General features: G+C 41.5%; 1 protein-coding gene and 1 long non-coding RNA gene across 5 annotated transcripts; one reads left to right on the top strand and one right to left on the bottom strand.

Moving 5' to 3' along the window:
* Window positions 1–34,342: 34,342 nt before the first annotated feature.
* On the top strand, window positions 34,343–119,527 carry CA8 (carbonic anhydrase 8). Of its 4 annotated transcripts, none has more exons than XM_055546058.1 (9): window positions 34,343–34,738; window positions 36,235–36,426; window positions 46,408–46,532; window positions 85,214–85,309; window positions 90,494–90,556; window positions 92,034–92,082; window positions 92,781–92,893; window positions 101,297–101,453; window positions 119,087–119,527. In XM_055546058.1, exons 1-8 carry the CDS (start codon window positions 34,639–34,641, stop codon window positions 101,429–101,431), a joined length of 873 nt encoding a protein of 290 aa, XP_055402033.1. In that variant the 5' UTR covers window positions 34,343–34,638; the 3' UTR covers window positions 101,432–101,453; window positions 119,087–119,527. The 4 variants fall into 4 exon arrangements, with proteins under 4 accessions (XP_055402033.1, XP_055402031.1, XP_055402034.1 ...); XM_055546056.1 differs by having other exon boundaries at window positions 101,297–101,476; XM_055546059.1 differs by lacking the exon at window positions 119,087–119,527 and having other exon boundaries at window positions 34,343–34,714; window positions 101,297–102,146.
* LOC129626708 (uncharacterized) lies at window positions 119,081–142,192 on the bottom strand. The gene is made up of 4 exons (XR_008702154.1): window positions 142,069–142,192; window positions 135,127–135,369; window positions 129,735–129,907; window positions 119,081–119,217 (listed from the first exon to the last, which is right to left on the bottom strand). It is a non-coding gene; the product is annotated as an uncharacterized LOC129626708 (long non-coding RNA).
* Window positions 142,193–144,179: the final 1,987 nt, after the last annotated feature.

The raw sequence follows: 144,179 nt of genomic DNA, 5'->3' as shown, positions 1-144,179 counted from the left end.
CATTTCCTTCTCCAATGTCATTGGTGAACTGGTGGCCATGATGTCTAGAGAAACCACCACCACATCACCACTACATCAGTCTTTCTGCCTAGAGGAATTGATGATCAGTTCTTAGGGCAGGATATGTATTGCTTACATTTAACATATTTATTTATTTTTTATTTTTTATGGCTGCACCCTGCAGCATGGGGGATCTTAGTTCTCTGACCAGCGACTGAACCCATACCCTCTGTATTGGGAACATGGAGTCCCAGCCACTGGACCACCAGGCAAGTCCCTATTGCTTACATTTAGCAATGAAGAAGTTATCCCTACAAAAAGAAAAAAAGAAAAGAAATGATCACTTCTTCCCATAATGTGAATGTGAACTGAATTCGATCCAGTAGAACATTACCCATGGTTTATATGTCAGATCAAAATTTCTTTTTGAGGTCTGAACAAATCAGATGTAGACAGCAACAGCATTCTTCCTTCTCACCCAGAAAACTTTCATTGTGCCTAGTTTCCTTTTACGCATGCCCAAGTTTGTCACAGAGACAAGAATTTGGTATTTCCTTGGTCTTCTGAATAGCTAGTGGTGGAAACGAATGGTTTTATGCTGGGAACTCTGCTTGCACTAAATTCACCTATGTGTTGGCAAGCAATTTCAGTGCTGGCTCTCAGGGCTGCCAAGCCTGTGGTAGGTTGTTTGTTTTTGAGGTTAGTACCTCCCTGTTTTGTACATTTTCTTCACTTTCTGTCTTTCCCACTTCCTCTCTTGTAGCCTGGGTTGCAGAGAAAAAAGATCTGATAAACAAATTTTCAGAAAATTGGTAATAACGCATGTTACTCCTTCTAGAAATATTTCAAAGTAGGTTCACAAGGAGGAGGACATCCTTTACAAAAAAGTAATTAATTCCCAACGCGTGCTTCACTGCCATTTCCACGTGTATATACCTGTTTGGTTGTTGTTTTTTAGTCACTAAGTCCTGTCTGACTCTGTTGTGACACCATGGACTGTAGCCTGCCAGGCTCCTCTGTCCATGGGATTTCCCAGGCAAGAATACTGGAGTGAATTGCCATTTCTTCCTCCAGGGGATCTTCCCCCAGGGGATCTTCAGGACTTGAACCTGTGTCTCCTACATTGGCAGATAGATTCCTTACCACTGAGCCACCAGGGAAGCCCATGTACATGTTTATGGAGATGTATATTTATTTTGTGGTAAGAGGACGAGAAATGTCAAAATAAATCATAGAGGAATATAGCTTTGTATGGCAGTTGTTTTTGTTTGGCTCAAGGATTGTCGCTCAATCTGACAGTTTATCAATGTAAACAGCCATTTGGTTGGTGGAAGCTCCTTTTTTGTTTACAGTTCTGTACACGCCTTCCATTCTCCTACTGTTACGGGAGCAGAATTTAGAAGCTCTCAGTGATTTGATTACTATGAAAATCACTATTTTCTTGCATTGTTAAAAAAAATCCTCCATGGTTCATTTCAGCAAATTTCTTCATGATTATTCTGGAAATATTTGCATATTTTATTGTTTTCTTTTTGAACTAGGAGAAAAATTTGCTACAATTCCTAGTCACTAGTGGAACACATGGAGAAGGCAATGGCACCTCACTCCAGTACTCTTGCCTGGAAAATCCCATGGACGGAGGAGCCTGGTAGGCTGCCGTCCATGGGGTTGCTAAGAGTCGGACATGACTGAAGCAACTTAGCAGCAGCAGCAGCAGTGGAACACATAGGGTTTTATAAGTGATAAATAAGATAAATGCATTTGGTCCTATATTTATACTCCAGCGCTTCCTGTTCTTTTAGAATTCAAAACTTTTTTTAAGGTATAAATATCTATTCATAAAAGGCAAAGAAAGATCGAAGAGACTGTATTCAAATAAACAGGAGCTTTTCTAGTGTGATTTCATGGCATGTATCTTTTAAATTATTTGATGTGCTTTTATTAAGAAGAAAATTTTACTTTATCCTTTTGGCAATGAAGAGTATACATTAGAATCTATGTATTTTTGCCTTTAATTTTGTTCAGATGCATAAACTCTAAAAAGAAAAGTTTTTTTTTTTTTTGTCTTTCAGGATAGCTATTGCCAAGTATTGTATGGAAAAACCTCCATATATTTTCATTTTATTTATTACCCAACTTTTAATGACTTCATTTCAGTGTACTAAAGTACCAGGAGCTCCTCTTTGGGAGGATCAAGCTACAAGATTTCTTCATCAGTGTGAGAAAATAGCTCAGAGCCACAAAAGAGAATGTGCCTTGTAGATCTGTTGAGTTGACCTAGCACAATTTAGCAGAAATCTAGGTAAAGGTAATAAACATCTCACAAGAAGACCAAGACTCTGGTCAGAAATTCTTTGTTTTGGGACTTCGCTGGTGGTCCAGTGGCTAAGACTCTGAGCGCCCTGAGTGCAGGGGCCCTGAGTCCAATTGGTGGTCAGGGAACTAGATTCCACATGCTGCACAGCTGAGTTCACGCATGCCTCAATGAAGATTCCACAAGGTACAACTAAGAACCAGTACAGCTAAATAAATAAATAAATATTGAAAAAAAGAGAAATCCTTCATTTCTTAGGGTGTTTCTACAGAAGACATTTGTCAAGTTGCATCAAATGTTGCTCTGATGTTTTAATTTCTTTGATTCGTTCTTTCCAAATACCAATAACATTGACCGTATGAACTTCCATTAGCACACTGATATTCTGCTCTTTTCTAAAATGGATCACAGCATTTAAGAAAGGGCATTCACACGGCCAGGACCAGCACTGTCACGAGCATCAACAACCTGAGTCTGGCTTGGCTTGAAGTCAATTCCTCTTTGTGGGACTTCACAGGGTGAAGGTAAAGACGTCTGTCTCTGTCATGCTGTGCTTTTAAAAAAAGTTTATTTATTTATAACTGTGCTGGGTCTTTGTTGCTGCAAGCGGGTTTTCCCTACTTGCAGCAAGCAGAGGCTACGCTTTGTGTGGTGCTCAGACTTCTTGCGGTGGCTTCTCTTGTTGCGGAGCACTGGCTCTAGGGCATGAGGGCTCAGTAGTTAGAGCACTAGGACTCAGTAGTTGTGGTGCATGGGCTTAGTTGCCCATGGGAAGTGGAATCTTCCCAGATCAGGGATCAAACCTGTGTCCCCCATATTGGCAGGTGGCTTCTTAACCACTGGATCACTAGGGAAACCCGTCGTGCTTTATTAAACACACGGGTTCACAGAGGACTGAACTTGAAGAACTGCAAAAATGGGTCAGGTCAAGCAAATTAATATTTCATTAGCAAAAGAAGTTCACCATTGAAACGGACAAGAAACTCTTAGAAAATCATTCCTGGAAAAATGTCCTTTTTCTTACCATGAGTAAAAAGTTATCCTCTCTTTATAAAAGCCTTTAAGTCCTGATCAAATGTCAGTCTTTGTGGGATTAGGGTCTTATCTTAAACTCCACAAAGGGATTAAGAAAAGTATATGATGAGATTTCTGGAGCAAGAATATGCGATTCACTTAGTGAGAAAATGAAAAGACTAAATGTTGATATATTACCTTTTTATCCTGTGGAACTCAACCAATTCACAGTTACAATTTCACGCTTAGATCTCCAGGATTCATGCAGTTATCATGAAGTGTACAGTGAGTGCCTGCCACGTGCTTGGCAATGGGATAACTGTTGGAGATAAAAGGTGAATGAAAATTTCCATTTTTCAGAAGTTTATAGCCTTGGAAGAAGACAAGACTTCACAGAAATAACTATAGAAATTAAAGAAGGTGTGAAAATTGCTGTGACGTCTTGATGGACTAACTCCAACTTACAGAGAGTTAGGAAAAGCTTCACAAAAGAGGTGACATTGATTGAAGTGGACTCTTGAAGAATGAGTAGGAGTTGAAGAGGGAGGAAGGAAGGAAGCCATCATGGAACCTAAGGCTCCATGCTCCCAATGCAGGGGGCCCAGGTTTGATCCCTGATCAGGGAACTAGATCCTGCATGCCCCAACAAAGGGTTCTCATGCTTTTAAAGATCCCATTTGCTGAGGCTAACACCCAGTGCAGCCAAATAAATATATAAATTTAAAAATTAGAAAAAAGGAAGGGGTCAGAGACACAGTGAGCAGCATATTCAAAGACATAAAGCAGAGCTTCTCAAAGTCCTTCAGAAGCACGGGGGTGGGGCATCCTTTCAAAGTGCAGATTCCTGGACTCATGTAACTTTATTTAGAATCAGAATCTCTGTGGGTGGGGCCGGATCATTTACATCTTGGCAAGCATTCAAATGTATTCTTGTGTACACCATAGTGTGAGAACCACTGGAATGGGGGAGAGACAAGAATTTCTAGATTTTCTCTAGAAAGTCAGTCTTACATTGGAATACAGAGATCTGGTAGCCTTGCAGGGAATATAGGGTTTGCTGGTGGCTCAGATGGTAAAGGATCTGCCTGCAATGGAAGAGACTCAGCAGACATGGGTTTGATCCTTGGGTAGGGAAGATTCTCTGGAAAAGGGAATAGCTATCCACTCCAGTATTCTTGCTTGGGAAATCACATATGGACAGAGAAGCTGGCAGACTATGGTCCATGGGTCACAAAAGAGTCAGGCACGACTGAGCACATGCATAGCAGCAGTAGTGAATTTATGGTAGACTGAATGGCTGCCATATTAGTAAAATTTTGCCAGTGGTTAGATGGTCAGGGCTGTGCCAGGACATCTCCTCTAAAGTATTGCATCTTGCCTTTCCTTTCACAAAGCAGACTCACAATGCCTGTCTGGCCTCTGTGGGTTGTAGTAGCAGCAGATTCTAAGGTTGGAAATACTGCTCCAGCCCCGATGCTAAGTGAACCAAAAGGCTACCTACCAGCTCTGAATGTGACTGGGTATCATCAGGGTCCCTGCCGCAGGTATTGGAGGTACTGGCAGGGGGAGCAGAAGCTGTGTGTAACGTGTGTCAAGCCCAAGGGGGAAAATCACAAAGCAGGCCCCCAGCCTTCTGCCGTCAAGCCATTTCAGAGGAGCATGGAATGACATGCTTTTTGAAAAGCATCTTCTGGGATGTTACTGGGCCTTGGGGGACCCATTCGGCTGGATCTGTCCCTCAGGAGCAGGGCAGACCTACTAAATCATCAAGTCAGGCTGGCCTAGCAACAATCCAGCATGAGATGAAACAGGTAGTCCAGCACTGAGCCCAAGCAGCACTAGTGGGCAAAGCGGAAGACGGGTACTGCAGTCCAGACATGTACAGCAGTCCAGCTCCCAGTGCACTATGTCTGCTGTTCTGTTGCCATGTGGCTTACACACACAGCTAGACAGGGGATCCCACGGGAGGAAGAAAAAGCTCACGCTTGCTTACAGAGCATGAGCTTGCTAGGTGGGTGCAAATAGCAAGTAGGGGATGGCCACCATGCTCCCAGCTCCCTGCGAGCTGACCTTGCTAGAGTATGGTGAGAGAAAACCCTTCCTGTGGGCAGTGTGCCTAGTCTTCCACTTTATATTGAAATATAAGTGGCCCAGAGTTAGAAAATCATGGGAATCCTGGGACATAGTGAATGGCGTGGTAGAAGGAGAAAGATCGGAAGACCATGGATGTATGTGGACAGACACTTGGGGGGCCTGTGGACCACCATGTCACATGTTCATACGAGAGTGAGTATCCTCTCACTCAGAAGAGGCACTAAACATGGAGCAGACAAAGCACCCCAGCCTCATTATTGTCGACTGCCAGTTGGTACTTGCCATGGTTGCTTGCCATCTACCTCTGCAAGGAGTAAATTATGAGCTGTGGCAGCTGCTGACCTTCAACACCCTCTGAATGGAGTTCAGGGTGGAGAGCAGAAACGAGGTGTTCTGCACTCGGAAAAACTGGCAGGACGAGTTTTCAGGTAGTTAGATATTCTCAGGACCTGATTTTATGAGCCCAGTTCTTATATCTCCTCATACCTAGAAAAGCACTAAAATCCTTCATGGTGACGACTGTTTCTCGTGACTAGCAGAAAGCTGCATAAGACTAGTAGAAACCTTCTGAAAAAATATGTGCCTGATCACATGTATTCCCCCTTCACCAAAATCACATATACAATGACCCTCCCCTTGCCTCTCTGAAGCAGTTTCTCAGAGCTATCTGAGCTGTGTCTCCAGGGCTGCAGTCCTTATTTTGCCCCAAATGAGAACTTGTCTTGCAACTTTCATGTTGTGCATTTTTTAAAAGTTGATGTTATTAATCACCCTAGTGCTGATGGGAACAGCACCTGAATGCAAGGGCCATGGTGACTATCCTGGGCCAACAGCACGAACTCAGTCCCACCAAGACCTGTCTGGCTGTGGTTGCCATAGGACATCTAAACCACCAGCTCCAAGAAGTCTGAGGACTTCTGTATTCTCTACAGCCCAGCCCTGGATCACTTCTGGTCTATTCCGAAGGGGCCTCAGATTCATTCTTAGAATAGCTTCTTGAAAAATCTGAGAGGTGGTTCACTTTGGAAACCATACCATCAAACTTAGAATTCTTTTATATTATTTTTTTAAATTCATTTATTTTAATTTCAGGCTTATTACTTGGCAATACTGTGGGGGAGGGAAGTAGGAGGGGGTTTGGAACAGGGAACACATGTACACCAGTGGCCGGTTGATGGCATACTTGGAATTCTTAAGACTTTTCACTTGCTGAGGTGTCTAAACTGGACAGACCCAATTTTATTATTATTATTTTCCTTTTCCATTGTGGTTTATGACAGGATATTGCAAACAGTTCCCAGTGCTATAAAATAGACCTTGTTTATCCATTCTGTATACAATAGTATTGAGCTTCCCAGGAGGCGCAGTGGTAAAGAAACTGCCTGTCAATGCGGGAGATGCAAGAGATGTGGGTTTGATCCCTGAGTTGAGAAGATCCCCTGGAGAAAGGTATGGCAACCCCATCCAGTATTCTTGCCTGGAAAATTCCATGGACAGAAGAGCCCGGTGGACTACAATCTACGGAGTCGCAAAGAATCAGACATGACTGGTCGACTGAACACATATACACATACAGTAATTTGCATTTGCTAACCCCAAACTCCCAATCCATCCATCCCCCACCTGCCCTCTCCCCCTTGGTGACCACAAGTCTGTTTTCTATGTCTGTGAGTCTGCTTCTGTAAGATCCAGTTTTATTCCTGGTAGAAATAAGATGACTTAAAATTCTTCAGGTAATCTTTACACAGTTAATAAATTGACATTTATTGAAAAAATCAATTTTAATAGCACTAAAACAGCATCATAAAAATTTCATGTTGGAAGAGGTGGAGGCCTCATGCCAAGGTCATGGATAAGAAGTTGATTTTCTTTAAAATTCCACTTCCCCCATCTTTTAAGTAAAATGTATCTCAATTACCATAGGAAAACTCAAAAGCATTCATATTGTCTTTCATTAATTCACAATATCTAATCATAAAGGGTTAAAATTTCATAGAATGTACTTTAAAAGACCAATTGTGTTTGAGAGGGAAAAAAAACAAAGTAATCCTTCATGGAAGCCATTGGTCAGATAAAAGACCAATCCCATAGTTGGGAAAACAAAAGAAAATACATTTGTAACGTTTGTAATCTGCCAAGATGTGAATATATAAAGTCTAGCTTTTGAGAAAACTAATCTTGACAGTAGAGCAATTTCAACTGGCAACAGTAATCCCTGAACCAGTTAAGCAATTATCTGGGATTTCAGCATCTAGATAAAGCCTGCTTATTTGGGATAAACCTGCTCTGGGGTTTAAAGATTTGTCAAACTTTGCCCTGCCTTGTCTTTTGAACTTTATCAAAGTGACCAGCAAAAAAAAAAAAGTCTTGATGATATTGCTTTAGAGGGACAGCATTTTATAACAAACTCTAGGGGTGTGGTATCACTGGAGCACAGGGCAGAAGTTCCCCGATTTTCAGTGATAGAAAATGATCAAAGTGTAACACTCTAAGCCTAAACTGACAGCACAAGAGGCATCTACGTGCCTTCACTCCAGGCAACCAGACTGCAGAGCCAAACTCTCTGAATGCCTGATAAATAATCCAATGGCAAATGGAATTTGAAAGAGAACAGGAATTGCCTCAGGCATTCCTCCAAAGGCTGTGCCTGTGGGAGACCTCTGCTTTTAGAGATTTTGGAAGCAAAATAATCAGTGTTTCTAGTATTGAATTAATAGTTTAACATGGAGCAAAATCATATTAGGAACTTAAACCTTTGCTTTAGGGAAGACTTAGCTTTGCATGTCCTGGGGTTCCGACACCCTTCTGAAAATCTTGTACACCTGCCTCCCTAGTTCCACTTCTTAGTTAAGTTCTCTGCTCTCTTACTCCACAGCCTGCTGTCCCCTGAATTCTCCCAGTGTCTTACTGCCTCCAAATTTTTGCTCTGTTGGAAATCCTCCCATCACCCCTGCCTCCTGGTATTCTATTCATTCTTGAAGTTCTAGTTCAAATATCCCTTGAAGAAATCTTCTGATGCCTACACTGGGACCAGCCTCAGTCCCCTCCCCTCTCCTGCTCTGCACACAGCCTGTTCAGACCTCTACTTGGATGTCGACACTTAACACAGACCTCAGCCACTGAGGCCTTAAATGGCTGTCCCCACTCCACCCTTAAGCAGGACTGTAAACTTCAGGAGGATGGTGGTTCTAGAAGTCTCTTGAGAGTCATTGTGTCCAGCGTTCAATCACGTGAAGAGTCTATGACCCACAGAAGGCATTTAACATACATTTGTCATTGCTTTATCCCTCTGCACTTCCTTTCACAGTGAGATAAAATTAATAAATATTTTTTCATTCAGGTCAAACTGCATTAATTAACAAGCCTTTCCAACCTGTCAAGTGCTTTTGGAAATGAAATAATATTGATGTTGTCTAAGCCCAGCTCGGTTCCTCTAAAGCGTAAGCAGGCTCTGTTATTAATGACTTAAGAAATGCTTTGGAAGATTAGCAGACTGTTTATACAACTTCTGCAGGCACTTGGCCTCTCTTAAATCAGCAAAAGCCACAATGTTGGATTCAATGGAAAGTACACAAATGAATACGGCTTACATTTCCAATGTTGTTAACTTTTCCTTGAACAAAAGGATCTTTGGAAGCAACTTGTAATCCAATGTGTATTCCTATAATATCTCAACACTTAAAAATAAGGACTTGTAGGGAACTGGAAAATATCATGTGCTAAGTGAAATACATTAGAAATAGGTACAATTTATACCTGTGGTTTTCTAATTTTGTAAATTGTAATAAAACTGTCCAGGGATTTGGTACAGGACTTGGCAAAATGTTTTAGTCTAAACACTGCTATATCAACTGACTAGCTGTTCTGCAGCGGAAAAGGGAACCGGGGAAAACTTCAGCTGAATGGCATGAATGTGGGAAGTCCCACCTTCTTGGCCACAGAGAAACCCTCTTACCCAAGTTTAGAAACTGTTTACATAAAATAACACTAAATCTTAGAACTTCACAGATGTGCAAATCCAAGATTAAAAACAACATGAATGACACAAACTGGGGACAAGGCTGGTATCATTCTCTAAAATAGGCCTTTTCATGGGAATAAAAATAGGGGATTTTCTGTTTTCTGAGTTAAAATTTGGTTCATTTTCCTTTAGGGTTGCTTTTTGTTCCCCATTCTCCCAGCTATATAATATCTTTGGAATGTTCTTAGAAACCAAAGATCCAGACTTCTTCACACTAGTAACAAAAAGATACAGATGCGGAATGGAGATTTTTGAGGCCCAAACCCATATTTTGAATTCTGCAGAGGGCGCCTCACAGACTCCCCTTTCCAAGTCATTCTTATTTTTTTTTTTAATTTATTTGGCTGCCCCAGGTCTTAGCTGCATCACATGGGATCTTTGGTCTTAGTTGTGGCATAGATCTTTAGTTGCTGCATGTGAGATCTAGTTGCCCAGCCAGGGATTGAACCCTCAGCCCTCTGTGTTGGGAGTGTGGAGTCCTAGCCACTGGACCAGTTCTTTCTTAATCACTTCTGACATTTTCCAAGAGAAGAACAATGAGGATGAAAAGGAATGAAAGCCACTCATGTGAATTTCTTTACTGTTACTTATTTGCAATTAGGACCATTTGGGGAAAATTCACTCTATGTTATTGCTGAGAAGGAGAAAAAGCAGGGTATTGTACTTGCTTCTTTCTCTTCTAAACAGTTAGTAATATCCTCCTCCCGGGCTTGTACAGGTTTTCCCACTTTCATATCTATATCTTGGCCCAATTTTGCAAACCTTCCCCCTTTCAACGTTGTGCTCAGTCATGTCTGACTCTTTGTGACCCCATGGACTGCAGCACACCAGGCTTCCCTGTCCATCACCAACTCCTGTAGCTGGCTCAATCTCATGTCCACTGAGTCAGTGATGCCATCCAACCATCTCATCCTCTGTCACCTCCTTCTCTTCCTGCCTTCAATCTTACCCAGCATCAGGGTCTTCTCCAATGAGTCAGCTCATTGCATCAGGTGGTCAGAGTATTGGATCGTCAGCTTCAGCATCAGTCCTTACAATAAATATACAGGCTTGATTTCCCTTAAGATTGACTGGTTAGATCTCCTTGCAGTCCAAGGGACTCTCAAGAGTCTTCTCCAACACCACAGTTCAAAAGTATCAGTTCTTCAGTGCTCAGCCTTCTTTATAGTCCAACTCTCACATTCATGCATGACTACTGGAAAAACCATAGCTTTGGCTATGCAGACCTTTGTTCACAAATCATGGAGCCATCATGGAGCTTAATGCTGGAGCCATCATAACTCTTTTGACTTTGATTTTTTTTTTCTAAATTTTTAGCTGCTCCCTGTGGCATGGGGGATCCTAGCTCCCTAACCAGGGATAGAACCCATGCTCCCTGCATTGGAAGCAGAGTCCCAGCCATCAGACTACCAGGGAAGTCCCTTGATTCTGATCTTTAAATAATTTTTGCATATTGAAAATGCTTGATTAGCTTGATACATTTCTTCCTTATCATAATTACAGAATAGCAGTGAAGTATGGATTCTGGAGTCAAACTCCATGGGTTCAAAACCTGACACTACTGTTTCCTGGCTGTGTGGCCTGTGATTGGTTACTGAACCTTTCTGAGCTTCTGGGTACCATCTCTAAAATGGACATAACAACTGAACCTCTCTCAGGGTTATGATAAGAATAAATGAGATAATGCTTGTCACCAGCTTAGCAGTGTCTGCTATAGAGTGAGAGCTCAGAGAATGGTAGCTGCTGTTTATATGTGGGTTACATTACTGCTCAATCTTCTAATTCTTCAAATTCTAGTGGGAATATCATCCTATTCGGCCCTTCATTATAATCATAACTGGGTCATCCTAAGTTATCTCTGCCGGAGAGATGCTTCAGGCCTCACCTTACTGAGCACTGATATTAATTCATTTCTTTTTAATTTATCAAGGGACTTCCATCAGCTACTAATTTAGCAGAGCCCAGCGTCTCCCTGTGTGTCCTTGGCTGAGATGTAGAAGATCAAGTACATAGGGAAGAAAAAATACAATTGCTTAACCTGCTAGCTGTTCATCTTCTGGGTTTTCAAAATGGCTTTTAGCGGCAAGCAGAGGACAGGAAAGAGGTTGCTCTAAGTGGGAACTTGATTTAGTCTGTTCTGGACACAAAACTTTCACTTTCAGCCCCATCAAGCCTGAAATACATGAAATACAACCCGTAACTTACTCAGTGCAGGGCGAGCAGCCGGGAGTTCAGAGGTGATCCGGCACCAGGGAAGATCTGATCTGTTTAGAAGTGGCTCCTGCAGGCCATCAGGCTCCTGCCTGACTGTCGCCTGGGCTCTGGGAGGTTAATAGTGGCCCCTCTGAAGCAGGGAGAGACAAGCCTTTGCTGACCCCTTTCTATTAATGTCTGACTTTAGGCAGGCTGAACTGGTTGTAGCTGAGGCTGCGGGTCCTTTGGCTCCACATACAAAAAGGACAATTGCGCTGTGGTTTTCAGGCTGGAGACATGACACTCAGTGCTCAGACCTGCAGGGTCCAGATCCTGTTTGCTGAGAGGGGAAAGAAAAAGGCTACTTTCATTTTATTTGTGGTGGAAATTGTTCCCCTGCTTTGTTTTTCTTTATTACAATTTGCTGACTTTTATTATAATTAAAGCTCATTGAGGGATAAAAATCTATAGACTCCAAAAGGATATTTATCACAGAAAGTATTACAAACCTGCTGCTGCTGCTGCTAAGTCGCTTCAGTCATGTCCGACTCTGCGACCCCATAGACGGCAGCCCACCAGGCTCCCCCGTCCCTGGGATTCTCCAGGCAAGAACACTGGAGTGGGTTGCCATTTCCTTCTCCAATGCATGAAAGTGAAAAGTGAAAGTGAAGTCGCTCAGTTGTGTCCAACTCTTCGAGACCCCATGGACTGCAGCCTACCAGGCCCTTCTGTCCATGGGATTTTCCAGGCAAGAGTACTGGAGTGGGGTGCCATTGCCTTTTCCATTACAAACCTAGACAGCATATTAAAAAGCAGATACATCACTTTACTGACTAAGGTCTGTGTAGTCAAAGCTATGGTTTTTCCAGTAGTCATGTATGGATGTGAGAGTTGGACCATAAGGAAGGCTGAGTGCCGAAGAATTGATGTTTTTGAATTGTGGTGCTAGAGAAGACTTTTGAGAGTCCTTTGGACTGCAAGGAGATCAACTCAGTCAGTCTTAAAGGAAATCAAGCCTGACACTGGAAGGATGGATCTGATGCTGAAGCTCCAATACTTTGGCCACCTGATGTGAAGAGCTGACTCATTGGAGAAGACCCTGATGCTGGGAAAAACTGAGGGCAGAAGAAGCAGGGGACAAGAGAGAATGAGATGGTTTGATGACATCATCAACTCAATGGAGATGAGTTTGAGCAAGTTCTGGGAAACAGTGGAGGACAGGGAAGCCTGGCATGGGGCAGTCTATGGGGTCACAAAGAGTTAGACACAACTTAATGACTGAACAACAACAACAATCTAAGGACAAATTATGCTTTTCTCCACTTTGTTCAGAAAATAATTGCATGCAGTGTGCTTACGTTGAAACAGATTTTTACAGTTGAAATCATAATACTTGTACTAAATAGTTCTTTTACTTTGGTCCCTTAATATTTCTGGGTATCTGCTTCTTCAGATTAAAAAAATGAGGGGCTGGGAATAGATGAGCTATGAAGCCTGTGTCAGATTTTAAAATGTTATGGTTTCCTAGAGGGTTAATTTATAAAGAAATATACACCCCCCTTACCCCAGTCAGTCCCAGATAATGTGCTATATTTCACAAACATTACTGATATAGCATCTATTTTCAGTTTCCAATGAAATGGAGAACAATGTGACCCATTTAAAAGCCAGCTCACGAGAGAATATTACCTACCAGTTATCAATCCTTCTAGCTAATTCTCTTGATAAGGGCCATATGATAGAAATATTTCTTTGCTGCAAAACTAATAGCAGTCTAGACTATACTTGATAATACTGTACATGCATACTGCAACAGCTCTGAAAAATGATTTCCTATTTGTTGCCAATTTAGTTTGCTTGAGGTGAGAAAAAGAAGAAAACTCACTTTTACGTTCATCTGTCTTGAGTGACTGAGCAGTTAAAAAGACATATGGCTTCTCCAGATCATTAGAAACTATAGCTGTTAATTTCAGTGCAAATTGCTCTTGTGTTTATGATCCAGAAATCATTGCTATTAAGATGGTAAGAAATTTCTTTTTCAGTTTTAAGAAAATATTCTTCAGTTCACATGCATGCTTTCTTCGGATGAATTAAAGGATGTCTACTAAGAAAGAATAATGGAAAGCAGCATCACTGTAATGAATGACTCAGTTCATGGATGTAGTTTCCTAAATTTCACCTCTCTAACAACAGTTGGGCTAATGCCTATCCATGGGCGATAGCTGAAAGAGGCTGTAAAAATCTGCTTCCTAGAGAAGGACCAGGCTTGGAGTTACTTGGTCAGTGAGGTCAATGGTTCCTCATCGTTATATTCAATTTTAGTAACAAGTTCCTATTACTGAGTTGGGGCAAACACCAGAGTACATATTTTTAATGATGTGTTAACTTGTAAATGCATAATTAAATACTACAAAGTGATGGTACATTAGCTTAAGAGATGCTTTTTAAGAACAAATCTTGGGACTTCCCTGGTGGTCCAGTGGCTCAGACTTTGCACTTCCAATGCAGAGGACCCTGATTTGATCCCTGGTCACGGAACTAGACCCCACATGTCACAACTAGGAGTTTGCATACTGTAACTAAAGAGATCCTGCATGCTGCAATACAGATGGAAGATCCTGTGTGCTGCAAATGAGACCCAGCACAGCCAAATAAATAAATGAGTAAATAAATATTTTTTGAAAAGGAACAAAAACCAATCCACCCATACTCATGTACTTCTCTTAATTCTTCCCAATATCTTATCCGGGAATATCACACACACACACACACACGCACACACACACACAGACAGACACATGACACGTACATGCCTCTTGAGTTGTGGATGATGGGGACAGAGGACACACCCCTCAGTGGCTGCAGTGGCACACTGGGTGGGGCTGAGAACCCTAGTCATGGCAGGGGGCACGTGTGTGTGCTCCTTTATCTCTGAAGGCAGCTGCAGAACAAGATACCCAGGAGATGGGGAGGACAATTTGGGGTGTGAACCATGGAGCATCGTTAGCAGGCTGCTCCAGGATGACCCCTCTGTCTCCAGCTCCCTTAAAAAAAAATTGTATTTATTTTTGGCTGTGCTGATCCTTCATTGCTTTGCACAGGCTTTCTCTAGTTGTGGTGAGCGGGGGCCACTCTTCCTTGTGGTATGTGGGCTTCTCATTGCGGAGCACAGGCTCTGGGGCATGTGGGCTTCAGTAGCTGCAGCTCCCAGGCTTTAGAGCACAGGCACAATAGTTGTGGCCCATGGTCTCAGCTGCCCCGCAGGAAGTAGGATCCTCCCGGACCAGGGGTGGAACTGGGGTCCCCTGCATCGCAAGGTGGATTCTTATGCCCTGGGCCATAAGAATTCTTATTCCCTGGGCCAGAGAAGTCCTCCAGCTCACTTTTAACAGCAGTGATACAGAGAGTGTGGACAGTGATGGGAGGAAAGGACAGAAGTGAGTGGGAGGATGAGAGAGAGAATGAAGGAGGGGAGAAGGGCTCTCAGTAAAGCACAGACGATATTTCAGAGGTAAATGCTCAGACTTCCTGGTTTGCCTGTTGTCCGTGAATAATCAGAAATAGTGTCCCTTCACTCTAAAAGTATCAACTATGGATGACAAATTGTTACCCTAGATACACGCCCCAAATGCTGGCTTCATCACTGATGACAGTCTTGGGACCTGAAAGGGTCAAGTGGTGCAGCTAGGAAAGGAAAACTGCTAAGAATTTGGAGATAACTACAAAAAGAAAACATCACTGCGTTTTTCTTGTATATTTCTATGACTTGACTGATAGGCTTCTTGCAGCTTAGCTGTGTGGAGAGGTGTTTTTGTATCAAACATTATAATCTTAAGATTCGATAAGACTTTTCATCAAACCTCTCCCACTATCTCTGTCCTCCTTTTGCTGCTGAGACAGTCCTGAGGGCCCTGAGGGCACTCACACCTTGTGTTATTTCCTCCCCCTGAGTGTAGGCTGGGTTTGGGGACTTGCTTTTATTAGATAGAATGGGGCATAGGCCGGCGATGGAATGCTTCTTCCAGGTTAAGTTATAAAAAAAAAAAACCTCTGGATTCACCTGGTTGTCTCTCTCTCTCAAACCATCAGTCATGTCCTGAGCTGCCATCTGGAGAGGCTCACGTGGAAAGGAACTGACATCTCCAGCCACCAGTTACCAGGGGCAGAGAGTGCCCACGGCCACGTGAGTGAGCATGGAAGCAGACCCTGCCCCAGTCGAGCCCCACGATGACAGCAGCCCCAGCCCACCCCTTGACCACAGCCTTGTAAGGGGCAGAGGTTGGCACCCAAGCCAAGCCTAGAGTCTTGACCCACTGAAGCCGTGAGATGATGTTTTTTAACCTCACATTTTGGAATAATTTATTATGCAGCAATTGATAAAACTTAGATGAGTACCATTTTTGTCCCCTTGCAGGGTCCATGGATTAACTTCCTACCAACCACATCTGATTAAAGCAAATCCCACAACTGGCCATCATTGAACAATGTTTTTTTTTTTAATGATTTTTTTTGATGTGGACTTTATTTTAAAATCTTTATTGAATTTGTTACAATATTGCTTCTTTTTATGTTTTGGTGTTTCATTGGCCCCAAGGCATGTGGGATCTTACTCCCTGATCAGAGATTGAACCCATACCCCCTGTATTGGAAGGCAAAGTCTTAACCACTGGACCATCAGGGAAATCCCTGTCACTGAACAATATTAATTGAGTGTCTGCTGCTTAGTAGGAGGTCAGGGAGTCAAGAGTTTCTGAGGGAAATGGCCACAGTGAGAGGGGTATGTATGCAGGGGAGATGTCATTCTGATGAATGTGCCTACAGCAGATCTCGCCATACTCATGTCCAATGCCTCTTACCATTTACCTTGTTTATGTGAGAACTCCCTTTCAACCCCTCACATCACACCACCTTCTCCTTCTTAGGAGCTGCCCTTCAGCTATGGGACCTGAAGCCAGGCTTTCCACCCAAGACCCTGATCCTTCTCATCCCTTTCATCTGGGGTGGAGGCCAAGGCCCTGCACATGGAGCTGTGTGACCTTGAGCAATCTGCTTCACCTCTCTGTGCACCTGTGAACTCAAACAAACATTGGGGAGGGGCTTCTCTGGTGGTCCAGTGGTTAAAGCTTTGCCTTCCAATGCAGGGGGTGCAGGTTTGATTTCTAAACAGGGAACTAAGATGCCACATGCCTCTTGGCCAATAAACCAAAACATAAAACAGAAGCAGTATTGTAACAAATTCAATAAAGACTTTAAAAATGGTCCACACACACACAAAATCTAAAAGGAAAAAAACAACCAAAAGCCATTGGATGATAGTAATACTGGGCACAGACGACCATGCACCTCTTGTGTGTAAGGACTAGAAATGGTTAGCTATTTTAGAATGCAGAGCCATCAGAACGACATGAGAACAGTCCTGCAGGGCGCTCGGGCATGACGGTGTTAGCTTGTGCTCCCAGGAGCACCTGGCTTCCAGAGAACACTCTGGGTGCCTCAGCCACTATTGTCACAGTTTCATTTGGCACAAATATAAAGCAATCATGTTTAAATCAAAACTCTTTCTTGAGCTTGGACTACCGCCTCCAATTTCCAATCTAAATTTTTGGAATTTGACGTGAATTGTGAAATAACCCACTGACATAGGCTGGATTTTTAGAGAGTGGTTCATGACTCAGGGGCCTCAAAAGAAATAAGTCCTCCCTCTGCGTCTGGAAGATCCCCTGGAGGAGGAAATGGCAACCCACTCCAGTGTTCTTGCCTGGGAAATCCCATGGACAGAGGAGCCTGGCAGGCTACAGTCCATGGGGTCACAAGGAGTCAGACACGACTGAACAGACTCTTAATAAAAAAACAAAACAAAACTGCAAAGCCTTTGGAAGTCATCTGCACTCAAAAGAGTTGAGGGGCAAGTCCTGAATTTCTTTAAGAAAAAGGAAATCGCCTATTTAATGGGTGAAAAGACAACACTACAGAGTTCATGGAATTTTTGAGGAATCGTAGTTTGTAAAATAAACGAGGCAGTCTGGAAAAGTCAGTCAAAGGAGAAGGTGGTTTAAGTTTCATTATTTTTGATCCAGGGGATGAATCTAGACCCAGCGATGATGCAGATATTTGCAATAACCTCATCTCACAGATGCTCCTCACAGTGGTAATCTTCAGCAGACTAAGGACATATATGTATAGAATGCATGATTTATAAGGCCTGGAAATGCATTATCTGCTTTGAAATTAAAATCCAGAGGGGGATTATACACATACATACAACACACACACATGAACACACACGCATCATAACTTTCACAAGAAGTTTGGGTGTACCTGCGCCCGGACTTTCTTTCTTCCTGCTTCCCTGGTTCTGCTTCTCTCCTGACTTCTGACCACCTCTTCGCTCCACTTGGGATGTGCCAGTGCTGGATGGTTTTGATTGGAGCCACAAGTATTTAAGGTGGTGATGATACAGTAATTCTCCTACATACAAACCTTCAAGTTGTGAACTTTCAAAGATGCTAACACGCATTTAGTTCCAGCAAGGAGGCTGCACGTGTGCCATCAACATCAGGCTTGAGTCAAGCTCAGCTCGCCCGCGGTCTCCTGTTGCTGACAGTCCTTCAGCTCTACCATCTCCCACCTCCTCTCCCTCCTCCCATCAGTAACTCTTCCTGTCTGTTCACTTGATGCCAGCCCCTGTGCGTCAGCTGCTGTGCTGTACTACTGTACTTTACATTGTACTGTAAGATTAAAAATGTTTTCTGTTTGTTTTTTTTTATGGATTATTTGTGTGAAAAGTATTATAAACCTATTACAGTACAGGACTATATAGCCGACTGTTAGTTGAGTACCTAGGCTAACTTTGTTCGACTTAATGAACAAACTGGACTTAAGAACAAGCTTGGAACAGAACTCATTTTTATGCAAGGGACTTGCCGTATGTAAAGTCTGCAGAGAATTTCCCCACAAGTACAGGAGTAGACATGGAAAAAGAGATCTATGAATGAGTATATTAAAAAAAAACTACAGCAGATTCTAGACCCTTGAATTCAAAGTGTGGTCCTTGGACCATCAACATTGGCATCACCTGGGAGCTTGTCAGAAATGTAGAATATCAGACTTCAAACCAGACCAACTAAACCTGAATCTGCTTTTCAACAAGATCCTCAAAGATGTGTATGCCCATTAAAGTTTTAGAAGCATTTCCTGACAAACATATCAGGTTAAACTCAGGTTCTTATGGTGGCCTGGCACAGCAGTAAAAGTGTGGAAACTGAAGCTAGACAGTCCAAATCCTATCTCCATCACTTACAGTCTGAATCACATAGCTTTTTTAACTTCTCAGAGACTCAGTTTTCTCATCTGGAAAATGGGAATAACAGCACTACCCAATATGATTGTTAATTGAATTAACAATGGCAGAATGCTTAGAATGGCATATAGCGATTCAGTGCCATAAAAGTATTGTTTAAGTATATTGTTCTAAAGCTATGTAGGGCTTCCTAGGTAGTGCTAGTTGTAAAGAATCTGTCTGCAATGCAGGAGACTCAAGAGACTCAGGTTCGACCCTGGGTCAGAAAGATTCCCTGGAGGAGGGTATGGCAATCCACTCCAGTGTTCTTACCTGCAAAATCCCATGGATAAAGAAGCCTGGTGAGCTATACAGTCCATGGGTCGCAAAGAGTCGGACACGACTTAGCAACTGAACAATAACAACTTCAGGCACTTGAAAATAGCTGTGGATGGGATATCTAAAAGAGAAGACAGAATAAGCTCAGGATAACTTTGAAATAAATCTAAAACCCAGATGCACAGAGTCTTATACATACCTTTCTTAAGAGGTCGGGAGTCACAGAAACAAATGACATGAAAACTGTGACTGTATGTAAATCAGCCCCACCAGGTACGGAGGGCCTGCTCCGTGCCAGCCAGTTGGCAGATGCAGAGCAGATTCACGGGGAAGCCAAAGAAGCTCGGCTCAGTGCCCCTCACTTCCATGGGGCCCCTGGCAAGGCCCTTGAAGGGGCTCTAGTAATTTTATGGTCTTAATTTTATATACTTTTGAGGAGGGTCATTTTATTGAAGTATAATATTACATAAGGGCATTAACAGCAGACAGTTCTGCACTGTCCTTCCTAAAGAGCAGACTGTGGAAGTTTCCGCAGTACCTCACCGCAGTAGCCTCTGCTTGACCTCATTTATAGCAAGGCATCCTTTCCCTCCTCCTGCCTCTCATCCCACCTGTGGAAGCAGACTTTGCTCACCAAATGCCTCCCTGCGTTCTGACTGAGTTATGAGTGACTTCTAGTATCCCGTTTACACCTTGATAGGCTTCCCAGGTGGCTCTAGTGGTAAAGAACCTGCCTGCCAATGCAGGAGACATAAGAGGCGTGGGTTCAATCCCTGGGTCAGATCCACTGGAGGAGGCATGGCAGCCCACTCCAGTATTCTTGCCTGGAGAACCGCATGGACAGAGGAGCCTGGTGGACTATGGTCCATAGGGTCACAAGGAGTTGGACAGGACTGAAGTGATTGAGCACGTAGTTGCACTTTGATAAAGATATAAATGATATGACACTCATTTCTTCAGGCTGGAATAGTGTACTCAAATTCTCAACATTAAAATTGAAGGGCATAGAATCTAGCATTTGAGCTATAAAATTAAAGGTACTGGGTGGTGGAAACTCAGCTAGAGTATCATCTGTGAAGAAAAGAATGAAGTGCTTTGATTCAGCAGTGCTAATGTGGTCACTAGAACATCCTGGAGTTAGGAGAGAGGGAGTGACCAGGCAAGCAGAGGAGGCCATGGTGCTTAGACAGCATCCAGCATGTCCTCCTGTGTGCTAGGAGTCCCGTTTCAGGAGCGTTATGGCATAATTTTCAGAACAGTAAAACCACAAAAATAAAATGAGTATGTGTCAAATATTTTATTTTACTCATTAATTAAAATTCACTTAAAATAATATTTTTTGAGTCACAGAGATTTACATTCTCAAGCTTTAGCCTCGTTGTTGTTTAGTTGCTAAGTTGGGTCTGACTCTTTGTTCAGTGAAATTAAAACTTTCAGGGTGGGACTCCAAAGGGTTCTGCCTTTCTCAAACTCTGTTAAAGTTTCCTCTGTTACATCATTATCTCGTTCTTGAGCACCTAGTGTTTTATTTGCATTCACTTTCAACAGCGGGTTACAGATTTCAATGAGACTAAGTAAGCATTAACATAAAACTAAGTCAAAAGTGTGCTTTTATATTGTTACATTCTTATAAAGGGCATTCAGTGATGGGACACAACTTTCCAGTGTGTGAGGCCTGGGAAACATAAATAGCCCTACTTTTTTGTTTTTTTTTGGTAACATATCCATTGGCTGTTGAACCCCTGAATGTATCTAAATCTTTCTCAAAGCTATAGATTTTAAAAATTATATCATAATTTTTCAAAACTTATTAACTGTATTAAATAGGCCTTTTAATGTTTCCTAAAAATCTTTTAATCTCTAAGAGAAGCTTTCTTAATTTTATTATTCCAGATATTGGCAAATAACAAACTGCATCTCATGTACTGACACTAAATCATTTTCCAACTGGAATGTATCTAGATTTCTCCTTGGGAATCTCAGTAAGGGTTTTGCTCACTGGTGCTTATCCAATGAATTTATCCACCCATATCCTCTTTCAACTTATGCTATCAAAACCTGTATTTCTTGCATGAGTTTTTTGTTTTGCCCCCTCAAAAATCATTAGTTGATATCAAAGCAGTTTTAAAAAGGTAGAACAGGGAAAGGGGAGTTGCATTTCAGTCTTTTGGAAAAGGAGAAAGGTCTGGGTAGTCTTGGTAGCCAAGAAAACCAAAGTTTCTTCTTAGAAGACACAAAGAAACACAGACCCTTATGGAGAAACAAATAGTTTCTTCTCCTTCGGAAGTTCTGACAGGCAGCAGGGTCATTTTCTCTTAGTCATCACAAATGTACAAGGTTTCCATCAACTCGAAACACAAATGGGCTTGGATGTGCTCGCTGGTTGGAACAGCAGGTTCCCATCAGGCTTCTGTTACAAAGAAAAGCTTATCCAAGCTGGGCCAATTCCCAAGGAGGACAAAACTTCAGTGGTTTTAAAAGATAAAAATGTAAAGACTTTCAAAATGTAATAAAAGTTTATGAAGTGTTCTATAAAAAAGAACTGATTCAGTCTCTGTGGCTCAGAGACTCCATGTAAGAATAGGACTTTGACCTTCAAAGTCTGTAATACATGAAACAATACAATTCAGTTACGTTTGCTTGGAAGTGTTCCGAACCATTCTTAGCAGTCAGAATTTTCATTTTAGAGTCAAATTATGGACTTTCCAAAACATTTGTTCTGGTTTATTTTTAAAACGATGAAAATCTGGTCATGTGAGTCAGTTAACAAGCATTTTATTTGAGTACCTGACTCTTACTAAGTCTGGGAGATTCCAAGATGAACAAAATGTAGACGTTGTCTTTTGGGAGCTTATACTCAAGTGCTGGAGAAAGACATGGAAGCAATGATGCTGGTGCGATTGCTTCAAGAATAGCACCTTCTTTGGAAAACTGTGGGAGGTGGGGGAAGGCTTCCTAGAGAGAAAGAATTTATTTTGTTCTTTTTTTGGCCATGTCACACAGCATGGGCATGTGGGATCTTTGTTCCTTGACCAGGGACTGAACCTGCATCCCCTACACTGGAAGCACAGTCTTAACCACTGGACCACCAGCAAGAAATAATTTGAGCAGAGTTTTGTAGATGGTGAGGAGGGGGAACAGGAAGATGAGCCAGACAGGTTCTCCATTTGGAGGGGAAACACCACAGGCAGTGTGAAAAACATGGACTGTTGTAGGAGTTACAGAAGAGCAACGCTGATTCAACTTAGCCGAGATAGATTCTGTGGAGTGCACACATGGGAGTTTTGAGAGCACAGAACAGTCAAGGTACGGGATTGACCAAAAAGTTCGTTCTGTTTCTTCTGTACTCTTTTATGGACAAACCTGAATGGACTTTTTGGCCAACCCAATAGACTTCAGAGTGGTGGCGGGGAATAGAGTGGGGAAGAGTGGGCAGCTAATAGGCAACTGCAGTAGTCAGGGTGAGAAACAGTGAGGTCTAATTAGCTAACGTCTTGACACTCTATGGTGTGTATTGGTAGGAATCTAATACATTTTGAATGTCAAATGACTTTCTGAAAGACAGACTTTAGCTCCTCAGTGGTCAGTCAGTAGGTATTTACTGGTTGTCCAACCTGTTTCTTGATTCACAACCTTCTATTATGGGAATAATGGGAGCTATACGATCTCTGAAGCTAGCTGACTGTGCGTGTATCCTAATTTCACAGTTATTGTTTCTGCTATTTTGGGAGAAGTTATATAAACTCCTTGAGCCTCAGTTTCCTTATCTGTCAAATAGTGGTAATGACATCACAGAATTGTCATAAGGATTAAATGAGTAAGTAAGTTCAACAGTATTTGACTTGTACTTGTCCACACTGCCTATTTCCTGCCCTGCTTTGGTATGAAGTGTGGTTTTCCCATGTCTGCTTATAGGATTAACATTGATTGCATTTATTTAAGTAATAGCTATAAAAATGAATGAAATTGAGTCATTTGTAGTAGACGAGTCTAGAGTTTGTCATACAGAGCAAAGTGAGTTAGAAAGAGAAAAACAAATATATATTAACGAATATACATAGAGTCTAGAAAAATGGAACTAATGAGCCTATTTGCAGGGCAGAAATAGAAACACAGACATAGAGAATGGACATGTGGGCACAGTGGTAGGGGGAGAAGGAGAGTAGCATTGACATGTATAAACTTTGCTGTTGTTTCTGTTATTCAGTTGTTCAACTGTGTCCAACTTTTTGCGATGCCATCTATTGCAGCCCGCCAGGCCCCATGGGGGTTTTTCAGGCACAAATACTTGAGTGGGTTGCCATTTCCTTCTCCAGGTGATCTTCCTGGACCAGAGATCCTCATACCTTCTGCATTGTCAAGTGGATTCTTTACCACTGAGCCACCAGGGAAGCACCAATATATATAACATATATATATATATATATATATATATATAATGCAACCCCATGAACTATAGAGTACATGAAATTCTCCAGGCAAGAATACTGGAGTGGGTAGCCTTTTCCTTCTCCAGGGGGTCTTCCCCACCCAGGGATCAAACCCAGGTCTCCCACATTGCTGGCAGATTCTTTACCAGCTGAGCCACAAGGGAAGCCCTGTATATAACACTACCATGTGTAAAATAGATAGCTAGTGGGAAGTTGTTGTATAGCACGGAGGGCTCAACTTGGTGCTCTGTGATGACCTAGAGGAGGGGGATAGGAGGGAAATGGAAAGGAGGTTCAGGAGGGAGGGATATATGAATACACACAGCTGATTTATGTTGTATGATAGAAACTAACACAACATTACAAAGCAATTATTTTCCAATGAAAAAATAAACAGATAACATTTAGAACTTGGGGCAGTCTCACAAATATGTAAATCATAGAGACATTCCTGAATATGAGTACAACAACAATAATAATAGAAAGATGGACAATAATCAAACTAATCATGGCAATAATCAACCCAAAGATAACATGTTCTACAAAAGTAGCCAGGTAATGTACACCAAATGTCAGTTTCTTATAATTACAACCGTAATAAGTACACTATTTGAGTGCTTATCAGTGGCAGATACAGTCCATTTTGCTATAATGTGATAATGTGTTCCTAAAAAACACTGTGCTCTGCAAAATTGGCAAAAATAGTCACAAGGCTTCTGGGGAACATGGGGTTGGGGTACAACATTCAAACCTTTCATCAGGGACATACTGAAAAAAACCAAAGGAACTGAATAAAATGGAAGGAGATTTTTAACACTTGTTTAAGGTTAAGAAATGCATAAATGCTAAAAATAAGTGTGACATTTTAGCTTGGAAAAGACCTGATGCTTTTCTTGTGTAAGTGTTTGCAGCGTATGACTTACTTCGAAGGGGTGAAAAGAAGGTCACCTTAAGTCTGCTGGAGAGCTGTCAGGTCAGATGTAGCTGGCCGATGTCTTGAGTTTATGCGTGTATGGTCCCTACAAGTCTGAGGTCAACTGGGTGCAGTTTTTTTCCACTTCTGTCTTGTGTTTCTCACAGAAAAGAAAGTGGCCTGAGCAAACAGGGAAGTCTTGGTGTGCTCAAATTGTTCACTAATATATCAATTCCATCGGAACAAATCTGCATTTTCACAACAGGCATCCTATTAACAGTAGGGCTGACTGTTTTAGTTTAAGTCCATTACCTATTTGAACTTAGGTGATCCTCTCAACACCCGCTTTGGTTTGGCACTATTATTGTCTTCATTTTATTAATGAGGAAACTGAGGCAAAGAGAGCTGAAATGACTTGATCAAGATCAAACCTTGTTACACAACACAGTCATTATACTATCCCACCTTCCAACATAGTACATTCTGCTCAGGATAATAATCTATTTAATAAGATATGTGTCTCCATCAGAGTTTTCAAGAGTGTGTGCATGTACATGCTCAGTCGTGTCCAACTCTTTGCAACCCCATGGACTGTAGCCTGCCAGGCCCCTCTGTCCATAGGATTTCCCAGGCAAAAATACTGGAGTGGGTTGCCATTTCCTTCTCCAGGGGATCTTCCCAACCCAGGGATCAAACCTGAGTTTTGTGATTCTCCTGCTTTGGCAGGCAGATTCTTTACCACTTGCCATTCAGGAAGCCCCTGTTAGATCAATTAAAGTGAAAGTGAAATCGCTCAGTTGTGTCCGACTCTTTGTGACCCCATGGAGTGTAGCCTACGAGAGTCCTCCATCCATGGAATTTTTCAGGCAAGAGAACTGGAGTGGGTTGCCATTTCCTTCTCCAGGGCATCTTCCTGACCCAGGGATCGAACCCATGTCTCCTGCATTGCAAGCAGATGCTTTTATCACCTGAGCCACCAGGGAAGCTAGATCAACTAAGGAAGCACTTAATTTATAGACCATTGAGAGACAGTTGCAAATATAAATGGATGAATAAGGAATGACATTCTGAATGGGATTTTGGTAAAACAGTGGCTAAAAACTGACTCTAAGGTAACAGGTAGGAAATGGGTATGGAATAAGTCTTTCATGTATGGATGTGAGAGTTGGACTGTGAAGAAGGCTGAGCGCCGAAGAATTGATGCTTTTGAACTGTGGTGTTGGAGAAGACTCTTGAGAGTCCCTTGGACTGCAAGGAGATCCAATCAGTCCATTCTGAAGGAGATCAGCCCTGGGATTTCTTTGGAAGGAATGATGCTAAAGCTGAAACTCCAGTACTTTGGCCACCTCATGCGAAGAGTTGACTCATTGGAAAAGACTCTGTTGCTGGGAGGGATTGGGGGCAGGAGGAGAAGGGGACGACAGAGGATGAGATGGCTGGATGGCATCACTGACTCGATGGACGTGAGTCTGAGTGAACTCCGGGAGTTGGTGATGGACAGGGAGGCCTGGTGTGCTGCGATTCATGGGGTCGCAAAGAGTCAGACACAACTGAGCAACTAATCTGATCTGATCTGATCTGATAGCGCTGGTTCTACTTGGTTAACTCCTGCATTTGTTAGCTGTGTGAACAGGGCAAAGCACTTAATTCTCTGAGTTTCAGTTTCCTCATCAATAAAAAATGCCTTTTGTCATATCATTATGAATTAATGAGCAAATCACATTACATATATAATATGTAAAAGGTGATTAGCAAATCTCCAGCTAATAAGAGACGACCCTGAAGTCCATCAGAAGAAATCAAGTCAGTCAGCAGGGCAAGCCTGAGGTTGGAGCAGAGGCTAAGACAAATACAAGAACAGACAGGGGAGAGGTCAGAGGAGCAACAGAGATGGATCCATACATGGTCGCAGAATAACTCACACCTAATCAGAGTCTTAAAGTTATATACAGAATGTATAACACAAACAGTGACTCCTAATGTAAGCTATGGACTTTTGTTAATAATAATGTATGTTATTATTGGCTCATCAATGGAAACAAATGTACCACCGAATACAAGATGCTAATAATAGGGGAAACCAGGCTGACGTGAAGGGGTAGGTGGCAACTGTCTGTACTTTCTGCTTAATTGTTTTGGAATAAAAACTGCTCAGAAAATAAAATCTATTAATTAAAAAAAAGTTTTAGTTTTGCACGGCTCTTTTCCCAAGCTTCCTTCCTTAGCTTGCCTGATCCTTCTATTTTTGATACTCTTGACTCTGGCTGCCAAGACTGGTCTAGCACTTAATTTTCTGAGTCTCAGTTTCTTCATCTACTAAAAAACACCTTTTGTTATATTACTATGAATTAATGATCAAAATCACATTACACACACATAATAAGTCTTAGTTACTCTGTCATGTCCAACTCTTTGTGACCCCACTGTCTGTAGCCCTTCAGCTTCCTCTGTTCATGGAATTCTCCTGGCAAGAGTACTGCAGTGGGTTGCCATTTCCTTCTCTAGGGGATCTTCTCAACCCAGGGTTTGAACCCGGGTCTCCCACATTGCAGGTAGACTCTTTACCAACTGAGCCACCAGGGAAGCTCCATATATAATATATGATTAGCAAATCATCAGCCCATGAGAGAGGATCCTGCAGTTTGCCCAGAGACAGGATGCAATAGAGCTGGCATGCAAATTTAAGTTGTCTGGCTGTTCTCCTGGTTGTGGAGACAGAGCATGGTGGCTGGGTTCACCAGCTCTGCAGGCAGGCAGTTTGGCCGTTCTGAGCATAGGTTCTAGAGAGAAACAGACCTTAGGTCACCCACCTCCTCTGTCTGTGACTACAGACCATCTGAGCCTTTCTTTTCTCATCTGAATGTGGGATGATATTATTGAAACTCTTATGAGAATTAAAGGAAACAATCTATGAGAATGCTTGGCATAGCGTACGGTACACTGTTACTGCTGTTTCAGTTCTTTATGCTGCATAATAAACCACCCTGAAGCTTAGGGGCTTTAAACAATGATTTATGATTTCTCACAAGTCTGTGGGTTAGAAATTCCAGCAGGACTCAGACGGGCACTTTTCCTGCTCCACATATTGTCAGCTGGGGCCACTCATCTGGCTGTACTTGGCTGGGGCTACTAGGGGCTGGAAGGTCCTGCTCACCTGTGCCTTGGTATTGTCACGTGGCTAGCTTGGGCTTCCTTGCAGCAAAGCTGGCTCAGGATGGTAGAGTTTCTTCCATGATGACTGGTTCCTAACAGCAAAATTGGAATTGGCCAGTCCCCTCAGAGGCTAAGTCCTGAACTTGCCCAGGGTCATGCCACCACAGTCTCCTGGACAAAGCAAGTCACACAGTCAGCCTTGAGTTGGGGGAAGGGTAACAGGAGTCGCCTCTCATGTGCCTCAGGACAGGAATGACAGCAGCCATTGCCGGAGATGATTGCAGTGCTCAAATATTCTCCTGTGAATTGCCCTGTCATTTTGCACGACAAGCATAGCTGCATCTCCTACTGCCAACAGCATGTTGAGAGGCAGAGGGAGGTGTCATTGTTGTTGAGGGAACGGAAGTACAAGCATGGCCAGCGGGCTACTCTAACCTAGCCGCTGCATCATCCCTTCATGTCAAGAGGGCTCAATATATTTTTATTTTATTCTATTTATGTTTAATTTTATTTATATAATTTTGGCTGTGCCTTGTGGCTTGCAGGATCTTAGTTCCCCAATCAGGGATTGAACCTGGGTCCCAGCAGTGGAAGTGCTGCATCTTAACCACTGAACCGCCAGGGAATTCCCCTCAATACATGCTAAGTATTGTTGTTCTGCCAACAGTGTGTACCCACCTATCATCTATTTTGTATTTTATTTCATGTCATGAGACTACTTTGAGACTCTTTTTTAAAAAGTCACTAAAACAGAGACATAGAGACATACCATTTAAAAGTATCATTTTACCTTTTCACTGACAGCACAGAAAACCTTCTATTAACACCTCAGAAAAAGAAAATAAACCTGATTGAAAAGTAAGCCCAGGCTGGCTTCTATATTCGAGTTTTTGCTGTTTGTTTTTCCTTTGCACTGGAATGCCCTTCTTACCTGGCTTCCTCCTCCCTTCTGTGGGCAAAAGAACACTTATTTATCTTCTAAAACCCAGCTCGCATGTCATTTCCTTTATGAAGCCCCTATTGACACACCTGCCACCAAGTAAACTTGGTCACTCCCTTCTTGTGGCTCCACTGCACCCTGAACGCTTCCACTGTAGCAAGCATAACTTTTATTGCCCTAACATATTGATAAAGGTTCATCAGAGGGAGCATGGGGGCTAATGTCTGAGTCCTGCCATGAGGGGATACAGAGAGAAATGAGACGAACCTCTTGCCATTGGGGAGCTCATTGTCTGTTGGGGCAGTTATACAGTATTAATTTCAAACATGATCTTCATTTCAGGGCTAGAGATCTACACGGGGTTGTTAGGGACACACTTCAACCACTTGAGTAGGGGATATCAGGTGGCACAGTGGTAAAGAACCTGCCTGCCAATGCAGGAGATCCAAGAGACACAGGTTTGATCCCTGGGTCAGGCAGACCCCCTGGAGAAGGAAATGGCGACCTGCTCCAGTATTCTTGCCTGGAAAATCCCATGGACAGAGGAGCTTAGGAGGCTACAGTGCCTGTGATCACTCAGACACAACAGAGCACACACACAATATGACACAGTAGAGGCTATCATTTGGCAGACTACTAGGAAGGCTCTCTGCAGAAAGTGTTACCTGCTATAAAGAGAGATACAGAGCCATCAATATAATGATCTCAGACGTCCCGACTTCTGCCCCTGTCATTTTGGTGTTGGAGGAAGCTTTGCGTCCCAGGTGTGATTGGTGTGATCTCAGAGAAGTGTGGGGAGCAATGGCCCATGTTTACTGTAAGAGATGGGAGGGTTTCAATGTATAAGGACTTTCTCATGGTCTGGTGAAGTTGTGAGGATCCCAGGTAGAGCCAGGGCTGCTAAAAAGTTTGCAAGGAAGAGATAAGGGCATTGTTTAAGGCTGTTTGGTTTTCTTACAGGTCAGAGAGGTACTTTTACTATGAAAAAAAGAGAGACAGATGTAAAACAGCATTTGGGCCAATGAAGATTACCCTTGTACTTACCTGAATGACTGTAACAGTCAGCTTTTGCTAGGGTATGCTGCTGTAACAAACAGCCCCACAATCTCAGTGGTTTATTTCTCATTGACATTACGTGCTGACTTCAGAATGGCTGTGGTTCTGACCTCCATGTTTTTCATTCCAGGACTCAGACTGACTGAAAGAGCAGTGCTTTTCTTGGCCTGGGTCATTATGGGGCAGAGAGATAAACATGGTGGTGGACCCACACAATAACTCCTGAAGCTTCTATTGGGAAGTGGTATGTGCACGTCACTCGTATTTAATTGGTCAAAGCAATGAGGTGCAATCTCACAGAAGGGACCAGAAAATGACAGGAATATAATTTACACAATTTACCACAGCTACACAGAACCCTAAGATTAAAAGCTGATGGTTCTGAAGACAAGAGACCAAGAATATATCATACAAATTAGATTGACAAGTGCAACTTGAAGCAGGAAAAATATGAGAGTAATCTGCTGAAGAAAGAAATATGAAAAAATCAAGGATTTCCCTGGTAGTCCAGTGGTTAAGAATCTGTCTCCCAGTGGCAGGGGACTTGGGTTCTATCCGTGGTTGGGGAACTTAGATCCCACAATCTGCAGGGCAACTAAGCCTGCTCAGCCCAACTACTGAGGCCACATGCTCTAGAGCCTGTGCTCTGCAACTAGAGAAAGCCCAAGTGCTGCAATGAAGATCGAACCCACACCACCACCCCCACGCCCCAAAAAAAGAATCAGAACTTGCCTAAAAAAAAAAAGCTTAAAAACTTCAGAAATCAAAAATGTATATAGTGAGGAAAATTTTGATGTCTTTACCGACAAACCAAAAATCAGACTAGCAAACAAAGCAACCAGAGAAGTGTGTTGCTTCAGACACCGGCCCACTGAAGCCCACCTGTTTTGAGGATCATGGATGGGTTTTGGCAGGTCCCACAAGGCATTTAGAGGAGAAAATGGATCGAAAACAAGCACTTCCATGATTAGCATCATCGGTTGTGCTGGCAATGCTACTCTGTCACTCAGTGGCCACCAAAAGCTCTACTCAGCTTTTTTGCTTTACCTCCAATGCTGTCTTTTCCCAGAAACTTTCCTTGATCACTCCTTTGTGTATGAATTGCATCTTCCTTAGATGTGATGGTACTTGTGTCTCTATTTAATATATTGCCTTTATTATAGTTAATGATTTACTTCTACCTCCTCACCCCCAAGACAACTGTGAATTCCTTGAGAGCAGAAACAGGATTTTATACATTTTAGAGTCTCCAATAGCACCTAGTACAGAGAAGTGCACACAAAGGAACACAATTCATGGTTGTTGAAGTTCAGCAATTGAGGATCTTGTTCGAAGTCTCTTGACAGGCAAATGCTAGCTCCATTCTTGAGGTGTTCCCAGAGCATACATGCATAAAAGAAGAAGGTAATGATTGTTAATGACAATTCTAGGGCTCAAACTCACCAGTACAGTAAGAAAGCCTTGGTAAGATAGGCAAAAGGGGAGAAAAGATTGGGAGCAAAGGGTTGTGTAAGTGTGAGGTTCTGTTAAACAATACCAGTATCTCTTTGTTCTTGTGCCATCGAGATTATTTCGTTCCTTTTAGGTGTTTCTATTTTTCTTTTCTTAGTATAAAATAGTAATTAGTTACATAGGTCTTAGTTTCAATAAATTGTTTTAGGATGTGGTTTGATCTCAGTTATGCAAACACTGGAAGAGAGCAATATACAGTTAATTTAAGGACTTAAATATGATATTAGGCTAAAATGCATTATAATGATACAGAGGGCTATGTAGAATACTTATGTTCATAATATAGAGCATGAATATTTTTAGACTTTCTGATATTAGATTTGGGTGTGCTTGTTCTATTTTGTAAATCAAGGAATTGGCCTATATCTTTGATCTATGTGTTTAGGTTTTCATGGTGACAGATACCTTATAATAACTAGAAATAGAAATTCCATCTTTAGTGATAATACAGTATGGGGATCTGAGAAGAGAAGGTCTTAAGGTGCTATTAATTAGCAGAAATCTGAAGCACACAGTCTCAAAGCAATTAAGGCTGTTAATTGAATATGTGGATGCATGGTGGAATGGTTCATATGTTGTTGGGGAGGGTACCCTAGGCTGGCAGAGAGCAGTTACATTTTACACATTAAGTTGAAAAATTCACAGAGAACAAATATGGGTAAATATACATTTGTCTAGTAGTTAACTGGATTTATGAATGGTGATACATTGTGGGGTATATGCAAATTTGTCTTTGAGAAGCAAAATCCAGCATTAACTATTCAATCTTTCAGCCTATCTGTGGGGAGATATGGCATATGACATATGGCATACCTTTTACTCACGGAAAACTGAGCTTTTCTAGGAGATTTTGCTGTCTTCTGGTTTGGCAAACATCTCTATAACTCACATGCTCCTTTAAATGAAATTGGTGGTCACACAATGGCTGCCACCTAGCATCCATGCAATTTTGGGGGCAGAGGGGAGTGGACATTGTTGATGAGCTCAAGGTCTCTAAGAGATCTTATTATCAAGATCCTCCTGGGTTCTGTGAGTTGCAGCATTTGATGAACCTATGAACCTACTTCTAAAAGGAAACTTAATTGAAATGCTCAAGACTGTGAAACTCATTATCAGAGAAATGCAAATCAAAACCACAATGAGGTACCATTTCACGCCAGTCAGAATGGCTGCTATCCAAAAGTCTACAAACAATAAATGCTGGAGAGGGTGTGGAGAAAAGGAAACCCTCTTACACAGTCGGTGGGAATGCAAACTAGTACAGCCACTATGGAGAACAGTGTGGAGATTCCTTAAAAAACTGGAAATAGAACTGCCATATGGCCCAGCAATCCCACTGCTGGGCATATACACCGAGGAAACCAGAATTGAAAGAGACACGTGTACCCCAACGTTCATCGCAGCACTGTTTACAATAACCAGGACATGGAAGCAACCTAGATGTCCATCAGCAGATGAATGGATAAGAAAGCCGTGGTACATATGCACAATGGAGTATTACTCAGCCACTAAAAAGAATACATTTGAATCAGTTCTAATGAGGTGGATGAAACTGGAGCCTATTATACAGAGTGAAGTAAGCCAGAAAGAAGAACACCAATACAGTATACTAATGCATATATATGGAATTTAGAAAGATGGTAATGATAACCCTGTATGCGAGACAGCAAAAGAGACACAGATGTATAGAACAGTCTTTTGGACTCTGTGGGTGAGGGCAAGGGTGGGATGATATGGGAGAATGGCATTGAAACATGTAAATTATCACATGTGAAAAGAATTGCCACTCCAGTTTCGATGCATAATACAGGGTGCTCAGGGCTGGTGCACTGGGATGACCCAGAAGGATGGGATGGGGAGGGAGGTGGGAGGGGGGTTCAGGATGGGGAACACATGTACACTCATGGCGGATTCATGTCAACATGGCAAAACCACTACAATATTGTAAAGTTAAATAAATAAATAAATAAAACAGATTAAAAAAAACAGAAAGAGAAATAAAATGTTCTTTTTAGAAGAACTTAAGTAGAAAGTGGTTAATATTTGGGACAGTGCTCATTTTTTAAGGCTATATCTATCTCCCCCATTCCCCTCTGTCCCGTCCCCCCATCCCCCACCCCCGCCACCCCCGTGCATGCTCAGTCGTGTCCCAGTCTTTGTGACCTCATGGACTGTAGCCTGCCAGGCTCTTCTGTCCATGGGATTTCCCGGGCAAGAATACTGGTGTGGGTTGTATTAGGCAGACAGTCCTAAAAATGCGAGGTTAACCTGTCCTAGGTAGGAGGTTGAAGTCATTCACGCTGGATTGAGAAGCATATTCAAGAGATGACTTTTCGGAGCAGGAAAGTTTCTGTTTGTTATGTAATATGCGTGTTTCATTATTTACACGATTTCCCTGGGCGATTGGGAGCTGTGTACACAGCCAGCTGCGTCCGAAGCAGCAACCCAGGCTTGAAATAAAACTAAACAGCCTTCTTTTATTGCTTTCACTCCTTATGCCTTTTTTAAATGGAAAAATTTCCCTAAATTACTTCTCTAGATTAAAACAATTTTTTTCCCCTTAAATATTTGTAGGAACTATAGGCTTCCTGGAAAATTTTCCGTACTCGTTTCCACTGGTCTCTAAGGATGAATTAAATTAAAAAGTGAATATTCAATGATAAAGATTCGGAGTGGGAAAGTTTTTTGGTTTTGGTAAGGGGTTCTCAAGCCCTCTCTCATCGGGGTAATTCATCTCTCTTCTCCCGACCCCTTCGTTCTTTGTGGTATTTCCTGGAGTCAGATAACAATACATAAGGGTAGGGAGCCCTGGCCAAGGCTCTGCGCACTGGGTGCTCAGGGCAGACCCCGGGGTTCTAGAAGGAAGGCGCGGGAGCGGGGTGTGTGCGTGTTGCGGGGAAGAGGGGTCCGGTGTGTGTGTCGTTGGGGGCGGGGTCCGCCGTTTCCACGGCTTCTGCCCGGAGCCCCGGCCTTTCCCTGCGGTCCACCGCAGGCCCGGCCCAGGCGCAGGGGCGGTCCCTCCCGTGCCAGCCCCGCCCCGGTCGGGTTTATAACCTGCCTGCTCGCGCTCCTAGAGCCGCCGCTTCTCTTGCGCTCCTGCTGCAATCGGGTCGAGAGTCCCCGGCCCGCCGCCCGAAAGACTTCCGCCTGGCATGCGCGCGTGCTCGCATCCACATTGCCCTTCACCGCACGCTCTCACACTCATCCCCGCTCACACTCATCACCCTCTCACACACGCGCGCTAACACTTACGGGAGCGCTCCCCCTGCAACGCGCGCTCACACTTCCCCGCTCACACCCCACTCGCGCCCCGGAGCGCTTGCCCTGCAGGGGCGCGCAGGCACCGCCGGCGAGAGCCCGAGGGGACTCACGGCCTCCCCATGGCTGACCTGAGCTTCATCGAAGATTCCGTGGCCTTCCCGGAGAAGGAGGAGGATGAGGAGGAAGAGGAGGAAGGTGTGGAGTGGGGCTACGAGGAAGGTAACCCGCCGCGCGTACTGAGGCTGGCCCGCGGGGTGGGTCCCGCTGCTCTGGCGCGCTCCCCGCGCCTCCGCCGCCCCTCTTTCTCACGTGGGTCCCCGGCTCGTTTTGGGGCAGCAGGTGCTCCGGGTAGAGCGGGCGTGCCCATCACCCGCGTGCTTCTCTGGGAGCCCGACCTTGGTGCCGGGCAGCGGTTGGCATCTGCCCCCGTCCGGTGGGCGAGCCCGAAGGCTGCGTTGGTGACAGTTCCATCTGGCTAGTAGCCAGAAGAGCAGCCTTAACTGTTACTGAACACCTTGAGAATGCAGCGTTACTGAAACTCTTATTTTCTTTCTTTGAAAAAAAAAATTCTTTGGTTTACAGCGTTCTGTTAGTTTCAGGAGTACAGCAAAGTGATTCAGTTATACAAACGCATATATTCACTCTTTTCCAGATTCTTGTCTCTTATCGCGTCCGTGAAACTGTTTCTTGCTTGCCTGCGGGGAGAAAGTATCTATTTGAGCTACTGAGTTTTCTAGAAGGATGCTGACACCTTTCAACTTTTTCTGAACAAGTCCTAAGTTTTTGAGCTGAATCAGTGGGCCTGGCAAGATGGGGATTGACCTTGTATAAAAAAGTTTAGTTTCCTAAAATGTATCCCTGAAGGTGTAGGACTCCTGATGGAGCTAACAACTGGTGCTGATGTTGACTACATATCTGCAACAAATGTAGAGTTTATAACTTGCATTATGCAAATATGCAAGAAAGAGTATTATCTATATTTGCATGATATATATATATATATGTATATAGGAGTATGTGTGTGTGTGCTCAGTTGCTAAGTGATGTCTGACTCTGCAACTTTATGGACCGCAGCCTGCCAGGCTTCTCTGTCCATGGGATCTCCCAGGCAAGAATACAAGAGTGGGTTTCTATCTCTTTCTCCAGGGGATCTTCCCAACATAGGGACAGAACCTAGGGATCGCATGTCTCCTGCTTGGAAGGCAGATTCTTTATCACTGAGCCCCCCAGGAAGCCCTGTATATATGAATATGCACACTTCAAACTACTGTTTAAGAAATTTTTACTCACTAGCATTAGATTTTTATTTTTTGACTCACACTAAGAACACTGAAAGTTACAGGAATTTTCCAAGTACTTAACATAATTGAACTAATGAACAGAGGAAATTTTTGTGGTATTGTTTCTTTTTCTAATCACTTAAAGATGATCTGAATTTCCTAGAGCCATAAATTAGTACCTCTATGTAGGCAAATAGAACATTTTGTTAGTCTGGGACTCTGAATGTGATATTTGATAACATTAGATCATTCAACCTATGAATGCAAAAATGCACACACTTTGTTAATACCATGTCTTCTATAAAGCGACAGTAGTCATAGCCTTCTTAATAATGGCAAGGATCATAAACAATGTTTAAACTAATTTTCCCATGTTAAAGTTTGCTGTAACTTATTTTTTCAATCCATTCTAAGTTTGCTTCATTTTGTCCTCAGGTGTTGAGTGGGGCTTGGTGTTTCCGGATGCTAATGGGGAGTACCAGTCTCCCATTAACTTGAATTCAAGAGAGGCTCGATATGACCCCTCACTGCTGGATATCCGCCTCTCCCCGAATTATGTGGTCTGCCGGGACTGTGAGGTCGCCAATGACGGGCATACCATTCAGGTTATCCTGAAGTCGAAATCAGGTATTTTAGATGTTTCTGTGTGCTTCTTACTAAACTAGAGGTCATTGCCAAACTAATTTAGCTTGCATGACCTTAATGGTAGGACTAACCTAGCTCTGTTGTCAGGATACCTTTATATACCATAGCATGCTTTTTGGGGGAATTATTTTCTGAAACATTTTGAAAGGATGAAATTATGAAGGTGCCAGTTGGTTGTCCCATGTTATATGAAGTTATTGGAACAACCTTAGTTGGTCAAATTCCAGCTCTGTGAAATTTGAGGAAAAGTATACACAAATGTATGATGCTGAAGCTCCAGACAACTCATTGGTAAAGTCCTTAATGCTGGGAAAGATTGAGGGCAGGAGAAGAGGGTGTCAGAGGATAAGATGGCTGGACAGCATCACCATGCAATGAACATGAACTTGGTCAAACTCCGGGAGATGGTGAGAGACAGAGAGGCCTGGAGTGCTGCAGTCCGTGGGGTCTCAAAGAGTTGGACATGACTGCGCGACTGAGCAACAACATACACAAGTATACGAATCTTCGTTTTGTCCAAAGTGTTGATTAGCTCAAATCATTTAGATAATTATAATTCTGTCTTACTGCTGTGTAAAACTGAAGATTAGCATTTATTGATATAATTTGGCATCCAAGATAGACTTTTCAAATTAAATTTACTATATTAATATATAATTATATATAATATAATTAATAGTAATATAAATGTAATTAATATGGCAAGAAGAATTTTAATTAATAGCAGTCAAAATCAGTCTCTAAACTCAGTGAAAGATTTAAATGGCAAACAAAGCTCTTACTTTTTATTTTTTTAACTCTCTTCCTCCCTTCTGAACCTATTTGAGATGGATCTGAAATGTTTTTTAGAAAAACTATTGGATAATTGCGAAGGAAATTGCTTTTTTGCTTAAATATAGGGGGAGAGGAGAGTAGAATATTTTAAAATTAGCATTAATTTCTGGCTTTTCATAGTGAATACTAACTATTCTCCATGGGAAGAATGTAAAATTAGGAATGTGTTGAAATATTGGGGAGTATTTAATAAACAGAGACCAACTGTACTCAAATTAATTCTGAATCGATAAATTTGATATTTCAAGCCATAAAATCTTTCAGTTTAATGTTAGACAGGGCAGGTATTGATTTCCAACTATGAATATTTTATTCATTGTGAATATTCCTGAGCTTTAATTTAGAGTCTTCCCAACTACTCTGAGTCTAGACAAGGTATGGATATTTCCCAAAATAGAATCTAAGGTGTAGTCAAAGAGACAGAGTCAGATATAAACTCAAACTTAAGTCAGGTTTTTTTGGGGGGAGGGCTATGATGGGACATCATGTATTAATTTTAAAATATGTAGTAAAATTATTGAATGCTGACTGTCCTGACATAAAAAACATGTTAAGGTAATGTTGGTATTACACTGTAAAGTGTATTGGTTTATGTTGACATACCGTTTCATTTCTGTAAATAAACATTTACGTATCTATACAACTAACATGCATTTCACATCAGGGCATCATGGTGATTGAGTGTTGGTTTGTATACAGATGGGTAAGATGGTTCTTGAAGATTCTATTAATGACAACACAGTCGTCTATGGTGTCAGTGTAAATGCAACCTGGTGTTCTAAAAGTGTCACAAGAGTGTAGAGGCATGAACAAGTCCAAATGCTGTCAATTAAGACAATTTGTGTTCATTCCTGCTTGAAGATCAAATTTACTCCATCACATTGAGTTTGCCATTTTTTTTCTGGTGCCTTCTCAAGCATTCACAATTTTCTGTGGCCCCCTACTGCACCCCCAAACAGAGCCCATCAAGCATTGTTTCGACTTTTCTGCCCACACGGTCCTCCCCTGACCACCGAGGAAGAGTTGTCTGTGTTTCTGGGCCTGTTTTGGCGCACACACTCGGACCCCTTCCTCCACCCTCTTTGGAGACCTTGCTCCATCAGATGCCTGTCTCCTTTCTGCCACTACAGTCATTTCTTCATTGTTTCTCCCTTTTCAGTGTTTCTCCATACTTAAAAAAAAGTAAGAAAGAAACATGTGTCTGGAGCAGTTTATATTTACCCAGGTTCCATCCTTGGGTCGGGAAGATCCCCTGGAGGAGGAAATGACAACCCACTCCAGTATTCTTGCCTGGAGAATCCCATGGACAGAGGAGCCTGGCGGGCTACAGCCTATGGGGTCACAAAGAGTTGGAGATGACTGAGCAACTGAGCACATGGAAGTTTTGCCCCCCATCGTCCCTGTATACTTAAATTATAGTTGTTATTTAAATTAGCTCAGTGTTTTTATTATTATGACTGTGCAAATATTGTTTCCAGCTGAGGCTATGTTGTTTCCTTTATTGAATAATGTGGGGGGCCCCCACCCCTGGCGTTAGTGTATTTTTGTTTGATTTTTTGTTTATCCATCATGGTTTCATTTCCACACTCTCTGACGGCTGGCAGGCACATCTTCTCCCAAGACGTTCAGAAAGTCCTTTGAAGTCCTTCTGTCCCTCATATCCACCCTTCTCTCCTCCAGCCCACCTGGACTGCCATTGGCTGCAGCATCCTAGATCTCAGGCCTAAGAAGTGCATTGACTGTCTGTGTGTTCAATCCCATGTTTGCTCGATGATGTGATCCTCTTTTGAGACTGTTGCCTCCTTTCAGAGAGTTTTTGGTTTATTCCCTCCCACAGTTCATCGCCTAGTAATTTGCTGAGAAGAAGGCCTTGTGAGAGTAAATATTTAAATACCTTGTGTGTCTGTGTGCTGGGTGCTTGGTGGGCCCCAAAATCAAAAGATAATTGTCTTTTATTTCTCAGGAACTTTCTTATATTATTTAATTGAGAAGTTTTCTGTTTTTTCCCTCTTTTTCCATTAACTCTTTTTTTAGTCTTTTTTCTTCTATTTTGTTAGATTTCCTCAACTTATATCTTTCTATTAAACTTCTACTCTCTTGCATTTGTCTTCTAATTGTCATATATTTATCTCTAATCTGCTCTTAAATTTTTAATTTCTAAAATGTGGTGCTTATTCTATGAATTTTAAAAATTAAAAAAAAAAAAGCTACCAGTGTTTATTTCTTGATTACAGGATCTTTTTTTTCTGTTCTTCTGTGTTTCTGTTTTATTTTGGGGTTCTTCTTCTGTTTGTTTTGGTCTCTCTCTCTTATGCTGGAGGTTCTTCTCAAATGTCCAGTGATCTTTGGCTCTTTGTTCGTGTTTAGTAATGGGTCTAAAAGTCGAGTTAGAGGCTCTGCATATGGGCAGGGATTGAGGTCTGGTGGCTGTCACAGTAACGTGGTTATGTAGGAGCAGGCTGTGTTGTTGGAGGAGCCTTTGTAGGTTTATGGATTTCTCTGGGGGAAGCCGTGTCATGGCTCAGACCTGGCTGTCCGTATTCTGGTTGTTGGCTGCAGGTGAAAAAGCATGTAACCAGAGGGTACATCCATTATAGTTAATGAACCTACATGACACCTCATCAACACCCAGAGTCCATAGTTTACATTAGGGTTTGCTCTTGGTGTTTTTGAGCTTGAACAAATGTTTAATGACATGTGTGCACTATTGTAATATCACACAGAATGGTTTCACTGCCCTAAAAATTCTGTGTTCCTTCTGTTCTTCTGTCTCTCCTCCCAGCTCTTGGTGATCACAATACTGTGGCCATCCTTATACTGTCTCGATAGTTTTGCATTTTTCATGTCATGTGGTTGGAATCCTGCATTTTATAGGCTTCTGCTTGGCTTCTTTCGCTTGGTAGGAATGCATCGAAGTTTCCTTGGATGCTGTTTTTTTTTTTTTTTTTAATAAAAAATTTGTGGAATAAGCACAATTAGAAATTTTTGTGGGGGGACTTCCCTGGTGGTCCAGTGGTTGAGTCTTCACTTCTATTGCAGGGAGTTGTGGGTTCGATCCCTGGTTGGGAAGCTAAGAGCCCACATACCTTGTGGCCAAAAAATCAAAACATAAAATAGAAACAGTATTGTAACAAATCCAATAAAGACTTTAAAAATGGTCTATATAAAAAGTCTTAAATGTTTTTTGTTTTGTATTAAAAAAGAGTACAGAATTACTAAAAGGAGTTACAACTGTAGTATAATTGAAATACTTCCACTTATTAAGTGAAAGCTTCTAGCATAATCCTTATGGTGTAGTTTCCTTAGATAAGTGTGCTTAGTCGCTCAGTCGCGTCCAACTCTTGAGACTGCATAGACTGTAGCCCGCCAGGCTTCTCTGTCCATGGGATTCTCCAGGCAAGAATACTGAAGTGGGTTGCCCTTTCCTTCTCCAGGGTATCTTCCTGACCCAGGAATCGAACCTGGGTCTCCTGCATTGCAGGCAGACTCTTTACTGACTGAGCTATGAGGGAAGCCCTTAATAACCCTGTCTGGGGTTTTAAATTTGAGAGATGTCATGAGCACAAATCTTTCACTCCAGACCTCCTGCTGGAAGTTCCCAAACCAAGGTCATTGATAAGCTCCTCATTCCCACGATCAAAAGACCACTTTAAAATCCTTACAGGACTTTAATTCTTCTGCATTTGCAGTGGAATTTTTGGAAACTCTTTCTCCTGTTGGTCTCTATGACGCACCAGCTCTGGATGTTTCTTCTTAATTTTGACTACCTTTCCTCTGCCGGTTCTTCATCCCCCATTATCCTTAATTGATGGAATGTCTCAAAGTTTCTTCTTCGACCCTCTTCTTGAGAAGAAAATAGTCTGATTATGTAGGTGATACAATAAGGCAGCAGATGAGATTAGGAAGGTGACTGAATCATAGATTCACTGAATGGGTTGGCCCCCTGGAGGCCACCATTCCAGCCCCTGATCTCAGACCCTCTGGCCAGTAGCTGCATGTCTTCAGCTTGAACAGCTCAGGAAAAGATATTCATGCCTCACTGAGAGAGGATCCATTTTGCTTTCGAGTGAAACCACATTAAAAAGTCCTGGGATCTCCGTCATCGCTTCTGTTGTGGAATTCTGGACCTATACAGAACACATGTAATTGTACTTTCTTCTTTTTTTTATTTTTAAAATTTTATTTTAGTATTTATTTTTGGTTGTACTGGGTCTTCCTTGCTGCTTGCAGGCTTTCTGTGCTTGTGGCAGATGGGGGCTACTCACTAGCTGTGGTGCATGGGATTTTCATTGCGGTGGCTTCTCTTGTTGCAGGGCATACGCAGGCTGTAGGGCGTGCAGGCTCAGCAGCTGCGGCACACGGGTGTAGTTGCCCTGCAGCATGTGGGATCTTAGGCCTGGCATCGAACGTGTGTCCCTACAGTGGCAGGCGGGCTGGACCACCAGGGAGGTCCTGCGATTGTACTTCCACATGGCATTCTTTAAAATATTGACTACTACCATCATACCGTGAAATTGCTAATTAGTTCCTTCAGCTGTTCCTCAAATGATAGCCCTCCCTCCATTAATACATATTTATTGATCATTTACTACCTGAAATACAAATTATCTTATCTCTTCTTAGAGAAGTTCATGTAAATGAGGACAACTAGGAGAGCAAAACTTGAATTTCCTTATGATCATATTTATTATTAGCTGACTCTGGGGGACTTGAATTATCTGGACTGTCATCTTCATCTGCTTCACTTTGCTTATAGACCCTGTTTAACTGGCCTCCTCTCCCTCTTATTTGATGTTAGCACTGCATTTATGAGCTGATGATATTTATTCTTTACTGTGAAATAAAGCTATAGGTTAAAAGCTAAGGACTGTTAAGCATATTGATTGTTGCTCTGAAGACTTGAAATGTTAAGAGAACTGATTAATACTATTTAGACTGTTTTATGAATACATTTGGGATTCCTTAAAAATTAAACTGAGGTCATAAGATCTTTAAACCTATTGAGAAGTGCTCTTTGATGACCTAGAGGGATGGGAAGGGAGTGGGAGGGAGGCTACAAAGGAAGGTGATATGTGTGTACTTATAGCTGATGCACGTTGTTGTACAGCAGAATCTAATAGAACATTGTGAAGCAGTTATACTTCAATAAAAAATAAATTAAATTTATAGAGAGTGAACTTTAGGGACCTCTGCTCCTTTGGGGGATGCATCAGGGGTCATTGGTGTTGGTCTTCCTGAATTTGGGGTCATGACTCCATCAGGCTCTGTCTCCTGGTCATGCTGTCTTTGGCTATGGCTGCAGCTTTCTCAACAGTTGGGCTTGCACTTTGCTGATCTACCATCTATGCAGACCTAGGAGTAATATTTTAATCCATTTTTTCTTTGGCTGTGCCTCGTGGTATGCAGGATCTTAGTTTCCAGACCAGGGATGGAACTGGTACCCCCTCTGCAGTAGAAACACAGAGTCCTAACCACAGGATCACCAGGAAAGTCCCAGACTTGGGAGTAATATTTTAAAATGCAAAAATATTAGCCCACTGCTTAAAAACTAGTGATGATTCTCCAAGATAAACTTCAGCCTGTCTGCATGGCCTGCCATCTGCCCACCCCAGCCCGGCCAATTTCATACCTTGAGGCCTGCCTTTGGCCATTGGACAACTCTGACTTTATTCTCTTGACACCCATTCTGGCCATTTCCCACCTCTGAGTCTTTCTGAGCCTCTTCTTTCTGCTTCTAAAGCATAGTTTCTCACTTCTACACTTAGCAAATGGCAACCCACTCCAGTACTCTTGCCTGGAAAATTCCATGGACTGAGGAGCCTGGTAGGCTACAGTCCATGGGGTCACAAAGAGTCGGACATGACTGAGTGACTTCACATAACATAACATAAGACTTGCTTAGCTGTCACCTCCTCCGTAAAGTCTTCCCTGACTTACTTTCTAACTCTTGGCCTCCCCCCACAACCCCCACCTTTGGTTTTGGCTTGGATCCTGCTGGGTTCTGACTGCCTTGTGCATTTTCATCTGCTCTTTTTTTTTCTTTCTTTTTTACTTCTGTCCTTAGTCGTGTCTGATTGTTTGCTACCCTTTGGATTTTAGCCCACCAGGCTCCTCTGTCCATAGTATTCTCCAGGCAAGAATAGCAACCCACTGGAGTGGGTTGCTATTTCCTCCTCCAGGGCATCTTCCTGACCCAAGGATTGAACTCCTATCTACTGCATTGCAGGTGGATTCTTTACCTGCTGAGCCAGTGGGGAAGCTCCTTTTCCTTCTGCCCCGATGGAATCACTTTTAGTTCCTTCAGCACTGAGAATGCTTTGCCAGTGCAAAGCTATATCCTTCCTTTTACACACTCAGTGGTCAGCACATGGCCAGGCATGGAGTCCATCTCAAAACATGTATGTTGAACTCTAATGAAATGAGGGGGACTTAACCTTTGAACTCTCTGGCAAATCTGTTTTCAGCAAAGGGTTATAGAAGCTTAGATAGTTTCAGGGGAGTGTATATATGTCACGTCTCTATGGGATTCTCAAATTTTGCAGAAGCTTCTGAAAGGAACTCTTTTATGTCTATAAGCATAATGGCCATGCCTATCAGAGAAAAAGCGTTCAAGACAAAGGAGGTGGTAGCAATGATAACAGTGTATCCTGTGTCCTTTTCACAAGTTTGTTATTCTCAGGAAATGCAGCACACCATCAGTGTGAGTTTCATGTTTCATTGTAATTTTATTGAACGTGATGATACCACAACTAATAAACCTGCCATAGAGTGACAAAATATCACTCAGCAAAATTTGATATTCATAAATGCAGGATAAGTGTTCTTCTCTTGGTATGACTAGTTTCTTGTAGAGCAAGTAAATGGTCCAAAGGAAGAATAATGCTTTGAGAGGATGCTGCCAGATGGGTGAAATAGAGCTGCTATTTATTTGTAGTCTGTAAACACAATCATTTGTGGGGGATGAACAGGTAATGCTTTTACCTGGAACCTCATAAAATTCTGAATTCAGGATATTGTCAGTTTTTATGGCTTTGCACGGCCCTGTGATTTTAGTGTGGTTTAACTTTGGATTATTTGTCTGCAGCTTGAAAGGTACCAGAACCAATTCTTGGCTGACAGCTTCCCATTTGTCACCTCTCCCTGGGGACCAGGCTTGGTTAAAACGCTTCCCTTCTTTGTGTTCCTTTTCAACCCTGTAGAATGAAAGACTCTGAGGATCTGGTTTCATTAGAATTTTCTTGAGCATGAGGACCATGTAATGACCAAAAGTGAAAGTGTTAGTTGTTCAGTCTTGTCTGACTCTGCGACCCCACCAGGCTCCTCTGTCCATGGGATGCTCTAGGCAATAATACTGGAGTGGGTTGCCATTCCCTTCTCCAGGGGAGCTTCTCCACCCAGGGATAGAACTTGAGTCTCCCACATTACAGGCAGATTCTTTACTGTCTGAGCCACCAGGGAAGCCCTGTAATGACCAAATATCACAGTAAAAGTCTGATCTTCATAAATATATACATTTGCATTTCATCCCAGCAGGATGTAAGATCCATGAAGCCAGTGAGTTTTGTCTGTTTTGACAACCATCCATGTCTCTTAAACATGTCTGAGCCACCAGGGAAGCCCTGTAATGACCAAATATCACAGTAAAAGTCTGATCTTCATAAATATATACATTTGCATTTCATCCCAGCAGGATGTAAGATCCATGAAGCCAGTGAGTTTTGTCTGTTTTGACAACATCCATGTCTCTTAAACACCATGTACCTACTACAGTGTAGGTGATCAAAAAGTATTTGTTGAAGTATTTTTCAGTGAAACCCCTGTGGGCCCGGAACTTCTCCTCAATAAAACATACATCTGTGCAGTTTGGATTTTCAGGGCATTTAAAAATATCATCTCAATTTCCAAGTTTTAATCTGAGGAAATATTGGCCACTAGGCAGGTGGGAGGTGTACAGGTGAAGCTCAGACCTCTCTTTTCTGCCCCTGAAGTCACTAGCAGGATCAGCTTCATCCACTGCTATAAGAAAATTCTAGTGAACTGCTCTGTAACGGTTTCAGAAACTCTGTGTGTGTGTTTGTGTGTGTGTGTGTACCTGATGAAAATGTTTTGGGCAAAGGTATTTTTAATCCTCTTTGTTTCACAATACTCCCGTTTCTTTTTGCTTAGCCTTGTGGAGCTAAGCCTCATCCAAGACAATTTTCTCTTTTTTAAGAGTGGAGTGTTAGAATCGTGCCCCACCATCCCACCCCATGAATGCCCCAAAGCCTTAGGTCGGGTCATAGACACATAGGGTGAAGGGTGCTTGTGTTTCAGATGGTGCAGGCTGGGGGGCAGCAAGCAAGAGACTGATCTTGATCTCAGGGAGACAGCAGTGAGCAGTGGCTTGAAGCAGGATCTTAGTTCCCTGCCCAGTATTTTGTTGCTTCAAGACTAGATGTATTTTCCATCATCCTTCAGAGTGCCCTTGTTTGGGACAGAGTTCTAGGTTATCTCCAGAAGTGAGACACAGAGACAGGGCCCCATAGAACTAAAATTTAACATTTTAAATATTGTGAATATTTTATCACAGTTTTATTTGCATTTATGTGACACTGGATGATAGATAGCTTTTTAAAAATTGTGATTTCATTGCTAAAAAACCAGGTTGGCTTAATAATAATTGGCTTCATGGGTAATTATGCCAGCTAACATCTGTTCTCTCAATTGCAAGTGTGCTTGTGTATGGATTATCTATAAACAATGTTTAATTTAGTGATAAGTCTATAGAAAATTATTGGTCAGCCTGAGACTCAGGTCATATTCTTGTCTCCTGATCAATGCTAAGTTTAAGTCTCAGGGGAAACTGTGGCAGCTGCTGTGTTTATTTCCTGTCTGCTCCTATGCCTAAAATATATAAGGAGTTAACATATACATGTCATTCTCAAGTATTTTAGAGTTTCTGAATGTCTGCTGTATCAAGATGATAGTATGAATACATCCCACAGTAGTTATACTCTCCTTTTGGCTATGTGAATTTAATGTGTAGAATTTATGAGACCTCTTGGCAAAAAATATCCCCAAATGTTTATAATGCTGCGCCGATGAATGTGTTTGAGATGTAATTAAGTAGAACTTATTTTCTTTTTCCAGTTCTATCAGGAGGTCCATTGCCTCAAGGACATGAATTTGAGCTGTATGAAGTTAGATTTCACTGGGGAAGAGAAAACCAGCGTGGTTCTGAGCACACAGTAAATTTCAAAGCTTTTCCCATGGAGGTAAGAAGAACAAATCAGCTTGAACAACACCAAAACTTTGTTGTTCATGTAGAGTATTTGGTGATTTACTGAAAATGATTTAGTTTCCAAGTACTGTGTAGTTCTTAAATTTTATCAATTTATATTAAAATAAAAAAGTCCTCAATAAGCTTTTGGCAGCAGAAGAAACTTCCCATTAGCCTTAATGGGCCTGGAGAATGCCCATGGGCTGTTGGTTATAAAGGTAATCTATGCTGTTAAGTTTCATCATTGTATTATTATTATTGTAAAAATTCTGTAGATTCAGCAGGTCACTTTTGTGGATACTATGAATGGATGATAAACAGAAAACAACTTTTGGAGAAACCTCAATGGTAATTAAAAGTCTAGTTTAGCTCTGATTAAAATTGGTGAGTTGATTTATTCATCTCAAGTAATTAGAGGGAGAGAGAGAGATTTTTAGAGAGTTATTTTGTCTGAAGAAGTCACTCTCCTACTTATCTTCTTAGTCAACTCCTGCTCTTTTTCTTTTTTTTTTTATGGTAATTTTTTTTTTTTTTAAACTTTACAAAATTGTATTAGTTTTGCCAAATATCAAAATGAATCTGCCACAGGTATACATGTGTTCCACATCCTGAACCCTCCTCCCTCCTCCCTCCCCATACCATCCCTCTGGGTCGTCCCAGTGCACTAGCCCCAAGCATCCAGTATCGTGCATCAAACCTGGACTGGCAACTTGTTTCATACATGATATTTTACATGTTTCAATGCCATTCTCCTAAATCTTCCCACCCTTTCCCTCTCCCACAGAGTCCATAGACTGTTCTATACATCAGTGTCTCTTTTGCTGTCTCGTACACAGGGTTATTGTTACCATCTTTCTAAATTCCATATATATGCGTTAGTATACTGTATTGGTGTTTTTCTTTCTGGCTTACTTCACTCTGTATAATAGGCTCCAGTTTCATCCACCTCATTAGAACTGATTCAAATGTATTCTTTTTAATGGCTGAGTAATACTCCATTGTGTATATGTACCAGAGCTTTCTTATCCATTCATCTGCTGATGGGCATCTAGGTTGCTTCCATGTCCTGGCTATTATAAACAGTGCTGCGATGAACATTGGGGTACACGTGTCTCTTTCCCTTCTGGTTTCCTCAGTGTGTATGCCCAGCAGTGGGATTGCTGGATCATAAGGCAGTTCTATTTCCAGTTTTTTAAGGAATCTCCACGCTGTTCTCCATAGTGGCTGTACTAGTTTGCATTCCCACCAACAGTGTAAGAGGGTTCCCTTTTCTCCACACCCTCTCCAGCATTTATTACTTGTAGACTTTTGGATCGCAGCCATTCTGACTGGTGTGAAATGGTACCTCATAGTGGTTTTGATTTGCATTTCTCTGATAATGAGTGACGTTGAGCATCTTTTCATGTGTTTGTTAGCCATCTGTATGTCTTCTTTGGTGAAATGTCTATTTAGTACTTTGGCCCATTTTTTGATTGGGTCATTTATTTTTCTGGAATTGAGCTGTAGGAGTTGCTTGTATATTTTTGAGATTAGTTGTTTGTCAGTTGCTTCATTTGCTATTATTTTCTCCCATTCTGAAGGCTGTCTTTTCACCTTGCTAATAGTTTCCTTTGATGTACAGAAGCTTTTAAGTTTAATTAGGTCCCATTTGTTTATTTTTGTTTTTATTTTCAATATTCTGGGAGGTGGGTCATAGAGTATCCTGCTGTGATGTATGTCAGAGAGTGTTTTGCCTATGTTCTCCTCTAGGAGTTTTATAGTTTCTGGTCTTATGTTTAGATCTTTAATCCATTTTGAGTTTATTTTTGTGTATGGTGTTAGAAAGTGTTCTAGTTTCATTCTTTTACAAGTGGTTGACCAGATTTCCCAGCACCACTTGTTAAAGAGATTGTCTTTAATCCATTGTATATTCTTGCCTCCTTTGTCAAAGATAAGGTGTCCATATGTGTGTGGATTTGTCTCTGGGCTTTCTATTTTGTTCCATTGATCTATATTCCTGTCTTTGTGCCAGTACCATACTGTCTTGATAACTGTGGCTTTGTAGTAGAGCCTGAAGTCAGGTAGGTTGATTCCTCCAGTTCCATTCTTCTTTCTCAAGATCGCTTTGGCTATTCGAGGTTTTTTGTATTTCCATACAAATTGTGAAATTATTTGTTCTAGCTCTGTGAAGAATACTGTTGGTAGCTTGATAGGGATTGCATTGAATCTATAAATTGCTTTGGGTAGTATACTCATTTTCACTATATTGATTCTTCCAATCCATGAACATGGTATATTTCTCCATCTATTAGTGTCCTCTTTGATTTCTTTCACCAGTGTTTTATAGTTTTCTATATATAGGTCTTTAGTTTCTTTAGGTAGATATATTCCTAAGTATTTTATTCTTTCTGTTGCAATGGTGAATGGAATTGTTTCCTTAATTTCTCTTTCTGTTTTCTCATTATTAGTGTATAGGAATGCAAGGGATTTCTGGGTGTGGATTTTATATCCTGCAACTTTACTATAGTCATTGATTAGTTCTAGTAATTTTCTGGTGGAGTCTTTAGGGTTTTCTATGTAGAGGATCATGTCATCTGCAAACAGTGAGAGTTTTACTTCTTTTCCAATTTGGATTCCTTTTATTTCTTTTTCTGTTCTGATTGCTGTGGCCAAAACTTCCAAAACTATGTTGAATAGTAATGGTGAAAGTGGGCACCCTTGTCTTGTTCCTGACTTTAGAGGAAATGCTTTCAATTTTTCACCATTGAGGATAATGTTTGCTGTGGGTTTGTCATATATAAAAGAATAGCAAGACATACTTAAAATGATGAAAGAAAATAACCTACAGCCCAGATTATCGTACCCAGCAAGGATCTCATTCAAGTATGAAGGAGAAATCAAAAGCTTTTCAGACAAGCAAAAGCTGAGAGAATTCTGCACCACCAAACCAGCTCTCCAACAAATACTAAAGGATATTCTCTAGACAGGAAACACAAAAACGGTGTATAAATTCGAACCCAAAACAATAAAGTAAATGGCAACGGGATCATACTTATCAGTAATTACCTTAAACGTAAATGGGTTGAATGCCCCAACCAAAAGACAAAGATTGGCTGAATGGATACAAAAACAAGACCCCTACATATGTTGTCTACAAGAGACCCACCTCAAAACAGGGGACACATACAGACTGAAAGTGAAGGGCTGGAAAAAGATTTTCCATGCAAATAGGGACCAAAAGAAAGCAGGAGTAGCAATACTCATATCAGATAAAATAGACTTTAAAACAAAGGCTGTGAAAAGAGACAAAGAAGGTCACTACATAATGATCAAAGGATCAATCCAAGAAGAAGATATAACAATTATAAATATATATGCACCCAACACGGGAGCACCGCAGTATGTAAGACAAATGCTAACAAGTATGAAAGGAGAAATTAACAATAACACAATAATAGTGGGAGACTTTAATATCCCTGCTCTTTTTCAATATCTAGTTAGCGTGTCATTTCTTCATGGGACTCTTCCTGAGTTCCTTCCCAAAGCAGAATTAATTCCTCCCTCATCTGTGCTCCCAGTTTCCTTGATAGATGGCTGCTGAGGCATTGATCTGATGCATTGTAACCTTTAGTGTTTAAAGAGTCCTTCTCATTAACTGTGGGCTCTTGTTATGGATTGAAGTGTTTGTGATTTACCACCGCCCCCCTCAATTCATATGTTGGAAACTGTACCCCTTCATGTGATGATATTAGGGGGTGGAGCCTTTGGAAGGTGATTAGGATTAGAAGAAGCCATGAGGGTGGGGCCCTCATGAATGGAATTAGTGCCCTCGTGGACTCCAGAGGGAGCTTGCTTCTCCTTGCTCACTGCTGGGTGATGGACACAGGACCATCTCCAAGCCAGGAAGCGGGCTCTCACCAGGTACCCTGATTGTGGACTTTCCGGCCTCCAGTGCTATGAGAAATAAATTCTGTTGTTTAAGCTATCAGTCTATGGTAATTTGTTATCACAGCCCAAGCTAAGACAGTCTCCTTCTCACTCTCTGGGTTCCTTCCAACATTGAGTCCAGTGCCAGGAACATCAAGACAATGCATGTTGGTGCAATTGACAGGATGCCTCTGTTGTTCATATTTCTTTCTATACAGACCAAAGTTCTCTCCTGGGAAATAGCCCATCAATGACAAGTAATGGTATATTTGAGGGGCCATCAAAATGCCAGTCTTCCTCTCTATCATTCCCAGCTGCATGTACTGCAGTGTGGAATTGCTCATGACTAGATGCCACATTCATATCTACCTCATTGCCTGGAAATCACTACTGTTTATATAAGTGATACATATACCTTAAAGAATGAAATCAGAGAAAATATTTTTCAATGTTGCTTGAATAATCATTAAAGAAGTTTTCTTTTGAAAGCTCAAAATATCCCTTCCTTAAAAAAAAACTCAGGGTCTTAAAAGAAATATTAAATGAAAAAAATATTATGTGTTTTGAGGATGGAGGGAAAAAACCAATTGCAGTGTGTTGAATAGCATGTAGGGTATGCGAAGTGAAGTGAAGTTGCTCAGTCGTGTCCGAATTTTTGCAACCCCATGGACTGTAGCCTACGAGGCTCCTCTGTCCATGGGATTTTCCAGGCAACAGTACTGGAGTGGACTTCCATTTCCTTCTCCAGGGGATCTTCCTGACCCAGGGATCGAATCTGGGTCTCCCACATTGTAGACAGACACTTTACCGTCTGAGCCACCAGGGAAGTCCTAAGTGGTATGTGATTACTGAGGACAGTAACAGGAGATACTTCTTTAAGGCCTTGATGGGCGACGTTGAGTCTTCAAATGTTACCTTTCCTAGGGGCTTTTTTCCTCAGTGCCCACAGACATCCTCTCACTTCTAGTGCCTTGAAACAGTTCCACCCCATCTCTGTGTCACCTCTTGCTGCTGCCCTATCCCCATCCAACGTGAGAAGGAAGACTTCATGCCAGAACATAGGAAAGAAGAGAGAGGACCAAAGACAATTCCCAATAAATTTGCAGAGTAGCCGAGGGCTGCAGAGGGACAGGAAAACACTGGGCTGTCATCCTGCCCTCTTCTTTGTGTTTGAAAAACTTCTCCATTTCAACCAGCCTTCAAAGATATATTGGTCTAATCAAAAATTTAGGGAGAGATGGGAGTCCTTGGGAAAGCACCAACTTCTGGAGGAAGATTCAGTGACTTTGCTTGTGACACACACAACTTACAGCCTTGGGGAGTTTTATTTGCTTAAGTGAGTCAGCGATATATGCTTTTCTCCCCAAAGTCAAAAAGAACTTCCAGATCAAATGTTCAGACTGGTCCTGCTACTTGATGAAAGTTTAACTGTCCTGGTCCATTAAGCGCAGGTAATGGTTTGTGCTGAGATTAAATTCTGGTTTCGTTTCTGCAGAAATATTTTTATGTTTAGAATGATGGAATTACTGACTGTAATTTTTCCAAAAATAGATGATGAATAATATTTGAATTCTGTGTTATCCCAGATTATCTCTGATCCAGTCCTGAGAAAAGCACTTCTATTGGTCATCTGATGTTGGTTTTTAGTGCTGGGTCCTGATGAGTGTGTCAGTGCCGTGGGTGCACAGAGTTAGAGGGAGGTAACTGTGAGTCAGGTGTGTTTTGTTTTGTTTTGTTTTAATGGAGGCGGTGAAGGGTAAGCTGGGTTTTCAGGAGGAGAGGGCTGACTCAGTGAAAGAGAGAAGGACTCCATGTAGAATAGTTGAGGAGGGAATGAGATGCCTAAGTGGAGATAGGTAGATAAATTGCCACCATCCCCCTGTCCTGAACTGCCATCCATTTGGAATATAAAGACATAGCCAAAGGAACAATAGAGAGTGAGGGGACCAGGTACTGTTTGGGGTACATGATTTAAAAAAAATAATTTTCTAGGATACTTTTTGTATCTTATTTACAGTTTAAGACTGACTTTAATCTCCAAAAGATGTTTCAATACATATTTCCTTTTTGTTTATTTTACTTTAACTTAGATGGACGGTTTATTCAACAAACATTGTAAACAAATATTTACCTTGTCTGTTGCATATAACATGGGGATAGCTTTTAACAGCAATTCATCAAGCTTACCTGTTGACTTTTAAAAATTATTTGTGTGTGCTCAATAATGTCCAGCTGTTTGTGACCTCCTGGACTGTAGCCTACTGGGCTTCTCTGTCCATGGAGTTTTCCCGGCAAGAATACTGGAGTGGGCTGTCATTTCCTACTCCAGAGGATCTTCCCCACCCAAGAATTGAACCCTCATCTCTTGCGTCTCCTGCGTAGGCAGGAGGATTCTTTACCACTGCGCCACTTGGGAAGCCCTTTTAAAATTATAAATACAGGCTTAAAAGCAATCCTGAATGTATGTTTGATGCTACTAGTAGTCAGCCACATCACTTCAAAAATTAACGCAATTTGTGACATTAGACAATTTAAACTGCAGCTCTTGTGCTCAGCAAGATGGATCAAGCATGTCCTTTCTGCTTTTCCTACTTGAGATTTGCAGTTTTCAGAAACAAGCATGCTTTCACGGCTGCCTGACATTTCTTGCCATGTTTTCATCTTGTAAACCAAATTCCATTATGAAGACTCCAGATTTCTGCTTAAATGACAGTGCTTAACAAGAGAAAAGAAAATTGTGCTGCATTTTTCTTCCTGTTACTTAAAACATAATGGGTTTGCATGTATTAACTATTTTTACAAGCGTCTGGGTGATGTCTACCAGCTTGAATTCTTACCGTGTGGATATTTTGCGTCATGATATTTAATCAAGACAGCAAATGTGAGTAGAAGGTTGTTGGTTTAAGCCAAGTATGGGATCCAGTCAAATTAATTCCTGTCTGTTTGTCCTTCTGGTGGCTGTAGAAGCTTCGTATTTTCTTTGGACGTCATTGGATGTCTTAGCTCTTGATGATCAACTTTAATACTCTATGAATTTTGTGATTAGCTCTATTCTTGGTGCATCCACCATATCACTAGAATTATTTATTGTATTCATATTAATTTCGTTTCAAATCCAGTTAATGGAGGAACTTCCAGATATTTAAGTTCAAATTCAACTTTCAGGATATGAGTTGTGTTTTAGTCATTTTGTATGTGGAGACCGTCATGTTCTTTGCCACTTCAAGGTAGTCTAACGTTTAACTCCTGGTAAATTGTGATTAATCTTCACACAGGGATCACTACACTCATACTTTTATGGGAGAGTACATTCCAGGCATTCAGGCTTTGTGCCAGAGCAGCAAAATTAAGAAAAAATCTGGGGAATGGAGAGATCAATAGTATGGCTAAGTTTTATTTTTTTTCCTTCAAATAATAATATTAACTCTCTGCTTTCCCTATCATTTTGCAAAGAGAGAATCTCTAATTTAATAACTAAACGGAGGAAGAGTATGGTCTCAGGATAAGTACCAGCCTAAACGTTGAATAGACTGAACTTTTATTTATTTGTTTTGATTTCACATTAAATATTTCTTTTAAAAATTTATTTATTTGAATTGGAGGATAATTACTTTATAATAGCATGATGGTTTTTGCTATATATCAGTATGAGTCGGCCATAGGTATACATGTGTCCCCTCTATCCTGACCCGCACCTCACACCTCCCTCCCGGCTCCATCCCTCCAGGCTGTCACAGAGACTGGCTTTGGGTGCCTTGCATCACACATCACACTTGCACTGGCCATCTCTTTTACACATGGTAGTGCTTATGTTTCAATGCAATGCTCTCAAATCATCCCACCCTCTCCTTCTCCCAGAGTCCAAAAGTCTGTCCTTTACATCTGTGTCACCTTTGCTGCCCTGCGTGTAGAATTGTTGGTACATGTTTTACAATGTGTGTTGATTTCTGTCATACAACAAGGTGAATCAGCTGTAATTATTCGTATATTCTCTCCCTCTTAAGCCTCCCTCCCTTCCCCCCACCCCACCCCCCAGGTCATCACAGGGTACCTGGCTGGGCTCCCTGTGTTATACCACAACATCTCACCAGCTATCTATCTACTTAACTTTAAAAAACCTCCCTGGGTTATTTCCATTTTCCTCATTTCACTACAGATGAATGGTGGTTTTATCAGAATGGGCACCGATCCTGCCCACACACCAGCAGGAGATCGGAGCTCAGGTTTGACTTTCGTCCCCTTTGGACCTAAAAGTTTACCCTTTGAGAGTGAATTATCCAGAGACAAAGCTATTGTAGGGCCGACTCTTATCTTTATTTACACTATAGACAAAAGAAGCTCTTGCTCTGTGTACTCTCAAGGGCTCAGTGAGAACTGAGCTACATACCAGCTGTCTATGGAAAGTTGAGTGCATAAGATAAAGATCTGTTGTATGAAGCAGAAGTCCTTTTTTAAAATAAAAAAAAGAAAACCCAACTTTCTGGCCATGTGGTATGGCATGGGATCTTAGTTTCCTGACCAGGGATTGAAATAGTGCCGCTTGTACTGAAACCGAGGAGTCTTAACACTGGATCCTCAGAGAAGTCCTGAGCAGAGTCTTCAGTTGTGAAGAGTCAGACCTTGGTTGTAAAATAGGCCAAGAAAACACTATGAAGAATGTATCTTATAATAAAGTGCCAATCCTGAATATTATACCCCATCCCCTCAATGCCCCAGATCTCCAGATATCCCACATTTCTTCTGTTGTTTTCAGGCAAATAGTAGTGTCTACCATTTAAGTGTTCTTTGAGTGAGTAACTCCTGACCTTTGGGTTGCTGCCTTTCAACTCACTTGCATATTCATTTGACAGAAAGATGTTGATTTTTATTCATTTCCTGAGGAGATAGCAAGAAGAGTTTCATTGGTTAATAGTGAATTAATGATCTTTTCAAGTTATTTGATTTCCACAGGCATCCCAAGTTGAGCTTTAAGTTTGTCAATCTCTTCCAAAATAGACTTCCGTCGACTTTCCAAGGAAGTATAACAGGACAACTTCAGTGCGTTAGACCATGGTGAGGATTAGACATACAAGGCATATGGTCAAATGTTTTATTTGTAAGAAGAACTTTAGAGATTACCTAGAAAAGTTATACTGAAGTAACTTTCTAAACTCTTATTAACCTCAGAGAAATCTGAGGCTCCCAAAGGTTGAGGGTCACAGAGCAGTTTATAGGAAAACATGATGTAGAAGCATGTCCTTTGGTTAATTAAATGCTCCATTTAAGAATTATCCTTTACTACTGGTCTTGCCTTTGGTGACTTAGATGGAAGGAGACAACACTAAAGTCTATGTCCCCCTCTACACTGCCCCTGGCATTTATGTCTGCATGCACCCACATTTAGATGTGGGCATGTTTTTGCTTTTTGGTTGTTTTTTTTTGACTGTGCTCCAAGCCATGTGGGATCTTAGTTCCCAGACCAGGGATTGAACCTGCATCCCCAGCACTGAAAGGTGGATTCCTAATCACTGGACAGCCAGGGATGTCCAAGGTGGGCTTGTTTTAACCTTGCTCTATTCTAGTGAAACTGTGACCTTGTGCCTGGGCCTTATGGGCTATGAAGATAAAACTCAGAGGGCCTTTGTGAAGGTACAGGAGTCTCCAAGGAGCAACCTTGCAACCTCCTGAGAATAGGGGTGGATTTAATGGACCATCAACTCCCCCCATCCCTTCTGAGATGCTCCCAAAGATCTGGAGAGGAAGCTGATGTTGCAGGAAATGGCAAAGGACACCCAGGATCTGTGAACTGACTTCTGTTCTGAGAGATGCTTTTTTATTTTTTCACCAAAGCCAAGTCTTACTAGGAAAAGAAGCTCTAGTTTGAGAGCAGTTTATTTGCCATGATAGTTAATACTTGGGATTGTGGTTGCTTTATGGGAAATAAAGGGAATCTTGCCAATAAGAAGAGTTAAGACTGACACTAAAGGAAGCAATTTCACATTTGAATGTTCAGCTTCTCTGGGTGGTGTTATCGTTTTGACCAGAAAAAGTTCTCTTAACTGTAATGATTATGATCATTTGGGTATCCAGGAATTATCCACAGGACTAGTACATTGAGCCTCTTGGATAGTCAGATGGAAAAATGTGCTGTGGCCTCTTCAGTGGTCTTAATTGGGGAACTCCCTCTCACATTTGGGTAAAGAAAAGTAAAAACAGATTTTATATTTCCTGAATTCTAATGAACACTTGCCTTTTTATTCCATAAAAATCATACCTCCTGCTCTGATTCAGCATGTTTATTTTTTTTTTCCATTTATTAAAATGTATTTAGAGCAGAAATCTCAGTTTACTGAATAGAAAATATAGTGCTGAACAAACAGAAATGTTCTTTTGGCTGTACCACATGATATGGCAGTTTGCCGTTTCCTCTTTGAAACAATTGTGTAAGGTTAACTTGACCTTAAAGTAGTTACTTTGAACCTACCTTCAATTTTACATTTATAAGGATTTCTTGTAGTAGATTATTCATTATCATTGTTTGAGAATGTATGGGAGGTTTTTCTTGCTAAACTAACTGAAAGAAGGATTAATATTGTAGCTGGTTTTACCATGTAAAGGCAAATTTGTGCAAAATAAAAATTAGTTCCTATAAATGAATATGATATATAATGTATTTATAGGTGGCTATAGACTTGCTCCATGTAGACATTAAAAAAATGTTTATTTATTTTTTTAATACAGAAGCTATCCTTTTTGGAGGGGGCTGTGCTGGGTCTTCCTTGCAGCACACGGGCTCTTTATTGCTGAGCGGAGATTTTCTCAAGTTGGGGTGAGCAGGGGCTACTCTCTAGTTGTGGTGCACGGGCTTCTCCCTGTGGCGGCTTCTCTTGTTGCAGAGCATGGGCTCTAGGTGTGTGGGCTTCAGCAGTTGCAGCACAGGACTCAGTAGTTGTGGCTCAAGGGCTTAGTTGCCCCGAGGCATGTGGGATCTTGGATGAGGGATCAAACCTATGCCCCCTGAATTGGCAGGTGGATTCCTAACCACTAGGCCACAAGAAAGTCCCTAGAAATATTCAAAATTGGGTTCTAACAGATCTAATGGAGAAGGTAATGACAACCCACTCCAGTATTTTTGCCTGGAGAATCCCATGGACGGAGCCTGGTAGGCTACAGTCCATGGGGTTGCTAAGAGTCAGACATGACTTCACTTTCACTTTTCACTTTCATGCATTGGAGAAGGAAATTGCAACCCACTCCAGTATTCTTGCCTGGAGAATCCCAGGGATGGAGGAGCCTGGTGGGCTGCTGTCTATGGGGTCGCACAGAGTTGGACACGACTGAAGTGACTTAGCAGCAGTAGCAGATCTAAATCCTCTAGTAAAACACATATCCTCTTAAATGGCCTTCCAATAAAAAATAGACTCTTGTTTGCTCAAACTCATGTCCATTGAGTTGGTGATGCCATCCAACCATCTCATTCTGTGTCACCCTGTTCTCCTCCTGCCCTCAATCTTTCCCAGCATCGGAGTCTTTTCCAGTGAGTTGGCTCTTCGCATCAAGTGGCCAAAGAATTGGAGCTTCATCTTCAGCATAAGTCCTTTCAGTGAATGTTCAGAGTTGATTTCCTTTAGGATTGACTGGTTTGATCTCCTTACTGTCCAAGGGACTCTCAAGAGTCTCCTCTGGCACCACGGTTTGAAAGCATCAGTTCTTTGGTGGTCAGCCTTCTTATGTTTATATATCAATCCCAATTTCCCAATTTATCCCTCTCTCCTCTCCCCCATTGGTAATCATAAGTTTATTTTCTATGTCTGTGACTCTACTTCTGTTTTGTAAATAAGTTTATTTGTACCATTTTTTTAGATTCCACATGTGAGCAATGTAATATGTATCTTTCTTTGTCTGACTTGACTTCTCTCAGTATAATAACCTCTAAGTCCTTCCATGTCACTGCAAATGGCTTTACTTTGTTCTTTTTTATGGCTGAGTAATATTCCATGGTATATGTGTACCACACCTTCTTTATCCATCCTCTGTTGATAGACATTTAGATTGCTTCCATGTCCTGGCTACTGTAAATAGTGCTGCAGTGAACACTGGGGTGCCTGTATCCTTTCAAATTATAGTTTTCTCTGGATATATCTAGAGGAAGACTTTTGAAGGCATTTATTAGAAAGCAGATATGTTAAGATGTAATTGATTGTCAGCCAGATGAAATGTTTGTCAACTAGTATGCAGAAGGCACTGTGCTAGGTACATCCCTGTTACAGGTAGCCATAGGCTAGCGTAACTAGGATAACCTGGCAACATTAGGATCAGTGAGAGACAGGACAGGAGAGTTTAGATGGTAGGGAAGAGTTGGGAAAGGTCTTTGTTCAGGAAAGCAACCGGAGAACCTGACTCCAGTGCTGCTGCCTCCAGTAACAGTGGAACCTCGCGGGAGGGGTCAGGATGCTGTAGCTGGAAGTCAGAAAACTAGGATCCAAATCCAGGCTCTGCAGCCTTGAGCCAGTAAACTGCGTACAGCCTTGATGTTCCTGTCCTTAGAAGGGGCTTGAAACTAGATCAGAGGCTGTGCTGTGCTTAGTAGTTTAGTCGTGTCTGACTCTTTGCAACCCCATGGACTGTAGCCTGCCAGGAACTGCTGTCCATGGGGACTCTCCAGGCAAGAATACTGGAGTGGGTTGCCATGCCCTACCCCCAGGGGATCTTCCTGACCCAGGGATTGAACCCAGGTCTCTCACACTGCCTGGATTCTTTACTGTCTGAGCCACCAGGGAAGCCTAAGATCAGAGGCTGGCAAAGAGTAAACTCTTCAGTACGCATTTCCTATCATTAGGAAGAGATGGGGGATGTCATTGTGGTTGTGATGATAAAAATCTAGTGAAAATACCGTGAGAGCGAAACCAAAAGCTTTTTTTTTTTGTTTCTACAGATAAGAAATGCAGAGACTATGAATGGAGAAAAAAGTTTGAAGTCTTTTTTTTTTTTTCCTTTAAAACCCCTGTGTGCGTGCTAAGTGCCATGGACTGTAGCCTGCCAGGCTTCTCTCTCCATGGGATTCTCCAGGCAAAAATACTTAAGTGGGTTGCCATGCCCTACTCCAGGGGATCTTCATGAACCAGGGATCGAACCCACATCTCTTACATCTCCTGCATTGGCAGGCAGATTCTTTACCACTCGTGCTGTTGTGGCCACGAGTCCCAGGAAACAAACTCACTCGGACAATGCAGATAGAGGAGTGCAGTTTATCACACTGGAGGGCCCAAGGCAGAGTCTCCTCTCAGCCAAGGACACCTACCAGTTTTTGTGAAAACCTTATATACCCTAAGTGTACATGCATAAACCCACCTCCCCAAATTCCCTGACAATCAAAGTTAACCTGTGACTCATATGCCTTAAGCCTAGGTAGTTAACAGTGGACTATTATCAATAGGCCTGTGGTCATACCCCAGTAAGCATAATAGAATGTATGATTCTATTCAGTTACACAGATAATTAGGGTATTCTTTTAGCAATGAAGAGCCCTGGGGCTCTTCCTTCTGGGGGCCTGGTTTTTCCAGCTGGTATGTCGTTTCCATAGATACTGGACATATAGCTCAAAGTCCACAGTCTGGCCCAAGATGGAGTCCTGCTTTCAAGACAGAGCCTGTTCTGTTTCCTCCTTCAGTGCCTCCCCTGAATATATCATCTTCTACAAGTCCAGTCAGTAGGACATTTCCTGGTCATTTTTCCTGACATATCTCTTTATGCTTGCTATATGTGCATTTGCACTAGAATCTATATTATTGGCTTCTTTTGTAGTGAAAATCAAGTAATTATTTCCTGCATAAAATAGTTGAGTAACAGTGTGATAAAACTTCTAATTGAATAGAAGGATGCTGTCATGCGAGTGTATGTTCCTTGGTTCTTTGTCTCGTCACAACAAAGATTTGGAGTGATGGACATTAAAGCCCCCTCGGCGTGTCGCAGCTCTCAGGTCTTGGATAGACCGTGTTATAGCTCTCAGGTCTCGAATGGACCATGTTAAAGCTCTTAGACAAATCAGTGTTACAGCTCAGTGTTACAGCTCTATTTTATTTAGAAGATAGCAGGAAAATCCATCTTCGAGGCGTGAGGGCACATCGATCCAGAGACACAAGGAGAAGAGCGCCCCAACACGTGGGGGAGAGAGAGAGAGCGAGGGAGCTTTGGCTCCTCTTTTTATATGTTTATCTCTCCCTGGGCCTGTCCTATGTAAATTGGGCCAGCCAGGAGTGTTGTTTGTTTTACCTGAGGTCCTCACTCCAGTCCTCGGATCTTCTTTTATTTTCGTGGGCTTTTCCCTTCCTTGTCTTTTAGCCACTGCCATTTTGGACTCCTTTTCCCTATTCTACCTACCTAACAATGCTAAGAGATTTTTAATTTCATGAGATCTTAATCAGTATAAAAACAGCCTACATTTTCCTAGTTGTTTTTCTTTTTGGATTTAAGAGCGATAGATCAAAATGACACAGTAAAGTTATTAGTAAGATAATTTTGCCCAGGCCACTGCTTTGCTGTGCTTGAATACATTTTTTTTTTTTTTTTCTTTTAGCTTCTTAAGGCTATACACAACAGAAACTCACTGTCTAATTCTGGAGCAATGTACCATGAATCCTATGGGAAACTGGACTTTTTGATTCTGTTGTTCCCTAGCAGGAAGACTGCTCTGGTTGTAGTCATGCGTTTCAGGAAGCAAACTCACTCAGAAGGACAATGCGGATAGTGGAGTGCAGTTTATTACACTGGTGGACCCAAGGCAGAGTTTCCTCTCAGCCAAGGACCCCGACCAGTTTTTGTGAAAACCTTATATACCCTAAGCTTATGTGCCCAAACCCACCTCCCCAAATTCCCTGAAACTAGTCTGAACAAAGGAAAAAGAAATATACAATCAAAGTTAACCCATGATTCATATGCCTTAAGCCTAGGTAGTTAACAATGGACAATTATCAATAGGCCTGTGGTCATACCCCAATAAGCATAATAGAATGTATGATTCTATTCAGTTACACAGATAATTAGGGTATTCTTTTAGGTGATGGAGAGCCCTGGGGCTCTTCCTTCTGGGGGCCTGGTTTTCCAGCTGGTATGTGGTTTCCATAGATACTGGGCATAGAGCTCAAAGTTCACAGTCTGGCCCAAGATGGAGTCCTGCTTTCAAGATAGAGCCTGCTCTCTTTCCTCCTTCATGGTGACATGGATTGTCAGTCAAGGAGGGCTGCACTCTCATTCCATTCACCATGGCGCTGGCTGTCAGACTTCTCTATGGGTGTTTAACCTCAGTTCCTTCATTGGTACATAAGGGTGATGGAGTTTTCCCCACCCTTATGAAACTTAGCGAGAGGCTGTAAAAATTAATGGTGTAATACTGGAAGCACAATTCACTGAATATAGTGGTGGAAAATATTGTGTCAACTTAAAAAAGTATTCACAACCTAAAAGTTGAGAGTTATGTTTTATTTGGTGGAAATTTTTAGGACTTCAAACTCAGGAGGCAGCATCTCAAGTGACCCTGAGAGAACTGCCCCAAGGAAATGAAGGGAGGAGCCAGGTTATATAGAAGTTTTGGAACAAAGAACAGGTAGCCTGAATGTCAAAAGATGATAGTTAATTAAAGGAAAAGCAGATATCCCAAGTAAAGGACTTCAGTGCTTTTCTATGTATGGGAAGATGCAAGAGTCTGAGCTCACTGAAATTATTCCTTTGATTTGCACCTCAGCTCTCTGGGGCCAGTGTCCTGTGTTTCATGTCCTGAGTTTCCTCAGGGCTCACCTTAGAGAGTTGCTGCAGTCTGGTGGCTGCTAGAGGGCAGGTGTTCTTTCCTTCTTGAGTGCCCTCAGGGCTTACCAGTTCACCATCCCTGGGGTGGCGCAGTCGCTGATGGCTGTGACGTCCTTGTTTACTGATATGGCAGGAGGTATTCCATTTCTCAACTGTTTTTAATTACAAAATCTGGTATTAAAGTGTTTCCTAAAAGCATTGTAAGGGCACAGTTAGCTCTGTTGGATGCAAATGTTGTAACTTGGAATGGTACAGTTTTTTTTTTTTTTTCTTCCCCCTAAAAAACCTTGAAATGAGTAGATAAAAAGAAATCCAGATTTTAAACATTAAGTATAAAAGGAAAACATTTGTAATTTTTAGACCTGGCAAATGAAAGATGGACTTTTTTTTAATCAATTAATGTTTTCACTTGGGAACCCTAAGGCAAGGATATTTTCTAAACCCAGCTTACTGAATCACTTAGAACTCTGAATGAGAGAGTTTATTCAGTGGAACCAATTTATTTGCCTTCAGAGTTAATGTACATCTCATGGATATTCCTTCTTGGGTCTATAAATTGGTGAGTTCTCCCAGGAGATCCTATAAAGAGATCGCTTCTCCCCAGCCTGAGCTCTGAGCAAATAGGAAGTAGGCATCATTAGAGTCATCAGATAATGGAGAATAAAGCATCACCTTTGTTGTAGATCAAGGACATCGGAGACATAGCTTAGTATGAGAGAGGGAAGGGTCGGCCTACTCAGTCATAGGCAGTGGGGAGGGGGGAAGTGAGAAGGGAGGGAAAAAAGGTGGGTAAGGAAGTGGGGGTTGTGGGGGAGAGGTTCTAGGTTGCTTTATTAGCGTGCTTTCTAAGGATAGCTCAAATTTCATGAGAGGAATAAAGAGAAGAGAGGAGTTAGTTGAAGGGGTGGAAGGCAGGTCAGCTTTGTTTAGGGAAAAATCTCTCTTTATGGGAACAAGGAACAGGGAAGAGGTATTTCCTGTTAATAAGACTAACTCTTCAAAATTCTCCCAAGTAGCCTTTACAGTTCTATGGCATTAGACACGAGCAAGAGACCAGCTGCATCTGGTGGTCAGTGAAGGAAGTCCGGCTTCCTTTCACTGAAGGTTTGTTCACTTAACCATCTGGGACCACATCCCTTCCTGCCTGTGCTCCATTATACCTAATTTAGTCCCACAGTTTTCTTCTTTCTAGAAGGAGTTGAGGACTTGGAGTGAGCAGGGATTTTGAAACATGTACAGGATTTATTTATTTATTTTTCTTTATAGTTTACTTGGGTGGATTTTTGCCCAATTCCCCATCTCATCTTGGACCAGCTTTTAAACCAAAGAGATGATGACAGTTTACAGACGCTTCACTTTTCAAAACTTGTGACCCACGCCCAGGACTTAAATTGTTAATCCTGTTCCGAATTTGCATTGTATGACTCTGGAAATATTTTTCAATAATTTTTAAACACAAATATCACTTACCCACCTTGTTATGGAGAACAAATATGACAGATTTTTATCAGTGGGCATTGTTGCTAATGAACCTACCAGCCCTGACGTGCTTTAACTGTGTTGCTAACCTTGCTGTTTTCTAGCTGATGTAGAACTTGACTGTATTAAAGAGCTTGACTCTTTGGTCAGTGGCTTGGGTCATAGTGGGGATAAAGGCTGTAGTGATCCTGCTGCCCTCTCCTCAGCTGAGCTCAGTGGGTGACTTTGTAGCTCAGGAGCAAGTGAAAAGAAAGATATTGCTAACGTTTGAGTCTGCTAGGAAGGCAAGATGGTAGAGTTGATGTATACCATTCAGTTAGCAGACATTGGTTAAGTGTCTGTATTTAAAGCCAGGCAGACCCAGGTAAAATATCCCTGATTTGGGCAGATCCCCTGGAAACAGGAATGGCAACCCACTCCAGTATTCTTGCCTGGGAAATCATCCCATGGACAGAGGAGCCTGGTGGGCCACAGTCCCTGGGGGTCACAAAGAGTCAGACATGACTGAGAGACTAACACTTTCACACTTTTCTGTGAGAAACATAGAAGGTAAGAAGACAGCCTTTGTTGTTGTTTTATATTTTAATTTTATTGGAGTATAGTTGATTTCAGTGTTGTGTTAGTTTCAGGTGTACGGCAAAGTGATTCAATGATACATACATTCCTTCTTTTTCAGATTCTTTTCTCATAGAGGTTATCACAGAATATTGAGTAGAGTTCCCTGTACTGTATAGTAGGTCCTTGTTGGTTACCTACCCTGTATATATAGCAATGTGTGTGTGCTCATCCCAAGCTCCAGATTTATCTCTCCTGCCCACTTTTCCCCTTTGATGACCATAAGTCGGTTCTCAATATCTGCAAGTCTGTTTCTGCTTTGTAAATAAGTTCATCTGTATCTTTAAAAAAATATTAGATATCATGTATGAGTGATACGTGATATGTGTCTTCATCTCATTTAGTACGATAATGCCTAAGACTACCCCTATTGCTCCAAATAGCATTGTTGCAGTCTTATGGCTGAGTGATACCCCATTGTGTATGTACACCACATCTTCTTTATCCATTCATCTGGTTGGACGTTTCGGCTGCTTCCATGTCTTGCTATTGTAAGCAGTGCCACAGTGAACACTGGGGTGTGTGTATGCCTTTGGATTATGGTTTTCTATGGATACATGCCCAGGAGTGGGATTACTGTATCATATGGTAGTTCTATTTTTAGTTTTTCAAGAAGCCTCCTTACTGTTTTTATAGTGGCTTCCGCAATTTACATTCCTACCAACGGTGTAGAAGGGTTCCTTTTTCTCCACACCTTCTCACCAGCATTCATTGTTTGTAGTTTTTTTTGATGATGTCCGTTCTGACTGGTGTGAGGTGATTCCTCATTGTAGTTTTGATTGGCATTTCCCTGATAGTGATGTTAAACATCTTTTCATGTGCTTTACAGACATCTGTATGTTCTTCTTTGGAGAAATATTTAGATCTTCTGCCCATTTTTTGATTGAGTTGTTTGTTTTTTTGACATAGAGCTGTATGAGCTGTTTGTATATTTTGGAGGTTAATCCTTTGTCAGTTGTTTGATTTGCAAATATTTTCTCCCATTCTGTGGGTTTTCTTTTCATTTTGTTTATGGTTTCCTTTGCTGTGCAGAAGCTATTAAGTTAATTAGGTCCGGTTTGTTTATTTTTGGTTTTAGGTATTGCTGTGATTTCTGTCAGAGTGTTCTGCCTTTGTTTTCCTAGATAGTGTTTGTTTTTAATCATGTTGTTGTCTGGTTAGAAGAGGCAGAATTAAGATAGAAACATGTGAAATGATGAACTTCCCCAGTGGCTCAGTGATAAATCATCCGCCTGCCAAGAAGGAGACACAGAGGACGAGGGCTTAATCCCGGGGTCGGGAATATCCCCTGGAGGAGGAAATGGCAATCACTCCACTATTCTTGCCAGGAAAATTCCATGGACAGAGGAGCCTGGCGGGCTAGAGTCCATGGGGTCATAATGAGTCCCACATGACTGAGCACACAGGCACGCAGGGCACGCATATGAGTTGATAACTCTAGAAAGGTTGTGGGCTTCCCTTGCGGCTTAGCTGGTAAAGAATCCACCTGCAATGTGGGAGATCTGGGTTCGATCCCTGGGTTGGGAAGATACCCTGGAGAAGGGAAAGACTATCCACTACAGTATTCTGGCCTAGAGAATTCCATGGACTGTATAGTCCATGGGGTCTCAAAGAGTCAGACACGACTGAGCGACTTTCACTTTCAGAAAGGTTATACAACAACGAAAAACAGTTCATGATACTCATAGGAAACAATTCCTTCATGTTTGCTGCTGTGGTTGGTGCTGATATAGGATAATACATAATAAATAATCTAGGTCTAGAAGAACTTTCTATTTCCAAGAAGATGTGACCTATTAAAAATGCCTGTTATGTAGGAAAATAGCTTTAAGGGATAAAATGTAAATGGGGACACACATCATGGAATAATGGATTTTTGCTGCCCTCAGAGAAAACTGTGGGAAGGAGTGGATATTGGAAGTGGGCTTTTGATGGCTGGGTAGGAGTTTGCTGGATAAAAATGACACGGATGGAAAAAAAAGAGGTGGGTATAAAGATGTAGGAGAGGACATGGGCTGGGGCTTGAGGAGTGATTGGAACGGCCAGCATGATGCTGTGAAATGGAACTCAAGTAATTGAAATAGTGATGGCACAATTAACAGGAAAGAGAGGGAGTCAGCAAGTGAGGGACCATGCTGGGGAGAAGCTAATAAAATTGGATTAATAAATGACATTATTTTAGAAAGTGCCACTTTATCCTCTTACTACCTGCAGTGCTTTTCATCCCAGCATTCTTTCAAATTAAGTAAAGAACAGTAGTAATTGGGGTCACAGTTCTTTAAGAAATTGTGAAGATGCCCTTTGCTGAAGGTAGGGTGAAGAGGAAAATATTTGAAGCTGCACTAAACCTTGTGTAATTTGAGTCTTAATTTAGAGCTAATATTTCTCTACACAATGGAAGAATGAGTTAAACTAAAGATGACTAGATTTCAGTTTTTACTTGTTAATTGGAGTTGATTTGTGTTCTCGAGGGAGAACATTTTCAGTGTTGGACTTTCCATTCCTTCTCTGTAGTCTGATGGTCTGAATTTGTTGATTTTCACAGGGTCGTGTGCATTTCTGTCCGGGTTTCCTGGGTAGCACCCACCAGAACCTCTCCACTTTGGTGTTTTTGAAAAATATTTATTTGACTGTGTTGGATCTTAGTTGGGGTGCACAGGATCTTCACTGCGGTGCTCTGACTCTCTGGTTGTGGTAAAAGGACTTAGTTGCTCCTCAGTCTGTGGATATTAGTTCCCTGACCAGGAATCGAACTGGAGTCCCCGCATTGGAAGGCAGATTCTTAACCACTGAACCACCAGTGGAGTCCCCCATTGGTGGAGAAGGCAATGGCACCCACTCCAGAACTCTTGCCTGGAGAATCCCATGGGCGGAGGAGCCCGGTAGGCTGTAGTCTATGGGGTCGCTGAGAGTCGGACACAACTGAGCGACTTCACTTTCACTTTTCACTTTCATGCGTTGGAGAAGGAAATGGCAACCCACTCCAGTGTTCTTGCCTGGAGAATCCCAGGGACAGGGGAGCCTGGTGGGCTGCCGTCTATGGGGTCGCACAGAATCGGACACAACTGAAGCGACTTAGCAGCAGCAGTAGCAAGTTCCTTGGAATTGCTGCACGTTGCTGTTTTGAGTTGCTGGTTCCAGAGTCTTTCTCTTCCTTGGTCACACTCTTTCCTTGGTATCACTTTTCAACATTGATGTCTATATTTCATCAGTGTGCCTCATGGCCTCTTCAGTTCAGTTCAGTCACTCAGTCGTATCTGATTCTCTGTGACCCGTGGACTGCATGCTGCAGTCCATGGATGGACAGGCCTCTCTGTCCATCACTAACTCTTAGAGTTTACTCAAACTCATGTCCATTGAGTTGGTAATGCCATCCAACCATCTCATTCTGTGTCGTCCCCTTCTCCTCCTGCCTTCAATCTTTCCCAGCATCAGAGTCTTTTCCAATGAATCAGCTCTTTGCATCAGGTGGCCAAAGTATTGGAGTTTCAGCTTCAACATCAGTCCTTCCAATGAACACCCAGGACTGATCTCCTTTAGGATGGACTGGTTGGATCTCCTTGCAGTCCAAGGGACTCTCAAGAGTCTTCTCCAACATCACAGTTCAAAAGCATCAGTTCTTCAGCATTCAGCCTTCTTTATGGCCCAACTCTCATATCCATACATGACTACTGGAAAAACCATAGCCTTGACTAGACGGACCTTTGTTGGCAAAGTAATGTCTCTGCTTTTTAATATGCTATCTAGGTTGTTCATAATCCTTCCAAGGAGTAACCGTCTTTTAGTTTCATGACTGCAATCACCATCTTCAATGATTTTGGAGCCCCCCCCAAAATAGTCTGCCTCTGTTTCCACTGTTTTCCCATCTATTTCCCATGAAGTGATGGGACTGGATGCCATGATCTTAGTTTCCTGAATGTTGAGCTTTAAGCCAACTTTTTCACTCTCCACTTTCACTTTCATCAAGAAGCTCTTTAGTTCTTCACTTTCTGCCATAAGGGTGGTGTCATCTGCATATCTGAGGTTACTGATATTTCTCCCGGCAATCTTGATTCCATCTTGTGCTTCTTCCAGCCCAACGTTTCTCATGATGTACTCTGCATATAAGTTAAATAAGCAGGGTGACAATATACAGCCTTGATGTACTCCTTTTCCTATTTGGAACCAGTCTGTTGTTCCATGTCCAGTTCTAACTGTTGCTTCCTGACCTGCATACAGATTTCTCAAGAGGCGGGTCAGGTGGTCTGGTATTCCCATCTCTTTCAGAATTTTCCACAGTTTATTGTGATCCACACAGTTAAAGGCTTTGGCATATTCAATAAAGCAGAAATAGATGTTTTTTCTGGAACTCTTTTGCTTTTGATGATCCAGTGGATGTTGGTAATTTGATCTCTGGTTCCTCCTTTTCTAAAACCAGATTGACCATCTAGAAGTTTACGGTTCACGGTTGTTGAAGCCTGGCTTGGAGAATTTTGGGCATTACTTTACTAGCATGTGTTCTCTTAAGTTTCTGTATTTTAAAAATTAAAAGAAGTGGCAGAAGTAAGAAAGATATTGACTTTGAAAGAAACAAATGAAGATGCTTCAGATTATGTGGCTATTTATACTTACATCCATCTCAATTTTAATCAAGACTTCATTTCAAAATTTGTGGGGGATCATATTTGTGCAAACACCATGGAAGTTTTCTTTGGATGATGAGAATTTGTCTTACTTTCGTTACTGATCCAGGTGAGCTAAAAACCTCTGGAGAACTAGACTTTTTGCTTCTTGATTCTAGTTAAATTCGAGCCCTGTTGGTAGGAAAAATTATCCTTAATTGTTTGAGTCTAATGTCAGAAACATGTAGGTGGCATCTCTTACTGAATAAATATTGAGCCCTGCGGGGACAAAGATTTGAGAGAATGGAGATGACTCTGCCTTTCTCTCCCTGACCTTGTTTTTAGAAGCATGGGAAAGATAGTACGTGCAAAATGGGGATGACCAGCTACTATAATTTTGCGAGGGGGGGGGGTCGGGGTAGGGTGGGGGGGCAGGCGGATAACATTCAGTGAGCATGTACATAGTATTGTTCTTGTCAAAAATGAATGGAGATTTTGAATGGGAGGCTTAGGAAGTACTGGGTGTTGTTAAATGATGTGGGGATACCAGGAGGGAGAGAAAATGGGGGGAAGATGTCTAGATCAGCTGTGCACATGTGCTAAGTTGCTTCAGTCTTGTCCGACTCTTTGCAACCCCATGGACTGTAACCTGTCAGGTTCCTCTGCCCATGGGGTTCTCCAGGCAAGCGTACTGGATTGGTTTGCCATTTCCTCCTCCAGGGGATCTTCCTGACCCAGGGATTGAACCCGAGTCTCTTGCATTAGCAGTCAAATTCTTTACCACAAAGCCTCCTAGGAAGCATCTCAGTGAGTACATAGATAAATAAAAATATTTTGTTCATTAACATATTTCATTTCTCTGAAACATATATGCTATCTGTAATATATACTTTTAGGGAACATTTTTGTTTGTATTATTTGAATTTCTATAGGTTTTTAGAGAATGAGTTGGATGGCCAAAATGCTAAGGGCTTGGAGTAGTAGAAAGTATATACCAGTTTAGACATCACTGACTACACAGACCAGTCAATCAGGAGTGTTTTAAAGTAGAGACTCTAGCCAGTCCTGGAGAAGCTAGCCCAGGGGTAAAAATCCTCATTTCCTAATTGGTCCCCCACATCTGCCCCCTTAGCCTTTAAAGCATTTCAGGTTTGCTGATTATACATTTTGGAATATGTGCAACACGTTATCATCTTGTTTTGGAAATCCTTTTCCCCCATGTCAATATGAGCTGCATGAAATTGCAGTTGCTTTGCCGTGTAAACGTAGGTGAAGTTTCCTATCTGAATTGTGCTTTTTCTGGTTCACACCCATTGATGTCTTTCCTGTTCCTAGTTGACCTTTTTTGACCTAGGCTGTTTTGGTCCAAGTTCCACCTCAATCAAGGAAATTGATACTTCACCTTATCATGGCATTGAAAAGGAACTTGGACTCCGTGTTTTAAGTCAGTAGCAAGTCAAAATCCAGTTTTCTAGAATGGCCTTGAAAATGATTTGATTTGTGGTTGGTTCCCTAGAGCTCTGCTTCTGTGTTGGCATCAGAGTCTTATGCTGAAGACTTACCTGGGAAGCACGGTCCCCTTTAATGAGCCCTGAGAAATGATGTGGTTTAGGGTGAGTTTGCCAAAGAATGGTCCTTTGTGCAACTCTCTTGAGCAACGAGTGAGTTGGATCAATTTGTTAACATTTTAAAGTAAATAACAAGACTTATATAAATAAGGAAGCACTTTGTGGGACTAGCATAGGTGTTGATATTTACAGAGCTTTTTTGTCCATGAGATTAGGGTAGCCTTTCTGTGTCCTCATCTAGTTGTGGGTAGGTGGGGAGAATGCCACCATTTCTTGGGGAATGGTTTTGGTAATACTCTGTTACATATATCTCTATGTATACATTTATTTGTGTAACTTGTCAAAGTTCACTCTTCTCACCATAATTCCAAGATTCAGGATGTTTCTTCTCTTGCGGCTCAGCTGGTAAAGAATCCGCCTGCCATGTGGGAGACCTGGGTTTGATCCCTGGGTTGGGAAGATCCCCTGGAGAAGGGAAAGGCTACCCATTCCAGTATTCTGGCCCGGAGAACTCCATGGACTGTACAGTCTATGGGATCTCAAAGAGTTGGACATGACTGAGTGACCTTCACTTTCATTTTTCATATTGTTGCAAAGTTTTATGTCTTTTGCATTATCTCATAGCCATGGAGTTAATGCAAGATACAGTTTACTGCAGTCCTCAGAAAATTGTGGGGACGGTGTTAACGCTTTTGAAGGTTGTCCATGTGCCAGGCATATGCCATATCTTATTTAATCATTAAAACATCTCTTAGAGGTAGATGTTATGTCTGTTTTTCAGCTGAATAATCAGGTCAAGAGGCATTAAATAAGCTGCCCAAGGTTACATTGGGAATGGCTGAGCCGTGGACCAACTACCGTTGTTTTCTGTATACAGTCTGTGCTTTCTCATATTTCTAATGAAATGGTCCTGATTTTTACTCTAGATAATTGCCATTCAGAAAGTGAAAGCCTCTGAGTATGCTGTGTTCACAGATGAGTACCTTTTCAGGTACAGTGAGGAGTAAAATGGATTTTCTTTAACATTTTCAGATACATGCATTTTATTATAAATTGTAGTCTTTTGAATATTGTAACTGGATTTTAAAAAAGCTTCCTGAAAATTAGGTTATCAGGCAGTGGACTAGGGTATGTAAAGAAATGAAATAGTTCTGAATTTTAAATCCAATTAAAGTCACTTTTTATGCATTCTTACTACTAAAAAGAGCTCATTTCTGTAATTTTTATCAACTCACCTGAAACAGTTAATACATGATAAACCAAATTTGCCACACTTTTCCAAGATTATAGAAAGACATATTCTTTTAGTGCAAAGAGTTTGGACTGTGCCCAAAGAGTTTGGACAGGGAAACACCTCAGATGAACTTTCCTACTCAGGCAACATGACAGAACTGCAAGGTGAAGTCTTTAGTGAATTTGAAAAGCCAGCTTCAGAGGCAAAGAGGCAAGCTAGCTAAGCGACCTGGGCCATAATTCTAGCAATGGTCATGGATGTCTAAAGAAAGGAGTTGCACCTAGGAAGAAGCTGGATGGTTGGACCTGGGAGACTGTAAGGAGATGGAAAATGTCCAGACGTAATTCTTGGTTGTTTGTAAGGCAAGAGATGGACAGAAGAGTTTTCTGACTTGAGTCTGCTAACTGAGTTGGGAGCAGAGGGAGACAGAGGTCTGAGGGTGGTGGAGGAACTTCAATTATGAAATGCTGACTATAAAGTATCTCAGTAGGCAGTTAAGTAGCAGGATCTAGACTTGGGGTGGAGATTTTGGTTAAAGATGTTGACCTTGAAATCGTGGGCATCTAGATGACAAGTGAAGCCATAGGGTCACCCAGCAAGAATATTCTCAGTGAGAAGAGAAGAGGTGAAAGGATGGAGCCCTGATAGTGTCACCCCTCTGGGTGGTGGAGAGGGGTGTCAAGAGAAGGAAACCAGGAAAGAAAGCCAAGATGAAGCTGGGGTTGAGGAGAAGGAAACCTGCAGAGTGTGATGCACTGAGTACATAGGAAGGGGCGGTTCGAGAAGATCAGGAGGGTCTCAGATGCTCCGGGGCAGTCAGGTCAGCCCAAGCCCGATGTGTGATGTAGAAGAAAGTCCGCATGGACTCAGGGAGAGCAGTGGCACTAAAGTGACAGGTTGAGAGATGGATTTCGGTGGATTATGGGGGAAGTGGTGATGCGGAGAATAGAGAAGTTTTTGAAAAAATCTGCTGTGAAGAGAAAGTAGTAGGAAGGGATGTGAGGTCAAGGAAGTTTCTTTTTTTTTTCTTTTAAGATGAGAAAAATCTGCACATATTTAAGTGATGATGACAAAGGAGCTAATAGAGAGGGAGGCTTGAGGCCAAAGACTCAAGGTCCATGGAGGGGGTGGGGAAGAACAGAGCAGAGGCGATGTTGAGTAGGCCGTGAGACCAGAGGAAGGAGACAGGGTGGAGAGGGGGCTGGAGGGAGATGCGGAGGCAGGAGGGGGGCCCTGGCAGGAAGAAGAGAGAGACGGTTCCTTTCGGATGATTTAATTTTCACTTCCAGGCAGGAGACTTTGGTGTTTGAATATTAATGGTGCTCACGAGGGGCTGGATGTAGGGCTGAATCCTCCTTGGTGCCATGGTTTTGAAATTTGGGAATTTAAGCACCTTTGGGCAGGATGCCGAGTTTCTGTTTTTTCACAGCTCCCTCCTCCCTGCTCCATTCCATCTTTTCCCCATTTATCAGCCTGCTTCCTGGAGGCCTTTGAATTACTGACTGACTTTGGTGACCTGCTTTTCTATAAAGCATTATTAATTATCATTAAACCTTAAGAAAGTAAATAGTGAGTTCAGGCAGTATAAAGAGAAAATAACCAAACGGAAGGTAGATAAGCACATCTTCCTTTTCAAAGACCGAGCTGTTTAAATACAGCCCTGCCCACCTTTCCACTGGCAGCTCCTCCTTTTCCCTCTGCTAATTGGCTCTCTCCAGCACATACCTGATACTCACCAGCAACTTTCCAAATGAGGTCCCTTGTCCCTGTAATGGCTTTATACGTGAGGTAGTCTGATCCCTCTTTTACACCTGAGACCCCAGGGCTCAGGTAATTTTTGCAGGAGCTCATAGTGAGAAAGAGTGTTCATTCATACCGAGTGTGCACTTGGCACCTTGTGCCCTTGGCATTGGGCACAGCCTGGCTGGATTCTAGCTGTTTCCTGGGTAGTACACTCTCCATTCTTCCTTCCTGGTTTTTCTTGTCTCTACAGAGAGCATTGTTTGTCATTCCTCCATGTGTCTTGTGAATAATCATGCTGTGAGTTCCACTCTGATCAGTCTTCTCTTTGGAGGAAAGAGCTGGCATAGAGGTGGTGGAGCCAAACCTCCTGGGCCCGGCTCTGGGTCTGTCACTTGTCAGCTGTGCAGCCCCAGGCAGGCTACTCCCTCCTCTGTACCTCCATTCCCTTCTCATTCAGGTGTGGTGTTGGCAGCAGTCATAGCACCTACCATGGTGGAGATAAAAAGCAGAGACATTGCTTTGCCAAGAAAGGTCAGTATAGTCAAAGCTATGGTTTTTCCAGTAGTCATGTATGAATGTGAGAGTTGGACCATAAAGAAGGCTGAGCACCAAAGAATTGATGCTTTTGAACTGTGGTGTTGGAGAAGACTCTTGAGAGTCCCTTGGATAGCAAGGAGATCAAACCAGTCAATCATAAAGGAAATCCACGCTGAATATTCATTGGAAGGACTGATGCTGAAGCTGAAGCTTCATTACTTTGGCCACCTGATGTGAAAAACTGATTCACTGGAAAAGACTCTGATACTGGGAAAGGGGATGACAGAGGACGAGTTGGTACTTAGTGGACATGAGTTTGAGCAAGCTCCAGGAGATGGTTAAGGACAGGGAAGCCTGGTGTGCTATAGCCCATGGGATTGCAAGGGGTCGGACACGACTGAGTGACTGAACAACAACAACAACAATGATGGAGATGATCATGGGGGCTGAGCAAGGTGATGTTTGCAAGGAAGGTGCCTAGCAGAGCAGATAGCACCAGTGCTCATTAAATAAACTGTTGTTGTTGTTTAGTTGCTAAATCGTGTCTGACTCTTTGAGACCCCATGTAGCCTACCAGGCTATTCTGTCCATGGGATTTCCCAGGCAGGAATACTGGAGTGGGTTGCCATTTCCTTCTCTATGAGATATTCCTGACTTAGGGATCAAACCCAATTCTCTTACATCTCCTGCATTGGCAGGTGGGTTCTTTTCCACTGAGCCACCTGGGAAGCCCCATTAAATAAATACATATCCTCAGAGCATCCTCTGCCACTTACAGGGCACAGGCACCCTTTCTGCTTGTCTTTTTCTTCTGATGAGCTGTCAATTGCATAGTTTTATTTATTCACATCCTGGCTTCTTTTATAAAACTATTTGAGGTCTTTGTATTTCCAATGTTGAAAGCAGAGTACACGAAAATCCTTGATGTTACTGGTGCTCAGTAAATGTTTTAATAAATGCCATGGTTATTTCAGAGCTCTGTTGTCAAATGTGGTTCTCATTTGGGGGTAGAGGGGCTCGGATGACAGATGCAGTCTCTACATGACTTACATTCTATAATGCCAAGAGCCTTTGACATGGTCTCTTTACATTCTTTGCTTTATAGAATGACACATGAAATGCAGAGAATTTAAGTTACAGCCACTTAATTGCAGCCATAACTCGAAAATAAGACAGAGGATATTTCTTGGAAAACCAAGAAACCAATGTCAATGAATCATGTTAATTGCTTCTGATCTTACATTAAATATAAAATATTTCAAAATGATGTATTTTTTTCTTTGATTCGCATGACTGCTCCAGTGAGCCTTTCCCAACCTTTCACAGTGAATTGCTTAAAGTCAGCTTCTTTTTTGGGGGGGAAAGAGTCATAACCACTCAAAACTCATATAGTTTTTCCAGTAGTTATGTATGGATATGAGAGTTGGACGAAAAAGTAGGCTGAGCACCGAAGAACTGATACTTTCAAATTGTGATGTTGGAGAAGACTCTTGAGAGTCCCCTGGACTGCAAGGAGATCAAACCAGTCAATTCTAAAGGAAATCAACCCTAAATATTCATTGGAAGGACTATTCCTGAAGCTGAAGCTCCAGTACTTTGAGCATGTTTTTTGAAGAGCTAACTCATTGGAAAAGACCCTGATGCTGGGAAGGATTGAGGGCAGGAGGAGAAGGAGGTGACAGAGGATGAAATTGTTGGATGGCATCACAGACTTAATGGACTTGAGTTTGAACCAACTCCAGGAGATGGTGAAGGACAGGGAAGACTGGTGTGCTGAAGCCCATGGGGTTGCAAAGGGTCAGACACAACGTAGCAACTGAACAGCAACACCAACCACACTACAATGCCCTGCTCCTAAGAGGGCAGCCAAATCAAAGTAAACAAAAGGAGATAAGCATTCAAAGAGGAAATCATTCTGCTTTGGAAAAAATCTTTTCATAAATTGCACGAAAGTAATGCTTTTCTTTTTTTAACGTTAAAATAATTGAAATATAGTTGATTTGCGAGTGCCATTTCAGACTGAGGATTCTGAACCCTAAGAACATATAAATAGCTTTTGGTATTAATATATTAATAGATGAATTTGCTCAGAAATGTTCCAACACAGCCTCCTATTTCTCTTTTAATGATATCAGAAAGTATATAATTAAATTTAGGCAAACATAACAAGTAGGTGACAGAGATAGAACGTCAAATAATTTATTTTCCATTTCTTGCTTTACGTGCTTTGTCGCTATTCTGTCTACACCTTGAATGTCCTTCTCTGAAAAATAACACTGTAATATATTGACAATGACATCTTAAGTGCCGGCACACCTGAAAATAATATACACTAAATCTCAATTTATCTACAGATGGATGACTGCACCGTATAATTAGGAGTGGCTCTGGAGGGAGGAGGTGCTTTCTTTGCTGTTTTTCAGTTATTCAGAGCTCTCATTTTGTTATTCAGACATTTCACTTTGTCTTCTTTCTTTATTAAAATTCCAAATTTTAAAACTACTTATATTTATTTATTTAGCTGTGCCAGGTCTTCGCTGTGGCATGTGGGATCTAGTTCTCTGACAAGGGATTGAACCTGGGCACCTCCACTGGGAGTGTGGAGTCCTAGCCAGTGGGCCACCAAGGGAAGTTGGTGGGAAACAGTTTACTAAAGATGTAACTTTCAGTTCTTCCCTAAATTTAGACTCATCCCTCTTTTGGGCAGTGGTTTAGGGTGGAAGCTCCAGTTCTCCCTTCCCCTTTGTATCTGGTGATTCATATTTGTCTTCATCTCCATCATCCCTATCTCTGATCTGTCTGTCTATCAGATGCCTGTCAGGGAGTGGGGGCAGATTTTGGATAAGTGGCATGACAGTGAGGCCAGCATTCCAAGTGAGCGGAACCGAAGCGGAATGGGGAGGGTGTCATGAGGGATCAGGAGTCATGCTTGATTTGAATACTTGGAGGATAGTTATAATAGGATGGGGAAGGATAGGGTTAGAGAAATTTAAGTCCTGCATGGGCAGGCTTCCCTGGTAGCTCAGATCGTAAAGAATCTGCCTGTGATATAGGAGACCTGGGTTCGATCCTTGGGTTGGGAAGATCCCCTGGAGAAAGGAATGGCAACCCACTCTAGTTTTCCTGCCTGGAGAATCCCATGGACAGAGGACCCTGGCTGGCTACAGTCCATTGGGTCACAAAGAGTCGTACACAACTAAATGACTCACACTTTCACACTTACACTTTCATGGGTAGGAAATGAGGAAAGTAGATATTTTGAACAGAGAAATATGATGAGGGTGGTGTCAGAGATTGGTTGAACTTTTAAAAAAAATATTCACTTAAAATATTTTAATTTATTTATTTGGCTATGCCGATTGAGCTTTGAAATGCATTTGCGTTAGGGGTCAAGAGAGCCCTGGTGAGTTGAAGATAAAACAGTAGAGGTCCCCGGGCATTGGGAGCTCCATGGAGGAAACAGCACCAGGGACTGGATGTCAGTTTTGGAAATGCTCAGCTTGAGGAGACATGGAGCCATTGGAAAGGAAAACTGCATCAGGCATTGAAGGTAGAAGACGTGAACCTGTATGAATACAGGGCCGGGAGAGGAACATGTGAGTCATAATTGCCTTTTCAGTTTTTACTGCTTTTTCCATTCCTCACGATTCACTCTTTTGTACTTTAATGCTGGCATGTTATTTATGTTAATAATAAACCTCATTTATCTTGAAGATAGCTTTCTGTTAAGCTGCCACGAACTCTTCAACCTTATTTTTCTTGGTGACAAATAAATGATGATAAGGCTATGGGCTGTCACAGTTTCATAACTTTGGACAAATTTATCCATTGCTGTGAGTTAAGTACATTAAGATGAACGTTTCACAGATTCTAATGGCCTAGTGGCATCATCAATGCAGGAAACTGGAATTTGTGAGCTCTTTAGCAGAAGAGCAGAGAGTTCCTCTAAAACAGTTAAACGAAGCTTTACAGTTTTTATCCTAAGTCAGATTTTTTAAATAGGAAGGGATGAGGGTCATGATGCTGAGAAAATAACAATGGGTTTTTGTTTGTCTTTTTTTTTTGGCTGTGCTGGCCCTTTCCTTGTGGACTTCCTCCAGTTGCAGCATGTGGACCTCTTTTGTGGAGCATGAATTTAGTTGCATTTGGTATCTTAGTTCCCCGCCCAGGGATCAGACCTGTGTCCCTGCACTGGAAGGCGAGTTCTTAACCACTTGACCACCAGGGAAGTCCCTCAGTTGACTGATTTAAACCCTATCAGAGCTAAAAATATTGAATACCTTCATAGCTACATCTAGACTGGTACTTGACCAAGCAACTGGGCACCAGAGCCATGGTGTCACTCAAAGTTAACCATCAGATACCCTTAGAATGGGCTTCCCAGGTGTGATCCTAGTGGTAAAAAGCACCAATGAAGGAGACATATAAGAGATACGGGTTCAGTCCCTGGGTTGGGAAGATCCCCTGGAGGAGGGCATAGCAACCCACTCCAGTATTCTTGCCTGGAGAATCCCATGGACAGAGGAGCCTGTCGGGCTGCAGTCCATGGGGTCACAAAGAGTCAGACACAATTGAAACAACTTAGCACAAAGGATGCACCCTTAGAATAATTTTCTGTTGGAACTTTTGTTGTAGCCACCTAGCTTATCTTCCCACCTCCCATGCCAAATACTTCCATCTATCCCTATTCTGCTAAGAAGAGCTTTGAAGGAAAGATGTCAGCGTGGGGGAGTTTGGTTCTAAGCAGCATAAGTAATAATCATAGTCACTGCAATAATATACTGCTTTAACATTTCCCAAAGCACAGTTTTGATTAACCTTTAAACCTCTGTGCTCTCTAAAGCCCTCTAACTTTCCAGCCCCATTACCCCCAAAGTGCTCTCAGTTCATCACAGGCACTGGAGCACAGTGACTTTGCTCTGCGAAACTGAACCAACACTAATATAAGGCAGAATAGAAGATGAATACTTACCAACCCTGGATACTCATTGGAAGGACTGATGCTGAAGCTGAAGCTCCAATACTTTGGCCACCTGATGCGAAGAGCTGACTCATTGGAAAAGATGCTGATGCTGGACAAGATTGAGGGCAGGGGGAGCAGGGGGTGACAGAGGATGAGATGGCTGGATGGCATCACCGATTCAATGGATATGAACTTGGGCAAACTCTGGGAGATGGTAAGGGACAGAGAGGCCTGGCATGCTGCAGTTCATGGGGTCACAAAGAGTTGGACGCAACTGAGCAACTGAACAGCAACAAGAGGATAGGAATGAAGAAGGGGCCCTGGGAGATGATGAGTTGATGTGAGTAGTTCAAGATTTTCAGATCTGGAAAAACTTCATTAAGCTGGGGAGGAAGGAAAGGGGAAAATAGGCCGTGTTGGGGCTGAATTGGATCTTCCCTCCCCACCCTGCATCCCTCCATCCCTTGCCAACCAGTTCATGTGTTCAAGTCTTAGCTCCTGATATAGCAGAGTGTGATTGTATTTGAGACAGGATCTCTACAGAGGTTATTAGACTAAAATGAGGTCATTGGGGCAGGCCCTAGTCCAGTGTAACTGGTGTCATTACACGAAGAGGGAATCTGGCCACAGACATACACAGAAGAAAGACCATGTGAGGTCACAGGGGGAAGGTGGGTGTTTGCAAGACCAAGGAGAGAGGCTTCAGGAGAAACCAACCCTGCCCACACCGTGAGCTTGGACATCAAGCCTCCAGAACTCTGATAAAATAGATTTCTGTGGTTTAAGCCACTTAGTCTGTGGTCCTTTGTTATGGCAGCAAACTTATACAGGTTGGAGTGAGGCAGGGCTCAGGGAACACAGAGGGAGCTAAAGCTGAGAGGTGGCAAAAATGTAGAGTGTGTGATGGATGAGGATTGAGCATTTAAGTCAGCAGTAATAGTTAAACTGGTTTTCAGAATGTGCTGGAAATTTTCCTGGTACTTCAATTAACTATCTTCTAGTTTTGTGGAAAGGGGATCTCTGATTATGTTTTGTTTGGTCTTAATGAGGCAAAGCCATAAAGAGTCCACCTGCCAATGCAGGAGATGCTGGTTCAAACCCTGGGTTGGGAAGATATTCTGGAGAAGGAAATGGTAACCTACTCCAGTATTCTTGCCTGGAAAATCCCATGGACAGAGGAGCCTGGTGGGCTATAGCCCATGGAGTCGCAAAGAATCAGACACAGCTGAGCAACTAAACAACAAGAGAAAGCACCTCCACGAGAAGAGAGTTTCTCATAAATCCCAGACCAGAGCTTTGTTTCTAAAGCTTGGGTTCCTTGTGGACTGTGAGGGAAGACTCTGTTTTGCTCCTTAACTACCATCCTGTCTCCAGTAATTATTTAAGATCCAGATGGTAGGATGAAAGCCAGGTGGCAGAGATTCTCTTGCTGTTTTCGTTCTCTGTTATTTTACTGCTCACATGAAGGTCATAGCAATCTTCTGTTATCCTTTTTAGCTTGGGTTGGTGGAAGTGCCAGTATTTCCCTTAATTTTTCTTTTCTTTCTTTCTCTTCCTTCTTTCTTTCTTTCTTCTTTTTTCCATACTCTGCAGCTTGGAGTATCTTAGTTCCCTGACCAGGGATTGAGCCCACCCCTTGGCAGTGAAAGTGTGGCGTTCTAACCACTGAACTGCTAGGAAGTTCCCTCTTTCTTTCTATAATAGATTGTATTTTTTTTTAGAACAGTTTTAGATTTACAGGAAAATTATGAAAATAGTACAGAAAATTCTATAAAATTGGGCTTCCCAAGTGGTGCTAGTAGTAAAAGAGTGCCAATGCAGGAGACAGAAGAGATGCGGGTTCAGTGCTTGGGTCGGGAAGATCCCCTGGCGAAGGAAATGGCAGCCCACTCCAATATTCTTGCCTGGGAAATCCCATGGACAGAGGAGTCTGGTAGGCTACAGTCCATGGGGTTGCAAAGAGTTGGGCACATGACTGAGCGACAGAAAGTTCATATCTAACTCAGACCCAGTTTCCCATGTTTTTAACATCTTGGCATGGTACATTGCTCGTGATTCATTGTCCAGTCTTGATATGCTAAGTCCTTGTTTTATTGTTTCCTTCGTTTTGACCTAAAGTCCCTTTTCTGTTCCAAGACCTCATCTGTAACACCACATTATATTTACATTCTCCTGTTTCCCTGGATTCCTCTTGGCTGTGACATTTTCTCAGGCTATTTTTTTGTTTTTGATGACCTTGACAGTTTTGAGACATACTGGTCAGATATTTTGTAGAATATCCCTCTGTTAAGATTTGTCTGATGTTTTCTTCATGGTTACACTGTGGTTATGGGTTACTGGGAGGAAGAACATAGAGATAAAATGTCGTGTTCATCATATCATGTCCAGGGTGCCTGTGTCAGCATATCTGATGACTTCTCATGTTGGTCTGCTCACCTGGCCCAGGTGGCATTGGCCATGTTTCTCCACTGTCAGGTATCCTGTACCATACTCTTTGAAATAAAATCACCATGAGCAGCACACACTCAAGGAGTGGGGACCCTGCATTTTTTAAATACAAAAACATATGAAGTAGTTTTGGAAGAACAGGTGTGAGTGATGGGATGTTACTGAATTAGGAGGAGTGGCAAAGGAACAAAAAGGAAAACAAAAGAACTGAAAGCAGCCAACCTCAAAATATGCGTTTTTAGTTTGTTTCAGAAAAAAATACTCCTTACTGTTACTATGAGAAGTAAGAAAATCATTTATTTGAACTTTGTAATTTGTGAAATCAAGATAGAGTTCAACCTTGGCCTGTTTTTCTCCTTGATTTTAATTATGGCAAACAGTTCTTATCTGTTCCACTGTACACTTATCTGTACCACTGGGACGCCAAAGATACTGTTGCAGCCAGAAATGGAAAGATTAAATTGGTCTGTCTTTCATTATTAATTGAAGAGTTATAGAACATTGTTTTCTTAAAGGCAGTGCCTTGACAGTTACATTTACTGGGCAGTCCAAGTTCAATGCAAAGAAATAGAGGAAAACAATAGAATAAGAAAGACTAGAGATCTCTTCAAGAAAATTAGAGATACCAAGGGAGCATTTCATGCAAAGATGGGTACAATAAAGGATAGAAACAGTATGGACCTAACAGAAGCAGAATATATTAAGAAGAGGTAGCAAGAATACACAGAATAACTATACAAAAAAGATCTTAATGACCCAGTAACCACAACTGTGTGATCACTCACCTAGAGCCAGATGTCTTGGAGTGCAAAGTCAAGTGGGCCTTAGGAAGCATCACTATGAACAAAACTAGTGGAGGTGATGGAATTCCAGCTGAGCTATTTCAAATCCTAAAAGATGATGCTGTAAAAGTGCTTCACTCAATATGCCAACAAATTTGAAAAACTCAGCAGTGGCCACAGGACTGGAAAAGGTGTTTTCATTCCAATCCCAAAGAAAAGCAGTGCCAAAGAATGTTCAAACTACCACACAGTTGCACTCATTTCACATGCTAGCAAAGTAATGCTCAAAATTCTTCAAGCTAGGCTTCAATAGTACATGAGCTGAGAACTTCCAGATGTTCAAGCTGGGTTTAGAACCAGAGATCAAATTGCCAACATCCATTGGATCATAGAAAAAGCAAGACAATTCCAGAAAAAACATCTACTTCTGCTTCATTGACTATGCTAAAGCCTTTGACTACGTGGATCACAACAAACTGGAAAATTCTTACAGTGATGGGAATACCAGACCATCTCACCTGCCTCCTGAGAAACTCAGATGCAGGTCAAGAAGCAACAGTTAGAACCGGACATGGATCAACAGGCTGGTTCCAAATAGGAAAAGGAGTATGTCAAGACTGTATATTGTCACCCTACTTATTTACCTTCTATGCAGAGTACATCATGCGAAATGCCAGGCTGGATGAAGCACATGCTGGAATCAAGATTGCCGGGAGAAATATCAATAACCTCAGATATGCAGAGGACACCACCCTTGTGGCAGAAAGTGAAGAAAAACTAAAGAGCCTCCTGATGAAGGTGAAAGAGGAGAGTGAAAAAGCTGGCTTAAAACTCAGCATTCAGAAAACTAAGATCATGGCATCTGGTTCCATCACTTCATGGCAAATAGATAAGGAAACAGTGGAAACAGTGACAGACTTTATTTTCTTGGGCTCCAAAATCACTGCAGATGGTGACTGCAGCCATGAAATTAAAAGACGCTTACTCCTTGGAAGGAAAGTTATGACCAACCTAGACAGCATATTCAAAAGCAGAGACATTACTTTGCCAACAAAGGTCCGTCTAGTCAAGGCTATGGTTTTTCCAGTGGTCATGTATGGATGTGAGAGTTAGACCATAAAGAAGACTGAGTGCCAAAGAATTGATGCTTTTGAACTGTGGTGTTGGAAAGGACTCTTGAGAATCCCTTGGACTGCAAGGAGATCCAACCAGTCCATCCTAAAGGAGATCAGTCCTGAGTGTTCATTGAAAGGACTGATGCTGAAGCTGAAGCTGCTATACTTTGGCCTGTTGTGAAGAGCTGACTCATTAGGAAAAACCCTGATGCTGGGGAAGATTGAGGGTGGGAGGAGAAGGGGACAACAGAAGATGAGTTGGTTGGATGGCATCACAGACTCGATGGACATGAGTTTGAGCAAGCTCTGGGCGAGGGTGAAGGACAGGGAAGCCTGGCGTGCTGCAGTCCCTGGTGTTGTAGATTCAGACACGACTGAGCGACTGAACAACAACAACCAACTTCATGAGAGCTTTTCATAGCCTGACCTGTCCTGGGTTGTTGTTTTTGTTGTTCAGTCACCAAATCGTGCCTGACTCTTTTCGACCCCATTGACTGCAACATATCTTTCTCCTCTGTCCTCCATCATCTCCCGGAGTTTGCTCAGATTCACGTCCATTGAGTCCGCGATGCTATCTAACCATCTCATCCTCTGCCGCTGCCGTCTCCTGTTGCCTTCAGTCTTTGCCAACATCAGGGTCTTTTCCAATGAATGGACTCTTCACATCAAGAGGACAAAATATTGGAGCTTCACCTTCAGCATCAGTCCTTCCGATGAATATTCAGGGTTGATTTCCTTTAAGAATGACTGGTTTGATTTTGCAGTCCAAGAAACTCTGAAGAGTCTTGTCCTGGGTTATTATTTCTATAAAATCATAGACAGAGGGCCTCATTACTTCCCTCTAGTGGTCAGCTTTATAATTTTGAATTCTAGCGGGGAAAACAACAAGAGAAGCTTCAAACTTAGAGCGATCTTCCTTGATAATTTTCCTTCATATTTTGATATGGACGCTAAAAGGACAAGGTGTCTGAATTTTAGTGTGTCTTTTTGGATGAATTCTTAAATGAGGCAGTGTTTTCAGGAGGTAAGTAATTATAACTTGATTAAAATGTAAAGCGATGATTAGTATTCTCGGCAGAAGGTTTACCTAACTACTGTTATACTGAGAACCTCAGCGGCCATTTGATTTTAACCAGGGAGTTGAATTTGGCTTCTTGTAAGTGTTTTATCAGCCCTGTAGAAGCAAGTGCGTATTCTAGATAAACCTGGAAACCACAGAGCTCTATAGGTCTAAGAGTGAGAGAGTCCTCTAGAGTATTGTTTGACATTCCTTCACAGATAAAATTTTATCTGCAGTGCAGGAAATGGCCTTTTTTAAAAAAGAGCTCCACATTGGCATTCATTACTTTACCATGCTTTAAAAAATGATGCAGTGCTTTTCATAGGATGCTATCTCTACATATTCTTAGAAAGTTAAACTAATTTACAGAATGTGAGACTGACTTTGTGTCATTCTTGATGGAGATGGTGGGTGACACAGTCCTGGAGTGTATAGGTACTAATCCTGTCAATGAGTTCTCATGTTTTTGACCAGACCTGGAGTTTCATTTCTGGAAGAGCCAGAGGGGATGTCTCTAAGGAAGGCAATGAAATAAATTTGAAATCTGCAAGTCCCCTCAGATGTACTAAATCAATTTGAAATCTGCAAGTCCCCTCAGATGTACTCCTGATCAGGACAGAAGCAGAACTTGAGAGGCACTGAGCCCTGCTTCTGTTGAGAAATAAGAAGGAAGGAATTCACACAGAGAACCGGGATTCAACCAGTCATCTCTTTGTATCTGTCTGTAATGCTGTTATTGCATACCATACCATATGGATAGGGTCAAGGAGAAGTTGATATATCTGTTTTCCTGAACAGAAGTGCCTTTAGTAACGAGGTTGCCTCTCTGTCATTGCTCATCCAGCTCCACCTGATCCACTGGAACTCCACCTTGTTTGGCAGTATCGATGAGGCTGTGGGGAAGCCCCATGGAATCGCTATCATCGCTTTGTTTGTCCAGGTAAACGGTCTCTTGTTAAGATTACTACATTGTTCAGAGATGCTTCTTTTCTAATTCATTGTGCAGAAGGTTTTTTGTTCTCTTTCAGTTTTACTACTTAGAAAGGACATTAAGTGCTTATACAGAGAACATTGATAGTTTAAAAATAGAAAACTTGGGCTTCCCTGGTAGCTCATTGGTAAAGCATTTGCTTCCCAATACAGGAGACATAGGTCAATCCCTGGTCCTGGAAGATCCCATTTGCCTCGGACCATCTAAGCCCGTGTGCCACAACTATTGAGGCTATGCTCTAGGGCCTGGGAACAGCAACTATAGAGCTCATGTGCTGCAACTACTGAAGCCCGAGGGCCTTATAGCCTGTGCTCTGTAAGAGAAGCCACAGCAGTGAGAGGCCTGGGGACCACAGCTTGAAGGTAGCCCCCACTCAGAGTAACTAGTGAAATCCTGTGTGTGGCAACAAAGACCCAGCACAGCCAAAAATAAGGAAATAAAATTTAAAAAAAGAAAAAGAAAATGTGGTCTTTGTGGATCAAGTTCAGCCATATTCACTGGTAGAAAATGGTTCAGTGTGTTATCAGAAATTTTCTTCAGAATGGCATTCAGAGTCATTGGAGAAATGAATTAGAAAATGTCTCCTAAAGGCAGAGTTCATTTTATTAATGAAAAAGAATTTCAGGAAATGTTTTTGGACCCTGCTTCACTGCAAAATATAAGAAAAGTCGATAGTATAATTGTGCAGTAGATTCCTTTAGCTATTTGTTATGAGTAATTTTTCTTCTAAGGTGATTGCAAGAGCCTTGTAGAAAAACACAGATGAAATAAGACAGGCAAAAACCTTGGTGGATATAGAGTTTAGATATGAGCTCTTTGGTGGGCAAAGAACATTATATGCATTGAGTGAAATATACTCCTGGAGGAGGAAATGACAACCCACTCCAGTATCCTTGTCTGGAGAATCCCATGGACAGCCCTGGTGGGCTACAGTCCATGGGGTCCCAAAGAGTTGGACACAACTGAACATCTAACATACTTACAGTAAAATGTACAGATTGGACTGTATGCTTTCAAAGGTAAGATTTTAATTTAGTTTTTCAGGTGACTCTTTTAAACTTTGTCTTATCATCTTCTTGATGCAATAAAAGATTTAGAGCTGAAAGAGACCCTGGAAGGGGTTCCCAGGTGGCTCAGTGGTAAAGAATCCTCCTGCCAGTGCAGGGCATGAAGGAAAATCCACATTATCTATGTGATGATGCCTTTCTCAGGAAAGAGCAATATCACAGAAACAGCACAGATGTTCACGGAAGAAAGAAGGGCTGATCCTGAGTGTCAGCTGAGGCAGAGAGGAAAGGACCACATCTGGGGCCTTGCACTTAGGTCAGAGGCTGGGAAAGCGGAGGGGAGGGTGTCCAGGCAGTGAGGATGGACTTCCCTTTAAGAAACTTGACTCAAAGACAGAAGGGGTGATAACTAGCGATGATGTGCCCAGCGAGGTTCAATTTGTTTCATTCTGAGATCTGAGATGGGCCTGTGTTTTTATTCTGAGCAAAAAGAGCTAGTGCAGGACTTCCCTGGTGGTCCAGTGACTAAGACTCTGCACTCCCAGTGCAGGGGGTCTGAGTTTGATCCCAGGTTGGGCAACTAGATACCGCATGCTGCAATTGAGAGTTTGCTTCCTGAAAAAAAAAAGATCCCTCATGCCACAGTGAAGATTAAAGATCTTTTCTATCCCAACTAAGACCCAGTGTAGCCAAATAAACAATTACACATATTAAAAAAAAACAAACTAGTGCCGATATAGTTTGAAAATACTGCAGGAAAGGAGATGATTGATGCAGAAGAGCCCCAGAGGAAGCGGGGGGTGTCGGATGAGAGTTTATATGGATGCACTGACCCCGGATAGGAGGGGCCCCACCCTTTCTCCAAAACAGAGGGCTAGGAGGAAAGGGTGGGCACCAACGGCAAGCACGTTTAGGTGAAGAAAGACAGGAAATTAGGGGAGTTCATGCCTGATGACCTGTATTATCTCCCAGACACGCACAGCAAAATTATTTATAGAGCAGAGGAAATGTGGGTGTGGGATTGAGTTTTGAAATAGCTCAGGAGGTGAATGACAACAGACTTGACTGTCAGGGTGGGAGACCGGCTTGAAATTGGACATCACAGACAGTCTAGGACAGCGGACAGTGGGCTAGTCTCTCCATCCACCGTGAGGAGCAGAGAATTCTAGCAAATTAATTGTGGCATCGATGGGTTGCAGAGCAGTTGATTTAGGAGGGCAGAGGGACTAGACGATGGAGAGATGTCTTCCAGGGTAGGCAGGAAAGGAAAGAGACAGAGCCAAGAGGGACCCCAGGGCTTGAGTCCTTGTGATCAGTGAATAGGAAGAGAGAGAAGAGAGGAGAGGGATGGATGGGTGGGCAGCTACGGTCAGAGGGGATGGTCTGTGGAGTTGTGGGTGTCAGGGTGAAAACAAATCCAGGGCACATTCTCAGGATTGGTTGACAGAGGTGGGATGGAGCTGAGGGACATGGAGTGAGGGGTCAAGAGAGAGGCCAGGGAGGGCATAGGTCACACCCAGGGATGCTGAAGTCCTTTGGGGTGACTGCAGGAGGGAACGACCATTGGTTATGACCAGTGGATCAGTGAGTGATAGTGGAGCAGGATAGCATGCAAGGAGGGCAGTCCACTCAGAGGGGGCTGGCCTTGGGCTTGTGGAACAGAAGACCCATCAGAAGGTAACAGCCAGGCACTGGCCAGAGCTCTTAATCTCATCTTTGAGGGAGGCTGCACAGTGTCCACTCAAAAGGCTTGGAGTGAAGACCTTGAGCAGATCCAAGGGGTTCACAGAGACCAGGAGGTGTCAGGGAGCTTGTCAAAGATGTGGCATCGTCCCATTCCAGAGGGTGTGGTGGGAAGTGAGGGGATTAGCCGTAGAAGTTGAAAGATTCAGGGCTTTGCAGGGCTGAGGTTCTCCAAGAGGAGACTGACGGGAGGGCTGGCATTCTGGGCAGTGGTGAAAGGTGGCAAAGGGCAGAGGTCAGAAGTTACCCAGTTGCGGGTGGACTCTTGGCCCCAGCTTGCGTTGTCACCCACACTGTTGTAGGATTTTAGGGACTGGGCTGTGCAGAGCATCATCTATATTTTCTTTTTGGCGGCTGTAACCTCTTCAGGCAGGACTTTGACAAAGAATGGAAGGAATGAGATGGAGCGATAGCTGGAATTGGCTGCAAAATATAGTTATGTCCGCAAAGTATAGAACCTTTATAGATAGAGGCAGTCATAGTTATTAAATGCTGTATTTGATGCTGTGTAGCATTCTGAGTAAGAGTGATCTGGGTAATAATCACTGAGTTTCGATGCACCGTGCCCTATTCTAAGGTTTTTGTTTGAGTCTTTTTTTCAACTCCGTCACTTTAATCCTCCCTGCTGTATAGAGAAGAAAGCTGAAGGACAGAGAGGTTAGGTAAACTTGCTCAAGACTGAAAAGTGAGTCAAGGTCGGAACCCAGCATCCAACGCAAGTGACCTTGTTCCTGGGCCACTAAACTGTGTGGCCTCACAGTGTTCAGACGTGGGCTGTTGAGAGAATTATGCTCTGATCAGAGATGCACGAAGTGACGACAAAGCCCACCTGTGGGTGTAAGCATCCAAATACTACATTTTGCTTAAACTAATACAACAGAAAGCGGAAGTGTTAGTTGCTCAGTCACGTCTGACTCCTTGCAACCCCATGGACTGTAGCCTGCCAGGCTCCTCTGTCCATGGAATTTTCCAGGCAAGAATACTGGAGTGGGTAGGCATTTCCTTCTCTAGGTGATCTTCCTGATCTAGGGATTGAACCTGGGTCTCCCACAATGCAGGCAGATTCTTTACTGTCTGAGCCACCAAAACAGCAAAGGAGTCTGTTTTTCCCTGAAGGTGCGGTGCAGGCATCTGCCTACAGGTCCACACTTTGACACCAAGGAGTACATTTTGCCTAAGAAACACACACACACACACAGAGTAACTTAAGAGAATTCATTTTCTGTTTCTAGAGCCTATCTCAGGAATTGCAAACACTTGGAAAATATAATCTTGATTATTTGGAACGCATTGGCCTGTGTTAGGTTGTATGAGTTTCCTGTCGCACCTCTTTCCTTTGATCCCCTTTGACCTAGTGTTTTTCCAAGTTGGTTCACAGTGGAGAGAAGCAGGGCGTGTGAACATGGTGGCAGCTCTTGTAGGTCCTTGTGAATCATTCTCCAGAAATGTATGTGCAAAAGGAAAAGCAAAGCATAACAAGGATTGTTTATCTGATGTTATAAACGGCCTCTGTTGTGACTGCTTTCCATTAGCATGGACGGAAACTGCTGAAACTTGACTGAAAAGTAGAAAGGAGATTACACTTATAATTTTTAAAGTTAGAGTCAAGAATACCTCACATCATATTCTTTTTAAAATCTCAAATTCCTTGGGACATTTTATGCACTGAAAATATGTAATGATATATAATGCTTTAAAATAGAAAGCTACAAACAGCATATTCTTTTTTTTTTTTTTTTTTGAAGGGTAAAGCAAAAAGTTTATTGAAAAGAAAAGTACATGTGGAAAGGGCCTTGGGTGAACTCAGAGAGAGTTGCCCAAACAGCATATTCTTATTTAAGAATAAATAGGTGATTACAGAGTTATGTCCAATGATAAGAAATAAGTGTCTCAATTTCAGTGACTTTAGCATATGAAATCACATACTTATTTTTTGGAGTTAATAAAAATTTTTCAACTTGATACAGTCATTATAATAATGATCTAGAAATGCTAAAAGTAAAAATAGAAGGCTTTGGGCATGTGTGAATAATTCTAATTTAGAAATATCCTCAAAACTTTTATATTACAGTGTTATGTGATTAGATATATATATATAAACATAAATATGTTAATAAATATATAAATATAAATGTGTAGGACAGTGGGTAAAATCTATACCTAGCAAGGTAAATTTAGAATAGATTCTTGGAAATGCCCAGGAACATATCTAATACTTTCTTGTACTTTAATTGCCTTTAGTAGATGTTGACCTATTTATTAAGAAGTAAGTCTTGTATTCCCAAGAAGGACTTTCAGGTGAACTTGAACTTCACTTCAGTTGGTTATTTTACTTACGTATTTAAATGCTTAGTAGCTATGGTTTATACTTTATACATTGCAGATCGGAAAAGAGCATGTGGGCCTGAAGGCTGTGACTGAAATCCTCCAGGATATTCAGTATAAGGTAAGTCATTCTCTAAAAGAAAATAAAATACTGGTTAGGTAAGAGCCTTCCATGTCTATCCTCAGGCTTGGAGATTCCCTAAAAGGACTCAGACAAGCTGTTAGTCTCCTGGTTGTGGTTTATTCCAGTGGAGGGATACAGAGCAAAAAAAGTCAGCACAGTGAAAAGGTGGATGGGGCGCAGTCCTGGAGAAACCAGGTACAAGCTCTCAGACGTGCCCTCCCAGTCGAGGCGCCTGCGGGCACAGCTGATTCTCCAAGCAGTGATGGCACAGCACTTGTGAAGCGCTGCCAGCCAGGGAAGTTTACCCGAGCCTTGGTGTCCAGGGATTTTATTGGGGGTCAGTTATGCCTGGGCAGCGCCTCAGGGACTGACCTCAGCTACGCTGACTCCAGCCGTCCACCCCACCCTGAGCAAAACCAGGCTTCCACCATAAATTACTTTGTTGGGGTAAACTTATCTGGTCCAACTGGTACAGCCTGCCCAAGGCCTCAGGCACACAGAGCCACTCTTACCAGGCGGCTTATTCCAAGGACTCAGAGACTATCTCCCAGGAGGCAGCCAAGGGCTAGGCTTGAAGACAGGACTTTTTGGGGGGATTGTTTAGGATTTGAGCAACCCAGGCCTCCTCAGTACCTCTTTCTGCCCTCTGGATATAGGAAGGTAGTGTAAATGAAGGAAATAAAAATTGTGGCGACCACACTTCAGAGTATTTATGTGAAAAAAGAAGCAACACAAGCTCACATAAGTCATAAGATGATACCTCCCTGAGAAGGTGGCTTAAGGTTGATTTGCCCCAGTGGCTCAGCAGATAAAGAGTCTGTAGTACAGGAGACACAGGAGACCCAGGTTCGATCCTGGGTCAGGAAAATCTGGAGAAGGAAATGGTGACCCACTCCGGTATTCTGGAGTCCATGGGGTTGCAAAGAGTCGAACACGACTAAGCAACTGAGCATTACCTACTGTGCTGCCAAGAAGGTTAGAAACTGAGAGCAGAGTTTCAGGAGGAAAGTCATTTCTAAAGACTCCCTGGGTCAAGGCCCACATCTCTACTCCAGGAGCAGGAAAGGCAGTGACGAGGGGCAGACAGACACTGGACGGACAATTTTAAGTTTCACACCAGGAATTATAGGGAAATTCCTGAGCTGTGGCCATAGCAAAAATAGTTACAGACTCAGAGCAGGAACGTCCTGTTGGAACCAAGCCCTGTCACTCCAGTGAGAAGACAGATTGACACACCCACAAACCTGAGGGGTCTGGCATTCAGAAAAGACTTCAGGGCTTTCCCTGGCGGGTTCAATGATTAAGGATCCATGCTTCCACCACAAGGGGCATGGGTTTGATCTCTGGTCAGGGAAGTAAGATCCCACATGTACAGTGTGGCCAAAAAGAAGACTTCAACCTCGATTTTTAGTGCTTATAAATGTTCTTATTCTAAAATTTTGTGTTAACGTGGGGTACTTTTTTTTTTGTCCAGGGGAAGTCCAAAACAATACCCTGCTTTAATCCTAACACTTTATTACCAGGTAAGCATTTATTGGGTTGCATAGGGTGAATTTTAACTGTGGCTGTGACTGCATTGTTTTTCTCAGAATATACACAACTGTATCTTATGAGTTAGTAAGCTTTCTTTATAATTAATGTTCTTTGTAGTTGTTACCAGTTTCAGATTGTTCTAAACTTGGGAGTAAACTTTTTGAGATAATAAACATTTTACCACTGAGCTTCCCTGGTTGCTCAGACAGTAAAGAATCCACCTGCAGTGCAGGAGATGAAGGTTTGATCCTTGAGTCGGAAAGAGCCCCTGGAGAAGGGAATGGCAACCCACTCCAGTATTCTTGCCAGTATTCTGTCCAGCCTGGTGGGCTACAGTCCATGAGGTCGTAAAGAGTTGGACACAATTGAGCGTGCACACACACACACACACATCTGGTATAGTATATCAAGTGTTTATATATCTAGTTTATATAACCATATTTAAATATGTATAGGAATTCACTGATACAAAATCACTATAAATAATAGAGGATACACCATGTTCTCTATTGATTGTTTTCTTCATATGATTAGTTTTAAAATATATATGTGAGGCTCCAGTTTAAAAATGACATCTGTCTGAGACATGTTATCTGGATGGTTTGTAAGTTTGAAAATGATTGTTGGACTCTTCCAAATTATTTTTCATTAACTCACCTTTCCGTGATTGGTTCATGCGGTGGCACAGACCCCTTGCTGCGTGATTACTGGGTCTATGAAGGCTCTCTCACCATCCCGCCCTGCAGCGAAGGTGTGACCTGGATATTATTCCGATACCCTCTGACAATATCCCAGCTACAGGTGAGAGGAGGGCTTTAACCTTCCAGGACGAAGTTTTGCATTAAAGGGTAAATTTTCTCTCTGTAAAAGGGAAATGTCTGTTTCATGTTCTTGCTCCTTTTGGCTCAATTAGATCAGTCACATCTCTTCAGATAAAGTTAAATGTCTCGAGCCAGTGAAAGCAGTTGAAAGGTTAAGGATGAACAAAACCCAGCTCCCATTTACCATCTGTACTTTATAAGTCAGTTTTTATAGAGTAAATAGAAGTCAGTGAAATACTCAAACTGTTCATTAGTCTAGTTACTGCTTCATGTGGGATTTCTCAGGTATTGGAGAGGAGAAAGTTCTTGGAGGTGAGGTGAGAACACTGGTTATTTCTGTAACTCACACTCAGGCTTTGTAATAGCTCTTTCTTGGCTTGTACAGGAAAATTCTGTATGGAGAGGGTGGGGGACCTAGAAAGAATGCCCTGTAAAGTTCTGGATTGTTCTCTAGCCACTTTTGGTCTGCTGTCCCCTACCTTGGGTTCAGCATAGGTGCTCTAGATGCTAATGCAGCGTGTGAGGCACCAAGGTGAATTGTCACTGGGATGTCACTGGTGGGGCAGGATGCACGGTCACTACAATGTGTTTCAACATTGATTTTGATGTTATTAGTATCATAATATTTGATACTAAATGTACCATTTGTTAATGCTAAGAAGACAGCATTATTAATGATCACTCTCAAAGGACTTAGGCAATATGCTAAATAAATAAGCCAAGTTTCCTTTAGAAATTCTTTACAAACTATTATACCCCTTATATTTTATAACAAGTTCAAGTTTATTCACTATTCAGAAAAGCTTTCTTTTGTTTGTCCTTAAATCTTTAAAACACCTCTTTCAGCTCTGAACAGTTTCTTCTTATTTCTCTTTTTCTGAGGATTGATTTTAAAAGATACCCATTCAGCATCTTCATTGTTTCATTATTTTAGAAGCTTTGATCACACCACCTTTGGGCCTTCCTGTTTTTAATATGACAAATCCCAATTCCTTTATCTATTCAGTCTTTTTTTTTTTTTCTTAGAGAAACTATTCCTGAGTGCCAACCAGACACAGAGGATCCAGAGATTAAAACACAGTGTTTATTCTTAAAAAGTTCACTGTGGAGTTGAGGAGGCAGATGTTCATACAGGCAACTATGTTGTGTCATAAGTAAGGAGCTCTGGAAGCACATAGGGCAAAAACCCAGTTCAGACTGGAAGGTCCAGGGAATAACTCCTGAAGAATATTAGGAGTGAGTCTGTTAAAGGAGAGGGAAGAAATTAGAAATTTGAGTTGAATGTTAAGAATAGAGGTTTGGACTAATGAGATATAGATGAAATTTAACAGCAAAGATGGTAGCTGCTGTAACAGATATACTCCAAAATTTCAGTGACTGGGGACTTCCCTGGTGGTCCAGTGGTCAGGACTTCACATTCCAATGCAGGGAATATGGGTTCTCTCCCTGGTTGGAGAGCTAAGATCCCACATGTTTCAGGGCTCAAAAAACCAAAGCATAAAACAGAAGCAATATTGTAATAAATTCAATAAAGATTTAAAAAATGGTCCACATCACAAAAATCTTAAAAAATTTTCAGTGACTTATCACAGTAAGAATTTATTTATTTTTTTACACTCATAAAATCTAACAGATGTATTTTTGCTTCACAGTCAAGGCTTTTCTCTGTGTAGCCACTCAGGAAATGGGGTTGCAAGATACTCTGCCATCTTCAATACCTCTCTTCTCTTAGGTGTGGGCATATAGTGAACAGGAGGGGAAAGCGTGTGGAGGATCTGAAGGGAGACTGCTTTCTAAAGACTAGACTGAGAAATGGAGAACACCATTTATGCTTCCATTCTATTGGCTGGAACTTAACCCATGGCCACACCTGGTTGTAGGGGAAGCTGAGAAGTGAATTCTAGCTTCATGTCCAGGAAATAGAAATGGATTTGATCATCTGTTCAGCTCAAGTTGAGAAAGACAAGAGAGCCCAGCTGAATGTAAAACCTCAGTGCAGATGGAGGAGACAGGGAGTCAAGGGCTTGCCCACAGGCCTTGGGGACAGCCAGGAGGGAGTGATGTCCTGGGATCCAGGACAGGAGAGAGGATTTCCAAGTTGTGGAGAAGGGAGGTAAGCAGTGACAAATGCTACAGAGAATCTAAATAAGATGCGTGCAGCTCATGCAGGTAGAAAATACAGTAAGTCCCCTACATACGAAGCTTTAGGTTGTGAACTTTCAAGATGCGAATGAGGTACTGTACTGTAAGGTTAGAAATGTTTTCTTTCTTGTGTTTGTTTATGTATTATTTCTGTGAAAAGTATAAACCTATTATAGAGCAGTACTGTATAGCCAGTTGTATTAGCTGGGTATACCTGGGCTAACTTGGTAGGACTTAACAAACAAACTGGACTTACCAACATGCTCTTGGAACAGAACTCTTTCCTATGTAGGAAACTTACTGTAACTATGCTTTATAAACATATGCCCAGGAGGCCACTGCTTGATTCTCACTCTTCACTCTTTTTTTAAAGTTAATTCCATTTATGTATTTTATTATTTTGTCTGTGATGGGTCTCTGTTGCTATACATGGGCTTTCTCTAGTTGCAGTGCAAGGGTTTCCCATTGCAATGGCATCTTTTGTTGCAGAGCACAGGCTCTAGGGTGCTCGCGTTTCAATAGTTACTGCATGTGGAGAAGAAGCCAGTAGTTCTGGTTCTTGGGCTCTAGAGTTGAGGCACTGTAGTCGTGGCTCATGGACTTAGTTGCCTTTCGGCATGTGGGATTTTCCCGGACCAGGGATAAAACCCACGTCCCCTGCACTGGCAGGCGGATTCTTATCCACAGCCAGGGAAATCTTCACGCTTGACTCTTGTTTCCTGCCCCAGTGTGTTCACTGGTGGATCTTGGTGCTTCTCTGTTGCTGAGCTTTGGCTTCTGTTCTCCAGTATCATTCCTCTACCATCCCTTTCTGTATGCTGTTCTGGCTGCTCTAGGTCCACACCCCAGCCCATCCAGCCAGTTTGCCGTGGAGAAAGCCTTCATCTCTTTTCAGAGTTGCCATCATGCAAGAAAAGATTCATGAACAAGGAATGTCATTGCCAGTTAACTGAATCATTAACTGAAGTGAGATGTTTCTGTGGAGCACTGAGCTGAATGGGACCCTGCATAAGAGTTTCAACTGTGTTAGTCACAGCGGAGGGGTCAGACTGGCAGAGGAAGCAGAAGCAGCTCAGGGTCTGCAGTCACATTTGTTCAGCAGTTTAGGGGCAATTTTCTAAAAATAGGTCAAATCTTTAATGAAAAATAAACTTTTCCTCTGTAACCACAGTAAATGTCTATTTATTGAAAGTCAATTTGAATGAACCTGGCTGAGCCACAGAAAATTCTCAGTTCCACTTAGAATCCCACAAAGGATTCTCTCGCTAGCACAGTATTGGGGATGTTAACCAATAGTCTGTAATGTGATAATTTACTTCCATGTCATCCAGTAAATTATGCAACAACCCAGAGGCAACTCATCATGCCTTTTGGTCTTGCAGGCTTCAAAGGGAGCCTTGCTTTGTACCATCCCCCTGAGTGAGGTCAGTGACAAAGTCTAACCCTAACTCACTAAGTCGTGCTTCTCAATTACTGGGAAATAAGCTGTGTCTTCCTCAAAGGGAGCCAAAGCCAAAGGAATGTGTATTTGAAGGAATAATTTCAACTGCTCTTGGAAATGGATAACTTGCCAGTTTCTTTTCAAGAAAAGAAGATGTAGGTGCTGTTAGTGCAGAACTCCATTGCAGCATCTGTTCAGAGAGCAGGAGTGTGGAAATGGACACACACACACACTCACATGTACATTAAATTGCAATTTAGAGTGATTTAGGGGAAAAAATGATAATCTTAGGAGAAAATGAATCAGTTTGTCCTTGATTTGAATGTTTCACTGTTGCTGCTCATATAGTTCCAGAGAAAGCAGAGTCCAAAATAGAGAAGGTCCAGAGAGGCAGCAAAACTGAGAGGAACTAAGGGTAAAGGTGTGATTCTAGAATCAAAACCAAGAATTGAGGAGCCTCACCTTGTTGGGCTTGAAGAGGAGCAGAGAAACATAGAGACAGAGGCAGAGAGAGGATTGATACAGAAAATAACAAAAAGAATAGCAAATGGCAGGTGGATGGCTACTAAGTTGATTTTTTGAGAAACAAAGCTTTGTATTGAAGAAATAATGTGTCCTCTTATAGGGGTAACATATGTTACGAAGTAGCTGGGTGTTATGGGCTTCCCTGGTGGCTCAAACTTAAAGAATCTACCTGCCAATGCAGGAGATGCGAGTTCCATCCTCTGCCTGCTAGTCCAGGAGGAGGAGTTGGTACCTATAGTGTAGTATTGACAGCTGAGCCCAGCGTGAACCATTTACATCTTCCTGAGCACTAGAATCCTAGTGTCTGGGACTGGGAGCCCCTGGTTGGTTGGTTGACTTTTTCATGTTGTTCTGGTTAGCAGACTGTATGCTACGGGAAGAAACCCACACAATTGGATGGATTTGGATAAGTGTAATTTAAAACATTTAAAAAAGTGATCTGTAACTATTGTCACTGGCTTGTCAATGACAATGCAGGAGATGTGGGTTCGATCTCTGGGTTGGGAAGATCCTCTGGAGAAAGAAATGGCAACCCACTCCACTATAGTCCATGGGGTTGCAAAGAGTCGGACATGACTTAGTGAGTAAACAACAACAGCAATTCATGTATTGTTATGAATTTCCTGGTGATAAAGGAAAATAAGATGAGAACAGGGACTTTTATGTGTTAGTTTTCTTTTAACATGATGACACATGAGATGTAAATCAAAACAAGTCTATTACAAAATGTGTGTAGGACCCCTGGAACTACTAAAAGCAATGTGTGCCAAACTTCAGACCCTAGAAATTAGCCTGTTAACTGCTGTCATGAAGAAAGCAGTTTTAAAGCTGAACTTTGAGTGAGTCATCAAGGTCAGATGTCAGTGAAGGCTGGAATGAACGTTGTAGACCAGTGGGCGTGCCACCCAGTTCAGGGAACAGTGGCTGCTCAGCTTTCTACCTTCACAGGTGAGGACGTGTCTCCCAAGTGTTAAATCTCTCTCCTCTCCATCTCTCTCTTTTAAATTGGCTGAACACACATACCATGTTTAAGTAGAGGAGCATTAAAAATCGATGAACTCGTACGTACTGATTGATAATGATGGCCCCTGTATGGCCCTGACATTTGAATTTAGCTGAAGACTTTTATCTTGGAATATTATTCTGCTTCTTTCTCAGTCTGTCTCATTTTTGTGCAATAACAGAGTGCGCACTCAAAACCATTTGAAGTGACTAAAGGATTCTGAGGGGTGGTTACTTCAGAAAAATTGGCATTTCAGAGAGATGTGTTTTTTCCCCTATCTTTGTTGATGTTTGAAGTCTTCAAAGCATCACTCTGATCAGAGAAAAACATTTCTTGTGAAGCAGTTCTCTCTGAGAAGGCAATGATTGGAGACTGGCCGGCTGTTGACTCAGATCTCTTCTCGAAGAAGTCGTTTTCACAGAAGGTATTTCAGGCTGAGGCCTGGGGCTTGAAAGATTTAGTTTCAGTTCAGAATACGTAAATACAAAGTTAACTCAGCTTTGCAATAAGCTTCAGAGTCAATAAGAAATGGAGTATTTCTTGAAATACCTCGAGGCAGTCAAGTTTTGAGTCCACAGTGCTCATTGGTGACCCTGTCCTGGGTTTATAGGTTCTGATCACAGCTCTTACATATGGTCACACACACAGAGAATGGGAGGAAAGAGAACCTTCTGTTTCTCAGTCAACTGGTTTATTATTTCTAGTCTCTTTTTTTGCATACAAAATTGTAGCTAAATAATCATCTCCAAATGCAGAAGCTTGGACTTCAGAAGTCATGTGGTTATTTATGAACATTCTCTGTGTGCTTGGAGCTGTGCTGAGTGTTTTCATGAATGATCTTATTTACCTCATATCACCCCTGGAATACTGTTATCACCTTCATCTCTGTTATTCACAGGTGGAAACTGAGCTTGAAAAGGAAGAGCAGTTGGGTTGTTTGGGTCTTGGGTAGCAGAGAACAAGAACTGGTTCTGGACAAGAACCAGCCTTTGAATGCAGTCTGTCCTTGACCTTCATCTTCTTTTTGAAAAATCATAGGCTCCTCTGACTAAGAAGGTTCCCTTTCACTCCATCTCAGGGAAAACTAAGAAAAATGCACCTCACAAATAATTATAAGGGATTCTCATGAAGACTTGGCTCTAGACATTTTTCAGGTGCAACAAGCACTATGAGTACTGCCATATTCCCTCCTGTAAACCCGTGAGAAGGTCTAGTGAGAAACTATTATATAGATTAAAAATCTCATGGCTTATATGACTGGCACTTCTATATAAAAACAGCATGTAGATGTTATTTTAAAAAAACAGGACAATCCTAATAGGATCAGGGTTAACCCATTTAGGGAAATCAAACAGTGTTTGAAGACATAGGAAGATAGAACTTTAGAAGGCAAATTTCTTTCCTTTTATAATTCTATTTATTTATTCATGGCTGTGTTGGGTCTCCATTGCTGTGCAGGCTTTTCTCTAGTTGGAGCAAGCAGGGGCCGTTCTTCATTGCGGTGCAAGGGCTTCTCCTTGTGGTGGCTTCTCTCGCTGCGTAGCACAGGCTCTGGGGTGCGCTGGCTTCAGCAGTTGCGGTTTCCGAGCCTTAGCGCATAGGCTTGGTAGTTGTGGCACATGGGATTAGTTGCTCTGTGGCATGTGGGATCTTCCCGGGCCAGGGATAGAACCCGTGTCTCCTGCATTGGCAGGCAGTCTTTACTGCTGAGCCACCAGGGAAACTAGAAGTCAAATTTCTAACTTGGGTTCTGATCTAGCAAGCCATTTAATTTTTCCCAGCTCTGATTTCCAATTCATATGTGAGTGGATTGAATTAGAATCTTGTGAGATTTGACTCTTCTGGAGTCAGGGAACCTCTTCTTAGGAGAATGCACCAGTGAAATTTTATAGGAGTCCCATGGGTACTCTAAAGTCTGTGGGTTTCTAGATTTTTATTGGAACCCTGAATTAGTTACTATCTTGTGGGATTCCCCCTCATGATTGGGTTAAGTCTGTGTTGGTGTTGTGTGAACATTTGTGGGTAGAAGCCTCTGAGTCACAGATGGTGAGGCTTTGGTCGATTGGTGCTATTCACACCACATTTGCTTAATGTCCTGGGTTATATGCTGGCTCTAGGGTCTACTGATGACTAGAATTTCTGAAGAGGTGGCTGTGGGACTGGGAAGAGGGCACGTGGCCTTGGAATTGTCAGACCCAGATTATCTGGAATCTGTACCTGTCTGACCTCAGTTTCTCCTTTTGTGTAAAGAATGAAGAATGTCTCATGTGATTTTATGTGGCATTTAAAGGAAATAACAGATGATTTGACAAAGGCAAATCAACTGCTAGATGGCAGTGAGCTTGGCAAAAGCTCCTCATGTGTTTGCTTGTCGCTCAAACACTTCCAGTGGGTGGTGTCTGGCAGACTATGAGTTCTCAGGAGGTACAACTTGGCCAGTGAGGGAGACTGCAGTGAGCTGATGGGAATGGTCTCTTGGGACTGTGGTAACCAATAGTGAGTAACTGGAAACGGGATCTGGGGAGGCTGCCTGAGAAGGGAGATAAACTTGAAAATCACTGTTGCTACAGGAAGAAAATGGGCTTAAACTTTTGAAAAATCAGAGGCATTCTTTGCTCTTTGGAGGGCTCAACAAGCAGCAAAGGGAGTTTTCTGATGAAAAAGCCTCCATCTAATATATTTAACATATAATCAGTTAGCATACAGTAACACCATGATTCATTATAGAGATATACTTGGGAAGCATTTCAGAACATTTCTTCATTTGTTCACTTTTTCTTATTATGTTACGGCAGACATAGAAGTTTTTTTTTTTTTAGGTATTACAGATTATCTCCTTTTTATTTTTATCTTTTTTATTTTTGGCCACAACAAACAGCATGTGGGGATCTTAGTTCCCCTACCGTAGATAGAACCGGTGACCCCTGCATTGGAAGTATCGAATTTTAACCACTGGACTGCTAGAAATGTCCCCATAAGAGCTATTTGAGAGAGATGTATATCATTTTTGCATGAACAGATCCAGCAGGTTTTGACGGTTGTTTGGGTTTATCTGGAGGCCTTCCTATCTCTGCTTCTGTTGTCTTCTTTCCTCTCGTAGAGGTTGTGTCTAATGTCTTAGCTCTGGAAGAATGAACTCAGTTTTTCTCTTTTTTGAAGCCTAATTTTCTCTTTTTAAATGCTTGTAATTTATGCATATTTTAAGTTATCGATGAGATTCCCATCTTGCTCATGGCTGGTCGACAATTAATCTGTTCTGCTTTTATTTTCAGATTGAAGAATTTCGAAGGCTGAGGACACACGTGAAGGGGGCAGAGCTCGTGGAGGGCTGTGACGGGATTTTGGGAGACAATTTTAGACCCACGCAGCCGCTCAGTGACAGAGTCATTAGAGCTGCGTTTCAGTAGCCAAAGAAAACAGGAGCTGAGAGTACGTGTGGGTACTTCATCTGGGTACGTGTGGATTAAATGAGGAAAACAGGCACACAGTTGAGCCTGCACGTGAAAGCAGCTCTCATGATGAACCTGTTAATTTTGCAATGTGCATGCACTTCATTGAAATTTAGGACACATTCTCAAGCCCCATTCATTACAAGTCAGGTGGTTTGTAAAAATTTCACACCCTTCAGGGAAAAATCTACCGTTCTTATGTTTTCCAGCAGTGCAGCCTTTCATTCTATTGATAGGTTTTGCTTTAATATCAGCTTTCATAAGGGAAGGCACTTGAGGCAGGGTAACGATGATACGCAAGTACTTCTTCTTTGGTACTTTGCTGTGTTGTCGTAGCTTGAAACTGCAGCTGTTATCTCCTGATGAATGGGGAGCATGAGGAAAGGGGCTGGGAGTTGTTGAGCCTCAAAGCTGGCCACTTGTCCAGTGCAGATTGGTCATCTTGCTTATTGGGGTAGGTAGTGAGGGTAGATCAGGCCAGAGTGATAATACTTACCCTGTGTAAGTGATTTTATTCGATAGATCAGGAAGCACTTGGTGATTATATAAATGCAGCATGTTTCTTTACTGATGGAATATTCTAATAATCTATACATTTTAATATATTGGATTCAATGTATGTGTTACTTACCCTTAAGGAGCTAACAAAATAAACATCACAAACAAGGAAAATATAAAATATATATAAATGCCTGTGTACTGGGTTACTTCTTCACTTTGTAGATTGACCAGGATCACATGCCTAGGTCAGTGTGTTGCTATGAAACCGCTGCTTCCCGTGAGAGGAAAGTGCCTATTGGAACAGTTTCCGAGGAGTCAGCACAGAGCTCTGTTTAGTGGTCCGTTGGGAGTGTGTCTTCTCACCCTATGTCAGTGTTCCAGTGGATGGGGGAGTCACAGAGGAACTGAAATCTCTGGCCTCCAGGAGCTCACAGTCTGGGACTTCCTTGGTGGTCCAGGGATTAAGACTTACCTTCCTGGAAGAGTGTGTGGATTCGATCCTGGTCAGGGAGCTAAAATCCCACATTCCCCATGGCCAAAATAACAAAGTGTAAAACAGAGGCAATATTGTAACAAATTCAGTAAAGGAGTGGAGGAGATTTTGGCTAGAGGGAATATCTTTGCAAAGATCCTTGAGGGTCCCCTCTCTGTGGAGATGGTAAGACTTTGGTGTGCTGAGATACCTGAAAGAAGCCCCCTGAGTCTGGGGTGTGGAAATGAAAGGGAGAGTCAGGTGGGGCCCTGTCTTCAAGGGCCTTGTCAGCCGAGTTAGATGTCTTTATCTCATTGTCAATGTGTTGGCGTCTAAGGGTTCTCAGGGGAGTGGCCTGACCCCTGTATATTCTCAGTAGATCACAGTGGCTGGAGAATGAATGGACTGGATTACTGTGGGCCAGCCTGGGGGAGTAGAAAGGTATTTTAGAAGTCCATTGGGTAACTAAGGTGCAAGGCATGGAGGCTTGGGTACCAGACTAGGAACAGTGCGGATGGAGAGAGGTTTATGTTTGTGAAAGAGTCTTGAAAGTGATATCTAGGGGTAAGTTGCATGTGAGTGAGAGGAGATGGAATTATCAATGATAACAGCTGGGGTTTGGGGCTTTAGAAACTGTAGGCAGAGTGACAATAGGGAAGCTGGAGGAGGTTCTGTCTGAGATGGAGAGAGAGAGAGGACTGAGAGTGGCTTGTCAATCACAACAGTGGGTGGACCCATCATGAAGGAAGCTGGAATTTCAAAAGTGGAGATCAGAAAAGAGGTCTGAACAGAATATGGGAGTTGTGGGCATAGATTATGTGTGTCTGCATGTGTGTGTACAAATAATGTTCTAATAATACATGGGGATGACCTCACGTGTTCATAAAACCTTATGTGTTGCTTTATGACAAGTTAACCAAAGCACTGGAAGTTAGGTCATCTGCCCAAAGTTGCTGAGCAGTGGAAGTGGAAGTTGGACTCGGGCAGCCGGACTGACAGAGCCCTCTGTCATAAGCACTAAGGGTCAGAGGTCAGGGAGCATCTCCACACTCGGGCCCTCAGGATAGCAGGAGGATGAGGGATGTAGGTTGCAGTGGGCAGAAGTGGAGTTTGAAGGGAGGAGGTGGCGATACCTTGTGATGAAGCAGCTTCCCCCTAGCTATCTGTTTTACTCATGGTAGTGTATATGTGGGGCTTCCCTGGCCGCTCAGCAGTAAAGAAGCTACCTGTAGCAAGAGACCCGGGTTCAGTCTCTGGGTCCGGAAGATCCTCTGGAGCAAGGCACTCCTCCAGTATTCTCATACATACAGTATTCAGTATGGAGTGGAATGTACCCACTCCAGTATTCTTTCCTGGAGAATGCCATGGACAGAGAAGCCTTGTGGGCTACAGCCCATGGGGTAACACAGAGTCGGACACAACTGAGGTGATTCAGCAGCAGCAGCAGCAGCAGTGGCATATGTGTCAGCGCTGCTCTCTCACTTCATCCCACCGCCTCCTTTCTCCTTGCTGTGTCCACACCTTCATTCTCTAAGTCTGCGTCTCTTTTCCTGACCTGCAAATAGATTAAGCTTGTTCTAGATTCCACATATATGCATTAATATATTTGTTTTTCTCCTTCTGACTTCACTCTGTATGACCGTGTCTTGGTCTGTCCATATCTCTACAGATGACCCAGTTTCGTTCCAAATGAAGGTTTTTTTTTTTTTTTTTTTTTAAACAAGAGAAATACTGGAACTTTCTATATGAGGGGTGGGGAATGAGCCAGTAGGTGGACAGGGCTGAAGATGCTGTTTATCGAGGGGCTAATCCTAGCAGTGAAGTCTGTGAAAAGTTGCCAGGGAATGGAATTCTAAGTACAAGTGGAGGCTGACTTTTGTTATGGGAATGGACACTTTCCATGCAGTCAGAGTGTTTTGTGACTTGCTTTACCGTTTAAGGGGGATTGGGGAAGAGCTGGGAGTCGGGGAGGGAAGCTGAAGAAGCTGGGAGCAGAGGGTAGGGGGAGGGGGAGGCAGAACTCTCTTGGAGGGCAGGCAGAGAGGCAGTGAGGCTGGTGAGCATGAGTTTGTGAATTTATCCAGTGCAGGTTTGGTATACTCTTCTGTGAATATCAGTAACCATAAATGACACTTTTTATGAAATGAGATTATTGGCTTGAGTTTTTGATCCATATCTTGCCCTCCATGCAAATTGCCTCTCTAAATATCTAAATAATCATCCCTATGTTATCTCTGTCTTACACACACACACACACCCTTAAATGTTTATGAGGAGATTGCATATATTTCAGATACATATGTTTCATATTCATTGTATAATAGGAAGGCAATGTGTAATTCTCAAAGTTTTCAATTAATTACAGTATAGATATTTTAAGAGAGAGGATGGATTGCTATCCTTGTCTTGGTGGCTGAGATTCCCGAAAGGGGGTCATTTTTTCCCCCCAGATTCCTAAGAATGGTGCAGAAATTCTCTCAAAGACAAGTTCACTTCTGATTGTATCCTTTCATGAATACATTTTTGATCCTTTTATCTTGAAATGTGTAATACAAATCTAGTCATACTTCTACATAAAAATTATATTGGGAAATCAGGCTTATGGAGGTGTGCTTTTTATTTGATATTTAATAATGCCCTAAGGCAGGTAATTCAAATTTTATTAAAGTGAAATGATTTGACAGTCAGACTTTGAATTTAATGCATGAATGTTTCATTTAAGCTCTTAGAACTGAGAAGGAAAAAAACTTTTTTTCTGATAGCTTTCTAAAAAAATGTTCAAAATAATTCAGATTTATTTTAGCTGTGCTTTACTAAAATAACTTTAGTTTGGGGATTTAAAATGACATTCATTTTTACATGACATGTCTAGACATCTGGAGGGTTTTGATAACCGAGACTTATTATTCCCATGAATTACCTGGGACTTTTTATATTACCATTTAAGAAGTATGAACTATGGTTTTGTACTTGTTTAAAGAGTTCACATATAACTCATCCAGATACAAGGCTAGTTCAGATTTCTGGGAGCCAGTTTACCCATCGAACTTTATGGGTGTAGGAGAACCAAACCTTAGTAACAACAAATCAGAAATAAGACCAAGCTTTCTGGCCAGTTTCTTTGCTGCCCTTGGCATAATAATGTGACTTCAAAGACCCAGAAAGGGTCTCTGCCCAAATATGAGGGTAAATTTGACACAGGGATCTTTCAGAAATACTTACTTTTTTCTTCTTCCATTTTTTTGTTTTCTAATCTATTGGGAGCACACTTATCATTTCCCCTTTTAAGGGAGGGAAAGGAGATGATCTAGAATTTTTTGACGTTGGTTTTTACAGAAAACAATTATGATTAGCTATAGTTACTGCAAACATGTGTGCAGTTTAACAATATTTGAGTCACAGGGGATTCAGGCAAATATATGAACAGTCAGGATAGCTTTCTAAAAATTGACTCATTTAATGGAACCAACAGGCAAGTAATTATTTCACTGGAAGGTTAGTATTATAGTATGTGATGATGCCTGTGACATTTATTACATCTAAGAAGACGATGTTATAAATTGCAAAAGTACACATGGGGAAAAGTTCAGTACAGTCTGAACATGACTTCAGGCTCTATCATAATATTCATATTAACCTTTGAATGAAATAATTACTTGCCTGTTTGTTTCATTAAATATTAGCCAATTATTAGAAAGCTATTCTGTTTAAAAATTTGCCCATTTCCCCTGTGACTCAGTTTAATTGTTAAGCAGAACACATGTTTACAGTAACTATAGTTAGTTATAATTATTTTCTGTAAAAACCAATGCCACAGAACTCTAATTAAGGGGAAACTATAAGTGTGCTCCAAATAGATTAGAAAAAAAGAAAAAAGTAAGAAGAGAAAAGATAAGTAAGTATCTCTGAATGATTCTTGTGTCAAACTTACCCTCATATTTGGGCAGAGACCTTTTCTGGGTCTTCGAAGTCACATTCAGACTATACTGAATTCTTCCTCATGTATACTTTTGCAGTTAATAACATTGTCTTCTTAAGTTTAATAAATGCTATAGCTAGCATCAATTTCTTATCAGTTTTCTTTTATAACCTGACAAAGTTGGAGGTTAGAAAAGGCCAAGTCATTATGGAAAAGGAGGGGCTGTGTGGGGAAGGGATAATGACAACTCTGAATGACCAAGTAGGCAAAAGCTATTATCCTTCCAGGATAAATGGAAATTTCAGAGCCATATTTTTAGTCAATAGAACTTGGACTTGACTCACTCGAATAATTTAATATGATATACAGCATTAGGGTGAGAAATGAGAGCTCGATGGATATAGCTGTTTTCTATTTACTATATCATATAAAATTGTCCAAAAATGAATGAATTTCCTAAAGGACTTCAAAATGATTTCAAGAAAAGGCCAAAATACCAAGGGTACTCAGCCTATCTATTATGTGTTTATTGTATGATATAAAAGTTGTTATTAACCCAAGAATGAAAAATATCAAAACTGTATAGACGTTTCTTCAAGATGACCAAAGAAGGAAAATAATCCTTACTTCCATATCTGTCTCTTTTTTTGTGTGTATTGAAATGTTAATAATTTATTGAGGGTAAGATTGCTGAAATGATTTATCCCTCCCCCTTCACTTGAATTTAAACAAAATTGTATTTGGGAGGAAGAAAAGAAAACATTTTGCAGTCATGGGTCAGCTTTTATGTTGAACATTAATATGTTAGGATACCTTAAGTATAGTAGATTTTGTTATTTTAAACTTCATATATTTTCCATAAGAAAGACACCGAGACCAGGTTCATCTCACCTAAACATGTTGTACTGTGTCTCTTTCCTCATGGATGCTCATTATCGGTATTTCCTCAAAACAATTTTAAAATTTTGTTTTTCCAGTTTGGGGCTTATTAAGAACAGATTATTCACAAAGAAGCATTCATTTCATTTTCCACTGTCGGTTCTTCCCAGCTCTTCTTTTCCATGATGAAGTTCATAGATACTTTGTTGTTATTCAGTCGCTCAGTCATGTCTGACTCTTTGCAACCCCATGGACTGCAGCACGCCAGGCTTCCCTGTCCCTCGCCATCTCCTGGAACTTGCTCAAATTCATGTCCATTGAATTGGTGATGCCATCCAAACATCTCATCTTTTGTCGTCCCCTCTGTTGAAACTTAGGAAAGCATGTTTGTCATAACCCAGGAACTATGAAAACCCAGCACATAAAGGGACCTTGCCAGAGGGCACTTGCTGTTGGAGTCCTCATGGTTCAGCCTAGCGGGCCTCCTCTCTTTGTAGGTGAATCACCTACACCCTCAGCCTCTGTTACCCCTGAATGCAGATAACCCTCATTTATATGCCTGCACCAGGCCTCCCTGTTAAGCTCTGGAATTGGATGCCCAGCTGTTTGCATGACTTTTCTTCTGCATGTGCCAAAGACCTATATACTGAGTTTCAGACTCAGTATATAAAAGATTGAATTTATGATCTTCCTTTTTTTTAAAAAAAATTCTTTTGTTTCTATTCAAATCCACTTGGTTACTTTTGTGTGTTTTTCAAAAAATATTGATTTTTATTTATTTATTTGACTGCACCAGGGATTAGTTGCAGCACATGGGATCTCTTTTAGTTGGAGCATGTGGGATCTAGTCCCCTGGCCAGGGATGCAACCCAGGCCCCCTGCATTGGGAGCATGGAGTCTTAGTCACTGGCCCACCAGAGAAGTGCCATGATCATGATTTGCAGACTAGCCTTTCTTCCAGTTTTCTCATGGTCCATCCATATTGCTGCAAATGACATTATTTCATTCTTTTTATGGCCGAGTATTATTCCATTGTGTATATGTAATACATCTTCTTTTCCATTCCTCTGTTGATGGACATTTAGAATGCTTCCACATCATGGCTATTGTAAATAGTGTGGCAGTGAAAACTGGGGTGGATGCATCTTTTTAAATTATATATGTATGTATCTTTTTGAGTTATCTCTCAGTGTATGCCCAGGAGTGGGATTGCTGGGTCATATGGTAACTCATATGGAAAACTCAGCAGCGGCCACAGGACTGGAAAAGGTCAGTTTTCATTCCAATCCCAAAGAAAGGCAATGCCAAAGAATGTTCGAACTACCACACAATTGCACTCATCTCACAGGCTAGTAAAGTAATGCTTAAAATTCTCCAAGCCAGGCTTCAGCAATATGTGAACCGTGAACTTCCAGATGTTAAAGCTGGATTTAGAAAAGGCAGAGGAACCAGAGATCAAATTGCCAACATCCACTGGATCATGGAAAAAGCAAGAGAGTTCCAGAAAAACATCTATTTCTGCTTTATTGACTATGCCAAAGCCTTTGACTGTGTGGATCACAATAAACTGTGGAAAATTCTTCAAGAGATGGGAATACCAGACCACCTGACCTGCCTCTTGAGAAACCTGTATGCAGGTCAGGAAGCAACAGTTAGAACTGGACATGGAACAACAGACTGGTTCCAAATAGGAAAAGGAGTCCGTCAAGGCTGTATATTGTCACCCTGCTTATTTAACTTATATGCAGAGTACATCATGAGAAACACTGGGCTGGAGGAAGCACAAGCTGGAATCAAGATTGCCGGGAGAAATATCAATAACCTCAGATATGCAGATGACACCATCCTTATGGCTGAAAGTGAAGAAGAACTCAAAAGCCTCTTGATGAAAGTGAAAGAGGAGAGTGAAAAAGTTGGCTTAAAGCTCAACATTCTGAAAACAAAGATCATGGCATCTGGTCTCATCACTTCATGGGAAATAGATGGGGAAACAGTGGAAACAGTGGCTGACTTTATTTTTTTGGGCTCCAAAATCACTGCAGATGGTGATTGCAGCCATGAAATTAAAAGACGCTTACTCCTTGGAAGGAAAGTTATGACCAACCTAGATAGCATATTAAAAAGCAGAGACATTACTTTGCCAACAAAGGTCTGTCTAGTCAAGGCTATGGTTTTTCCAGTGGTCATGTATGGATGTGAGAGTTGGAATATTAAGAAAGCTGAGCACCGAAGAATTGATGCTTTTGAACTGTGGTGTTGGAGAAGACTCTTAAGAGTCCCTTGGACTGCAAGGAGATCCAACCAGTCCATCCTAAAGGAGATCAGTCTTGAGTGTTCATTGGAAGGACTGATGTTGAAGCTGAAACTCCAATATTTTGGCCACCTGATGTGAAGAGCTGACTCATTTGAAAAGACTGTGATGCTGGGAAAGATCGAAGGCAGGAGGAGAGGGGAATGACAGAGGATGAGATGGTTGGATGGCATCACTGACTCGATGGACATGGGTTTGGGTAGACTCCCAGAGTTGGTGATGGACAGGGAGGCCTGGCGTGCTGCGGTTCATGGTGTCACAAAGAGTTGGACATGACCGAGCGACCGAACTGAACTGATCTTAACTGATGGTAACTCTATTTTTAGTCTTTTAAGGAACCTTTGTATATTCTCCATAGTGGCTGTACCAATTTACATTCCCACATACAGTGCAGGAGGGTACCTTTTTCTTCACACTCTTCCCTTATTTACTGCTTGTAGTCTTTTTATGATGGCCATTCTGATCATTCTGATCCTTCAGTTTTAATTAAACAAACATGCCAGTTAAAACTAGTTTTGGTAGCATACAATGCTAAAATAGTCTAGACAATGCCCGATATCTTATACAGAATCTGAAATATTTGTTGGATAATATGGAGGTTTCTCCTATCAAGAGATTTGACACTATGTAATATCATTCTCAGGCTTTCCTGGTAACTAAGCTGATAAAGAAACCGTCTGCATTGCAGGAGACCCTGGTTCAATCCCTGGGTGGGGAAGATCCCCTGGAGAAGGGATAGGCTACCCACTCCAGTATTAATGGGCTTCCCTGGTGGCTCAGATGGTTAAGAATCCACCTGCAATGCGGGAGATCTGGGTTTGATCCCTGGGTTGGGAAGATCTCCTGGAGGAGGGCATGGCAACTTACTGTAGTATTCTTGCCTGGAGAATCCCCATGGACAGAGGATCCTGATGGGCTACAGTCCATGAGGTCCAAAGAGTTGGACACGACTGAGCAATTAAGCACAGCAATACCATTCTCAGAATAAATTAATTGTTAAAACAATAAAGCCATGTTGGTTTTGGATGAGTCTATTTTCTGTTATGTCTGTATAGTCAAAAGCTGTGATTTTTCCAGTAGTCATTTACAGATGTGAGAGTTGGACCATAAAGCAAGCTGAGTGCTGAACAATTGATGATTTTGAACTGTGGCTCTGGAGAAGACTCTTGAGAGTCCCTTGGATTGCAAGGAGACCAAACCAGTCAATCCTAAAGGAAATCAACCCTGAATATTTATTGGAAGAACTGATGCTGAAGCTGAAGCTCCAGTACTTTGGTCACCTAATGCAAAGAGCCAACTCTTTGGAAAAGACGCTGATGCTGGGAAAGATTGAAGGCAGGAGGACAAGGGAATGACAGAATATGAGATGCTTGGATGGCATCACAGACTCATTGGACATGAGTTTGAATAAACTCTGGGAGATGGTGACAGACAGGGAAGTCTGTGGAGTCGCAAACAGTTAGACACGGCTTATTGACTGAAAAAAACTAAATTTTCTATTACATTGCTTCTTTAAATGCCTGCGCAATTTCTGAATTCTTATACTTTTAGTGGTTAGAAACTCATAAGATTTGAGGGCTTGTCTGTAGAATATATTTTCAAAGACATCTTAGAAGCATGGAGTTGAATTGGATCTCAGAAAGTTATTTAATCTAGTCTTCTGCCCGAAGAGGCCTTCAGCTAAATTATTACAGATGGTTGATTTCCATATCTAGGAACAAGCAAACAAACCTTCATTGTATGAGATAACTACTTCAGAGGTTTTTTATTTTAACTCCTGCATAATGCAAAAGGAAAAATAAAAACAAAAAAACTCAAGAAATAGTCTCCTGGTAAAGTATGAACTGAATTGGAGCACCATTTTGATAGTAATATTTTTTATGGTTTACCATAAATGAATATTTTTGATGAATGTATTCCAAGATTTATGTTTTTCTTGTGTTAGCAGCATGTGAGATTTCCAGTAACCTTTATGGTACAGAGAAACTCATGTAATTTTTCACAAACATGAATGAATGTTGATTCTAATTTTAGTCAGGGTACAACCAATGGTTCTCTAATGGTATCTTTTATTTCAATAATAATTATATTTAGTGGGTCCCAGCAATAAAATCACTGTAATGAGGAATAAAAGATTATAAATAAGAATAACAGTGTTATTAATCATCTAAATTAGTCATTTATGGCACATTTCTGGACCTGAAATATTTCCATAGGAAATAATGCTAAAATCCACATTTACTTATAATTAGACATAATACAAACCTTCTCCTTAAAATAGTTGCTCAAATCCCAATTCAACTTAATTTCATTGACTTTGATTTCTGGACTGAAAGCATTAAACTTGAACCTAGTGAAAAATGTGTAATATGTGCATTCAATTAAGAAGTAATTAGATACTCAATCACCCTTACAACACACTTGGGTTTAGGGAAGAAGGAATAAAAATGTGACTCACTGTTGTGTATAAAACAGTTTTGTTAATGAGTTGAGTGCTAATTGAGATTGAGAAAGTGTCAAAATAGCATAAGGTAGATTGGCTTGGGAAGAACTTTAAAAGCTAAGTTTAGTGCTTTATGATCCTTTGGTGCAGAAGAGTTGGATATGACTTAGCAGTTAAACAATAACAACATGTATGCGATATACAAAGCAACCTGATGTGTTCTTGAGTTTTGGTTAAAGTTTAAAAATGTGTTTATAATTTTATTCTGACTGTGCTGGGTCTTTGTTGCAGTTTACAGGCTTCTTGCGGCAGCTGCTCTTGTTGCGGAGCACGGTCTCCAGGTGTGTGGGTGTCAGTAGTTGTGGCTCCCAGTCTTAGGGAGTACTTAGGGAGTACTTAGGGAGTACTTAGGGAGCACAGGCTTAGTACTTGTGGCCGGCAGGCTGAGTCACTCGGCAGCACGTGGGACCTTCCTGGACCAGGGATGGAACCCATGTCCCCTGCACTGGCAGGCAGATTCTTTACCATGAACCACCAGAGAAACCCTACACCTTCATTCTAAGTGACACATTCTAGTGAGCAATGACAGGAAAGAACGAACGCTGTTTTGTGTTTCAGACCCTGGGCTATATTTTATCTCATTTAATCCTCACATTGATCTCATGAGTCATGTTCTTTTATTTCCATTTTAGAAATAAAGACCCTAAGTCAGAGGGGTTGAGTAACTTGCTCAGGTCACAGACAGTACACTGCAAACCCAAGGTTCACACCCAGGTAGGTTTCACTGCAAACCCTGAGCTCTTTTCACTGCACATTTCAAATAACAAAGGGCAGATAATCCTTGCATATCTTTGCCTCCTTATCTCTCTTTTAAAAAAATTTATTAATTTATTTATTAGCTGCACCACAAAGCATGTGAGATCTTAGCTTCTCGACCAGGGATTGAACCTGTGCTCTATGCATTAGAAGGTAGAGTCTTAACCACTGGATCACCAGGGAAGTCCTTCCTTATCTCTTTAGATAGGTTCCTAGGATTGAGATTTCTAGGGAAAAAGGACACCCAAGCTTTCATTTTTGGTATCACATTGCTAATATCCCCAGTTGGTGCTCAGTCACTCAGTCGTGTCTGACTGTTTGTGACCCCATGGACTATAGGCAGCCGGGCTCCTCTGTCCATGGGATTTCCCAGGCAAGAATACTGGAGTGGGTTGCCATTCTCTTCTCCAGGGAATCTTCCCAACCCAAGGACTGAACCCACGTCTCTTGTGTCTCCTGAATTGACAAGCGGATTCTTTACCAATAGTGCCACCTGGGAAGCCCAAGTATCCCCTAAGTGTTAGGCTAATTTATGCTTGCATCATGGATTCAAGGTGTTTTTGCCCTTTTAAAAATCAGTCACTTTATGCTTTTCACCCCTTTCTCATCTCCTTTTTTACTCCTCACTATCTTGAAATGTGTTCATCTCCATTTACCTATTGAAATTTCTGTGGCAAGAGCCACTCTTTGATTTTCTTTCTGTTCTTTGTCCCTGTGTCTCTAAATAGAATACATGTTCGCGGCAGAAAATTCAAATAATACACAAAAGAATGAAGCAACAAGCGTCTCTCAAACCTTCCTCTCAGTGACGAGCACTGGGTTGAATGTGGAGGCCCCCGGTGGCACAGCGGTGGATGGATGGCTTGGGTTCCATTCTGACTCCACCACCAGTTAGCTGTGTGACCTTGACAAAGTTACTAATATCTCTGAGTCTCATTCTTTCTTTTAAAAAAATTCTTTAATATTTTTTATTGTAGTATAAAGACTCTGCTTTTGCAGATTTTTTACTGAATTATCTTACTTAAAGAGGGACACGGCAGTGAGTTATCAATTGGCTGAACCAAACTCCCTGGAACAAAGGTCAGCCAAGCAACTCTGCAACTTCTAAGAAGGATATGTGTGCACATGTGCTTTTTTATTTTTGAGAGCTTTTCAGGAAGTTCTTCAATGGTAATTTGATTTGCGCTCATTCCCTAGGGTGTCTTCATAGAAGATAATTTAAGGTTCAGAAATAGTCACATGAAAGATAGCATCTGTTATAATTATATTGAAATAGCTGATGATTTAGAAGACTTCTTAAGATTATGGCCTTACTTCAAGGTCTCATTATGAACAATGATCATTGGGTAATAGAAAATTTCCTTTTATAGTTAAACTTTCTTATTATTTATATATAGATAAATGAGTATTTGGAAGAAGTCCTAAGGAGGGAGAAAGTCAGCCTGATCACCTTTGTATATTCCAAATGTCATTTCTTTAGATTATTATACCAGGTAAATTAAAAAAAATTTTTTTACAATATTGTCCTGGTTTCTGCCATACAACAACATGAATCAGCCATAATTAAATATATATCCCCCTCCAGTTGAGCCTCCCTCTCCTCCCCCCATCCCAGCTCTCTAGGTGATCACAGAGCACAGAGCTGAGCTCCCTGTGTTTCATAGCAACTTCTCACCAGCTATCCACTTTACACATGATAGTGTATATATATTGATGCTATTTTCTCCATTTGTCCCACTCTCTCCCTTCCTCACTGTGTCCATAAGTCCATTCTGTACATCTGTGTCACCTTTCCTTCCCTGCAAGTAAATTTATGTTCTGATTACCAAATGATAGAATTATTAGAGAAAGTTTAGAAAATATACATGGAGAAGGCGATGGCACCCCACTCCAGTACTCTTGCCTGGAAAATCCCATGGATGGAGGAGCCTGGTAGGCTGCAGTCCATGGGGTCGTGAAGAGTTGGACACAACTGAGCGACTTCACTTTCACTTTTCACTTCATGCATTGGAGAAGGAAATGGCAACCCACTCCAGTGTTCTTGCCTGGAGAATTCCAGGGACGGGGGAGCCTGTTGGGCTGCCGTCTATGGGGTCACACCGAGTCGGACACGACTGAAGTGACTTAGCAGCAGCAGCAGAAAATATATAAATGCATAAAAAGGAGCTTATGTATCAAATCATGCTAATCCATTAAATAGAAAGGCTTTTAGTTGTTTCCGCCATGAAGTGTGTTAAAATAACAGGAAAGAGTTTTTTTTTTTTTTTTTAAAGTGTCAAAACTTACAAGAATAGAGAAAACAAAAGAAGAGATGGCAGGAACGGTGTTTTGGAAGCAGGTGGTTGTGCGGGAATGGATTTATCACACACAAGGAACAAGGCTGTTTACATGATGGTATTGCTCAAAGTCCCAGGAATTGGTGGCAACAGATGTGTCTAGAAGTTGAAGGAGGCTCAAATCATCTGGACTTGTTAATAGCTGTTGGAGAAGCAGTTACATCTCTAGGAGCCCTCCTAATCTGTGGTGAATCCCTGGAAGTCCTTATGCTGTGATGAAGGGAGAGTTCCTCTCTTAGAGCACTTAGGCTCGATTGAGGGTTGGGAAACCTTTCTGAAGACAGGGGGATTAAGTAACATCTTTACTGTGCACCTCCTCCCCTACTCATCCGTCAGTACCCTGGCAGGAAGACCTCTACTCAAACAGCAGATGTGCTTGACCAAAGTAATCCAAGGAAACAGATGTGGGATCCAGGAAACAGGAGATCCGACAAAGGAGAAAGGCAAAGGAGATCCCCAGAGTGATGGTGAAGTGAGGTGGCCAGCGTGGAGGGTGTGAGTCTGGATATTAGCAGGCAAGAAGGTTCTAGAAGAGCTTCCTCCAGAAATACAGAGTTGATAGACTGCATGATATGTCTTAACTTCTTGAGAGGAGAGTCAGACAATTGTAGGCAATTTGGGATTGAGTACTTAGGTGAGGAAAGCTTGAGATAACGATTCATTCCAGAGAAAACAAAAAGTTGTGCAAGAAAGGAAAATGAATGATATATTAATACTGGTAGTTCAGCTCTGAATAATATTTCCGTGTTTGCTAAGTTACTTCAGTGTTGTCCGACTCTTTGCGACCCTGTGGACTGTAGCCCACCAGGCTTCTCTGTAAACTGGAGTGGGTTTGAATTCCCTCCACCAGAGGATTTTCCCAACCCAGGGATCAAACCTGCATCTTTTATGTCTCCTGCATTCGCAGGTGGGTTCTTTACCATAACACCACCTGGGAAGCCGGATAATATTTACATCATCACAATAAAAGAAATTGAATATTGATCCAACCAAAATTGCTCTATACTGTATTAGGAGGTTGAAGGGAAGGGTTTACAGTGTGTGATGTGTGTGTGTGTGTGTGTGTGTAGAGGGGTGGTGGCTGACAGAAGGAAAAGAGGATCTGTCTATCTGTCTTTTGTCTAATTGATGTTTTGGACCATTGGTAGCTTAATTTTTTTGCTTCTCTCATGGCTCAGATGGTAAAGAATCTGCCTGCAATCCAGGAAACCCAGGTTTGATCTCTTGAGTTGGGAATATCCCTTGGAGGAGGGAATGGCAACCCACTCCATTATTCTTGCCTGGAGAATCCCCATGGACAGAGGAGCCTGGTGGGCTACAGTCCATGGAATTGCAAAGAGTTGGACACAACTGAGTGATTAAGCACAGCGCACACAGCTTAATTTTTAGAATAATTGGATATATTCTTAAAATGAAATTGAATTACTTTCATAAACTTGGAATCTCTGCCTCTAGAACACCCTTTCCCAACTGTGTTCTGCAGAGCAGTGTTCCCTCAAGATGTTTGTTAAATCAAGAGGTGACTGTTCCCGTACATTTGGGGAATCCTGAATATGATATTTTCCTTTTGGAGATTAACAATGCACATTAGCATATTAGAGACAGATGATTTTGTATGAAAGAATCATGTTTTACTCAATTTGATCAGAGTTTTCACTGTTTTTTGACTATAGATCCATTTTTTCCACCTAACTTCCAGAGTTATGTGGAACATATTTGAGCAAGTGACAGAGGGGCCTACAGTTTATTTTCCTTTTTCAAAAAATTCATGCATGCTGACCTTTAGGCTTCCTTTAAAAAGCTCTAAAATTCTGAGGCTTGACAATGTGGATCATCAGTTAGTTTTATGTCAGTCACTTTGATTTATAATTTGTTGGGTAAGTTGTCAAATGCATATATAAACAGCATCCTATTTTATCTTCAAAATCATATCTTTGAGGCATAATCTTAAAATATTTGATCATGGCTCACTATCTTATTTGAAATTTAGTTTGTAAATATATACCCTAGCATTATTAATGTTTTCTAATAAACTGTTCTATATAGGGAATACCAGACCACCTGACCTGCCTCTTGAGAAACCTGTATGCAGGTCAGGAAGCAACAGTTAGAACTGGACATGGAACAACAGACTGGTTCCAAATAGGAAAAGGAGTATGTCAAGGCTGTATATTGTCACTCTGCTTATTTAACTTATATGCGGAGTACATCATGAGAAACGCTGGGCTGGAGGAAGCACAAGCTGGAATCAAGATTGCCGGGAGAAATATCAATAACCTCAGATATGCAGATGACACCACCCTTATGGCAGAAAGTGAAGAAGAACTAGAGAGCCTCTTGATGAAAGTGAAAGAGGAGAGTGAAAAAGTTGGCTTAAAGCTCAACATTCGGAAAACTAAGATAATGGCGTCCGGTCCCATCACTTCATGGGAAATAGATGGGGAAACAGTGGAAGCAGTGGCTGACTTTATTTTTTGGGGCTCCAAAATCACTGCAGATGGTGACTGCAGCCATGAAATTAAAAGACGCTTACTCCTTGGAAGGAAAGTTATGACCAACCTAGACAGCATATTAAAAAGCAGAGATATTACTTTGTCAACAAAGGTCTGTCTAGTCAAGGCTATGGTTTTTCCAATGGTCATGTATGGATGTGATAGTTGGAATATAAAGAAAGCTGAGTGCCGAAGAATTGATGCTTTTGAACTGTGATGTTGGAGAAGACTCTTGAGAGTCTCTTGGACTGCAAGGAGATCCAACCAGTCCATCTTAAGGGAGATCAGTCCTGGGTGTTCATTGGTAGGACTGATGTTGAAGCTGAAACTCCAGTACTTTGGCCACCTGATGTGAAGAGCTGACTCATTTGAAAAGACCCTGATGCTGGGAAAGATTGAGGGCAGGAGGAGAAGGGGACGACAGAGTATGAGATGGTTGAATGGCATCACCGGCTCAATGGACATGGGTTTGGGTGGACTCTGGGAGTTGGTGATGGACAGGGAGGCCTGGCGTGCTGAGGTTCATGGGGTTGCAAAGAGTCGAACACGACTGAGCGACTGAAGTGAACTGAACTGATGTGAATATATACATACATGTGTGGTCATGTGTATGTACATATGTACAAGGAAATCCATACAGGTATCATGTATGAACAATTTAAAAGTATTGTATCATAGTTTATTAAAGAAGGAAGTTGGTTAGTTTTTCTCTAGTTTTTTTTTTTTTCCTGCAGTGAATATTCTTACACATAAAATTTTTATATAATTAGGTGATTGTATCTCTATCATAAGTTCCACGAAGTGTAATTCTGGGTGAAAAGTATATGCATAATTTTAATAGATATTTGTTGCCCAAAAAACTGGACTAGTTTATGTTTAGCAACTGTATGAACCAGTTGTGAGTTTCCCCAGCCCATCTGTTGTAACACGAGTAGATGTATTGAATGAAAATCTTAGCTGATATTGTTTTCTAAATGAGAAGACTCTTAGTTATCTCAAAATGTCTGCTGGTTTCCTGTGTTATTCTGTATTTATTATTTCTTCATTTATTTAATAGAATTTGGGGACTAGGAAGAAGTGGTCTTTGTGCTTAGTTACCACCTGCAATTACTACACCCGAAATTAATGACAACAACTAAAAGCTTTATTTATTATTTTGCATGACATACAAATTTTTTGTTTAGAAAACAGTTCAAGCATTCACTTATTTGGCTTGAAAATACATGTTTCTATGAAATTTTGCATTAATAGATTCTGTCAAAGAAATAAATGTGGAAAAATTGCAGAGATGACAAACACGAGCATGAAGATATTTTTGAAATTTCCGCGTTTTCTTACAAAACTTCTCGTTGTTGCTGTCTCCTGTTGGACTGTAGAAAAGACTTTTTCAGTTCTGTGGAAGAATATCAGTAACATAATTCACTCCTCCTTTTTTGCCTTGAAGGAGGAAGACAATGGTCCTATGGTGTCCTTGGAGAAGAAACGGAAACTTTGAGCTGCAGCTTCGGTTTATCCTCAGAGCCTGCATTGTTTTCTTCATCTAATCCAACTGTGATGGACATCTGCGACAGTCGCCTGTACACGAGCTCTAATGAAATGTTAGAAATGGCTGTACATTCGAGTGGAGCCCCATATTCTGTATCCATATCACTGCTGCTAGTATTCACATTTTTGCACTTACTGTTTATTGCTTATGTGTAGAGGAAATGAAACTAGTTTTCAGAGTTATTGTTAATATGAATGCATATATATCATGTATTAACACTGAGACAGGAAAAATACATTTCCAGCATTTGCAGTCCTTCATTTCCTGTCTCCAACAGAAAATTCACTCATTCGGAGAATAATGTAATTCTTGATAATAAAATGAAAGTTCTGATCAAGAGCAGCACACAGCTTCAAAATGGAATGTGAAGGATTAGTAAAAATCTTATCCTGTGTTGCTTTTCAACCCTCATACCATGATTAATGTCAGGGTGATTTGTTATAAAACATAATTTGGGAGTTAATGCAAGAACATAATACTTACTTTATATATTGCTTTCTTAGATGATTTAATTGAATATATGAATCTAATTGTACTTGACATATGAGAAGCTGTGGTTTCTAGAAATTTGAGAAAGGTGTAAGGAATAAATTGGATAAAAAGCAGATACTTTATTTTTATTTTATAGCTTTATTTTCCATAATAGAAACATAAATTTAATAATATGGCATAATAATTAAGTGGTGTGCATTTTATGTCTTTAAAATATTTTATTCTATAGGTTTCATATCAGTATATTGTGATATTTCTTTCAAAGATGATCAATATCTTTATGTTAATTAATATTAAGTGCTACTGACAAATTTAAGCATATGCTTAGATGCAATTAGATGTGGCAGAACGAGATAATTTATGTAAGCAGTAGAGTGCCTGGCACAAAGCTAGTACTTAGTACATGTTATTAGTCGTCGTTACAATTATTCTTAAAACTAATGACTTCAGTAACATAGACCCAATTTGAGGGATTTCATGATACAAAATATCAAAGTTAGAAATAATACAGATGGAATTAGGAAGTATGTGTTGAGAGATTTTAGATGTGTTGGGTGGAAGTTGTAATAATGAAAAGCATTAAATGCAAATAAAAAAAAAATCACACCAAATATCCCTGAAAATGGAAGCGAAGATGGTTCATGGTGGAGACTTGGGCTGTGGAGACATAGCTCTGGAGCTGTGGGTGGGGACAGTGGTTTGCTTCTTGTGAATTGACTCTCCTGCTTTGCAAGCAGTGTTCTGGGTCGGGGCGAAGCCTCTGGTTTTTGTGGCTTGTCTCGCCCAGCATGAAACTTCCACCCTATGAATAAGCTGAGGTTAAGGTGAGCAAGGTCCTGGTATTCTCAGTCTGCCTCTGGGTGGAAAACCTCTGCTCTGTGAGTGGGGGTTGGGTGGAGGAAGGGGGCTTAGGGGCTCTTGAAATTTAGTCTCTATAAACCTTTTAAGGATCCTTTGATTGAGGTTTGAGGGAAGAAGGAACCCCATCTTCCTGGCCATACCCACCTAAAATGGGTATTTAATCCTGCTAAACTGGAAGGAGTGTGTTTATGGCTCAGATTCCAAATAATCTTACTGAGATTCAGGAGAGTTTTCTTGAATACATTTTTCTCCATTTGTTGCATGTCCTTAGGAAAATTTCTGGACCCTTTGCATTTCTTCTCCTTTTTTTTTTTAATTATAGTTTTTCTTCTGGACTATTTTTGAAGTCTCTACTGAATTTGTTACAATATTGTTTCTTTCTTTTTTTTTTTAATGTTTTTGTTTTTTGCCCATGAGGCATGTGGGATCTTAGCTTCCTGACCAGGGATCAAACCTGCATCTCCTGCATTGAAAGGCAAAATCTTAATCACTGGACCACTAGGGAAGTTCTCCCTTCATTTTTTAAGAAAATTGTCAGGTATGGTTATATCACTGGGAAGTAGGTCTGTGGAGCTTCTCATGTGGCCATTCTGGCTATAATGCTCTGTCATCTAAGATGGTACACATTACTCAAAAGGTTAGGCTGTCAAGTTCCTTTTGGAATTTTCACTTGAGTAAGCAAAATTGTGTGTCAAATACCATCATTGTGATTGAGGGTAGACTCATGTTTTTGGATACCTTAAAGTTTCTTGAAAGTGCAGTTGACATAACAATAATAGTCATTAGCCTACTGTGTTTATTACTTACTCTGAAATTTTCTCGATTTAATTTTTCTATTTAATTAAGAGCAATTAATTAGTATGTGCTGATTAATGACTTTCAAGCCTGACCTCTACAAAACTGTGCCTCAAGATAGCATGTGCATGAAGAGGCACCCCAGAAACCTCATTTTCCTTAGAATCCATGCACTTCTGTTAGAGTATATTAATATAGCAGATATCGATATGATAAAAAGCAACCTCTACTTTTTTTCATACAGAATATTATTTGCATCATAGTATAGAGTATTATGTAAAAAATGAGGCATTCTACATCAATGATGTAACACAATCCTTAAAGAGAGGCTCACAGAAACATTTGTTCCTCTTGCTGCATTCCCTTCTTTTGTTTAGAAGTGTTTTCTTCTGCTACTTTTTTTTTTTTTTTTTTAAATTTTTGGCTGTGTTCGGTCTTCATTGTGGTGCTCAAGGTCTGCTCTACTTGGGGCACACGGTTCTAGTCACCTCTGCAGTGTTATTCACCAGTCAGGATTAGATGTAGGATCTTGGTCCCCTGACCAGGAACGGAAGCACATCCCCTGCCGTGGAAGGTGGACTCTTAACCACTGGACCAGCAGGAAGTCTCTCCTGTGCCACTTCTGTGTGACCCTGGCAACGGACACTCAGGTCATGTGGTGCTGACACATGACCCTTCACATGGGTTTTTCTCTTTTTTTTAAGAATAATAACAACATAGAAGAAAAAGTTTTATTGGAAACTTTATGTTGTGTTTGACTTAGATTACACTTTAATAAAGTATACTAGAAATTTTCTACTTCTGGTTATATAGGAATACCCATTTGGGGATGATGCTATTGAGTTTTAAGAAACTTTTCAATTTCTAAAACTTCAATGAATCTGCATGAATGACTGACCTTGTAAGGCTTTTACACGCCTACCATCCAATGCAACACTGTAGTTTCAGTGAGTCAATAAAATTAAGGAATTTCTTAGCGCTGCTCCAAAGACCTATATACGCTTGTGTTATTCCCTTTTGGTCTGGATTCATTTCCAGAATGACTCTACTGCAAAATTCCTTTGATAAACTTTAATTGCTTTCAAATTACATTGGAATTCAGTCAACTTCAATAGGAATTTTCTTCTGAAATTATATTAGAATCTGGCCCAAAGGGATTTTTTAAAAAAAAAAAGCATAATAAAGTCTATACATTGCATGAAAAACATGTTATCTTTTATAACATAAAGATGCTTCTTTGTGGCATAAAGAAAATCTGCAGTGTCATTATAGCAGAAGACTGGAATGAAAATTAACTCCTGGAAATTTCAATCATATTAAATTTCCTAATAGAAGCTGTTTTCAGCAAATCTTGTTTGAATAAAATAATCTTAAGAAAATCTTTATAATTAACATGTTTCCCCTTACTCTTCTACTCATACTTAGAAATGATCTTTATATGATATAGTTCCAAAAATTCAAGAAATATGTTTGAGGCCCTATTAGACAATTCACTTGGGTGTCTAGTGAAGTCTCTTACAAGCATTTTGCCCCTTAAGCTCAATAGTTACGATGGTCAACCTCAAATTTTCATACATAACCAGAAACGTGAAGCAGTTTGGAAAATACAGGGACTAGGTAAGGAAAACCTATACTTCCACAGATCTTGGTTTTCTATATCCACAGAAAAGAAATGTGAATGCAGTTTTTCTTGTGGGTCAATTGGCTTTTCTAGGAAGAGGAATTAATGCTTCCAGAGCACCAAGGAGGTGATTTTCTCATTTATGTAAGTGTGAGAAATGTTCTAGGTGGTACCCTCTTGTGCCAGATAAGTACAGGAGACACTTAACTCCAAGGAGCTGTGCATCTCCCAGAGCCTGGGGCCACGCTTACTGTTAGACCTTGCACGAAACTGTTTATTGGTAAACATTTCATGGACGTTGTGCTGCTGCTGCTGCTAAGTCGCTTCAGTCGTGTCCGACTCTGTGCAACTCCATAGACGGCAGCCCACCAGGCTCCACCGTCCCTGGGATTCTCCAGGCAAGAACACTGGAGTGGGTTGCCATTTCTTTCTCCAATGCATGAAAGTGAAAAGTGAAAGTGAAGTCGCTCAGTCGAGTCCGACTCTTCGCGACCCCATAGACTGCAGCCTACCAGGTTCCTCCATCCATGGGATTTTCCAGGCAAGAATACTGGAGTGGGGTGCCATTGTCTTCTTTGATGGATGTTGTACACCTATTATTTCTCAATGCAGTTCCCACCTTTGGGCTCCAGCCTTGCATTTCTCTGTTTTCAAAATCCCTTCCCACCCACTCCCTCCAGAAGACTAAACGGTCCATTGTTGCTAACGTCTACGTCCTTGGCAAGAGAACATGTATTTTCAAAACCATCCTTGGAGACCTTTTCTTATTTCTGAATTACCAACAATTGGTCTGTATTGTTTTTGCCATCTCATGCCTTTGTATTAGATATAGTTTAGTCATCATAATCACATAAGTCACATAATCAGGTTGGGAGTTAGCTTAAAGGAGACCAATAACATTTAAGCCCAAAGAAGCTTTATATTTTCCTTTCTAAATCATATTTTAAAAACTGGCCACATAGGTTGATGTAATTGTTTTCTGGGGTTTCTTAATTCTGTCCTCTGATTTAACGAAGGGCAACTTTCTTTCCTATTTTTAACCAGAGAGAAAAATGTGTCAAGTATTCATATGGTCAAACCTATGCATCTGATGAAGACTTATTTTAATTTTGAATTCCTCTAGGATATTTCCAGCTTTCCTCAACAGTGTAAGTCTCCACAACCACCGTGGGAGGCAGAAGATGAGTAGCAGGAAGCTTGGTACAGCTTCTCCAGCTGATATGTGGGAAGAGAATCACAATAGTCAGTGGGGGCCAAGGGCACCTCCCGGGAGGATGTGGTGTCTAATAAGACAATGTATCTGGGGTGGGTGCAGACATGAGAGAAGCCAAGTAAAGGAGCAGAGAATTGCAATGAAGCCAAACTCCCTGTGGAATGTGCAGATACAGGTTGATAACAGCTTAGATAATAGTTCAGTTATAAAACAGAGACCTAGTTCTTTTTCAAGGCATATCCATAGTAATCTGATCCATATATTTGAGTTGTTCTGCAGAAACTAGGATTCTAACTCACCCCCTTGGAAGGTGGTGACTACACCCTGACCACAAGCTCATAGATTCCAGACTTGCTGGAACTGAAAGGCAAAGGATTAAGATTCTTGAAACACTGCCCTGTTTCCTTACTACCACCCAATGAAAAGAAAGTCCATGAGCTGCAACCTTCAATCCCCAGACCCTTTAGAAACCCTTCCTTGAAAACAATCAGGTAGTTCAGGTCTTTTGGGGCATGAGTTGCCCATTCTCCTTGCTTGGAGCCCTGTAATTAATGGAGTATTTTCCTACACCATGGGGGCTTTCCTGGTGGCTCAGAGGTAAAGAATCCACCTGCCTATGTAGGAGACATGGGTTCAGTCCCTGGGTCAGGAAGATCCCACATGCCATGGAGCAACTAAGCCCGTCACCACAACTATTGAGCCTGTGCTCTGGAGCCCAGGAACTGCGACCACTGAGCCTGTGTACCCTGGTGCCCGTGCTGTACTACAAGAGAAGCCACCACAGTGAGAAGCTGCTGCTAAGTCGCGTCAGTTGTGTCCGACTCTGTGCGACCCCATAGACGACAGCCCAACAGGCTCCTCTGTCCCTGGGATTCTCCAGGCAAGAACATGGGGTGGGTTGCCATTTCCTTCTCCAATGCATGAAAGTGAAAAGTGAAAGTGAAGTCGCTCAGTCATGTCCAATTCTTAGCGACCCCATGGACTGTAGCCTTCCAGGCTCCTCTATCCATGGGATTCTCCAGGCAAGAGGGCTGGAGTGGGGTGCCATTGCCTTCTCCAAATGAGAAGCTGGTGTACTGTAACTAAAGAAGTCTCCCCGCAGCAGTGAAGACCCAGCACAGGCAAAAATAAATAAATAAAATTATAAAGAAATAAGACATCTTTGAGGGCCAGATGAATGAGTAAGAGTATGTGCCTCAATTTTCCCATCCACACTGATAAATCCTACTTTGTCATAATGACAGAACATTGAAGACAAATGAATGCAGTGCGTGGACCCTTCACTTCATCCTGGTGTATACAGAGACCTCTCAAACCTGCACAGATATAGATTTCAGTTGTCCTCCTGCTATCAACCAAATGGATGACAGTAGCTGAACTTTCCAAAGTTTCTGCCTGAAAATATTCTAGCAAAAGAATCTGAAGAAAATAAAATAGATGGTCACTTGATTCATGGGAGTCATAAGCTGCAGTTTCCCTGGTGGGTCAAATGGTAAAGAATCTGCCTACAATGTGGGAGACCCGGGTTCAATCTCTGGGTCAGGAAGATCCCCTGGAGAAGGGGGTGGCTACCCACTCAGGTAGTCTTGCCTGGGAAATTCCACGGACAGAGGAGCCTGGTGGGCTACAGTCCATGGGGTTGCAAAGAGTCAGACATGACTAGCACTTTTGCTGTCACATAAGCTGTGGAATTCAATCTGGTTCTAGTGCATTAAAATTGTGCCAGTTTTGTCTTAACTGGATTTTAGATGAATCGCTAAAAAAACGTCAGCAAGTGCTGAATTAGTGAATTGCAAAGGTAAGAAGTGGGCAGACTTTTGTCAGCAGCACATTGACTACTGAATTAAGTGACAAGGAAGCTTGAGGACTCCTGAGACTGAAATTCCTGATTCCTTACACACTGGACAAGTCCCTCCGTAACAGGATGTCAGCTTGTGGGAGGTGATCCTCACATAAGTATGAGGTAACAGTAGTCCTTTTAATTCTGCCCCCTCCACATTCCTAATTAATCATACCATATTGGACCACTGCTTTATTTTTCTCCTTTTTATATTTATATTAAAAACCCCCAATGTATAGTATCACCATTGACAAGGTTTCTTAATATACACATTCCATTTATTTTCATGACCGCTTAGGACCAGTGAAATTTATGTAGGAACATATTATTATCTGCCTTTCAACTTCTATCTATCAGAAATATTTAACAAATGTTCCCATTGTTTATTATAAAACTATCCCTGAAGCAAAGTGCTTTCATACTTGCATCTAACTGGTGCATTGTCTTTTTTTTGGAGATGCAGAGATTTCTGGAGAGCAATCTTCTGACATGGGTCCCTAAATGATGGAGAGAGAGGATTATTACTCACTGAGATGCCACCTGGGATGATGATCTGGCTCACTCAAAAGCAGAAAGTAGAATAAAGTGAGGTTTATGTGTTGTTGGGGTCAGAAAAGCCCATTACAATGATTTTGTTTGATGCTTGTCATCTAGTCTGTTGCTGTTGTTTAGTGACTAAGTCATGTCCGACTCTTTTGTGACCCCACGGACTGTAGCACGGTAGGCCCCTCTGTCTAAGGGATTTTTCAGACAAGAATTGGAGTGGTTTGCTATTTCCTCCTCCGTGGTACCTTTCCCACCCAGGGATCAAACATGAGTCTCCTGCACTGGCAGGCAGATTCTTTAACACTGAGCCACTAAGGAAGCCCCCACCTAGTCCTTAGCTGTCTCTAGTACAATGCCTGTCCTGATTCAGATTGTTTTGTTTTGTTTTGGAGAGTGGGTATCTGGATCCACAAATGCGTGGGCATTTGGGCAGTAGGAAGGGTACATGGAGGATGATATGGATGACACGGGAAAGTGGGCAAAATCAAGGGTAACAATTAAGCCCCTCTCCCTTATTTGCATCTCTTCTTCCTCTTTTGCTGCAAATTAAACATGGTTGCTACCGTCTAATATTTTTCCCTTAACAGTGAAGGGGACAGGGTACAAGTCTGCTATTTGTTTATTCAACAAGCACTTTTACTGATTTCTTACTGTGTGTCAGTTACTGTGCAAAGAAAACTCAAAACTTGCCCAGAACACACCCAATTAGAATTCAAAAAGCCATAGGAGTGGCACAAATTATATGTTCAAAAGAGAAAAAAAGACTATCCCGAGGTGGACGGCATGTTTATGGAGAAGGTGTCATAGGACTTAAAAGGTGGTGCGGCAGGTGAGAGGAAGGGGTCCAGGCGTGCAAAACAGTAGGAGAAAAGGTGTGAAGAAAGCGAAGCCAGTTACCCAATACAGAGTCGGTGCCTGAAGCATTATAGATGAATTAAAATACGTACAAGAGAGTGGAGAGATGTTATGATAACAGGCAGGATGAAGGATTCAGCCTGAGGACTTTGAGAGCTAGATGATGATGTTATACCTTTATGTATAGGAGATCGGCTCAGCTAATAAAGAATCTGCTTGTAATGCGGGAGACCTGGGTTTGAAGAAGATCCCGTGGAGAAGGGAAAGGTGATCCACTCCAGTATTCTTGGACTTCCCTTGTGGCCCAGCTGGTAAAGAATCTGCCTGCAATGTGGGAGACCTGGGTTCAATCCCTGGGTTGGGAAGACCCCCTGGAGAAGGGAAAGGCTACCCATTCCAGTATCCTGGCCTGGAGAATTCCATGGACTGTTCAGTCCATGGGGTTTCAAAGAGTTGGACATGACTGAGCAACTTTCTTTTAAGCGATCCATTATGCATGTTAAATATGGAGTCCTTGAGTAGCAGGCACTGGAATAGACCCCAGAAAGAATGGAGATAAATGATGCACCCACATCCTTCAACTAGAGGCAGCAGCAAGACTCAGAAGAGGTTTGACCATGAGGTTGATGTCTCCTGGAGGTTACCCCATGTGTAATTCATCATGGACTGGAATGGTGTAAAACTGGGGATTGACAAGCATGTCACCCAGAGGTATGAGCATAGAGTGAGAGGCCAGGGCCAAGAAGCAAAACAGAGAAGGAGACAAGACAGGACAGGGCCTGCTCTACCTGCTGGCTTGAGAGCCAGTGCCTGAAGCTGCTTCCTGTATCACATCTTCGCCTCTTCATCTAAAAAATAGGTGTGAGTGAGCTGCTGTCCTCAGCTTACTGTTGGGGGAGAGTTATTTGCAAGCTTTTTACATGACTCCTCAGGCTCTAAGAGATATAAAATAGCTCTCTGTCTTGTGAAATGTCTTGCTTGTAAATTGTCCCTAAAAGAACTGCATTGTGCTCCTATCTGATCCTCTCAGGTAATGTTGAAGCACCTCAAAGGTAAGGACTGTGTTTCCAGACTCTCTGACAGGTTCCCACTGTGTGTCTTCCCCCCACATCCTTGTTGCCTGACAGATTTCCCAGTAAGCCAAAAGATTCTGAACTTGCACCAGACACAAGCCAGCCTCAGTAACAACTAACTTCAGATTTACTTATCTTTTTGGAAATGCAAAATAGACCTCTGTGTGTGTCTTCCTCCAGCTTTTCTCAGCCCTCATTGCTAAATTCATGATTTCATGGTAAAAAAAAAAAAAAAAAAAAGCCCCTGGGAAACAGCCAGTAAATTCTTGGTGTTTAATATTATCCTAAAGGCAAGCATCTTTCTCTTTCCAACTTGCTGACAACACAACTGTTAGGGGTCATGCACTCAGGATGGGTGTGTCTTCTTGGTAAAAAATAACAGACATGTGGTTGTCCTAACAGTTTCTGACCCTGTTTCTATTTTCTACACTTTCTCCAAGAGGATGTCTGGGTCAGCTCTGACACACCCAGACCCTTCAACTCTGTCTTAACACCCTGGACTGCTGCTAGTCTCCTTTCTCCAGACCAAGCAGCATAAGACCAATCTACAAGTACTTTGGAGCTGGATGTCTTCAAGGCCAGGTGAGTTGCTGTGCACTGGGTGGTCCTCTGCCTGCACATTGAGAGTTGAGGGTACCAGTTGGTGGACTGGGTGGATCCCCAGACTGAGCAGGGTTCCAGCTTAAGAGATGCAGGGCAGCCCCAGGAGAACTGGTAAACCCTCCTGGGCCACTGGCCTGGCCCATTCCTCACTTTGGCAGTTTCATCATCTTCTAACTTCTTTTTTGTTTGTTTTCAAACAGCTCTCCTTTTGAATATTTTTACTCCTTTAAAAGCTGATTTATTCTATCTGCTTTATGCCACATGAGTGCTTTTTCATTTAGTGTAAGCTGGTGCACTTTCTCATTTTGATAGGGATTTGTCTTCAGAATTAATTTCAGTCATTTCTTCTTCTCTTCATATCTTTAGCAACTTACAAACATTTTTTGAAAGATCAGTTTATATGATTTATTGGCTCTTTAAAAAACCATTGCTATCTCTTCCTATTCCATAATTATTTTACTTAAAAGGCTATTTTTCTTATTCAGATGTGAACATAAAAAACAATATGTATTTCTGTTTACATAGTACATATGGGATATTAAAAAAAAAGAATAAGGTGGTTGTGTCCACATATATTTCAATGGGTTTTCTTCAGCCTTTGCAACTACAAAAGCAATACTATTATTTTTGTTTTACCTTAAACCTACCAGAGAAAAGAAGAGTGTTACATAGTGTTTCAATTAGCGTGGTCTTTCTTTCTCCAGTGGTAACAAGTGTGTTGCCGGGAAGCCTTCTCTAGTAGTGTTGGAGTGATGAAGCGTGCCTGGTACATGGCATTGTTTGCAATGACATCTTCTTCTGCACAAGTGTCCTGGAATCACTGTGGATGGAGAGCCTGTCTTAAAAGGACAGCCTACTGTGATTCATAATTCTGGTCCTGCAACAGTAGGCAGAGCCGCCTGAGACAAAAAGCCTTTTCCAGCTTTGCAGGAATCATCACTCAAGCATTTAAAACATGGAGTCTCTTCTACCAGCTCAAAGCACTCCTGTTCGTGTTAATGAAAGTCACACATTTTCCCTCAAAGCCAGAAAGGATGCTTCAATCTTTCCCCAGGAATCCTAGATGATAAAGAAAGAGTATCTGTAACTTCTTTCTTTTTATCGTGGAGCCGAAGGGAATAATGAAGCTTAGAGAGAAGCTGGCAACCCTTAAAATCAAGCTCTCTGTTTGTTGACAACAGAAAAATAACTTAGTGCCGGAGCCTAAATGCAAATGTCTCCCTCCATGCTTGATAATTTTCAGGTTTCTCTTTCCTTTTTCACTTTGAAAGGAAAAGAAAAATCGTTTTGATTTTTAAAGGATAAAACAGATTTTTAAAAACATTTAACAGACACTAGCATCTCATTCTCCCATTAATTCAAATCAAGCATTCTTATTGATAGAATCTGAGAAAAAGAGGAGATAAAACACAATAGATGAAAGACACAGATGGAAATAGTAGCAGCATAATAGTCCTGTTCTCTGGCTCTTAAGGGAGCGGATTCTACCATTCTTCTTAAGCTAAACTACCCCTGATGTTGGAGGGTTGAGTGCACTGAAAATGCTTCATTTTCAAAGAATTAGCAAGATCATTAGCAAATCCTTATAACCAAGAGTAGTACAAAGAATTGACAATAGAGCAGTGTCATGTAGCATTGGTCTTCTAAGGACTCTCATTTTATGTTTCAATTTTCTTTGTCAATCCACATGGTGAATTCTATTCACTTTGAGAATGTAGGGGTAGTTCAGTAGGGCTTCCCAGGTGGCTCTAGTGGTAAGGAACCCACCTGCCAATGCAGGAGACATAAGAGACGTGGGTATGTTGTTCAAAAAATAAGAGGCTGTATGTGCAGGAAAGGACATGGGTTTGGATCTTAAAACACAGGCTCAAGTTTATTTAGTCAGTAAATACTTACGTACTACTCATTCCAGTGCTCAGCCTCGAATGGTTATGGAATCTTGAATATTCAACTTAGTTTCTCTGAGTATATTTCTGTGGAAATATACTACCTTTTGTCTTCTAACCAATTTTCTTTCAGGAACTACAACTCTCCCACCTAGCAAAGTTGCCAAGATCTTCTTGTTGTTTAGTCATTAAGTCGTGTCCAGCTCTTTGTGACTCCATGGACTGTAGCCTGCCAGCCTGTCCATGGGATTTCCCAGGCAAGAATACTGGAGTGGGTTGCCATTCCCTTCTCCAGAGGATGTTCCCAACTCAGAGATCAAACCTGAGTCTCCTGTGTTGCAGACGGGTTCTTTACCACTGAGCCACCAGGGAAATCCAAGGTCTTACCTCCTCCATAAAGTGACTCAGAGAGGGCAGTCTAAACATTCAACCCCCGTGGCCACTGTGATTAATTTGGGATGGGCCCATGGCCTGAGGTTTTCCCAAATGGCTTAGTGGTAAAGAACTTGCCTGCCAATGCAAAAGACACAAGAGATGCTGGCTCAATCCCTGATTTTGGGAAGATTCCCCTAGAGGAGGGCATGGTAACCACTCCAGTATTCTTACCTGTGAAATCCCATGGATAGAAGAGCCTGTAGCCTACAGCAATGGGGTTACAAAGAGTCAGACATGACTGAAGTGACTGAGCACGCATGGCCTGAACTGAGCCAGTCTGAGAATTTTGCTGGAGTTTCCTGGACAGAGGAGTGAGAGAGCTGTTCACGATCGCGAGTTATGAGGATGATAACTTAGTTTTCACGTACCTGTGTACTCAGTCGCTCTAGCTGTATCCGACTCTTTGTGACCTCATGGACTGTAGTCTGCCAGGCTCCTCAGCCCATGGGATTTTCCAGGCAAGAATACCGGAGTGAGTTTCCATTTCCTTCTCCAGAGGAACTTCCCAACCTGCATTGCAGGAGGGTTCTTTACCAACTGAGCCACCAGGGAAACCACATAGAGAGTAAATTTTAAGCCACAGAGGAGGAGGTCTATGGAGCTGTAAAGAGTCCACACAAGAGAGCTCTGATAATGTGCTTTGAGTTGCTATATCTAAGCTTACTGGATCCAGTTCTGGATATTTTAGTTCCATGGAATTAAAGGACTTCAGAATGAGCCTCTCCAAAATGTGCCACTCTGGTACGTGGATTATTCTAAGCTGAAGATGACCAAGGTCCAAAAGGCTCAGAAAGAGCTTTTTACTTCCCCCTTAACTGACTAAAGGATTTAAATAGAGGGCCTGGTCTAAGAACTGTCTGCTTCCGGTGGAGCAGCTAGAATGCTCATACATTAACGGTGGAAATGAAAAATGGTACTGCCACTGTGGGAAGTCTGGTAGTTTCTCCACGACAAAGGATAGCACATATCTATATGAATATTTGTACACACATATTCATATCATGTATGTGACAGCCCCAGACAGGAAATGGTCCAAATGTACATCAACAAGTAAACGTAAAAATGAATTGTGGTATATCCACATAAAGCTTCCCTGGTGGCTCAGTGGTAAAGAACACTCCTGCCAATGCAGGAGACACAGGTTTGATCCCCAGGTCAGGAAGATCCCCTGGAGATGAGAGTGGCAACCCCCTCCAGTGTTCTTGCCCGGAGAATCCCATGGACAGAGGAGCCTGGTGGGCTATGGTCCATGGGGTTGCAAAGAGTTGAACATGACCGAGTGACTAGACAACAAAAACAATGTCCCCATAAAGGAATACTATTTAGGAATAAATGGAATGCACCCATGATATACACAAAATGAGAAATTTCAAAGTAATTATGTTGAAACAAGCTGAGTAAAAAGGACAGATAAACAAACAAGAAAAGAGAACCGTCAGCAGAGAGAACCGCAAAGGATACGGGCCAGGTGTGGTGAGCAGGAGGGAGTCGGCAGTGCCTGTGTCCCTTGAGTGCGTATGGTGTGTGTGTCCCGTTGTCTCTCCCTGGCATGGCAAACATTTGTTTACCAAACGTGGTCTCTTCCTATCTCCCTGTGAACTGCCTTCCTCCCTTTTGAAGTCCCAGCCTCCCGTCCCCACCGCCCCCCGCTCCCGCCACCCCAGCCTCCTTAGCTCAGGGTGGGAGATAAGCCTCAATTGCCTGACTGCCTTTGACCCTTTCATGTCTTTGTGAGCCTGTCATACATTGGAAATTACATCTGCTTTTCTCCTGTTAATCTATCTCATGTCAATTTAATTCGATCAGCCAAAAGAACTTATAAGTATAGAGGAAAATTTTTCAAGTTTTTTCTACTCCCCCCCCCACCCCACTTTTTATCGTTTCACTTTGTTTAGGCCAGTTTGAGTCTTGATGAGGACATTTTGGTTCTTTGCTGGCAAAGCTAGAATAATAGTAGTATTTTCCTTAAAGATTTCTTGTGATCTTCTCTCCATCTTCTCTTTATTACCAAGCCAAACTACTGAAATCATCGCTAAATTCTCATGCTTTGACTATCTTTTTACTTTTCTTTTCCTTTTGAACAATAAATCTTTAAGTTTGAAGTTTAGAGAAAGTTCAAAGAATGGTAATAAAATTAAGAATATGTATTTTCTCACCATAAAGAATTAACAATAAGGAAAACTTGTCATATTAGCTCAGCCTGTTTGTCAAAAATGTGAAACATGGTATGAAGTAGAAATCTTCCCTTTAGCCACCAAAGATATCATCAATGTCCACCTTTGTGTCTGTTTGAGAAATTTTCTAACATACAGCATTTAAACATTTTGGTACTGTAGGAAAGATTCTGATATAGCATTAAAACCTTAGAATTCTTTTGGGGGTAGAGTCCTGTTGATGCTAACATTCTCTTCACATTTTCAGCGCTGACAGCGGTGTCTTTGCTGGCCAAGTGTTCAAAATTTCCTTCTCCATCCTTCCCCTCAATTACCCCGCCCTTCCACATGTCCCCTGCCCCTCCTCACAGACACAGTTATAAGCCAGCCTCCCATCCTTTTAATGTTTTACCTGGTGCAGTTGCTCAGAGAATGTATATACATATTGCTTTCCTGTGACACTTGCCTCAGAAATAGCAAAAATAAATCTGATGGAAAAAAGTCATAAAGAAAGATCTATTCTTTATAATGCCAGCTATCAGGCTGATATGAATGACTCACACTCAGGAAGTGACAAGTAATGTATAGTCATTTTTGAAACAGAAATGACTAATCTTTAACCCTTGACCAACCAGCTCATTGCAGTAAGATTTTCTTGGTATTCCCTAAGTGAGGGGCAGTAGACAGCCTACCCAATGCAGGGCATATCCATTCCCTTATATGTCAGATCTTATCACTGAATATTTTATAATGAGAGACAGGAATTTAAGCAAATATTTGAAGGAGCAAAAGGAGATAACAGTCAAGTGATGGGGTGAGGAGGAGGAGGAAGAAAACCTTAGATGCCAACAGTTTTTGTCCTGGAATTTGATTGGGTTAAAAACTCTCAGACACAAATAGACAAAATATTGTATTTTTACATTTGTGTATATGCATTTCAGTCATTTCTCTCGTGCCCAGCTCTTTGCGACCCCATGGACTACAGCCCACCAGGCTCCTCTGTAGATGGGATTCTCCGGGCAAGAATGCTTTCTTAGTAATTAATTGTGCTAATGCAGCCTATGATTAAACTTGTAAGCTGTTTGAAAGTGTTAATTGCTTAGTCGTATTCGACTCTTAGCAACCCCATGGACTGTACCCCACCAGCCTCCTCGTCTATGAGATTTTCCAGGCAAGAGTACTGGAGTGCGTAGCCATTCCCTTCTCCAGGGAAACTTTCCGACCCAGGGATTGAACCCAGGTCTCCTGCATTGCAGGCAGATTCTTTACCATCTGAGCCACCAGGGAAGTTCTTTAGATAGGTTTAAATGTAGGCTGCATTAGCACTATTAAATCTTAAGAAAGCATAAAAGAGTACCTACTGCAGGACTTCTACTTCTGCCCAGGAAGAATTAAATGCTTTAGAAGCTGCTCTTCTTTCATAAAACCTAGAAAACTGGACTGCGAGCCCAAGAGAAGGAAAACAATGGACTGAGCCCTATAAGTACCCTGGTTAACTGCTTGAAGCAGTTTCCAGGCTGTGGTAGAGGCTGGGAGGACATACATGGAGCTGGTGGCTTACTGACTTAGGGAGACAGAGACGGCAGTTTGGGGAGGCTGATGCAGTCACACTTCATGGGCAGAGGGCCAGGAAAAGTAGAGAGTGCTGGAGATCTGCAGAGGGTTCCTTCTGAGTCTTTGGCTAAATACTCATCTGCACATGTAGGAGGTGAATTTACAGAAGCCAAGAAAAGAGCCACCAGGAAGCAGTAGACCAAAGGATTCCAGGAGCTCACACAGGACTGGGGAGAGTTCATGGTCTTTGCAACCTGCATGAAGAAATTTGGTATGACATGCTTCTGCTGCTGCTGCTACTAAGTCGCTTCAGTTGTGTCCAACTCTGGGCTACCCCATAGACGGCAGCCCACAAACTCCCCCGTCCCTGGGATCCTCCAGGCAAAAGTACTGGAGTGGGTTGCCATTTCCTTCTCCAATGCATGAAAGTGAAAAGTGAAAGTGAAGTCACTCAGTCGTGTCTGACTCTTCGTGATCCCATGGACGGCAGCCTACCAGGCTCCTCCGTCCATGGAAGTTTCCAGGCAAGAGTACTGGAGTGGGTTGCATTGCCTTTTCCTGGTATGACATGGGGTATTGGAAAAATTCTCCCAGGGGTTACACCATCATCTCAGGGCTAAATTACTCCTAGAGTCATCTCTGGGCTCACTGATAAAGATTAGCAACAAGCCTTGAAGGGCTCAACATGGTGTACAAGTGAAAGTGCTAGAGAAGCAAATACTCACTAAAAGAAAACAAACAAACAAAAATCCAGCTCTGAATGACATAACCCTCACAGTGATCAGTAAATGATAAAGAAGTTACTTTGTTTCCAGATAAGCAGGAAACTACACCCAATACCCAGATGAAAATCATCACCAAAAATGACAGAGAGAAAGAAATTAGGAGACAAGGATCTTAACACAACGTTTATAAATCTTAAATATGCTCAAGGATATAAAAGAAAACATGGAAAAGATCAGGAAGGAAATGATAAACATGATAAAGGACCAAAGGAAACTTTGAGAGGTGAAAAATACAATACATATACACACAAAAATAGACTGAATGAGATTAACATCAGATCAGACACAGCAATCACGGAATTAAAAGACACCTGCTCCTTGGAAGAAAAGCTATGACAAACCTAGACAGTGTATTAAAAAGCAGAGACATCACTTTTCAGACAAGGTCTATATAGTGAAAACTATGATTTTTCCAGTAGTCATGGATGGATGTGAGTGTTAGACTATAAAGAAGGCTGAGTGCTGAAGAACTGATACTTTCAAATTGTGGTGCTGGAGAAGATGCTTGAGAGTCCCTTGGACAGCAAGGAGATCAAACCAGTCAATCCTAAAGGAAATCAGCCCTGAATATTTACTGAAAGAATTAATGCTGAAGCTGAAGCTCCAATACTTTGGTCACCTAATGCAAAGAGCCAACTCTTTGGAAAAGACTGTGATGCTGGCAAAGAATGGAGGCAGGAGAAGGGAACGACAGAGGATGAGAGGGTTGGATGGCATCACTGACTCAATAGGCATGAGTTTTAGCAAACTCCAGGAGATGATGAGGGACAGGGAAGCCTGGTGTTCTGCAGTTCATAGGGTCCCAAAAAGTTTTACATGGCTTGGCCACTGAACATCGGCAACAGCGTTGCCTACATTTAAACATTATTTTAAATCTTTTTGTTACTCCATGTTTCACTCAGCTAATTTCTTCTAACCTATCTTCTGTTTCACTAACTCTTCAGCTGGATGTCTTGTGAAAACTCTCCCACTGAGTTCTTAATTTCAGTTACTATATTTTCAGCTTTAAACTTTGTACTTGATTTTTCTCCAAACCATCTAAGTCACTGTGTAACAGTTTCCATTATGCTGTGGATAATTTTAACCTTGGCTTATAATAAATTACTTATTTTGTAGTTTGATAATTCTACTATCTAGAGTTCCTAAAGGAAATTAGTCCCAAATATTCATTTGGAGGACTGATACTGAAGCTCCAATACATTGGCCACCTGATGCAAAGAACTGACTCATTGGAAATGATTCTGATGTTGGAAATGATTGAAGGCAGGAGGAGAAGTGGATGATGGAGAATGAAATGGTTGAATGGCATCACTGACTCAATGGACAAGAGTTTGAGCAAGCTCTGGGAGTTGGTAATAGACAGTGAAGCCTGGTGTGCTGCAGTCCATGGGATTGCAAAGAGTTGGACATGACTGAGCTACTGAACTGAGAGTTCCTATGCATCCATTTCAGTTTTCTGTTATTTCTGCTGATTCTTACATATAGGGTCTTGTGTTTTCAGCTGTTTAGTTATCTTTTACCTTGTTGAACATCTGAAATTATAGGAATAATCTGAGGTCCAAGATGATATAAACTTTTCTTGAATATCTTTAGGGTACTTATTAAATTATAAAAATTTTTGATCTATCTACAAAATTTGTGAGCTTCAAATGAATGTGATTCCATTGTATTGTTGAAAAGTTTATGTGTATCTCTACCTTAATCTATCTATTCATATCATTAAAAGCTTCAAATTGGGGAAATGAACTTGATATAATAGCTAACTCTGGACCAAGCATTTGTATCCCTGATTTTTGCATATTTCATTAGAACTGATTTTATTGATGTTCTAGTTTCCCTTTTAAGCTTCTTGTTGTATACTGTGAACAATAAAAAAATTATTACAGATATAATATTCTGAGTCACCTGAACTTCATAGTTTTAATTGATTAGTAAATGTATTTATATTGTCTGAATTTAAGATTAATGTTCTTTTTAAGACACTGATGTATAGAACAGTCTTATGGACTCTGTGGGAGAGGGAGAGGGTGGGAAGATTTGGGATAATGGCATTGAAACATGTATAATATCATGTATGAAACGAGTTGCCAGTCCAGGTTCGATGCACGATACTGGATGCTCGGGGCTAGTGCACTGGGACGACCCAGAGGGATGGTATGGGGAGGGAGGAGGGAGGAGGGTTCAGGATGGGGAACACATACCTGTGGCGGATTCATTTTGATATTTGGCAAAACTAATAACAATTTTGTAAAGTTTAAAAATAAAATAAAATAAAAAAAAAGATTAATGTTCTTTTTAAAAAGTGAATTTCTATACATGGTTTCTTTCTGTTCCTACTATCTTAAAATATGAGATGCAAATAATGGGACAGTCACATTACATTTGCACAAGAACAGTCGTACTATATTACACTGTAATTTGTCCTGATTATATTGTTGGCCTCGTACAGAATCTATGAGATTTTGATCACAGTGATACAGTTCCCTGGAGATTATAGCCAATAGCTACCTGCTTGATATTATAGAATATTGTAGATAAAAGAAATAAGTTTTTAAAAGTTACTTTGATATAATTTAAGTTTATTAACTATTAAGCATGGAATTCATTCTTTTCTAGGAACCGCCAATAATTGTGCCTCCTTGAATTCAATATTCATTCCAACAAGAAGATAAAACCAAATTGCAGCAAGTCATAGAAGTTCCATTTTCATTTTCATTTCTTGCCAGACTATTATCTTACTTTATTTTAACTCTTTCTTCAACTTTATTACTTCTAACTGTAAGTATCTCACAGTTATCCCTCTGATTATAGCATTGTTCCTTTGAGGAAAATGAGGCTTTGCATTATACTATTTTCCCAAGTGCTTCTAGGATTAGAAATATATTACTCAAATAAGTAGCACACATGTAGGTTTACTTAAAATTTCTTTCTTTTGTAACATAGGAATAAAATATTGGCCTATTTATAACCGGACCACCAGATATATTTTCCTTTTTCCGCAGGGAATGCAATCATACCCAGACTTTAGATATAAGAGCAGATAATGAGAGAATTAACATTATTTGAATCTATTACCTTTCTTTCTGCCCAAACCTCTTTTCTTCATTATATTACCATCTCCTAGTGGAGACTATATTGAAACAAAACAAAATGAAAGAAAAATGAGATAAAATGCAGAAATGGATTTTTCCTTCATTCTCATATAAGGAAACTTTGCATTTTGCTCTACTCTGAAAAGAAAGTAATTTAATTTTTCTTTGCTTTTTATTTTCTTATTTATTGAGTGGAGTAGTAATTTCTCACTTCAGTTTTTCTAAAGCTTTTTTGGTTGAGGTAGGGAGGAGGCAGAGATAACCATATCATTTTCATTATCTTTCTCAAAAATTCAAATACTTTTTCACTTTCAACTTAAGATCATTTAATTATTCACATCAACTTAAGATCATTTTAATGCTTCTGTTATTTCAAAACAATGATCTCTGGACTGAAGTTCTGAGGGGTATAAAACGGAGGGGAGAAGAAAAGAACAAGGTAGCTATCTGAAGCATCTTAGACTAAGATTATATTTCATTAGATTTCTTAAGCTCCTTCACTATGTAAAATTCACCAAATGTTCAAGATGGAGGCAGACCTGCCTCCCTGGGTGAGGAGACCAGATGCCAGTTTGAGCATCTGAACCTCAGCACCATGCAGCACCCAACTTCTGGGTTTTGTGATCTGGTCTTCATGTTGGATTTAACAGTTAACAAACTTGAAACCCTTTGAGTACTTTGACCAAACTATTGTAGTACTAAATTAGATATCACACATACTTATCAAAAGGTGGAGATTATATTATGGTGTCTGTATCAATTAGCTGAAAATACAAGACAGTATTTTTTAAGAACCAAATTCCTTCTCTGTGTGGAAGGAATACAATTAGTCTTTTTTTCTTCTTCCCTGATTAACCTTGCTGCATCCTACCTATTGTCTATAGAAGTCAGCGTGTCTTCATCTTATTGGTACTGAATACATTTTGAAACTTTCTACTCCATCTGAGTTCTTTCATAAATACAACATTGATTTCACATTTGGTGCTGCTAAAACTTTTGCTGTTTGGGATTTCCCTGGTGGTCCAGTGGTTACGACTTTGCTTTCTAACACAGGGGGTGTGAGTTCAATTCCTGCTATTGCTGACATAGAAATTTTAAATAACATCAAGAGTGCATGGTAGCATTCCAAGGACTTTTAAATGCCATTCAGGACCTTTCTGATTCTGGATAGTCTCTGAATAATACAGATAGAGTATTTTTATTTCTTATTTAAAAATAGTTCTAACTGTACAAGTCAAAAAAAGGAGCATGGCTAGAGTCAGTAATACGTTAGAGCCATCTTATATGGGCTTGGAAGATATAGCTGTTAAAATAGTAGCTTTTGAAGCCATAAAATTATTCATGGTGGATGGATTTATTCCTCAGAAACCAGTAGACAGTACAGTGGGAGATGTGTGTGCTAAGTTGCTTCAGTCATGTCCAACTCTTTGTGACCTCAGGGACTCCCGCCAAGCTCCTCTCTATCCACAGGATTCTCCAGGCAAGAATAGTGGAGTGGGCTGCCATTTCTTCCTCCAGGATCTTCCTGATCCAGGGATCGAACCCACGTCTCGTATATCTCCTGCATGGGCAGGCGGGTTCTGTACCACTAGCGCCACCTGGGAAGCCCCAGTGGGAGAGTTGGTTGTCAAATCCGTAGCAGACAGCACTGGCTGGAGTCCTTTTGTTAAGGATCCTTAACATATGTGTCTCCCCAGCTCTCAGGATGTACCCACTACCATCCATTTAGGAAGCATCTTCCACATTATTTTCTGTGTGTTTACATAATATAGGGTTCCTGGATGAAATATATAATTTTGTTAGCATTTTTCCTATTTAATTTTTAAAGTGCGGCAATTTACTCTTTGGTAGCTTGCTTTTCTCCCCACTCAACAAAATCTTGGGTCTCTCTCCTTTTTTAATACTATCTCATGTATCATATACATAGTATATGTATGGTAAAGAATCCACCTGCAATGTGGGAGACCTGGGTTTGACCCCTGGGTTGGGAAGATCCCCTGGAAAGGGGAAAAGCTACCCACTCCAGTATTCTGGCCTGGAGAATTCCATGGACTGTATATTCCATAGGGTTGCAAAGAGTTGGACACAACCGAGTGACTTTCACTTCACTTTGCTATTTATGAATATGGGCATAGTTGTCAAATTTTTACCTTGATAAACATTACAGCAACAAATGTCCTTATACCTATTTTCTGGCCACCGTATTTCTAGGATAAATAATGACATTTGGAATTTCTGGACTTAATGGTCTAAGCATTTATAATTTTAATATAAACTGTAAAATTCTTTCCAAAGATGCTATAATAATTCACAGCTCTGTCAGCAGTCAATGGCCACCCAGTTTCTCTAATCTTGTCCTAGACTTAATCAGTGTACATTTCCTAATGTAATGGTTAAAAAGTGACCATTTTAATTTGTGTTTCCTTGATCTCTGTGTACATTTAACATAGTTTCATATTTATTGAGTATTTGTTATTTGTTTTCAGGAAAAAAGCTGTTCTGGTGCTTTCCTTACTTTACTATTTTTTGGGGCTTTTTTCCCTAATCAGTTTGTAGATCATAATCTGGATATTAATCATACGTCATTTATTACGGTTTGAGTATTCTCTTACAGGGTCCTTTCATAGTATTGCTTTCAACTTTAATCTTTTTATTCTACGTTAATGTTCAGTTCACAGAAAAGTTGCAAAGGTTGTACAGTGTGGTCCTATATTCCCCTCAGCCACTTTCCCCTATTGTTAACCCTTCAAGTTACTGTAGCACATTTGTCACAATGAAAGAATCAATACTGGTATATTATTATGAACTAAATCCATACTTAATTCATGCTTCCCTGGTGGCTCAGTGGTAAAGAATTCACCTGCCAACATAGGAGATGTGCGTTTGATCCCTGGGTTGGGAAGATCCTCTGGAGAGGAAATGGCAACCCACTCCAGTATTCTTGCCTGGAGAGTCCCATGGACAGAGGAGCCTGGTGGACAACAGTTCATGGGGTTGCACAGAGTCAGACACGACTAAGCGACTAAACAGCAACAACAACATCAACACACTGAGTTCCCATTTCATTGGTTCTCACCAGTGCTCTTTTCCTGCTGCACTTTTCCATTCAGGACACCAGGTTGCATCAGTCATCAAGTCTCCTTGGCTCCTCTGGATGTGACATGTTCGCAGGCTTCCCCCGCCTTCTTTCTTTGATAACCTTGACAATTTTGAGGAATACTGGTCATGTATTCTGTAGAACCTCCCTCAGTTTTACAAAATAGAATTTTGTTTGTCTGATACGTTTCCCTAGTTTGACTGGGATGATGTTTTGGGGAAGGAGACCACAGAGGGGAGGCAACATCTCATGATAGGATAAAGGGGCCACGCTCTTCCCGACTCATCCCTGACGATGGCAGCCTTCATCTCCTGGAGACGGGAATGTTAGAAGTAGGAAGTAATCATACCTCTGATTTTTGCTTTTTTTCTATAAAAATTGAATATTGGCTGAATACGAGCTAATTGGCACAAAAAGAGAAATCAGAATATAGATAATTAAATTTGCTGAATAATCCCAAATACCTGCATGTTAAATATTTATAAAGTTTGTTGTTTTTATGAGTTTATTTATGAAATATGGATTATGCCCATGAGATTACACTGGTTAAACTTTCTCTGAGGCTATTTGGTTAAGAAAGTTTCCTCTGTTTTGTTTTTTAATAGTAAACAATATAACAGGAAATAAACAGAATAAAGACTAGTACAGTGCATATTGCATTTATAATAGTATAAATTTGCAGTTACATCTAATGACCAACATTAAGTACAGTGTATTATTCAAATTGCTCTTCAGTATAAATTATGCCAATGATTAAATTTACGGTGGTAGCTATGAGATGTAAACTAAATATTGTGACATTCTTTAATTGAAATAGATGCTTGTACTTCAATTAATGGCAATTTTTTAGGTCATTAACTCTAGAAATTTGTTTTTATAGTCTATTCAGAATTCTACAGTCAAATGAATTGAGACTCAGGCAGCATGGGTTTATTAAAAACAAATCAATGTCACATAACCCTGAACACATTTTGGGAATATAATGATATCACATAAAATTTGCAATGCAAAGGAGTGAAAGTGTCTATTTCTGTCTCTTCTAAATCTTTTTATGTCAAATATGTCTACTTCTTTCCAAATAATGGTTTATGGACAAGAGATATCTAGACCTTATGGTGTGAGTTTTGCTCTCCTATTGTTTAACCCACCTAAGACTTCTTCATTAGCCTTGATAAAAATGCAGCCACATATTAACTTCAAGTACAGAGTAGGTTGTGCCAAAGGGGACTAGGTCATGGGTGTCATCTGGAGGGAAGAGCAGGGTCTTTATAAAGTGTCTTACAAAACTTTACCGAACCCTTTTCATTTCACTTTGGCAGCTTGTAAAACGTTTATTTATTTTTAATTGAGGGATAATTACTTTACAATATGATCTTGATTTCTGCCATACATCAACGTGAATCAGCCATAGGTACACATATGCCCCCTCCCTCTTGAACCTCCCTCCCACCTCTCACCCCATCCCTCTCCTCTAGGTTGTCACAGAGCACTGGCTTTGAGTTCCTTATGTCATACGGCAAATTCCCACTGGCTAAATATTTTACATTGGTAATTGATATATATGTTTCAATGTTACTCTCTCAATTCATCCCACCCTTTCCTTCCCCTACTGTGTCCAAAGTCTGTTCTCTACATCTGCGTCTCTGATGTTGTCCTGCAAATAGGTTCATCAGTACCATCTTTCTAGATTCTATATATACATGCATTATTTGTTTTTCTCTTTCTGACTTACTTCATTCTGTATAGTAGGCTCTAGATTCATCCACCTCATTAGAAATGAGTCAAATGCAACTTTAAATGGAATAAACTTTCTGAAGGACATTGAGCCAAGTCTCAATGTTTAAGTGATATATCTCAAAATAGGGCCCAAGGACCCATACCAAGAGCACCTTGAATACACATTAAAAAGCAAGCCTGCTGAATCAGATGCTTAGGAATTGGGGTGGTGCCTCCATGTTTCCCATTTCTCTAGGTATCCTTATGCAAACTGAAGTTCAAAGTCCACTGCTGTGGAGGGTACTGTTTTATTTATAATATGTGCCAGAGAGTAAGATTGAATACATGACCTTCTCAAGTAGAAAGATCTTCTT

Source organism: Bubalus kerabau, chromosome 14, assembly GCF_029407905.1.
Source record: "Bubalus kerabau isolate K-KA32 ecotype Philippines breed swamp buffalo chromosome 14, PCC_UOA_SB_1v2, whole genome shotgun sequence".
Taxonomy (NCBI): domain Eukaryota; kingdom Metazoa; phylum Chordata; class Mammalia; order Artiodactyla; family Bovidae; genus Bubalus; species Bubalus kerabau.
This window is presented reverse-complemented; position numbering and strand designations above follow the sequence as displayed.

Bases quoted from the DNA above. Each gene is read 5' to 3' on its own strand.
- CA8 (XM_055546058.1), top strand. From the start codon at position 34,639: ATGGCTGACCTGAGCTTCATCGAAGATTCCGTGGCCTTCCCGGAGAAG. The intron at 36,427-46,407 runs GTATTTTAGATG...TTCTTTTTCCAG, and splicing joins TATCCTGAAGTCGAAATCAG to TTCTATCAGGAGGTCCATTG. The intron at 46,533-85,213 runs GTAAGAAGAACA...TTGCTCATCCAG, and splicing joins TCAAAGCTTTTCCCATGGAG to CTCCACCTGATCCACTGGAA.